The following is a 144,179-nucleotide window of genomic DNA, read 5'->3' as shown; positions in this document are numbered from 1 at the left end:
ACACCAAAACCACTTTCTTTTATAAGTGGACAAACAATGATACTGTGTAGTTCTGCAGAAGAAACAGCTTTGTTATTTAGAAGACATGTATTCTATATAGTTCATAGGCCATATTTCAATATTTTCTTTGTGTGAAATAGACCCTCAAAGTTATCACAGCACTAATAAATCGAGATGACAAATTTCTCAGTTGTTTGCACTCGTGCTTTCCTGTGACCTTATTAGCTCTTACAAGCCTCTGCAAGACACTTATGGAAAGATCACATATCTGATCTTTCCCTTGGGACATTTCTGCCACTTAGTTTTGAGACAATTGTCATATTTAATTGAATTCACCAAAAGACATTTAGATTTGTACAACTTAACCCATATAAATAAAAAATATAAATAGGAAAACATTGCAGCATTCTGTGTGTCCTCCAGCCTCTTACCCCTCTCGGCTGCCTTTGTGCAACTCAGTATTCTCTGCTAGTCTTAAATGTTCCCACGTGGACTGCAGTTTTCACCCTAAATATTCCAGTATCATCTAATGTCCTAGACTTTCAATGGTTCATCAGATGGAGGTTGAATTAAATTTCATTTTAGTACAGTTTATGTTTCTTAAAACCATTTGCTCCATGGAAACATTTTTTATCCTATCATTCTCAACACAGAAACAAAAGCCAGTTCAAGGAAAAACTTGCAAAGTACAAATAGCAAAATCTGTTTGGAAAGACAAAACTGTTTTTTGTACACAGCCTGACAATAAAAATCTAAAATCTAAATATGAAGCATAAATAGCATCTATTTCGGTAGTACTGCACCCTCAACAAGAAACTTTGTATAATGCAGCACATTTCACAGCCTGCCCTTGCCATGCTTCCTACATCATTATGTCACACTACTTAGACTTTCTGAGTTTTATTACAGAAGAAAATGGTCCAAAAAACAGATGCATATGCATCATGAATTTCTCTCACATGGGCTATGGTTCTCATTATTGTTATTCATGATTCCCAGACAGGAACTATTACAGCAGTCGGATATCAAGATGCATATAAAAATCCGTGCCCATATTTGCCAATCACAGCAAAATAAACAGAAATTATACTGAATTGGTTTTGATGAATCAACAAATTGGTAACATTTCATGCAGCAGAAAATTCTGGTTCACTGGTTATTGGCACAAGCTCCCTGAACTGGGAATCTGCAAAGACAACTAAAGGTAATCTGGAAACTCCAGAAAAAACAAGACAAATATTTTCAATTATGTGTTTGACTTCTAGTTTGCTTACTGTCTCCAGAACTGGAAGCTAATGCCAGTGGCATAGATGAAGTAAGAGGTGCCTTTTATTAGCTGCTAATCTAACTTCATTGAAGCCAATTAGTTAAACTAACCTGAATTTGCTGCAAGGCTTTATCACTTCAGCCTTGTCTTTTATAATAAATCAAACCATATTAAAAAGAGAATGCAATAAAGTTACAGTGGGGTTATTTGGGATATATTAAAAAGATATTAATGTAATAGCAACAGATAATGGCTCATAAGTTTGTTCTTTCACTTAAAAAATGCATAACATCCTCCAACCAATGAAACACAGAAAAAGAAAATTCAAGGAAGATCATTTGAATTCATGGATTTGCTAAGTTTATAAAATAGACTTTATGCACATAGTATTAGACAGACTGAAAATTCTTGGATTACTTCAATTAATTCACACAGCAGAAAAATTATAAGGTTATGATTCTGAGAAACAAAGTATAATTGAAAATATATTAGCAAAATTAATTTTTTTATTTAGTTGCTTAAAGACTGATCATGAAATATAAACTAATCTAGTCTTCTCCCATAAATTAAAAAGGGAAAAAAATCCACATTAAAAAAATCACCATGAAAAAGACACAAACATTCAAACAGGTAGAATCTGCTTTCTTATAGTTATCAGAGACTGCTGAGTGCTGGGCAGAGAGGCCCCCTTGCGATTTTTGGGGATGGGGGAGTGTTCAAAGATTATTTTGCAGATTCTATGTATCAGTAAAAAAAACTCATTATATGCCATATCACCAATGATACAAACTGGTGTATCAGTTTGACAGTGTGGTTTATTGACTCTTCAGACGTCACGCCCACAAAATGGATGACTAAAGAACAAATGTTTGTCTCTTCTCTGCTTGTTTTTCATGTCTCTGCCAGTAATGTGATCACAATCAGTGTGGACACAAATGGAAATTCTCACTAATGGTCATGAAAAGATTAAATGCCTTCCACTGTTATTTCTAAGTTCTAGTGAGAGTTTCCAGTTCAGCTTTTATTACTGTTCTTAAACTCCAAGAGATCAATTGAAAAGGGAAAACTCAAACACAAGGTCTGTGACCTGAATTGCTTGCAGGTAATTAGGATATCAGAAGTCCACAATGATGGGTACAGTACTATTCCTTTCAAAGAGTACCAGACAATGAATGTTTGATGGTACTTGCAGTGAGGACTCTAATTCTTCTTTTAAGACTGCCACAGTTAGTACTATCATGGGGGTGGGACTGGGAGGGGAGAGCTTAAATGAGCTTTTTGTTGCAATGAATAGCAATGAGTTTGGTACCTCCTACAGACAGACAAGCTCATTAGTCAGAAGACCTCAGCAAAGCGATGCCATTTTAAAGTTCAGTGACTCTAAGCAATGGTCAAAACAGTGTGGAATCACCACAATCACAAAGAAAGATGACCTGATTCAAGCATGCCTAGACAACCTCTCAAAGTTCAGAACCTCTTCTGCTTCATCCACCTGGACAAGGTAATTGCTCTGCCAAGTGCCCAGAGCCAGGCAAGGGCAGCAGCCATTTCTGCAGAGGGGTTGTATTAGATCTCTGCAGGTCGGAGCACCTTAGCCCAAGCTTTGCTGGTATTAGTAAATAAACTTTCTTTTCTCCTGAGAACAACTGGAAGTTGGATTGTTCATTCATGTATAACTTCTGGTATTGCCTCCAATGAAGAACTTTCATTTATAATCATTGTAGGTTTCATGCACTTAACCCAGAGCATAGAAATGAGATTTCTTCAGAGTCATTTTCACCTCCATATTTTCATTTATAACCTCTATTGGGACCATACGGTTTCTAGTAGTTCCGTTCCACAAACAGGGTATGAATCTACAACACTTTTCTCCTACATATACAAAACATTTTCTTGCAAGAGCCAAAACTAATATTATTACAAATATAATAATGGCTTTATCTGAATACTTTCTATGTTTCCTACGGCTATTTGCTCCACATACAGAAATGGGTTTCCCACCCCAACAGTTCCACAAAGATCCAGATAATGCCATTCAGCAATGACTGCCTCCCTGACCTTTCTTACCTGCATTAACTTCTCCTGGTGTAGTCTGCATTTTCATATGCTGAAACACCTAGGAGGTATGCGGTAGTGGCTATAAATAGCTGTTTCCCATTATTCTTTCTCTGACCTTTCTGTCTCTCATTCTTGCCAATGTTCCCTCTCAGGGCAGCCAAATGACAATTTTGTCAGTAGTTTTTTGGATGTACTGTCTTCCCTTATTTATACTCCTTTTTTTTCTATGCAAAATATCTCAGTAAACCTTTCCAATTAAATCACACATCTTACTTTTTTTAATCCAGAACTAGTGCTCCACATGCAGCTTCCAAATTATAGTTTACATGTATACACCTACTGTACACAGATTCATACAGTTCCTCAATCTTTGCTTTTTTCCACCCTGCTACACTCTTCATATGCTATCTTTCTGACCCTTTTTTATATGGCTAGAAATAAACTCGAGACTCTCCTCCAATATTTTAAATTTTCTATTCCTGAATGACTATTAGTGTATGCTGATTTGTTTAAAATGTCCCCTACTTTGTTTTCTACAGAAAAAAATATTTTAAACATACAGGCACATAGAACCTGAAATGCATTGAGAAATTAGTGAAAATCACTACCTCTCCAGCTCTGGCAAGAGGATCTTGAATGACAAAAAGACCTGGAAGCCATAGCTTGCAGTTAGAAGTGTATTACTTTAAAAATTCAATACGTACAAAAGCTTGAAATAAACCAGTGTTTTGCACTGCAAGCACTCTTCAGCATAATAAAAAGTAACAATGCAATATTCTTGAATAAGAGCTTAAAAACAGAGGAGTAAAGTTATTTGCAAATGTTTGCACAAAAAGCTATAAAGTGTAACTCTTGCAAACTTAACCATCAAAACACATCTCTGTTATAAAACTATATAACACAAAGGCATCTTTTTAAGTGGAGAGCTTATTCAGCATTTGAAGCACTAAGGAGACATCAATTTCATACCATTTAACAAGTTTGGAGCAGTCTATGGAAGCAGGAGTCAGAAATATGCACTGTAGATGATACTGGGTGGAGAGAACTGATGTGAGGATGAGGAAGCTTACAGGTTTAGCTTGAAAAAGTTGAGTGAGGATTTACTTAACGATTCCCTCATTCTTTTATGAATCCATTAATGCTGCATGCAGTCACACAAACAGCTGTCAAACATTCATACCCATCCAACCAAGGATAGCATCCATCCAACAGTGGTTTGTGTAAACCTGAGGTTTTAATCTTGTGATCTGTGGACCCCTAGCAGGGGCTCTGTAATGTTTATAAAAGGCTGGCAATATGTAACTAAGAGCAGAAAGCCCATTATTATCAGTAGGTTTACACTTGCAATACAAGAAACCAAACTGGCATTTTAAAAATTTAAGTGGTCCACAAGTGGAAAAAGGTTGGAAGTCACTGATACATCAGACAAGACTCACAATGGGGGTCACAATTCATCAAATATAGCATTACACTTTTTCCATTAATATTATGATAGTAGTCTGTGAAGAGATGATAGATCAGAATTTGCCTATAAAATTGTTCTGATTCTTTGTCGATATGTATTGAGCAGTTCAAACGACACTGACCACATCCTAACCTCTATTACTTTTATTTGAATTTATATGTGCACTGCAGGGTGAATACACGATATAGTTACCATACTTGCCATGCTTCTTAGGAAAAACAAGGTTACATAAAGTAAAGAAGATCTATACTACTTTCATTTAAAGCTCTGGACAAAACTGTAGCCGACAGCTTAATCCTGACAACAGCTACAGCAAATGTTTGAGATGTTCTGTAGTTTAATTTTACATCTCCAAATCTCTGACCCAAGTAAAAATCCATACACTCCAAAATTTTTTAAAGATTGCTTCTAGCACTCTTCAGAGAACAAGCTTTTCCCCCTAAGACCATACAGGTTGATGGATGACAACCATTTTTACAGTAAGACTGCATATCAAGTCTATTGTAGAAGATACAACAGGAAGTGTAGATGTGGCTTCCCTTCTCAGCTGATCAACAAATATAGCAGGATGAGGGTTTACAGACCCATGTTCACTCGAGAGAACACCACAAGTATTTAATCTTTCTGCAGAACTCTTTTAAGGCTGCTTTATAATGAAGGCAACACCTACACTTCAATTTTGCAAGACTTTTAATTTCACATGTATTTATTGCACTATTTTTTGAAATCTCTGATTTTAAATCCTATAGTATTGAAATAATCAGAATGGAAGACCTTCCACAAAACCAGAGGTGTTACATGGGTTTATGCTAGTGATTCATAGAAAAGGTTCCTTCTATTAGGAGAGCAAACAATCCAACAAGACCTCAGGGAATACATACAAGAGATGACATTCTATCCAAGGAGTAAAGGCTGAGGCCTTGACATTTTTCTTATCATTAAGATTTCATCGAGCCATTTGTAAAAGTCAGGGACACCAGTACTTGCATGCTGGCCCAGCTCCAATTTTTGTAATTACTCCCTGACAACTTAAATGCCCCTTTGACTTTGAAGTATCTTCCTGTTCTTTGTACAAAATCCCTACCAGTTTTTCTTTAGTAGTACCTCTGCTTTTTGTAGAGGTTCAAACTTGTTTACCTTGATTTGACTTCAAGATCAAAACCAAATTTTACTGCTTGTACCTCTCTCACTACTGGAAAGGCTATAACATCTGTTGATGCATAACCTCCTCTGTTTTCTCACTAAAGGATGGCCCATGGAGTGCCAGTGAAACCAAAAGGTGCTCTCAGTCATACTCAAACGATTTCCATTAAAGCAATGGGTTAAATTTACTTCCAATAGTTCAGTCCAGGGAAGCAGGACTCTTAAATTGCTGATGAAAGAAGCCATAAGGAAACCTTCAAAGCTTAATTCCCAGAGCAGGAAGGCATAGGAAGGACTTGAGGAGCTGGGCTCCAAAGCAGAGGGGGAAAGGACTGAGCTTCAGTTCAGTCCCTGTCCATGATGCTTCCAATGAGCTTGCAGGAAAAAAAAATATCTTTTAATAAATGTTAACAGGTGAACTCAAATTATTAATTACTACCTAAGTAAACTGGTTATAGGCTGTGAACTGCAAATACAGTTGTTACACAGGAATTTTTTTCTTGTTTTTTCTTCAAGCCTTATGTCTTCCTATCGCTGTTTTGAGATTTTATTTCCTCCGTCCATCCTTACAGCCACCTTCATACAGTTGCTTTAAAAACCCATGTACAGGGACTGGCCTTGCTGCTGGTAAAGAGAGCTTTGGAATCCAAACTCTTCCAGACATAACTACAACAAAAATACATGCAATTTTGGACATAATTATATTTATTGCACTTGTGGTTTTGTTTGGGTTTTAATCTAAATTTAATTAAAAATATTACTTGCTATGCAAAATCCTGCAAGTAGAAAGAGAACTCCAGGAACTGCCATGAAGTTCTGCTTTGCACTTTGGCCCCATCACAGACAAAGCCTGGATAATCCCCATGTGCTGCTGGTTTTGACTGTAAGATTTTAATTTGCAGGTAGCGAATCTGGAGTTGCTTAGATTTGATGCAAAACTCTACTCTTGAAACACTTCTGCTGAGATCTGGAAATCACATCGTCCACACAGCAATAACTCACTTTGCTATAACAGCCCTTACACTTACGAATATGAGATGTTCAGTTTATCTGTATCACCTCTGTGAAGGAAATAAAGGTTTTACAGACAAAAATATGGTCAAGATCACACTCTACTGCTTTGTACAGTATCTCACAGTATGTAAAGCCTCCTCTGCAGTTATCAGAACTACTCCCAGCACAGGAAAGTCTGAGCTCAAGGTGGTCCTACATGGCTGGACAAGGTCATACAGCACATCTGTGACCAAAATGGGCAAACAGCCCAAACCTCTTCCAGCTGCTGCCTCCTATGCCTTAAACTATGCCTCCTCTCAGTATGACATTCAGAGTCTTCAAAGCTTTTTAAAATATTGATACAGTACATTAATTTCTAAAATATTTGAGATAATGTATATTCTACAATGGCATGCATACAAAATAGGAGTCATCATAAGAAGACAGAAAGGCCATTTGTAGGGGGCACCGGAGTTAGAAGCAATAACACTGCTTAACAAGTAGTTCTGTGTCACAGTTACCTTAGTACCTGTGCTCTGACAAGGCCATAGAATACAGCAGGGGTCTGTGCAGCCCTCCCAGAGGCCTGAGAAGCACACACATTCACAGAGATAGTGTTTGCCATGCACAACACAGGAGTCTCTGTACAGATGCACATTACTTTTAAAGTGTCCCCATTGACTTTCATCTCAGATGTACACAGTTACAAAGAGCTATAAAGTAAAATTCTTAAATAATAATTTTTTCATGCTGCTTCTTGAATACACACTTTGGGGCTGTCTAATGCTAGAGACATACTAACTTGTTCCCCTTGAAATGCCTGTCTGTATCTATTGCAGTCTAATGCTTTGGCTGGTAACCAGGGTGTTTCTGCCAGCTGCATCCACTGTTTGCATCTTAACTTTTCACCTTTTAACGTCACTTCCTCCCCTGCACCAATAACCTAAAACAACGTTTTTCTATGACATTCAGTGCTGAAATAATCTTGGGATTTCTTGCAACTTCCTACCTGGGATATATGTCCCCAACCTTCAGTGCTCTTAGACAGCAACATCAAGTGAAGAACACTGCAGGCAGAGTTGTAACAGCTCAGGTACCTGCTTCTGCTAACTGCAGGCAAGAGAAAAAGAGCTCACAAACAATATGGGACTGCTAAGCCAGACTTATTGTGCAAAGTATTTTGCTCCCATTTTTGAAAGATGGATTCTGGACATTCTCTGTCAGAGAATGTCAACAGCTAAAAAGCAACACCAAGAAACCTGTCAAAATAGCTGAGTTAAACCATTCTGCAGAGCAAGTTCCCCTCTTGACAGCTCCCTGTGTTGGTAGTGAGTGCAAAGAAGCCTTCAAATTTTTGACAACTAAAGTTGCTGCACAGTAAAACACAAGGAACGTTACTCAATATTTCCCTATGGGCTGCCATATTGAAAAGGTTACAGCTGTTATCTTTCATTGGTTTTCTGCTATCTGCCTTCTTTAATAAGAGATTTGGAGAGGGGAGGTCACCAAAAAAGGGAGTACCTGAGAGAATTAATTACCTGCCAGTAACGTCAGCTCTTCTGGGTGTGCTGCTCATGTGATTCCACATCCTGTTCTCTCTGTTGACTCCACAAGCTGAAGACAGTACCATCCACCCCATTCCCACACATCTGCACATAACACTTTTTGCACATTTTAAGACAGTCTCACTCAAGGACTTTGTCACTGGAAGATGTCTTCTTCTGCAGCCTTGCACAGGAGACAAGTTTCTTTCTGAAACACTATTAAAAGGTAGTCTGCCTCAGTCATCGGTTTGTTTCTGTCTCTGACATTGCATTCTGCTGTGTAAACCAGAATAAACGACAATATTTCCATGCCACTGACCAGCAGTACTGACAGACTGATGGGCAACTGAAAGAGCGTTGGTGTAATCTTGTTCATTTGACCTAGAAACATAATTGCAACTAATCAATTACATAGTGAATGGATTAGACTCCTCCACAACCAGGCTCAGTGAAGTCCACTTAATTGTCTTTGGCATCTGCAGCAAACAGCTCCTGCACTAGGTGTTCCTCATTCCCATCATTTTGGCTTTCACAGAGCAAAAGTATCATGTCAGCATCTCTGTGAGCCTCTGAACAACACAGTGAGCTAGCTTGCGGCACCAGGAGTTAAGAGCAAATCATCCCTGAGACAGTGTAAGCAGAGCTCGCATCTAGTATGCAGCCAGCTCACCAGGGGGTCTTCCCTTGATTACAGCTGGTTTATTTCAGAAAATTGTCAATGGAGATAACTCTAGCTCACTCCTCAAAAGATAGAGTATCTTAAAAAAAAAAAAAAATTAATCTTACCTATGTATGAGACTAAAATAAACGTACCTGTTTCAGCATTATTCAGAACGCAAAAAAGAATCAAAGGTTCATTAAATTACAACTGAATCTGATTTCATTCTTTCATATGGAATAGAATGGTTGTTGGCTACATTAAACATCATGATTCAATACATTAATTATTAATTTAATGATTTCATAGCCTCAGAGCTGATAAAGGTCAGCAATTTAACAACTAAATTTGAGTAAAAATTAAGCAAAGCAATAAAATGCCATAGTTCAGATTAAAAATGTGACTCTTGCACTGAAGCAAACTGCACTCCCAGGGTTGTGCCACACACTCTGCATTCTGAAAATGTCATTATGCAATGATGCAGCTCGCTCACCTGCCAGGCAAAAATCCTCCAGCAGGAACCTTTGGGGAAAATTCAGTCACAATGAATATACGCAATTGCTAATTAACTTATTTTTTCTGTTGCATTCTTCCAGGCCTTCAGAACATGGCCACTGTTTTTGAATAGTCTACAGTATGCCACAGCATAGAGAAGTATTATAAGTTGAAGTAATTGTCCCCGGAAAATAGGGCTGTTTATATTACTTTCATTTTCTTTTTTAATATTTATAACTATGCCATTAGTGCACTGTAGTGTGGATGAATGATCTTTATTTCATATTGATCTTGGGCAACTCGGCAAAGGCTTTCTTTAATCTATAATTAAAAATTAAAACCTTCAGGGGAGCTATTCATCTGACAGTCAGTTTTCTTCCTGCTGCCCTCTGCCAGTAATTAAGTTCTGCTAGCACTTTCAATTTTTATAAGGACTTGGTTTATTATAATTTTCTTCAAATTTGTTGCTACAAAACACCAGAGGCTCATGTGACAGCAACTTCCATTTTAAAAAACCCTGCACAGTAATAATGAAAAGGTATCTAAAGGGTTTGTTACTACCAAGCTGTACCCTATGAAAATCTGTATTGCATATCCATCTGTCTTTACAGTATATGTATTACAGGTAAAACCTACAGTTTGCAGAAAGAAGAATGTAGATTTCACCATTCTCAACTCCATTTTGTTAGTTTAAAACTGCCTAGTTTTACCTAGCAAACTCAATCCACCTGACTGACAACAAAAAAGGATTGATTCCACAAAACAACATCTTTTTACCATCAGAGACATGTGCTGATCAAGTCTCAATATGTTTTGTGCAAGAGTATTCTTTCTGTGCTACCCCAACGGGACTACTGCTGATCTTTGTATTAACCATACTTTCCATCCAAAGAGCTCAGAGCACTTTGCTAGGGCTGAGCATAATTATCCCCACTTCCCAGGTGGGCCAGGCACTCCCATGACTAGCCAAAGACCCAGTTATAAAGAAACAAATGTTTGCCTAGATCTTCACCAAACCTTTTCACATTAGACTAGTTAATATGCAGAAACATCACCAGCAAAATGCCTCAGTAATGTCAAACAAGCAGGATATCCAACTCCCTTGCTGCCTAAAAAATATTTGACTTTCATCTCTGCTTGTCAAATCAGAAATCGTTAGTTTATAATAGAGTATCTGGCGCTTAGCACTTTCCTTATTAGAATGGGAGCTTGGGAGAAAAACATGATAAGAACAGCTCTGCAGCAGCGTGCTCCTGTGATGAGGATAGTGGCATGTGGTGCTTGACACTGCAGGTCTTGCTGGAAGGCAAAACTGCAAAGCACCTACCAGCCTTCCCCAAACCCGTCATTAATTGTAACCATAGGACTTAAAAAATTAATAATAAAGATAGGATCTGAATAACCTCCTGCTGTGTTACACAGTTTCTCAAAAGGTTCTCAATCACTAGCTTGCAAAATGCTGTAGGAGAGACAAAAATTATGTTAAACAGCCAGGGAAACACAAAGGATCATAGCTAAAGCAAGCAAATCACTGTGCTGCTGCATTTCAGTGAGCATTTAGAATTTCAGCCCACACTGATTTTTTTTTATCTTTTTTCTTGTCAGTACAGGTAAAGAAACATTAGAGGAGTTTAGATTTTAGCCAGATTTAGAGTGTCAAACCCTGGAGCCAAGATGTTCACAGACATCAACATTCTTCCCATTTTTATAACATTTATTCGAAGGCAAAGTAAAGCTAAAGTCTCTAACAGGCACTCAAGCAAAATAAAGTAGGTATTTAGAAAAAGTAATCGGCATGCGTTTTCATGCCATACTAAAAGGTTAAATATATGTCCATAAGTAACATGATTGGTCAAAACAACTCTGATATAAAGGAGATAAATTTATCTTTGGTCTTAACCAGAAGAACATGGACATTAATGCGTGTTATAAGTTTAAAATGTGGGTAAATTTGGAGTATCTGGTGAAGTATCTGATGCCAGCATTACTCACAACTTATTTGCTTATCACTTCTGATTTAAAAACACATGACTGTAAAGATACCTATTTTGAAAGACATTTGAATTTCTTATGAAATGGAATGAGAACATGAAAACCAAACAGCCAAGCAATCTCAGCACAAACCCAAATCCTGTGACATTGACAACGCCCTGAGGATCATAACCACAGCTTGAAAAAAATCACATATTTTCTGCAAAGACAGTGCTTCTCTGTTTCGATTCATACCTTGCATATTTATGAAGCCCAAGAAGGCAGTGAGGAATCTACTTTGTAGGAGGGGAACGTGTAAACCGCATGCTGGGCCTGCTTATTGTACCCGGGCTAGGAGGACTACAGGAAAATATTTTTGACAGTCTGTGTTCACTGACTATCCCAGTTATAGTGTTTAGATATATTTAACTTTCAAAATAGAAAATAACATATGCCAAAGCTCTGATTCTATGATTTTTCCCCTCTGAGATCTCTTGCATAGTGCTGCTTCTTATTTTTCTGAACTGAAGCAATAAGACTGACTTAGATCCTCCCACCAGTGTATGACAGAACAAAATCAGAAAGGTGTTAGATATTTTGGCTGTTTGGGGCTTTTTACCAGAAGGTGCTTGTTTTCTTTATTACTCCTTTTTCAAGAGTGAATTTCTAAATTACTAGATATATTATGATATATATTATTCTCCTCTGATTGTGATACATTACAAGACCTGAACTGGCCAGTACCTCAGCGTGGAACTGCTTCACCACTTCAAAGCCAAAAGGCAACAAAGGCTTCCAATCTGCAAAGCCAGGTTTCATTAAAATGAAACATACGGAAAACTAGACCAAGGTAACCTTTTAAAGCAAGAAAACATAGACCTGCTGGGATGGACAGATTAAAATTAAATTACCTGAGAACAAACCTTTTTCCCTTCCCTCCATGTCCTTGCACAGTGCTTCTTTCCACCGATCTTCACTTTCTACTACAGCAATTTTCAGTTCTTCCTGATTTACAAAAAATGCCTCAGACCCATAAAGAGCCCCTGTGGGATGTGCCCTCTCTCAGCCATAGGACTGGCTTTGGGCTGCTCTCCTGCCGCAGGTTTCCAGTGGGTTATGCCTCCCATGAGAGCTGTTTGCCTGATTGCCTTGCATGAATGCAGTCTCCTCTCCCCTCCACAGCCCTGCTCAACCTTCAGCACAGGGCCACAACGGGGCTGACAGGTTGCCTGCCCACCACCGCCTGGATGAAGTCACCTGATCAGAACAAAATACCACACTGTAAATGAAGTTCTGAAATCCCTCATACCTACAGAAAGATTATTTCTGGCTCTATAGCCCTTTGTGAACTAGCATATTCCCAAGTCACCCAGAGAAGGAGCCTTTTCTCCCTGCTAAGAAGCCAGTAGAAATACCAAACTTACTCTCTGCACCTCTCATAGCTGTAACCCAGGGAAGAGACCAGACCTGCATGGCCACATGAAAACATGCCACAGCAAAAAAGAAAGAATGCAACACCCATTTCTGTACAGGCCACACGTTCACAGAGGAATTAAGACAAGCTGTGTAAAAGGCATTATTGCATGGAAAGCAATACAGCCTCCAGTCTCAATTACAAGCTTCATTCTACTATGCCAATTTACATTACATTTACTCATGATAAACGTGTGTTTCCATAAGCAAAACTATTTTCATAGCACTGCAGCTAATGCTGCTTTGTTTCACTGTACCTGACCAAGCAGCTCTCATGGAGAAATTGCACAGAAGCAGCAGAAGAGAGTGTGCATGTTGACCTTGTGAATGGGAGGAAAGTAAATCTCTGTGGCTTTATTTTTCTTCTAGAGAACTTCTACATTCTGCTGCTTCAATGTCTCTTTGCATGACTCAACAATCCTTGATCCCAAAGGGACATAAAGTTTGGCAACTTAATTTTCTGTTGCTTCCTTGTTTTCTATTAGCTGTTAGTGTGGAAATATTGGATTTTTTCTTTGATCCATCAGAGGGAAATTGATCTTTCTGAAGAAAAACAAGCACAGAATTGTCTACTAACAATCACTGTTCATTTGACTTTTTCCTAGTATTTGGAAGGCTGCAAATACTTCATTCTAATGTAACACTACCTGCATTAACACCAAGTATTCTCCAAGGCTTTCTATTTTACTACTTCAGCTAGAAGATTTCCTTTCCTGTTAGCTCAGGCTCTGCAGCAGCTGCACCACATGTGAAAGCAAATATTGCAGATTTTCTGTCCAGTGATTAAGACATGACTAAGTTACAAATCAAACCTCAAATGGACTAGAGCAGAAAATCTTTATTAAAGAAAAGGCTTAAAAAACTATAAACTTCAGAGTTGCACCTCATGTCCAAACTCAGTTGTTTGCAAATCCCCCAGAATGGAATCTGACCCAGGAACCTGCTATGAATATATGGCACAGGTGATCAGTGCATGGGCAGTAGATCCAATGTTTCTGATGCACACTGTGTTTGCTAGCTGGGCCCATATGGACGAGCAGCCCACTTTGGCTTGGCAGTGGGTTGTACAGCCTGTTGTGGTGTGTGGAGCACAAATAGTTGAGAAATGAGCAGAAGAGACTCTCCCAACATCCTAGCCTTCTCCTGCTTTGTTCAAGCAAAGTTTTCAAATCTTATTTTTCTACTTGTTAGTTTGCTACTGTTAGTTAGAAAGCATTGCCAAATAAGTTAGAAAACAAAGAAAAATATTTTCATCTGGTTAATAACCCAAATTTCATTTAGAAAAACTTGGAAATCTTGGAGGTAAAGTAAATCATGACACAAAAAATAATCTGCCCTTGAAAAATTGCAGAAAACAATATACTGCTAGTAAGTTTTGTCGCATGAATATGCAAACTTTTATTAAATTAAGGAGGGGAAGACAAATTCAACAACAAAGTATATGAAATTAGTTATATTCAATCATCATGGTATATATTGTTCTTTTTTCCCCTGAGGTCAAGCAGTAAAGTTGTTTTTAAAATTCTGTTCATCTGCCTATATTAAATGTGATCATCAAAAAAGCTTTATCTCCCTCAAATACAGTTTGGTGGTCTCTCTGAAGAGCAGAAGGGAAGGCATTATAACTGACTTGTCAACAATAACATAACAATAACAAAAACAACAAAACTCAGCAATACTGCCTTTTCATACTTCAGAGGCGACAAGGATGTAATCAAAATTCCATGCTTAAAAGGCAAGGCAAAGGAAGCAAGACAGCTGCTATAACTAGATCTGCTAAAAATAAATAAATAGATAGATAAATAGAAGCAACTTTTCTGAGAAACAGGATACAAGTCTCACAGGGCAAGAGTTGGCTTCATTAATGGTGGCAACAGTGTCACAGAGAGTAATAGCAGATATCATTCCTCCTGGGTACTTGCAAAAAAAACCCCAAGCTGGGCATTTTTAGGGACCTTTCAATGTACACATGGCCTAAATCCCACAGGGTACTCTTAGACTGCACTAAAAAAAAATTTAATTCCTTAAAAACTGCTCACTTAATTCAGGCATTTTCACAGTGAGATCAGAAAATAGGAGCTCAACAAAATTGTCCAATAGCCTAGTTTGTCTCTAGTCTAGTCTAGCTAAGAACTGAGTGAGAGTAGTTCTACATTTTATACTCAGGAAATGCTGTGAGTACCCCAGATTTCTGGAGTGGACTCCCAAGGCCTCAGTGGAGGGTACCAGGTACCCTTTGCTGAGGCACCCATGTGAGATACCACTGTGCTGCCCCACTGAAGCAACCTGCCCTGGCCCTGCAACCCCACCCCAAGGAGCACAGAAAGTGAGGTGACAGGTCCAGCCTGGCAGGGAAGATGATCTTTGTTCAAAACCACTACTGTTCTTCAATAGAGACAGACAAAAATTTTCCATCAGAAAAAAGTCAATCCAGCAAATTCTGCAAGGACAAGTCAGTTTAGTCAACTCCAATGACTGAGACTTTCTGGCTTCCTGCCCACTTGCCTGCCACCTTGCCATCCCATCTGTTCCAGCTCTTCACAGCCTTTCCCAGTTTCCTGCAATAAAAATGGCAGCCCAGAAGTGCCACCCTGAGCTGAGATTCCCATGGTGTCATCCCTGCAAGGCTGCAAGGAGGGCAGCCATCGGGGTCCCCATCTATCATCATTATTATTATTGTTATGATTTTAATAGAAACATACAGTCAAAAGAGCCAATGAAGATCATGCTGAGTATTCAGGTGTATTCAGTAATGCTTCTATTTCCCATCACATTAAAGACCAGATCTCCAATATAAATAGTCGAGGGAAGGGGTCCTCTCAAGAGCACCATTCATTTCCTGAGTAGACACATCTTTACAATTAGAAAACATGTTTATAGCCTAATTAGCTATCGTCAGGACTTCATTAACCACTGCCAAAAGCAACCAGAGAAAATGAGAAGTGCTGATGTTTTGTACAGTGATTTCTAAATATTTTCTTTCATGGAAAAGCCACTTCAGTAAGATGAGAGGGAGAAACACAACTGAGAGAAGAGGAAGGGAAAGGAGAGAATTTAATTCAGAGAAAGAAATTAGAGCTTTTTCCCCCATGAATAAACATGTTTTATTATTGTCACAAGACAGGGTATGGTTTAATGCACATAAAATGTGTGTTAACTTCAGTCTCCTTTAAGTAAGATTTTACCTAGGTATAGGGAATTAAGAATCTCACTGTGCCTCCTATAAGCACAGGGAGTCAGGATGCAATCCAACCAGAAAAGAATATTCAGGATGGCTGCAGCAGTTTATAGAACTCCGAAATCATTTCCAGAGGTGACTGGCTGAATAAGAGTATTTTAATTGTGTAACAGAAAAGATTTCCAAATGAAATTACTACTAGATAAGGTACTGGCTTGACAGTGAGCCCCTGTTTCACTGGTTTTCATTGCTACTTGGTTCATCACAGGCACAGATACTTGGTTTCACCCAGCTCTTCAGGTTCAATATACACCTTTCTGCACTGATGAGGAACACTGACAGCTGATATTCTGGCTTCCTGTACATCTTGCAAAAAATCAAAACTGAAGTATATTTTAATACCTCCCTGCAAAATGTAAGCCCTAATAATATTCAGCTCCTGTTAGATTCCAGCAGGAAAAACTTTTGGGAATCTATGATTTTTTGGATGTATTTTGGAAGGAGGATCTATAGGCCTACTTCACTTTCTTGCTTAAAGTAGGGCTAACATTAACGCTTTTTTTTTTTTCCCTGAGATACTAACATGTTAAATCACATTGGCACATATGAAAGAATAAAGTCCCCCAAAATGTCAGAAACTGGGCAGGAAGTCCAAAACATATGTAAAGATCGGCTATTCCAGCGCAAACATCCATACTTTCATGCAAATGAAATTATCCCAGTTTATCTAACTTGCCCTTTGAATATTGTTTGTTCCCCACCCACACAGCTATGAGTAGTTGCTTTTCCAAGAAGGATTTTTCCAGGAAAGAAGGGTCTTGTATTGGTATTGTTCCTGAAGAAAACTCACACCATTTTTTAACTGTTCTTCCTCCAGTAGTAGGTAATTAGGGAGATTAAAGCATGCTTTTCTACCCAACCTAATTAGATCACGACATTAACTGAGCTACTTACTATCTCATTTATTTCTGAAGCTGCTAATGTTTATACCATTTCAGTGGTTGCACAAAATGTATGAGGACCTAAGGATATTCTAGTGCAACTATTTATTTGCTTGCTACAGACTTTTCATGACTTTGGGATATTGATTTATGTTGAAAGGGCTATTTTCATTCTAAGAACTGCAAACCCTTTGAGAGTAGCCAGGTTGTTTGTTCTGTGAATGAGATGCTGACAGCCTCACCAACATCAGCACCAAGATTTCTCTAGGAGTAAGAGCAGAGCCCAGATGATTTAATCAAGAACAGTGCTATTATAATAATGCAAGACAAACATTAATTTTAGTGATTTATAGGGCACCCATGCTGTCATCTTACTTCTCATGAAAGACTCATCAATTACCTGATGGCAATTTCAAGAAAATAACTCCTAGCTTAATTGCAAATACATGTTAAATATTCTTTGAATTCAGCCACTTGAAGCTTTACAGCATAATTTTTCACTTAGCTAGCTTTTCATCTGATGATGAGAAATCAGTTTACAAAGCTTAGTATTTTCCCAATGCTTCTATAAGTTGAGTGTCATTACCATCTCAAAAACACATGCTACGAATTCATCAAAAACATCAGAAGCAGCAATAAAAAGGATGGCGGTCTAAGAGATCACTTGATAAATAAACACCAGTTTATTTGCAAGCACTACTGCTTCAGCATAAAAGAAGGCTTTTCTCCTATTTTATTATTAGGCTTCTCTCACTTGTAGTAATTAAATAAAATTTAAATTCTGCTTTTTAATAGCTATTAAATTATAAAAAAAGGAAAATATAGTGTACTGCATTTCTCTGAATCTCAGTTTCTTGATCTTCATGTTACCCAAACTGCAGAATTTCAGTTTTCATCTTCTCTCAGATAAGAAATAACTGAGGATTTATAGCAAAAAGAAATGGCTAAATAGAAAATATTTTGTGCAGATATTCAATTTCAATTTAATCCTTAGCAGAAGTGCAAGAAAACTCCATAAACGTTTCAATACTTCTTAAACTTTGTTCAGTCATACTTCTTTGCAGTTATATAATTTCAGAAGTACAACATAGACACTTCAGTGGAAGACAAAAAGCTAGAGTATGCTGCACAGACAGGAACAACTAAAATTAGTACAACATAGAACTTAGTTCAGCAGATATGTATATACATAAGTAAAAGTAAAAAAAAAAAAAAAAAGACTCAAAATAGTAAGCTCTGCAAGAGGTAGAGCCATGCTGCAGTCCTCTCTTGATTTTACCATTTGGATTTTATTCATATCCTCTTAAACAGTGGAAGATTTTTTTCCCCCCATCTGGAATTGCACAAGACCATTCCACAACAGGCTCTTTAGACAAATGTGTCTCCCCTTGCCACAATGAAGTTTTTTTTAAAAAAAAAAAAAAACAAAACCAAAAACGAGGCAGATTATTTGTTGTATTCATGTGGTCTCAGTGAGATGCATGGTCCCCTGGGAAGGAGCAGGGCCCAGTGGAACACTGGAGGAAATAGCAGACAGGACCCAGGGAGAAGCAGAAAGATGTGTGGGGCAGGGGAAGGGGTCAGAGGCCCAAGCAGAAACACAGAAATAAACAGGGAAGAGAGAGCTGCTCAGGGTATAACTTCCCAGGGACTAATGGGAACTGAGCAGTTTGCAGGTGCCAAAATTTCTCGAGTTAGAAAACACAAAGCTTTACATAGACTCACCTGCAAGGACAGTAGAGAACAAGTGCTGGAGCTCTGCTTTCTCTGGGATTTTTGGATTTTTTGTTTTAAACATTAAATCTTTGAGTTTAATTCTAATAAAACGTTTTAGATGGGCATAGGTTTAAAGTCTTTTGGGCATTCTGGGTGGACACTTCACTTCGCAGACCATCTAGGCAGGTCCACTTCAAAGGTCTGTCTGCCTTGGAGCCCCATTACCCCAAAAATTAAATCAAGAAACTACCTTTTTTATCATTTGAATGTATATCTTTTAGTAGATGTAAGCAAGGAACATCAATTTTGTCAATATGTCAAATTTAACTGTTATTTGCTCCTCACGAAGTCCTTTCTTGTTGACTCTCACTCTCCCAAAATACAGCCCTTTTAGTGTGGCAGGTGCAAACTGGTAAGAATAGTTTGCAGCCAGAAAAAAGAGATAGATGAAAGATGACAGTCACACCAACAGGGTACACGTAAAGGAATTGGTCTTGCTGCTGTAGTGTGGTATTGATGGAAGTCAGAAAGCAAGGAAAATTACTGAAGGAGAACTCAGTGCTGCAGTAGGTCACAGAAAAGTATTGGAATTGTTTAAGTTAGCCTGGCCCAGAGCCACTCTGCTAATTGTTACTTGCTGCGAGCACCCACTCTTTCTCCTATTACTGCTGCTTGGGAGTGGAAGACCAGGACTGTGTGAATTGCTATCACAGCAGCTGCTCTGAGCACTCAGAAAACGACACTAAAATATTGACCAGGGATCTGTCACAGACACTGACTTTTTCCTGAATGAGTTTTTATATCAGCTTACAATTGTCAGCACTAAATCTTTATGTTTAAACAAAAATAATGTCAGATATTTAATGTTTTTTAAATTATGGTTTCCTGGAACCTTTCATTCAAAAACACCCCCCTGCCAAAGCAGAGTTTTGTCTTCTTTAAAGTACACAGCATTAATACAGCCTGCATTATTTATAACTGTCACTAGCTACATTTAGCCCTTTAGAGACAGTCATAAGCTTGAAAAATACTGTTGAGCATTGCTTCAGAATTTAAATTTGAAGTGTGTGGGTGGTGGGGAAAAAAGCTCTCTGTTATCTGTCATTCAATTAATCCAAAACCAAAACATGTATCATCTTCTTTGATTCCATTTACTTTTATCTTCTGCTTCACCAGAAAAATAACTTTAAATTCATAACTGATTTTATTTGTTTGGGTTTTGGAGTCCCACAAGATTGCTTAAAGTCAGATTATTTGTAACTAAAGTAATTTGGCAAAATTGCAAACTAATAGGTGCAATTTGTATTGTGACTGAGCATTAAGAACTCCCTGGAGTGCAAACTCAGTAAAGAGTATTTGTGATACAATACCTTTTCTGGAGTAGAAAATTTATTTTCATTGGAGCTCAGAACAGCTACAGAATAAAGGACACCACCAAAAAATCTCTAATTATGAGGGAAAATATAAAACTTGTAGCAAAAAGTTTCCTTTCTTTTACAAAGGGGGGAAGGATGAAAAGGGGGATCTAGAAAAGAGTTCAAGGTTTCAGATCTAGCATTTAACAAAATATGAAAAAACATGTAACAACAGATTGAAACTATGGAAACACCAAAGGAAGAATTTTATAAACTTTGAGTGTCACTGTCTCCCTCTTTTAGTTAGACTGATGGACTGCCCTAGCCATTTAGATGGGAGCAGACTATAGTACACTGTTACTAACATAAAGTAAGTGCAAAATACTTCATCATTGAAGATGTTTATCCAACCAGACCGATCCCACTTTCATGCATGCAATGCCCAGCTGGAGAAAAAGAACCTAAGAAAAATGAAGTAGCAGTCAGTATTTAGTTCCAATGCTCCATCAGAAAAGACTGATTCACCGATTGCCTGCCTTCCAGGCAGTATAAAAAATGTCTGTCCACAGCTATTCAAAAGCTTGAAAGGATGTTATAATTACTGCTCCACTGGCCAAATCCCCATTTTTCACAGGCCAAATGAATTCCAGCACCAGTTTGGGCTCTCTTCTGCCATGACTCATTACTTCAATCCATTACAGTAAAAGTGGAATGAAGACATTATTTGAGGTAATCAAAGGTTGTAAGTAGGAATAAGTATGGCACAAAACCCAGAGAAAGCTTCAGCTGAGCTGAACATTGTCCCTAAAAATAGTTAGGCAGAGAATAATTGTAGTTTACTAGGAAGTGAACAAAAAAGACTTATTTAGGTGTTTGGCATGCCAACTTTCTATGCTTCTATTATGTTTTATGTGGAATTTTTCTAAAATGCACTTTGAGCAAGGTGAAAAAGAGCTTCCCAAGCACTGGACTACACTGTAGAGAACTTGCTGATGTCTACTAAGAAATTATAGATTATATGGTATTAGCTTACCTATTCTGATTATAAACTGAACTAAAAAGCTGATTGGACTTACAATTCAATATCCTTCAGAATAAAAGACATTGAATACTACAGAACACTGAAGGAAACTTCAGTATCATAGCATTAAGATTGGTACGAGAAAAAATTTGGAACTTGTATTAAGACGAGAAAAAATTTGGAACTTGTATTAAGAAGAGATACAGAATTATACACAAAAGTATCTACTGCTTTTCACTTTCTAGGGGTTTAAAATGTATAATTCAAACAAACCACCAAAGCTACAAGACTCCAGGACAGAGGGTTTTCTTTTCTGCATTTATGGACATAAAATCTCAAGGATGTCATACACTAGAAAATAGAACGTAGACAATTCTTCTCCACAATATTGCCACTGCTTTGTAAATGCAGCAGTAACAATCTGCACTGGGCATTTGGAAATAGAAGTCTGAGAAGAGATCAAGCTGGCCAGACCTTTCTGCTGGATCTGGTTAGACCTTCAAAAAAAGCAAAAAATGAAAAATAAAACCCCAGAAGACTCTTATACTAACAGATAGAACTCAACTCAGAAGATAAGACAGAGACAAGATTTGTAGGCTAGACTGCTCCTGTACCCTGTCCCAGCAAGTGGTCTTTGTTTCCAGGCTTGCTGCTTCAGCAGTTTCTGAGCTGCAGTAAACTCTGCCCAGTGACCTCCAGAAGTTCTGTCTCTCCTAGTCGTAGACCTGGAAGGTTACTCCCTGCTTCTCCTTGCAGGTCCTTTGCACAAGGTGCAGACACACAGCTCCCCGCTGTGCCTCCTTCACCTGCTCTTCATTATCTAAAGCCACCTCTTTATTCTTTCAAAAGAAATAAACAGAGGTGAGCAACAAAAACATATAAAAGACACAGGCTGTTAGAACAGAACTGTTTAAATAGTCATTTTCTGATATGCTTTGCTGACACATGCAAATGACTAAGCCATTTAATACTAGAATATTCTCTTCCTTTAATCCCCATTTACAACACATTGGTAATGTTTAAGTACCATTCCTTGAGGGTTTCATTTATATATATAGTCCAAGGTATTTATGCATCATTGATCAGACTGTGTTTCAGTTTAGTCCCTAGAAACAATGCAGCCACAATGCAAACGGCTTAAAATAGTTTTATTATTTGAGATGATTTGCAATCTTCAAACTGAGGCACTGTCCTCAAAAAATGAAAAGGAGTAATTAAACTGTTATTGCAGTTTTGAGAAAATTTATTGAAGTGGCTTGATTTTAAGACTAGAACAAAAATCCTTAAAATGCTTGTTTTAAAACAGTGACTAAAACTCCTGGAAAATGAGGATGTTCTTGGTCCTATTTTTCCAGTTCAAAATGAAGTTCCAGTGCCTCCTAGTTTTGTCTCAATGGTCATAACAGCACCATCCACACCAGCATCAGCCTACACACAGTGTTTTATAAAGCACATTCCAAGCCATAGAATCCATGGAAGGACAAAAAGGGAAGCTGTCATCAAATCAGCTTGAAACTGTTTGGTAGAATAAATTGTGAATATTGTTGTTGAATCAGTCTTAACTGAACTATATGAAAGTACTGGATAATTATAGTTTCTCTCTAGACTCTCCAGATACGATTATCAGTCAAAGTCAAAAATTTGGAGTGACAGAACAAGGAAACACATGAGGGAGTCAGAAGTGTGCATTTAAAGATAAAGATTTCTAATTTGTAATTCTGGCCTCAGACAAAACCATTTAAAGCAACATTGTAACAAGCTCAATTTTTCATATTCCTAGAAGAAAATATGATCCTTGGTTACACACTCAGCTGGTTTAAGGGTAACCTGAGAAAGATGCAAACAGAACACAGAAAACTAGCCTTGGAGAATTTTGTTGCTCTGCATTTCTTTATATGTCAGTTAGCAGAAAAGTAGCTGACAGACTACTGCATACACTTCTAATTTGATGCTATGCTATCACTATTCCCAGCAGGTTTCTACACAGTTTACTATTTCAAGGAGTCACATTATATTGTCACTATGTGAAATTTACTGTATTAAAAGCCTTTTCAGTAAAATAATAATCAGTTTGCTGAGACAGTCTCCCACATGAATCAGCACAGAAGAGACAAACATGTTCGCCTTCCTCTAATCTGCTTTAAATTGCCATGTAGTCAGCTACAGAAATCAATACACCCAAACAGACAATACCTGGTTTTGACTTTAACATATACATAATGATGGATGCACAGTAGCCCTGTTCCTAATTATTAGGAGCACTATTTGTGGTACTACTGTTACCAATATGTCAGCCAGTTCAGTAGAGAAACTTATTCACAGAAGTTTGTAACTACATGACAGAAATTGTCTTCAGGCCACAACATAGCATTAAAAAGTTCCAGATGTGGTTTTTAGGGGTTCAAAATAATTAAAAAAAAAAACACCCTACATTTTTTAAGAAATTAAAAAAAAAAAAAGGAAGGGGAAATAATCTTACTTCACAATTCCCATATCAGATGCCAAACACAGGCTTTGGCATCTCAGGCAAGATCAGTAATCCAAAGCATTCGTGATCATTACAGATTCTGTGGCATATTTCATTATGGTTAAGAGTATTCATGATGGTGACATGCCCTAGTTCTGATCAAAGAGATTACATCCTGCTCATACAATCTTTCTGGACGGTTTCATTTGGACAGAGAACTCATCCTTGCTGTAATCCAATCTATAGTATTGTGGACTTTATTAATAAGCCACTGTGGTGCACTCCAGAGACAGCTGCTCATTAGCAAGTTGAATTATTTTTATATGTGATTATTTTTAGAAAGACCTATGGCAAATGGCTCTGTCCTTTCTGTATTCAGGTAAGAACACTGCACACAGAAGCTGTCCATACCACATGGCACCTAACTGACATTCGCTTGGAGCTAAGGTTTACAGGAGTCCTCAAGTGCTGCTAGATCTGGGGCACTGGCATAGGCTACCTATACCCCTATTTATTTGCTGTAGGAAAGTTTAATTAGAAAGCTTGCAAAAGAAGTTTTAGAAGAAAAGCAAATACTTTCTTTTCAAGTGAGTCTGACGCTCTTAAAACTTGCCCGTGTATCTCCACTTTATCCACAGGAGCATGCCTGAACCTGGACTTGAGAGGGCCAAGAGCAGTACAGAGTGTCCAGTTAATTTAATCTTTAATCTGTGCAGTCTTTGTCAGCCAGGATAGCAAACCACAGCTGATAGATCTTTTTTGATAATTTTTTTTCCAACTCCCCACACACTCTGGCATCAGGGTGACATGCTCCCCAGGCTTTGCACAAGGCAAAACCAAATACGTATTGTTGCCGTTCTGCTCGTAGAGAATAATTATTTTCAGGCAATAGTCAGTAGGAGCTTTCAAGAAAAGACTATTGAAAGCTCTGGGTAGTCTTCTGAGTGATCTGAACAAATCTACCTTCTCCAGGTGCTTTTCTGCAGGATGTGAATTAAATGTGCTCTTTTGCAGGGGAAATATAAAGCTGTGCAGAGTTCTCAGTCACGATTCTGCAGAGCTGCTATTACCTTTGCTCTCACAATACCTAGCAGAAACCTGGAGGCGTAAGGCAGGCATCAAGGTTCCACAGGCAGGAACAAACAAATACAGGATTTTTTCAACCACCATTATATCTGCTGGAAAGATAACACAGCCAGGCACACACAGTCCAGGAGGTCCCTGCAAAGCACTGATGATAACTTTTTGGTGCAGGTGGTGGAGAAGCCAGTGAAGTGAGGCATGCTCTTAGACCTTGTACTCACAAAGAAGGACCGGTTCGGGATGTGAAGGTTGGGGGCTGCCCCGGCTGCAGTGACCGTAAGATGGTGGAGTTCACGATCCTGTGTGGAGGAAGCAGGACAACAAATAGGATTGCAGCTCTGGCTAACACGGCCTCTTCATGGACCTACTTGGAGGAGTCCCATGGGTTAGGGCTCAGGAAGGTAGGGGGATCCAAGACAGCTGGCTGATATTCAAGCATCATTTCCTCCAAGATCAAGATCACTACATCCCCATGAGTAAGAAATCAAGCCAAGGGGCAGGAGACCTGCATGGATGAGCAAGGAGCTTCTGGCAAACCTCAACAGAAGAAGGAAGTTTACAGAATGTGGAAAAAGTGGCAGGCCACTTGGGAGCAATAAAGGAACATTGTCAAGAGTACACAGGGATGCAACAAGGAAGGCTAAGGTCTGTTTGGAATTAAACCTGATAAGGGAGATCAAGGATGACAAGAAGGGATTCTGCAAGTACATCAGCAGGAAAAGGAAGACTAGGGAAAATGTGAGTCCGCTGCTGAATGTGGTGGGTGCCCTGGTGATGAAGGACACGGAGAAGGCAGAGTTACTACATGCCGCCTTTGCTTCAATCTTCACTGCCAAGGCCAGCCTTCAGGTTTCCCAGACCCTGGAGGCCAGAGAGGAAGTGTGGAGAAAGGAAGACTTTCCCTTGGTCAAGGAGGACCAGGTTAGAGATCATTTAGGCGAACCTGAGACCCACAAAACCATGGGCCCAAATGGAGTGCGCCCCTGAGTGCTGAGGGAGTTGGCAGATGTTATTGCTAAGCCACTCTCCATCATCTTTTGAAAGGTCATGGAGAACGGCAGAGGTGCCCAAGGACTGGGGGAAAGCCACTGTCACTCCAGTCTTCAAGAAGGGCAAGAAGGAGGACCTGGGAAACTACAGGCCAGTCAGCCTCACCTCCATCCCTGGAATGGTGGTGGAACAGCTCATCCTGGAGGTCATCTCAAAGCATGTGGAGGAAAAGGAGGTTATCAGGAGTAGTCAACACGGATTCACCAAGAGGAAATCATGCCTGACCAGCCTGATAGCCTTCTGTGATGGAATGGCTGGCTGGGTTGATGAGGAGAGAGCGGTGGCTGTTGTCTACGTTGACCTCAGCAAGGCTTTTGGCACTGTCTCCCACAACACGCTCACAGGTAAGCTCGGCAGCGCGGGTTAGAGGAGCGGGCAGTGAGGTGGGCTGAGAACTGGCTGAACGGCAGAGCTCGGGAGGCTGTGACCAGCGGCGCAGGGTCGCGCTGGAGGCCTGTGGCCAGCGGTGTCCCCAGGGGTCAGTGCTGGGCCCGGCCTTGTTCAACTCCTTCACCAGTGACCTGGGTGGAGGGGCAGAGCGCGCCCTCAGCACCTTTGCTGGTGACACCAAATGGGGAGGAGCAGCTGCCCCCCCAGAGGCTGCGCTGCCCTTCAGCGAGACCTGGGCAGGCTGGAGAGCTGGTGGAGAGGGACACGGGGAAGTGCCACCAAGGCCAGCGTAGGGTCCTGCCCAGGGAGGGACGGCCCCACGCAGCAGCACAGGCTGGGGCTGCCCTGCTGGGGGGCAGCTCTGCGGGAAAGGGACTGGGCTGCTGGGGGACAGCAGGGTGCCCACGAGCCAGCAGTGTGCCCCGGTGGCCAAGGGGCCAGCGGTGCCCTGGGGTGCACGAGGAGGAGCGTGGCCGGCAGGTGGGGGGAGGTGACCCTCCCCTCTGCTCTGCCCTGGTGAGGCCCCAACTGGAGCCGTGCCCAGTGCTGGGCTCCCCAGTTTCAGACAAGGAACTATGGGAGAGGGTCCAGTGAGGGGCTACAGAGATGATGAGGGGACTGAAGCGTCTCCCTGATGACAAAAGGCTGGGAGAGCTGGGGCTGCCCAGCCTGGAGAGGAGAAGGCTGAGAGGGATCTTATCAACGCATACAAACAACTTAAGGGCGGGTATCAGGAGGATGGGGCCAGGCTCTTCCCTGTGGAGCCCAGCAACAGGACAAGGGGCAACAGGCACAAACAGGACACAGGCAGTTCCATCTGAATATGAGAAAGAACTTCTCTGAGGGTGACAAAGCACTGGAACAGGCTGCCAGAGAGACTGTGGAGTCTACTTCTCTGGGGACAGTCAAAATCCACCTGGATGCAATCCTTTGCAATCTGATCTAGGTGAACCTGCTGTGGCAGAGGGTTTGGACTAAATGGTCTCCAGAGGACCCTCCCAAACCCATCCATTCTGTGTTTGCGAGTTTTCTGCATTTTCTTTGCTGTCATACCTGGTACTTCTATGACGCCAAGAGGACATTTGGGTACTGCTAGGACTTTTAGCCTTTTCCATGACTTTACAGCTCACCCTGCTCTAACTTAATTCTACAGATCAAGATGAACAGATAGATATCATCATTTTGCATCACAGGCAAAAATTGGTTTTTCAGTTTTTCAGATTTTATTTTCAGAGATTATTAGCCCCTGTTCTGAGAGAGCTATGTGGTACTAAGGAAACCACTAAAGTCCTAGTACAGGTCCCAGTGGGCATGGAAGCAGAGAACCAAACTACAGACTTCGTATTGAGTTTCCTTTTTATTCAGTAATAGCATTCCAATACACATGGCTCCCATATCTGCCATACAATGATTAAAATGTTTTCTAATACAATTTAGAGGTGCCAATTTGCAGGTCCAGTCAAAAAAGCAAACCCCTTCACCAGAAAGTGCCAGCCCAATGAACCTTAGAAGACTTGAAGAGGAGCTATCCTCTGCCAAATAAATTTCCTTGACAGTTGAATAATTCTACTTTATAAAGGAACAGGAATCTGTTCACCTGTCTTGAGTCCCCTTGATGGAAATGCATAAGGACAGTAGTGTTTTTTAAATGCTGAGTTGCAGCAAGGTCTGATCACATGGCAAATATCAGCTTTTCTCCTGCACACTAGGAGTGGTTTTCAGATCCATGCTAAGAAGCGAAGGATGAGAGATTGGCCACAAGTCTGAAAGGTGAAGATAATTCATAACCCCTTCTAAAGCAAGATCTGAATCAAGATTACTTATCTCTTCTCAGTCTGCCGTCTGCCCCCTCCCCCCACAGGGCACTACATTTGCCTGATTTTACAGGTAGAAAAAACTGCTAAACTGCAGTGGAAATACTAGGTTGGCCAGGTAGGTATTCCACTAGGCTCTGTCTCTCACATTATCACACAATATCCCCCAATTACAGAATAAGAAGATAGATTGTTCAAAATATGAAAAACTAGAAGACCCAAGGTAAAAATCAAGGCAGATTCTCATCTGTATTTTTTTTAGCTGGGCACTTCACAAGCTTTGGAAGTCTTTGTCATTTGTTCCCCATTCTCTATAAAGCACCACTTTGTAATGAGGGCCAATCTTGAGGTCTGTTTTGTAGTTCAGCTCTCAAAACAAAAAAGAAATAATTTTAAAGCAATAAGCCCTTATTTAAGTGCTGCATGTGAAGGGACTAAAACTAGTTTAAGCATGCAATAATACCTGAAGACATGGCTGTATTTCAGACAGAAATCTAAACAGTAGTGAAAATGAAACTAGAAAACAAAGGCTATTAAAATTATCTGCAGAAGAAAAACAAGGCAGACTGTTGCAGTGCTGGGGCACCAGCTGACTCACAGAAAAACCCTTAATCTAAACAAAGATGTCAAGAAGACTTGGGAAAAAGATGCAATAACCTGTGGCCTGCATTTAAAAAAAAAAAAATATCTAAAACTCAAGTTAAATCCACTTTGCAAGCACACAGTGGGACACAACATTTTGAGCATTTTTCTATAACCAAAAATGTTCTGTCTGTATAAATGAATTTGAGCAATTTTTAACCTCTGGAATATCATATCAACAGAAAATTCCTTTTATCAATCTCGTTCTACAGAAGAGCTGTACTGTATCACCCTCCCAATGGGGAGGGAGAGCTCATAGCTGAAATCTGAGCCCTATTTTAGGTAGGTGCAAGTGAATTTTGCTCACTTTGTATTAGTATTTTTCAGATCTTCTGTTCTGACACGTGGCAGTTTCAGGATTTATCCTATTCAGACAATCATTGGTGAAGAAAGGAAAGTGAGGGCAAGAATTATGTTAAAAACATAGCATAAGATTTCTAGCTTATACCATTTCACCTCAAAGATATAAAAAATAAAGACTGTCATCCTTACGTCCAATCTGTAACCCCACTTTTCACTACACCTGTGAAAAAAATATTTTCTGACTGTAATCTTACCAAAATGCAGAAACCTAGAAAATCCTACACCTCATTGCGACTGAAGCCTTCCAAAATCATCGAAGACAATACAGTGCCCTCTGCAGGTTTTCCTCTTATATTACAACTCCAGGAAGTACATGTCTTGGAGTATCTTCACAATAGAAAAATAAACTGAATTTTTATTGTAAAATTCTGTCTGTTAATCTTTGAAATAACCCTGTAAGTACTGTAAGCTTAAAGGAAGACAAACTAAATGGAAATAATCTCTTTTAAAGTAACAATAATGCTGTTCATTTATCTGAAAAACTCTGAATTATAATAGATGATAATATGCAGTTTTAAATGATTCATTACTTAGGTGATGGAATTGAATGAAAGCATAGAAAATATCTAACTGCTACCTAAGCATGTATTTGCAAGCTAATAGCTTTTACAGGAATTCCACTTGGTTTAATTGTTATTACTTTTAACAGGAGCAAGTACCATTACAAACTCAATTAACACTTAGCAAGTCAGAAAGGAGATTAAATCCCATCATACCAATTTGTACAAAGCTTTTCCTTCCCTAGTACCTGGACGTATACAAGCTAAGCATTTAAAGCCATAACCACTTTGGCCATACCACTTAAACAGCCTTAAACTCAGACATGGTAGTGCATAAAGCAGTTCAGATACAGCATGACAAACTTATTCCTTGGTCTACATTTTCACACAACAGAAAAGCCACGGATATTAATTATTTTTCATTAGCTGCATTACAAAAAGAATTAAATATTCATGAGAAGTTGATTCAGCACCTTTTTAAGGGACTTACAAAAGTACATCAAGTGCAACTCAGTGCAAAGGTAAATCTTCCTGAACTTCAGCACTTACATTCAATTGAGCTGTGGTGCGGTAATATATCACAGCAAATTTTGCCAGCAAACAGATTGATAACAGTGGCAGGACTGACTTTCTGAATGTGTAAAACCCAGACAGAAAAACAGAGGTTTTTATGTGAGGAAGCAAGGAAAAAGATTAATAATGTTGTCATTTTCCTTCCTTTGTATCCAGTATGATTCAGTGGCATGAAAACCCCTTTTAAATATATCGCTGAGCAAGGGGAAATGTCATGCAATAAAAGTTAGTTTCAAGACTGCAAAAAGTATTTTTTGTTGAGATAGCTATGCCTTGCATCAGAAGCATGGCAAATAGACATGGATTTTATACATGTATGTACACATGTGTAATAAACGTATCATTGTCAGCATGCTTTATGTCACAATTCTTTTTAAGCTACTGAAAAGGAAAGTTCTAGATATATACCCAAACCATTTCACTAGAATTTCGTGACTCGGGAAGAGCACAGCAAATATCTAGCTCATCAGATGTAACCACAAGCAAAGCAAAGACACCCTGACAAGCCACAGAACAAAGTGAATAACCCAAGTGGCAGTGCTCCAAATGTAAACCTGGTGAATTTGTTTATAAGCTCCCAAGGATACCAGCAGACTCTGGCTTTGCAGACAAGATTAAAGGAACTACTGTCCTTATTAATATGCAGCCTTTCAACAGTTTCAACACTAATAGGAGCAACATTCCATTAATATTTCAGCCATCTAGATTTTTTCCCTATTATGCAACAGCATTTTCTCCTAAGAGAAAACTTTGATTTTTCTACCTCTCCACAAAATGCTTACTACCCCCAGCAATCCTGGGTCTCTAGCAGTCCATGGTTTCTCTCCCTTGCCTTTGCTAATGTGATGGGGAAAACAAGCTAGAAATCTTAAGGGCAAGAGACTGGATACGTGTTGTTATCCCAGCAGATCATCTGCTGGGTGCTGCAAACTGCTCCGAATGTAAAAGCCTAAAAGATGCCAATGCCCCCAGACTCCAAGGTAACACCAGAAAGTTATCACCGATCACTAGTAGGGAAGCTGCAATCAGACTATTCTTTGTCTTTTGAGAGGACAGGCAACCATGCAGTTATGAGAACTGTAACTCTTCTCTGACTGCTGTCCTCACACAGCCAGCGTCAGCATGAGAAGGGTAAGTCATGTCCATGACTGCCATCTCCCCCAAGACTAAATCAGAGGGGCAATAGCACTCTGCTGCACAGAGCCAGAAACAGGATTTGTTGAGAAAAAGCAGAATCAGCTTCATCATCCCTCAGGAAGCAAGGAATGAGAGGAAAATCGATAGCTCTATGAGAGGATACACTGGTCATGTGACATGTCCCCTTGAGAAGGGGCTGCAGCACAGACTGGCTCCTTGACTGCAGCTCTAAGAGGATTCAGCTCCAACAGCAAAATAAACACAGGTTACACAGAGTGACATCTGCAGTGCTGCTGCTGAGGAGCAGGCTTATATGCTGCACAGTACAAAAGTGAGTGATGTTTCACCCAAAACCTATTGGTATAAAATGGCATGTTTTGATTTCAGATACTCATTAAGTAGGAGGTTATCCATTACATAAATGGAACACTGACACTGTTCAGCCTTCCCTTTGTGCTGCCATTGCTGCTTCCTGGCAATGGGAGCCTTCACCAGGTTATTTCAGGGTAGTTGCTGTCTTCTGTGATTACAGCTTACTGCAGGGGTGACAGCCTCCAGGGACTCTTGCCCTGTGACAAGGAGTAAGATTCAAGAATTAAACAACTGCTCTGATGCTCACATTGATGTTCATAGGGAAGGCAGATTTTCCTGCTTTACTTCAAAGCAGGCTTTCATTATTTTGTTAGCACAGCATGTATTGATCCATGTGGCCTCAGGTCCCCGGCTTTCACTTCATAATTTAATGTTAAAGAAAACCCAATATCTTACCCTCTAGCTTTCAAAATCTGGACACAGCAATCCAGATATACCTCAGGGAATTGTGTGATTATGTTCCCACAACTGTGTGTCTATAATTAGGAGCACAGTGTTTAATTTACCAAGTGAACCACTCAAAGTAGATTTCTTCACTGCAGCCAACTAATATTACCCTGGTCACAGGAGGAATTCCAAAATGGGTGATCAGGCAGCAGCTGAAAAATTACAATCAGTTGGATTCCAAGTAGAAAAGTTCATCAGGAATTAGCCATGTGTTACAAAACAGACCCAAATCCATTTCGAAATGAAATGCATACTTTCATTCCTGATAATCAGTGAAATATCCAGTATTCTGGTAGAACCGCAAATTTAGGTATTTTTTTTTATCCATATCTCTGATAATCTCTGCATTGCTACTTGAGCACAGAGATGCACAACCTCAGTGCAGCTGCCCCAGATATGACAGAGATGTTACTGTCTCCTGTGGCCCACACTGTACACAGACCCTGGCTGCAGCCATGTGAGATGCAGAGCACCTGTCTTTGTCACAGCACTGACTTGGAGGGCCTTTCCCAGTATTGCCCTTCTTTTTCCTCCTCACCATAGACAAGAGCTGAACACTTTCTCAAAACAAGCAAGACTTGACAAAGGAACACAACAGCCAGCATTTCACACCCATGTCATGCATTTAACAAACTTCTATCACAGTAAGACCAGTTTTCACTGAGGCACCCTGACACACAAAAACTCCCACTTTTGTCTCCCTGAGAGCAAGATGAATATTACCATTCCCATGTAACCAATAGGGAAAGAGAAGATGACATTCCACCAGCATCAAGCACCCAGAGCAGGGCAGCATACCAGAAAGAGATCCCAAGACTGCTCTACAGTTGCTGGAAACCTCATGAGCATGGTGACAAATGGTCCTGCCAATAATTCAGTCTGGACATTACACACACCACCACAATTCTGTTCAAAGCCTCCTTAGAGCTCCATTTGTTTCTTTTGTTTGTTTTGGTTTTAAGTTTTCTCCATTCTACTTGCCTTCCTTCCCCCTTCCCGTGACTCTTAGCCAAATTCACACCAAATTTAAGCGCATAGATTACATGGTTTTCCTCCAGAATTTAGGATAAAAGAGTTCTCATTAGAAAAGCCATATGACCTGTTGATATGACTTCTGCAGTGCCCGTCAGCATTAAGTCATGCTGAGAAATATGATCATAAATTTAAGACCAGCTTTCGAAGAGAATATAATGAGCCTAGCCATTGTTGTGTGTAGATACACCTCATTAAATATTTTAAAATAATCAAATTAAAGGAGACAGATTTTAAAAAGTCTTCAGTTACAGCTGCTTATATTCTCCTTACTGGCTTTATAACTTAACCCAATTACATGGCAGCAATTGCTAGAGGTGTTTTGTTTAGGGCATCTTTTTTTGGCTTTACAGGGGCACAGACAGAATACAGCTGTGCATCATGCAAAACTTACTGTTACCATGTACTAGATACAGAGTTCAGTTAACTGTGACTTGAGAAGCCAACCATTTAGGCTTGATGCTAATGAGACCCACTAATCTAACTTACATGCCCAATTTTTTTTACTTTAGCGCTGCTGTAACTCAAAAAGCATCTGAAAGATTGAAAGGAAAAAATATTTCTCCTAGTTTTCACCTTGAAGTTCTGTGCAATCACAAGTATTTTCTATAAAGCCTATTTTCTCTTTTACACGACATAGTTATTGTCAGAGATCCTTCCCCCATCACAACAAACAACTTTTTAAGTAAAAAAAGAATACTGTGAATATGAAACAGTCACAAAAACAGAAAATATGCAAAGTACCTGGAAATAAAAGGCAATACTACACAGAACATTGTGACTGATTTAAAACTATTTCCTGACCCCATTAGCTGTCCTCTGAATACACATGAGGTTCCACTGAATCATCAGGACTCCACTAGAGTTCAGATGTTTGCCCAAATGACCCCCACAAGAATGAAGCCACCAGGGAGGGAGAAGGAGAAGCTTCTTGCAATGTGCTTCAGCACAGTGAGCTTTGGTGAGCCGCTTCTTCAAGGATTACAGTAGGGATGCGCAAACTACACCACAGTTACTAAACTCCAGCAAACTAATGAACACAAAACAATACAGAGCAGAGGATGTCAGTTGCATCTTATTCACTAGTAAATATGGACATTATGGAATATTAGTTAAGCTCAATATTTACAGCAATAATTACTTGAAATCTACACTCCTCTAAGGCAGAGCTGGATCTCACTTTTTACAATCTCGCAAAGCAAAGGAAAATCCAGGTTGAAGTCTGGAACTTTTGAATTTTTTTTGTGTACATGGCGATTTGCTGCCTCACATGTGTGCTGAATCTGGATGTGGATAGGGAAAACCATAAAGAGCTGAACTCTGAAATTACACTTTTGGTAAGCTGAATCACAGTTTCTTCTCCATGTCAGAATGCAACAAGCAGTCAGACAGCAGCTGAGATGCAAGTACAAAAAGCAAATCACAGTAACTCAGAAAAGCTAGACGTAATAAAAGACAGCTTGCTTGTGTCTACAGCTCTAAGGAGACAGAAAATAAATAACTCATTCCCAGAATCCTCTCCTGCCATTCTGGGCGCTCATATGCCACAATTATTCATAACACTTCTGTGCCTCAAGGAGCCATGAGCTGAGTGTCTCCAGGCACTCGGTACTTGAAATAGAGGAAGCCCACAAATGACAGCATAAAGTAACTGCTGTTTTTTCCAACCAAAACCAGTGGACTCTTCTTTAGAGTCTATGTTTATGCTTTCCTTTGGGTACACTAAACACCAGATTTTCAAGCCTGACTTCGCAGTTGGATGCTGACAGCATCCACTGACAAGAAAGCAAACCCAAATGCCCTCTTGAGAAGCACCGTTTTTGTAGTTATGGATGAAAATCTGTTTTGCCCTGGCACAAAGTAATATTCTGCATGTACCATGCAGCAGTAACCATCTCTGAGCCTAAATATGACTGATTATTGAGGTTAATGGCTTGTCCACAAAATGAGTCACACTATTCTAAAGCAAGTGTAATTATTTTTAAACCAAGTTAGTTATTTCAGCATAAAATGCTAAAAAGAGCTGAGTTTAATTCAGATGCATTTAATTTGATTTTAGAAGCCAGTAAGGAATATGCTGAGAGTAAACTCAAAATAAGAGTATCAAACAAAGGAGTTTCAAACAAATGAAACAAATTAAAGCAAGTTTATATATAGGTAGGCCCATAAAGGCCATACTTAGGGTAATAACTTACTCCAATTATTTTAGCAAACATAGCAATTTCACACTAACTATAATTTTAGAGATGCTTTAAAGGATCATGAATGGTTTATATTCAAGTGTTATTTATCCTACCTGAGGTCTGAAGGTCAACAGAGTGACTCATAAGAAGCTTATTTAAACATTTTTTTTCAAAAACACACATTATTTTCTTACATACAAAACTTCTTAATCTAAGAATATCAGATTTCCTTCTGTAGCTTTAATTATAAATTAAACCCAAGTTGTAAGACAAGGCAAATCTATTTTTAAAGCTAAGCTCACTAGCACAGAGAAGAGGCATTAGCCTGTCTTCCCCAGGCAGCTGAACACCATTCATACTCCGCTTTTGAGAAGTTGTTTCATAAACACTCAATTTTCAGTGTAATGTGTATCAATTAACATAGCCTTCTGACTCAATGAGAGCAGCATTTAGAATTTAAGTAAGTCACTCTTTAGGGTGTTATCATGGACAGAAATCTGCTGCAACACCAAAGAGAAAGAAAGCAACAAAACCAGAGCTCAGCCAATATGCAGGCTCCTAGCTCTTTGAGTGAGAAGACAACCAAAGTTGAACACTTCTCAGATGAAAATACCTAAGTCTAGATCAAGACTTTAGATCTAACTAAAAACAATTCTATTTTTTCATGCAATTTTAAATACTACAGCTGATATTCAAGGATTTTCAAAAGATTTAAAAGTATCTCACCAGTCAGTGAAAAAGGGCTAATGAAAATTGCACATTCCCCTCCCAAAATAAAAAAGAAGATATTTTAATCAGGCAAATAATTCCCTCTTTGGGTTTCCAGTGTACTAAGTAGCAAGAAGGGACAGACGTATAATAATTGCTAATGGCTTCCATACAACAATAACAATTACAAAACTTACATTTCACAAAATAGAAAAGCTTAAATCTTGAAAAGCCTAAGTCTTGCATTGTAACGTTGTCTCTTGTGGTGACAACAGTAAGAATCTGAGGGGACTCTTGCATGTTTTATTCAGCTTTCAGTAGAAAACAGCTTTAGTTCCTGTGCTATTCCTGTCACTGTAGCAGTTCCGTATGTAGTCATTTTCACAAGATATTAAAGCTATCAGAAATTAAAGGAAGCTTGAATTTCTGATACCAGATTAAAGGTAGGTATCTTGGTATCCACTGATCATTTAATAAACATCCACAAGGAATTTGTGAGAGGAAAATAAACTCTTGATTTGACAAGAAAACAAGCAAGAAAATTTAAATTTGCAAGATAGAGACTTCATCTAATGACTAAAATCAGGAGTGTCAGGAGTGAGAACTTAGGTATTAGTACCATGGCAGAGCTCTGCAGTAGCCTCACATACTTGATTCTATTGTTAATGTCATGAGAAGATGGAAGACTTACCCATCGACAACTTAGAGTATCTATTTTTCAACCACTGATTCCAAGAACGTCACCAGCAGGCTGCTATAAAAGCAATCACAGCAAAATGTCTTCTTTCCTTGCCTGAGAAATCGTAGCTGCTGTGGCAACAGCATTTTCATGTTGCCTTTTTATTAAGAATGATCATAACAGTGACACATCCCCAGGGATCGTAGGAGTACTGGCACCCCTTGGCTGGAAAAGGCTTTAGCCAGTCGTGGTTTGCAACATAAACAAACACCATCCAAAGATGAACTTTTTCTCAGCTGTGCTATGTTATTGCTCAGCTGTTCAGCCAGATCACCTGTGTTTTCCAATATATTCTACACAATCATCAGATAACTCATATGGTTTGAATAACTGACATTCACACAGTCTCACAAATTCAGAACAGAAAATTGGAAATGTTTCTATATTTTTTAATGATATTCTAATTTTGAAGCTCATCTTTAAGGTGTTTAATATTCTCCCTGAATTTTTTCTGTATGCACTACGTCATAAAGAAAAATCATTACACTAACAGTACAAATAGTTGTTGCATAGTTACATGTTGCTTCCTTCTCTCTCTAGTGTTTATCTGGTCTGATGTCACAAAAACAACCCCAGATAGTTTGCAAACAAACTGCACAGGACTAAGCTGCTTCCTGATACCAACTCCAACAGCTTGCTACCATGCCCACTTCAGATAATCATTTCTTAAACTAAGAGTTGCTCTTGAGCTCCCATTTTGCTTCTGCTATAGATATATTGTTCCAATAGTTTTATTCTTCTCACAGTTAGGAACTTTACTTCCCATCCAAACTTCAAATGGGCCAGTTTAAGCCCATTACCTGTGCCAGCATTTACCTTGCAAAACTCTTTCCCTGGAGCTTGTTCTTTAGGCATATTAACATAGTAACACATCCATTTTCAGGCTTTGCTTTCCTGAGCCAGCCAAAGCTTCCACTCAATACATATTCTCCATTCCCTGATGAGCCTTGCAACTCCTTCTGCACCTGCTCCAGCCTGCATCAAAAGGGCTGTACATACTTGCACTGTTAAGGGCTTACCAGGGCCTCGAGCAATGGCCCTCAGAGTCACTTGCCCTCGCCCAGGGTGAGAGGAGAAGCAGCAGCATAACACCAGCCTGCAGGATGCCTGGGCAGCACAAGAGAAGCAGACAAGTGTCCCACACCTGGGGCCCAATTAGCTCTGTAGACCTACTGCAGCACAGACATCAGCAAGGCCCTGCTGGCACTCCATGCTGTTAAAACATCCCACCCATACTAAGGTGTCTGTCCACCACCAGCTGGGCACTGAGCCAGCCTGCATCCAGCAAGGCTGACACTAGGCATAAAACTAAAACAGTTGCATTTGACTAGTTCACTTAGCTCAAACCTGCCACAGGAGCTGTACAGCCAAACTCCAGCAATGCAGAGCCATAGCTGACAGATGCTGCCAGAGCCAAGCTGGATCCATGCAGTGCTAAACCAGGTATCTCTGACAGTGTGACCTCATCCACCTGCAGCTGAAGCTATTCACCCGTGAATAACAGAGGGTCAGCTGTATGCCCCTCTGGAAACATCTCTGTATGCATTTATGACTCCATCACACCGATGTTGCATACTCACCCTGGGCTGCTACAGTGCAGAAATCAAAACCAGTCATATTCTGTATTTCCTGTGGGACTTGGCCATTGGTTCATGTCTTTGTTGATTTATTGACAGGAAAAAAAATTGGTGTAGGTTATGATAATAAATTACTTTCTAATCAACTATTAATTTTTCAAGATGGTTGTTTCTGGACATTAGCCAGCCCCACAGCACAGTAGCCAGAAAGGTTTGAGGTGGGTGTCAGCAGGCACATCTTCCATGTCCCCCCAACACTGGTAATGCACTAGCAATACCACCAGCTGGAAGGAGACCACCTCCTCGTAATCTGATTCTGCTAGACCCCAAAAGTCTAACACAGTTATTTCAGTTATCTTCTCATGCTGTATCCATCATTGCCTGACATTTGCACCTTCACAAATACAGATGATACATTATAAAAGCTGCAGATTTGCATGCCAGATTTTGAAACCCTTTAGCAGCTGTTTCAGTTGACAATAATGCCATAATGCATCAGAGGGTTGAAACAGTGGTGTGTACCTATATGTCCCTCTAGCAATACCCATCTGGTGTGACATTTGCCTGCTGCATGCTTCAGTCTAGGAGAAAAACCATCCTCTCTGTCACACTGCGTTCAGTGAAAAGCTATGCTGCAGAAACTAAACCATCAGAGGCGAAAGGAAGAAGCTAAGCTGAGACTAGCTACATGCAGCACATAGTTCCTGGCCTTAACAAAAGTCATTAATAGAGTCTGCTACTCCACAGGGACAGATCAGTAGATGGTATCCTGGATAAAGAAAAGAGATAGCACTCCAGTGATGGAGGAGAGACAATAAAAAATAGGGGAAGAATGCAGAAAGGAAACAGAAGAACCAGGACTCATACAAATAACAATGGGGAAAAGATGAAGGGGAGGAAAATAATAGAAGAGTAGCAAAAAAAAAGAACATAGAAGACAAAGATAGGGACTTGAAAAGAAAGGAAAGTGACTTTATAAACAAAGAGGATGAGTCAGAAAAGATTCCTGATTTCATTTGCAGAATAATTGCTTACAAAGCTGAACTGGTTTTGGCATCTGTAGCTTGAGATTGCAGGCCTCACAGGTGGCAAGGCAAAGGGAACAGGAAACTTTGCATGCTGTTGAAATAAGCTGAGTAGAGAATTACAAAAGGAGAGCTGAGACTCTTTCATTCCACAGAGTTACATACACACTAATTTTCCTCATTCCTGTGTGTAATGAGGAAGAGATCCTTTGCACTGGCTGGAGAGCAAGACAAATTTTTTTGCAGGAAGAAAGCTGTATTTTAAGAGGTCTCAAAATTCAGAAAACAGAAGTTTGTTTTGCAAAGACTTTAAGAGATTGCTTGTTGGTTTAGAATGAACAAAAGGGAAGGCTCTCTTACTGCATAGGTGCTGAGCATGATTACATTCCTTTCAGCAGCAGTTCTAACATATTCACCATCTCCATTCTGGCTGCTCCTCGTCCCTATCCCAGGCTCCCTCTCCTGGTCTTTTGGGACAGCAATTAGTGGGAGCCCTGTTGGGAAGCAGGCCGTGAACAAACCTGCCCTCATAATCATTACTGCTGTTAAGAGAAACGGACACATACCTCTGAATTCAGGTCAAACCACAAAAGCATTCAAGAAAAATTAAAAAAAAAAAAAAAAAACCTGTTACTATGAAAATTAAGAATTTATTTCTTGATGCGGTGAGCAAGATAGCCTCACAACTAAAACACAACTCAGTTCCTAGTTCTGCCAATGAATCTGTTGTAACTTTGTCACTCTCCTCTGTGCCTCAGTTCATCAACTGCACACTACAAGCTTTGCAAGGACCCATTCAAAAATGTTTGAGATATTTACACTGCAGTCATGACAGTGAGAGACGAGCACACCAAGCTTTCAAACAGAAGGAAAAATTCTAGGCATGAAAAAAACCCAACTGCCCAGCACACAGACCAGAGAGGCTTTCCATTTTCTTGGAGCAGGAAACCAAGAAAGTGATGAGGAAAGGGAGGAAAGCGAAGAAAGATGACTGAGCACATCAGAAGTGCTGAGTGTTCAGCCACAGCAGGGACCACCCTACAGAGGAGTAAGAGCTGCATGCCCTGCAAAAGAAGCGCACATGTTTGCAAGCAAGTTTTTATAGATCAGGACCCCTGGTTCTCTTATTGCATTGCTAGCTGAGAAGAATTTGCTAGTGTCAGCTGAGATAACAGATGTGCAGGTGAAACAGCAAGTTGGATTAAGATATATTAACAAGCTGCAATAGCAGAATGGTTGCCAGTGTAGTGGATAACACAGGAAAGACTAGAAGTCACTTTTGAAACAGAGGCTGCTATTTTCACTCACAAGAAAAACAAGCAATTTTTTCTCCAGATCATCAGCTGCTAATAGCATATCATATGAGCCAGTTAACAGAAATAAAGCATTCTGTAAAATACAGTTTACATCAGCTGAGGAACTACAACAAAATCATCATAGTTGACAGGTAATGGGACATATCCCTTCTGGTGTCCATTAGTACTGTTCCCTTTGTTTCAAATCCAGTTTACACCAGTTAACTGAGTGACACCACAAAACGTTGTGCTAACAATAACACCAGGTATGTGATCCATCAAAGGGTTGATGACAGGCACACTAATCAATGAGAGCTACTTGTTCTGGTAACTGCTGAGAACCTGAAAAATGGAAACCTGGGGAACATTCATCTTATAGAAGTCTACATGAGAAATGTAGAATTGTACAAGTCTATAGGCATAGTCTGGAGATGATGGAATTAAGTCTAGTGCATTTTTTCACTTCCGTTGTGGTGTCTGTGAAGGGCTAGAGTGCAGATCCTCAGGGAGATATCCAGGAATTGATTTGTGAAGTGAGATGTAGGTGCCTCACTGGAGATTTCACCTGCCTGACTTTTTCTGTCACAAACAAGTTGAGTGCAGACAAAAGGCTGCCTCTTGGCATCAAGGCCAGTCTTTCCATTTTTCCTACTGCTGGCATTTATCCTTTTGGTCTAATGAGATTTGAAAACTCATTCAAGGAATTCTACTATGAAGTGTCTTAACTTTAACCCAGGGAAAAGCAAAACAAAAGCATGTGATGAAGAATGTATTTTCTTCAACAGAGCTGCACCACTGCATAAAAGATGCAAACATCTTCCTAAATATATCACAATGGTAAGTTCAGCTCTGCAATCAAACTTGCTTTAAAATTGTATTTCAGTTATGCATGAGAGTAAGATAGTTTGTACATGAAATTGCCCAGAGAATGCAGTTTTCATCACTTTCAAACCCCCCTCCATGAAAATGTTCATACTTCTTCCTTTATATTCTTCTGTTTGTGTTTTTAATTCTACTCTTCCTTCAACAAGATTATTGGCTCTTTTTCTAGCACAGGATAAATGAGAAGGATTGCTCTGTCCTAGAGAAGGTCCACCAGCAATCACACTTTTTAATCAAAATCACCAGCCAACCAATGTATGTTTCTAATGAAATTGCACTTTTCTTTGATAAACCTCTTTCTATTATTTTTATCAAGGTTTTCCCTGCAGCTGATTTTGGCTGATAGGCTTGTAATTGACAACTCGATACAAGTCAGTACCTTTTCTGAATGATAATCATACAATCTACTCCCTAGTCCTTAGAAATGTAATGCTAAGATCTAAAAATACTATTTTTCCCCTCTCAAAACTCAGACACATGGTGTCAAGATTTTTAGGTCTGATTCACAGCTGCAGCAATATTAGAACTAAATGAGCTTTGCTAAGCCACACCTTTAGGCAGGCATATCACCCACCAGTATAGTCATGAGGGGGTAGCACTGGACAGTTTTGGCCAGCAGGATCAAGCTCCCAAAGATTACTCAAATTTTCTGTATTTACCATCATAGCATCACTATTTTCTCTCCAAACACAGGAGAAATTGCTTTTTACTCTAGCTACTTGCCTCTTTGGCAGGTGAGATCACTCCTTATGGGCAGAAATCCCAGGGTCAATGGAAGATTGGGCATCGCTAAAGACAAAATATCAATAAGAGTGGTGTTATTGCATATTCCCAGATCCCACTTATCCGAGGACTGGTTATCTTGTCTCATACCCTAGCTGCAATATACTTTCAGCAGTGTATCATAAGCAACCAGCCAGGGCTTTTTTTAGCTGTGTAATTAGAAGCCATTGCTTCTCTGTTTAATTTCTCCTTCTGTAAGTATAGCTCCCAGTCACTACCAGATGGCTATTGTTACTCTTATTACTGACCCTGCTGTCTAGATACCTACTTGCACTTATTATCCACTCTTATTTTTCCAAATAAGGACCTTAATGAGGACAAGCATAGCCATTATCTCTACATTTGTGTATTAAATATTTCAACTTTAAAATTCAGATTGTAAGCAGTGAGAGAGCATATGTTAGGAGTTTTTTTTAAAAATAGTTCCTTTATCATACTGTCAAATGATTCAATACAAATTATATTTTTGCAGTCACTAGAACACTGATGTTTTATAACCTCTACCATATTTATTGTACAAGGTTTATTTCCTTGGATTTGCTCCAGAATAGCTTTTGGCTGTTCAACAAATTAAAAAGATGTTGGGGGGGGGGGGGGCCTAGAAAAAACAACCAACAAACAAATCCTGGCTTAGCTCTAGAAATGTGTTCACATCTTAAGCTTTTTTTCTTAAAGGTTGTTATTCCCCTTGACTAATTGTAATTAAAATCCTATGGAAACTGTATTTTCCTTCTTCTACAAGCTCCCCTTAATTATAAAGATTTCCTGATCTTCTTTCTGTCACTGTCACAGGGATGTAGAAGATGCCAAACAGAAAAAATCACCTCATTACTTTCAGTGTCCATGACTTCCCTCCAAGTTGTCCCTGCCGTGTCAGCCAAAAGAAATGCATCATTTCTCCCCATCCACCAGCACCATCCATCAATGCCCTTTCTGCCACACTTGCTTTGTTTGCCTACCCCTTTGGTAAACTTTGCATTTTAACATCTGAAGGCAGCACTGAAGAGTTTGGTACTGAGCAAATCTACCAGGCACCATGGCAGGAAGACAAGTAAAAGCAGCCCCCCAGGGCACCCTGCCGGAGCTGGCCCCTGCACTGGAATGGCCCTGGGAAGCCAGCCCAGTAGTTATACACATACATACCTGATGAACAGAGGTATCTGATCATCCAGGGAAAAAACACTTTAAATGGATGATCTGCATTTGTAGCAACTTGCTACCAGTTGTGATTTAACAATGAGCTAACACGAGCTGAAAGCTGTAATTCTGTGTTGTATTCTTGAAGCTTGGGATACAAAGCTCAAGATTACATTAGCAAGAATTAGTGAGGTTCCTAGGAAGCATGCTCACAAACATAGGCAAACTGTAGTGATATATAAAGGCATATCACCAATATGTTGATAGCTTGGATGAGTATGCTGTGCCAGTAATATTAATAACAGATATATCTAGGGAGGGGACTGAATATTTTTCTTCGATTTTTTATTTCAGATATTCCTGTCAAAAAAACATTCACTATATGCTGGCCTTTCATATACAAGGGAACATAATCATAATACATTAAAATAACCAAGTTACATTCATTGTAGGTTTTAATCAGCAAATGCTAACAAGCACCATTTTCTGCTTTGCACACAGCTTTCCTTCAGTATTGGCCTGGGGAACTTAAGAGATAATTGAATTTATTGTCCACTAGAGCCCACACTGTGAAGGTTCTAATTAGTTATGAAAACGCAAATGTCTAAGCTCCAGTATCATCTTGTACAGGCCACTGTACAAGAGAGTGAAATCTCTTGAAGACAGATCATTTGAAATTTACTCACATTACCAATGCATATGAAAGTACAGACAAGACTGTTAATGATACCTGGCATATTATCCCATGAAATTTATACTTCTCCACTTCTACAAGTGCATCACTTATTTTGTCTACAAGCCACAATTCATCAGAACTACAGATCATTTCAAGACACCCTTAAATTCTCCTCCCCCATGCTCATTTAATCGAAGTTGTTTATACTACGCATAACCAGCAGCTACACAAATTCTCCTCTTTTTTTCTTCAACAACAAAAGTATTTGCTAGTGTCACACCAGGACATGACATGAATACTTATGAAAAGATTTATTAGCATAAACAGGTACATTTATAGATTCATTTGTTTTTGTCAAAAAAATTTGTAACTTTCGTTCTCATTCCTAACCTGGATGGCTCTTTGCTGACTCAGAAGCTTGCATTTGCAATCCTTTCCAACTTGTACCATGATTAAAAGTATCTGTCCTGCATCAAAACCCAAAAAAATCCCTAAAACAAATACACCCCCTGCAATTTTATTGAAATTTCTCCAGCACGCTACCCTTGGATCAGCCAAGAACAGTGCCTTTCACTGAGAATTATCACATAAATTCCTGTCTCAGTAACATTGCAAACACATGCTCAGCTACACACTGAAAAATCCAGTAACTATCTGGCAATTTGAAGCACATGAAGCCCGGCTCTGACCACAGGGCTGTAATCAAGAAAGATTAGAGATCTTATGACTCAGCAAATTAAATTTCCATAAGGTTTTCATTTCATTCACTATATTTACATCAACAGAAGAGAAAGTCTCAGAAGTCATAACACAGATTAGCATAGCCTAATGAAGCACACAGCAGAGGGGGAATCAAGTCAATAGTGTACCTTTTATTTCCCATACTTTAAGCAGTCATTTGATTAATCAGCAAACCAACAGATTCTTGGTAAAAAAAAAAAAAAAAAAAGGGGATTAAGTATTTTGCATTGGGTGCACACACAGGGACTGCCACTGAGCAGGAAGCCCCACCATGCAGAAGCCAACATGTGGGCAGCATACAAGCCCTTTACAGGTTGCACTGGGGCCTATCCCCACACCTCCTGCAGCTGTGTCAGTGTGCGAGAAACCAGGCTTCTCCCTTCATTTTGGGGGTGGCCCAGGGCACGCAGCACCCAGAAGGCACACAGAGAGCACCTGCAGCCATCCCACAGCCCAGGCAGTAAGGAAATTAATTGACAGCTTCATTCAGGACCGGAGGTGGCAGAGAGGCAGAACTGAGATAAAAGGCAAACACAAACTCAGGTTTGCTCTCCATTTTTTAAATTTCTTCCATTACGTCCACATAAAAGCACAAGTTCTATAGCAGGAGAAACCCCTGATTAAAAACGGTTAGGGGAGACAGGGCTGAAATGAAGCACACTAGTCAGGACAGTTTAGGACTTGTGAAAGGCTCCAAGCCCATAAATCTAATCTCTTGCTGTAATGTCAGCCCCAACTGAGTAATAGTCATGGTGCAAAAGACAAAAGCAGGACAATCCCTCTTCTGCAACCCCAGTGTACAGTGGTGGGGACGTATCATCTTCCTGCAATTTAAGGTCCCTGGTCCTGTCTCAGTCCTAGGGTCCTGAGAACGGGACACAGCACTCTCAGAGGACCCAGACCCAGCATGACTGCTTGCAGGCAGCCTTGTTGCCTAGAGATGGTATCCCCTCCTTCTTATATCCTAAATAAATTCATTCCATGCCCAGTTTGCTCACAGAAATTCTAAGGGAACAGTAAGTCCCAGATAGTGCACCTCCGGACTAGCTTTTAATTATGCAGCTGCAACCCCTGCCAAACAGGCTCTGCTCTTTCATCTTCAGTTTAGTGCTGCCATAGGTGTTCTTAATCCCTTTTTCTTTCCAAGTACACTCATAAAGGCACAGAAAGGAGAATAAAGCAGAACAAGTTCCTGTTAAAGCTTAGGGGATTTTTGTCCCAAACAAATAGCAAACCTGCTTTGAGCTGCTGGGGCCTCTTCCCTCCTGCCTCCTTTGATGAAAAGGAGACCCACATGTGGAGACTGGCTGAGCAAGCACACAGCAACCTGTTGGTGCAAAATGGTCTGATGATTGTATGCATACAACAGGCAGAGGTTACGTACACCTAATCTCTTCATTTTCTGTTCCAAAGTGGCCTATCCTGAATACTAATCAATGGAAAATAGAGAAAGCAATTATTTATATGGGCCTTCTCATTTATCAAAGCAAGAAGCTATAGGTTCAGCATGCATTAGGTCAGAAGGCACTACAGGCAGCTTTCAGCTCCTTGCAGCTACCAAACTTGTGATTAAATTAATTCTGTGCCCACTTTTCTCACACAGCTGGGCACCCATCAATCACAGCTCCCCCCTGGAAGTCCACTTCCCTCAGCTCATCTCCCAAGAGCAGTTATGCATGTACAACATTAGCCACTACTGGTAGACTGCATGCTGTTAGCAGGTTGTTGGAGAGACACAATCACTGTCCGAGCAATAATCACTCACTGTACAGTCCCCCACCACTCCCATCCTGTCCGTATAATTAAAAATCTGTTACCTTCTCTGACTTGGCTAGCAATTGGCAGCTCTCTCACAATAGCGCTCCGCAGATATAGGGCTTTAACAGATGGCAGGACAATGATGCAGTTCAAAATCTAGATGCGATGCCACAAAATCAGAGTGGTGCAGACTCAGTAACAAAACGAAAAGCATGACAACCGTGGGATCAATAAGACATAAATGAAAAAATAAATTAAATTCCTCTCTCATACAGTAGAGAGTGGGTGTAATTTGTTGAGGGATAGAAATAACAAGCTTGCTTCTCTGGTACGTTGCAGTACCCGTAGAACCACTTTGTATGTTTCCAATTTCCCTACTAATGATGCTGCAAAGTAATATTAACCAATAAAATAGCTCTTCATACTAAATGCCCAGGCACTGAGAATTAAAAGATGTAGAACATAGATTTCATTCAAGTATGCCGTACATACCATTAGCCATTTCTTATAGAGGTAATGCACCACAACAGAAAATGAGGACTGAAACTGTCTTAAACATACTCCGATTTTGCACCTTGCTGCTTTGCTAAAAGTGAAAGCATGTGTAAAAAGATTAAGTAATTGGATCTTGTATTTTCATCTATCACTATCAATATTCAGAGAAGACAGGCCGAAACAAAGATACTAGGAAACTTCTAAGACCAAGTCAGGATAACTCAAAAGGAATGCTCAAAAATGGAGGCGAAAAACAATGTCAAGAATTTCTTCTCTTATTTATGTTTGTTATTTTTTAGTCAAAAGTATTTAAAATACCAGCATCTCACTAACTCTGTGTCTCTGTCATATAAACCTACATGAAAATATGCCTTTGGTTCTTGAACTTTTTGACAAACAACCAGTATGCCACATGATGAATGAGTACCTAAACATGATGTGAAAGATTCCTATAAAAACAGTAAAAATGCATTACATATTTCAGCACTTAAACCATGTATCAAGTCTCCCCTCTGTCTGGAATTAGAGGCAAAGAGCACCACAGCAATTATTTCACATCTAGCTCTTGAGGCCTAGTGTTTGCTACTGCTGTCTGTCACCATTGAGGGTGGCATTAAATCAACCAGATCATGCAACAGTAAGAAAGTTACCAGGTAGGTCTTCTGGGCTGCCAGTATGTAAGGTGGCAAATGTAGAGATACAGACAAGTAGAGCACTGTGTCCTTGCCCCAGGGGAAAGCCACATCACGCCATTTTAGGTCATTTTAGTTCATTCAGAAAGTTAATATGTTTCCTTGGAACAAAAAAATCAGGTCAAGAATCATGGACTTGGGTTTCACTTGAACACTTTTTATATGGAGCTTTCAAAACACAGCTGAAGCATCGATCATGTCTTACTATTTCCCAGGATATGTTTACCATAACAGCTCCTATGGACTAAGAAAGGATCAGACACCACCATGCAAGTAGACAGACGACAGGTATGGAGAGAGCTGCGGGGAAGCTGTGAAGGATGGTGGTGATGGCTGGTGAAAAGAGCTGCAGGGCAGCAAGAAAGTACAAGAGAAACTTCTTATTTATTGAAAGCTGTTGCTCTAGCTGTTACACAGCCTGCACAAAAGCTGCTGTAGAGTCAGTTTCCCTTACATAAGGGACATCCTCAGATCCAGTTTGCTTCTTTCTAACGCAAGGCACAACACATCCAAGACAGATCGGATGTTATCCTTGCAAAATATTTAGCTTTAATTTTGCAGGTAGAAAGACAGCAGCAGCAAGGAATCCCCATTGCATAGAAACCCTGAAGCTCTAGTGCTCAAGGTATCAAACAGTGCTTCCTCCCCTCCCCATGGCTCAGCCTCTACACAAGCCCAGTGTATTATTAATTCCACCCAAAGTTACTACTGATCTTCAGGATCCCGATATTAGTTTCTGAAATCAGATGGTGCCCCTGAGGTACTGGAATTAACCAGGCCACTTTGGCTCTCACCCGAGGGCCATGCACTCTAACACATTTGAGTAAATTACATTATACCTTCCCCGATCTCCCTGCCCACACATGCTCTGTTCTCCCAGGGCACTTGGACACCCAGATTCCTTCCATTCCCTCCCCAGGAAAGCCAGCCTTCCCCAAAGGAGCCTTCTAGAGTACTGCAAGTTAAACTGCAGGAGAACAAGTAATTGAAGCAGGTCCCACACAGCATTCAAAAATCAATCCTTAATAACAAACTGGCAACCTCAAAAAGGTCAAAAACTGAAGTAGGTGAAAGCCTCACAGAAAAGCCATAAAAATGGATTTTAAAAGATTACAGGGTTAAAAAAAAAAAAAAAGTTTAGGTCTGTTTTGACAGAACTTCTTTCACTCCTCCATCACATAAAATCTAAGACAGTTGATGCTATAACTGTCTCAAGTTCATCAGGTATTAACTCTTACTTTTCAGAGCTCTTCATCCCTACATCCACCCACACTATCTCCAGAATTAAAATTTATTCTGAAAACTCTATATCCATAGAACAAAAGCTTTTTCAGGTCATTATTCCTAATGTATCATAAAGGTGTTTCACATCCCCTCCCCAGCAGAAGTTTTAGAATATTACAGAGGAAAAGCTACAGGAAAAAATAAATGTGCATCTGATGATAAAAAGGAGTAGAGTTCGACAAAGCACCTAAATATATGCCTAACTTCAGGGAGGAAGAGGGACCTTCAGTAGTTATTTCAAGTCTCTGCTGAACTGTGGTCCTTTATACACACAGATTTCCTCCTTTTCCATTTCAGAAATGTAAGTGGTTTGTCTGAAGTTACATGAGCATCTTTAAATAAGTATTCAGTAGAAAAGATTCAGATCACAAGACAAGCTGAAATATCAAAAGCTTGAACTTTAAAGCTAATGTTTACCTCTATTTCATTTTCAAAGTACATAGAATGCCAAATCCTGCTTGCTTTTCATATGCAATTAATCCCACCAAAATCCTTTGGGACTACTTTTGAAAATAAAACGAGCAGGATTTAGTTTATAATCCAACACCAACAGGAAGGGAAAATATGATACAGTGTTTTATCCCTAGCAAAGTACCTTGGCACTAAATCCTCATGAGTGAGCAGAGCATCAGTGAATATTCTGCAGCTAATCTGGCAACGAGGCAATTTCCTGTCTGTAATTTATATTTTTGCCCAAATGACTATATAGAGACAGATGGCCACACCAAAGGAGGACAGTTCTGGAAAGAAATCTTCTTCCCTCAGGAATACTTCACAAGATCAGTCTGGGGACTGCCAAAGCAAGATCTTTCGCCAGGCAGATGAATCATAAAACACCAAACACCTTCTTTAGGTTCTGGCTTCTGTATCAAATTCTTACCATCTAATAAATATAATGCTGAGGAAAGAAGAGCAAAAAGACACTTTTGTGACTGGATAGGGCTTTGAATGCTAATGACTGGATGTTGAGACTCATTTCAAGTTTTTATCATCCAAGTAAGGAAAGCTTTTCTGACTGCATTTTCTCCATCCTTAAGAGCATGCCCTAGGTTACTGATTATCTAGGATCCCATCATCAGGTTTTCAAGAAAGATACTTGTTTCCTTCAGGCTGCAATGGCTCAAGCAGATCCAGTTTCTAAAACACACGCCATAGAAATCTGATTTCAGCCAAGGGCTTTATTCTCCTTCATAATTTTCCACTGTTTTCTGACACCAATTAACAGTGCCATCTTAGTTTTGTTTTAAAGAGAAAATGAGGAACTTTAAAAACTATCTACGAAAATGCATGATATAGTTAGTATAGCAACCCATGTATTCTTTATTTGAATGCTGAATTTGCCTGCCTTTGAATTTTCAACATGTCAGGAAGATTTATATCATCAACTTCAGCTTAAAAAGCTTCAGAGTTGTCAGGTAGCGAAAGTGATTTTTAGAAAGCAAGATGAAATCAAATGCCACTGTGATCAACAACCTGAAGAGCTGCCAGTTTTGATTTATGATTAATCAGAATTAAAACTGAATTTAGAATAGTGAAAATCTGTCTCACCTTTTATCTATCTGTTTTGTTTGGCTGCAAATAATAATATTATTAGAATCCTGATATAGAATATACTGTATATATTATATATATATACACTATACTGTATACATACAGTATAGAATATACTGATTATATAGAAATATATAAAGAATAGTAAGATGGAATAAGACATCACTTCTTTAAGGCATTCATACTTGGCTGAGATACATTCTTCATAAGCTCAAGGGCTAAGGAAAAAAGTTTTGAATTACATTTTAAAATACTGGATTACATTTCAAGCTATAAATCATAAAATCTGCAACCTTGGAATCATAAAATACGTATTACTATATCCTCAGTGAATAGCTTAGGAATATTTCAGCTCTTTTGTCCTGTCTCCCTAGTGATAATAAAAATAGATATTTCAATGCTAAATTTGGTTGCTTACTAGACTTATGCTGGTCTATTAGGATTTGCAAATTACATAACCAAAGACAGTTTCTGAAATGTGGCTTAAAGGAAAAATCATATAGAATACAATGTGTTAGTAGATGTAAGAACTACTAGAATTTCCAATTTTAACTTCAGCAGAAGAAGCAAAAATAAGATGTCCCATGGCCTAGACATTCACCTAGCAAAACAACAGTCAACTTCTTGTTTGCATGGAAGCTTCTTCATTCCCAGTCAGGTGTTTGGGGTCAGACCAAGAGAGTTATTACTGAATGGCACCCTGTCTGATTTGTATTATACTGATTTCTATCAGACACACACATTGGGAGCCCATCTGACTTCCACAGCAACCAGCAAAGCTGTCTTATCACTGAATATGGCCCTAGAGGCCCCAGTCAGCTACACAAACCTGGGGGGAGGATGGAATAGAATGAATGAAAGGAACTCTGTTTCACAGCTGGGAAGGCAAGGTTGGAAGGACATTTAAAAGGTTCTCTAGGCTTCCAAGATGAAATTAATTGTTGGGTAAGTCCCACTTCAGTCCTTTACTAAGCATGGAAAAGAGGGAATGTACCTCTCAGGATCAAGCAGACCATTTTAGGCAGGACTAAGAAAAGATGAGCAACTTGAGTGAAATAACTGAGGAAAGCAGAGCCAGGAATAAAAATCAGGTCTGCCGACTTGTAGCTGTCTACTCACTGCTCAGCTATTGCATGTAATGTGTGGGAATGAAAACAGCATACGGTATTTAGGATGTCAGAATTTACTTCCAAAAAGGAAAATGATTCATAGAACTCCATACCAGCGAACACTTCCCTGCACCTATGATCAACTATACTTAAGCACTTAAGACAACAGCACCACTCACTTCCAAGTCACAGTTCTCATGAACAAAGAGCATTCAAGGTGATATTCTTGGCTTGTTAAGAGCAGCAGAAGCCCATCTGTTGAGATCTGCTTTGACAGAATTTAATGCCTTCGCAGTTCTTTTTTGTGTGTCTGTTTATTTTTTTACAATGTTGTCTATCTCAATTCTCTTAAAAGCAAAATCCTAACCACGATGTCTGGTACATTCAGGTAGCCATGTATTTGTCTGTTCACCAAAGATTTATAAAGACAAAACACAGTGAATGACCCAGCAAATTATAAATCAAAAGAAACATCAACAGTCGCAGTTATTTTTCTTTCTGCAAAACATGCAGGAAAAAGCTAGGGGTATCGTTTGAAAAGACAGTTACAACGGAATCAAAGAACAAAGGGGAAACAGTATAAATATCCAGGACGCATCCATATCATGAATATTGCAAGAATTTCTCATCATTCCACCCCACAAACCAGACAAGAGAAGTAAGTATAAGAAGGAGCAACAAAGATGCTCAGAAGGGTATGCCTTCCTACAGAACAGGACAACAGATTAGGACCCTTTGGTTTAGAAAATTGGCAACAGGAGGCCCTGCAAATACTGCAGAGAGGGTGATGAGAATTATTCAACTTCTTACAATACCAGAACTACAGAAAACCCAGTGGTATCTAAGCCAAATCACAAATAAGGTCTTCCTCACAATAAGCAATTAAACAGAAGTATTCATCACCACAGGACATTTCAGAAATGAAAGTATAGAGGGGTTCAAAATTAGGTTAGATACAGTCATAGAAGACTGATTCACCAGCAATTTCCAAAGAAATCCCTAAATTACCAACTGGGAAGATAAACCATGGAAAGGATCACTCAAATCCATGCTTTGTTATACTTCTCTGAAAGGATCTGGCACACTGGCTGCCATAGGTATTACTAGCTTAAACGGACATTAGATTTGAACCAGCACAGAAGTTCCTCTATTTTTCAGTCTAAAGGCTTTAAGGGTTTCCAAAACTGGACTTGACATGATTGTCATGAAAAGTGAAAAAACTATTAACAAATTTTGGACAAACAGATGAAACCCATGTAATTAAGGCAGATATTTAAATGACTGGGAGAATCAGTTCAGCAATTGTTGGCATATCCTTAGAAAACAGAGCACAGTTCAGGTGTTCCTTATATGACCAGGTTCATGTAGATCATTACATATGATACAGTAAGAAAATAAATTTAACTGAGTGAAGTGAATACCATGAAGATCACTGGAAAAGCTTGTAATATTACTGCCTGCAGACACTATTTTCCTGTCAACAGAGGAAGTGGATAAATTTGTTATTAGAAGCCTACAGGAGTTTGCCCTGCTCATGCATTGCTTTTAGTTTGACCTAAGAATGCCTCCAGTGTTTACAACTGTATGTTTTTAAGCAGAACCTGAATTCTGCATGTCTGCTGTAGAAATCTTCAACAGGAGTAAAAGCAATTTCCAGAGAGCCATCTCCTTCCCTTTCAAAACAAATGAATCTACATTAGCATGATAAGTGAAGAATTCTTCCTGTCACCTTCGTATCACAGCTTTCTGACAGCACCAGTGAGAATATCTGGCACACAATCTTACCCCAAGTCAACACCAGACATGGAGGCAGATATTTATAGAGAAAAAGCACAAGTTCTTTAAAAGCAGCATCACAGTACTCCCCAGATATCCTGGGGATCCTCTGTAAGAGGCATCCCAAGCAGTAGCAAGGCCATGCCCTAAAGAAATCTGGATTAGACTGTGCTTTGCACATAGATCATTGTAAATTTATTCCTAGCTCAAGGGTAAATTCTATTTCTTCCTAAATATCACACATACATTAAGATCACATTATGATATCTGTATCTTCTATTTCAAAAGAAGATCATTCAAAAGCTGGGTAGAGCTAATCAAATTAACCTTGAAATTTTCCATCCATACCCAGGCATAACTAACCAAACAGAGAAGGCAGGAGCAGCCCAGGGGGGCAGCCTGCCTGGTTCCTCCTGAATCCCAAACCCACCATCAGTTTGTTTGGCTTGTTAGAAGAAAAAGCTATCTTCAGAGCTGACACTGAAGACTGCTAGGTTCAGGTCCGCCACCTTTATGAATCAAGCTAAACCTGTATAGCCTGTAGTACTCTGTCCCCGAGTTTTGTGTCAGGGAGTACGTAAAGACTGACTACATGGGGATTTGAAGTGCAATCTGAACTTGCTCAATGCTGGGAATGGCAGGCAACGGTCACATGAGAGAAAACCATCTGGTGTTTCCACCATTCACCTCATCCAGTACTGCAGTCAATTCCTGCAGTGAAGCTAAAAGAATGAAAACGTTACCTTTGGCAACATCTCGCATAAACAGAGATACTTCAAGCAGTGCTAGCTTCAACACAATAGATAATTTCTGACAGCTTTTTATTTTGTCAAGTACTAAGAAATCTCTCAAATTCTCCATTCAGGAATTACTTCAGCCAAAGTGGATTACCAAAGCAATTGTCTTTATCAGCAAGTTTAGCGCACAGTGGAGCCTTACAGAGAACAGCTTATATAACTGTAAACAAGAATGTCTTTCCAGTTATGTAGAGACCCCTGCCTTGATTCATTATGGTAAGTTGTGGATGCACAATATTATTGCCTTATAAACAACACCTTTAGTTCCATTCAGGAGTCGGTTCCCTGTACTGAAACAATGTCACTAATAAATGACACTGCTTGTAGAGCTAGATCTGATATTCCTCTTTACTCAGTACATACCTTTACTGCCATTTGTATATATGTGTAAGGTAAAATGTTCCCCAAGTACTTTTTAAAGTGAAGCAACAGTTTAAGAAACAGGAGTGACTTTCCCAAACTAAATATATATATGGAAAAAAAAAGGGGGGTGGGGGGGGTGGGGGTGTGTGGAAGACCAGACCCACAAACCCAAACAACCAAAACCAGCAAAGAATGTCTTCCAACTCAGCCACCTCCACAAATCCTTATTTCTCCCTCTGTTCCTACCCAGTCTCCACTGATGCAGCTTGTTCAAAACACTATGGCTATTATCAGTTCAATAACATCACAATTAGGGAAAAAAACCTTCCTTGTATTTAGCAAACACCACCAAAGAATGACTATTAGTTATACCAATCAAAAAAAAAAATCTTGGCCATTTCTCTGCATAAGGCTTTTTTAAATTGAGATCTAAAAACAGATAGACAGACAACAAGAAGACTTCAACAGTTTTATCAGTGGTTGATTTATTTCGGCTTTCTGCTCTCCCTGGTCGCAGTTCAGTGCAATCCATAAATAAGTTAGGTTGGTGAAGGAGATTGAATTTTTGAGGCCAGAACAGTAATTGAGGAATTGAACAGCCTGGAGGCTGAAATATTGTCTCCTGGGACATAAGCCTTCAGACCTATTAGCAGCTGTCTATATTGCTTTTCCAGCCATTGACATACATGACTGTGTCAACATATTGAACTGATGTACATTTCTTTGTGTCACAGGATAGACCTCAGATGTGTTCTATGCTCCACCATGCTATTACTCTAATAGTACTGTTTCAAGAATACCTCTAACTAAAAGGTCTGATCTTTCAAAACTGCGGGAAGGCCCAGTTTCCTGTGAAGAAAATCTGCACCAGTTAGCACAATTGGACTACACAGAAAGCAGTAATTTTCACTTTTTCTACACTGTATTAGTCAGCACTTGCAAAGGAAAGACTGAAAGTGAAGCCTGAGGTTTTTGCTTTTGTTCTTAAAAACAAAAACAAATAAAAAACAAAACCAAAAAACACCACAGTTACCCACGACTTTGTTTTTCCAGTCATACTCTCAGGACAACATCTGACAAGAAAACAAGCGACCCCACAGAAAACCCCAGCAACAAGCGACGGATTACAAAACCAACCCATGACAAAAGGCAGAAAGTATATCCAGGCCTTACCGTGTTTGAAAACATTGAAATCTCCTCAGCAGAAGCACAGGCCGCGGAGGATGCCCAAGCGCTCCCTGGGGCACAGCTGCAGATGGCTTTACCTCAGGAGGGTGCCCCGACCACCGCACCCGGCATCTTCACCCAGGGCCACAGACAAAGCTCAATACCCAGAAATAAATAGTGCTTTCCCCCCCTCACCAACCGGGCATTCCACAAAACCTACAGTAAATATTTCTAAGATGGCGTCACTCTGCACTGGCCACAGGCTTTCCTGTGCGTTACAGAAATGGTTCCTCACACACCACCTCAGGCAGTCAGGTTTTGGATAGTTAGGATGACAATCATATACTGAAAAAAAAGTAAAACTTGACAAAAAATAAATCTAAAAGGCATCTCTGGGGACTCCTGGCAGTGCTGTAATGTTACAGGGCCGCAGGCCTGCTCAGGGCCTGGCAGCACAAGCAGAGAAAATGCATTAGCACAAGGTTAACCTCCTGAAAACAAGGCCAGCGTTTAATTTGAAATCATTAAAGCCATGGATTAAAAAGAAGAAGGGGAAATATGAGGAAAAAGTTACTTCATAAATCACTATTAAAATGCACATTTCCACCTTTTGCAGTCAGTCTGTAAAAAGAGAAAAATATACATCTGGTTTTACTTTTTAAGAAAAGGTGCCTGCAACTGGAACCAAGAAGCTTTTCTTAAAAATAAGAGTATCGCATTTGTTTAGACCGAGCCCCTCATACTTGTTTTGAAGAAATGTTCCCAACGGCATCAAGTCCTAATGCAAAACAGCAGAAGTCTGTTGGATCTGGTAAATGCGGAGCAAGACGGACCGTGGACTGGAATTCAGCACTACCAGTTATTAATTATTTTTCTAATCAAACATTGAATCAAATGGACACATCATCATCATCATCATTTGTCTTTTAACAGACTGCTCACAGCACCTTGTGCTCTGCTCCTAGATCTCGGCACAGACAGGATCAGCGGTTTGGATGTATGACACTGAAAGAGAGATCTACAACATGCTGCTCATAAAACACCATCCCTGCGCTTGCTGCTGGGGGAAGGGACGGCAGGTCCTGCCTCCCCAGAGGCCTGGGTGCTGCTTGGCCCCCCAGGCAGGAGGCAGGCAAGGGCTCCCCATCTCTATCTCACTGCGCTCCGCCAGCGGCACCTCAACTGGAGCTATTCTAGTGGGAAGAGGGATGCGTTTACTCCCTGGTGTTTGGCAGTTATTTCTCCACAACCACCAGAACACTGCTCAGCTGGACATTTTCTCTCCAGGTCTTGTAAAAAAAATCCAAAATCTAAAGGAATTTTGAGTCAGCTTTGGCTTAATTGAAAATTTTCACCCTAAGGAAGCAAGGAAAGTAGCAGTTCTTTACCAAAATGCCCTTGAATAAGAACAATTCCAATTAGAAACGAGGTTTGACAGCCAGCCCCCTAAAAGAAAGAAAAAGAAAAACTACCACTCATCCACAGCTCAGCAGCTCCTCAGAAGTCTCTAGGTTATGCAGAGCTGTGCAGGAGGGATCAGCAGCCCTGTGTTGTTCTTCAGCTGCAGCTGTTCTCCCCCTCGCCCCCCCCGCCACTGTCTTAGCAGCATCCCGTTCCAGCTGACAGACAACAGGACACCACAGCAATTACATTTAAAAAAAAAAATAAATCACAAGGGCACCTTCAGAACAGGTGCTGTAAGCATGTTACTCATGACAAATTTTTAAAATAAGCCACCTCCCACGCACTCACAAGGTATACCCAGCAGGCTGCAAGTCTCTGCTTCTCAGGGAAATAGGACACCCGTACAATGATGGACAACTTCAGTATTAATTTTCAAAGCCCTTGCTTGAATTACACAGGCTGTAATGAGGTACACAGGTTAAGCAACTCATAAACCTGGCAGGATGTTCAGGATTTATGGTTGTAGTGTACTCCCCAAACGGCCCTTCACAGCTGCTGCACAATGATGACTTTACAGACCTTCACAGGAAAGGGTTAACAATCCCATAGAGACACTATTACAGAGCACAAAAGTTAAATACTGCAGTTCATTTCAAGATGTGTGGACAGAGAAACTACAGATATTACATAATATAAATTATTCAATGCTAAAAAAAACTCACACGAAGTAAAAGATTGCATATAAATACTATATCACATCCAACGGGATTCATTGCCTTTGCTTTGCACAGGTTTACTATTTCTGGAGAACATTACAAATTGGCAGTCACTGAACTGTCATGACTGGCAGTCCTATCTTTCAGTAAAAAAATAATCTGTAATAAAGATAAGGAATGCCACTTCAAGGATTACAGACATCAAATACTATGGCAAAACAAGCCACACAAAAAACACATTTCCCAAGCTGAAATACTGAGTTAACTCATACAGTCACACATAAACATACTAATTAACCTTCTGAGGTCTCCCTTCACTATGTCCAAGCATCTTAGTGCAGCTATAGCATGTATATACTGCATTTATGCTGCAGCATCTTAGTGATTTCACCCCATCGACATGTTCTCTAGCCAACTTATTGGGATCTTATTTATATTAGTTTACAGGGTAAATACTAATACTGTACGTGTGAAATACCAGCTATCACGGTATCAGAAAATCTTACATTACAGCAAAATTTTAATTTCGTGAAAATATGAATTAATTAATATATTTTTATTACTAGATTTCTACTATTACCTCACTAAAAATAAATCCATGTTTTCTAAATATCTGAAATATACAGAATTCATAAATCAAGAGATGAAAAATCAGGTACAATGCCTGTTTATTTCTCACACTGCCCACCACTCTTTTTCGTATGTTCAAATATGAATCTTTTCTGAACTACACAGTACACATGTAGGCAGGTGGCAGGTATGAGGAAGTCTTCCAGTGCTTCATACAACACAATCAAATTTGGAATAGAACTACAAATTAGCATTTCTCAGGATAAACAGCACTGACAAGAAAGCAAGTACTATTTTAAATGCCTTTGAAAGGCTTCTCTGATCACACTGTCGTAGATAAACTGACATTCACAAAAGCAAGAGTATTTATCTCAGTACTGATGACACACTGAATAAAGATACATACCACCACAATATGCCAAATACCTACACTTTAACATGACCTTCTTTTCTATCAAAATAATCCTGAGTGTTAGGTAAAAACAGTCAAAAGTGTGATTAATTGAGCATCTCAATCAGCCTGATTACATGTTAGATTTGAACTTCAGTAGGTCAGAAGGATGGCAGGTCCAACTTCAGACTGGATGCTATCACCACTACTGTTTTCCAAAAACAGCAGTAAGTCCTACATCAATGCTAGCTTTGCCAGGCTTCAGTGTCAACTGCAATATAATTCTGGGGAAGCTGACTTAAAAAGGAGATGAAACAAACAATACAAACATTGATAACAAACTGAAAAACTTGCCCAATCACAAGTACTGCACTGGACTGAAAGAAAATAATACAACCTGCCACGTCCTGTAACCATTAAGCTACATTTTTATCTGCTTTTACCACTATGAAAGAACAACAGACAAAATAAGGAAAGCTCAGGGCCAACATCTTTTATTCCTTGAATTTTCAGGGAAAATTTACCCAGAAAGAGTTAACTTTCCAAGGAGCACACAGTATCTCAAACAATATGCCTTATTCTCCATCCAGCTGACAAGGTTTTCTCAAATTTTAAGTACTGTCCAAACCAGTATCCATCTTGTAATATTATATAAACCCAAAAATCATTCAAACTGTAAATGACCACTATTTATTAAAATGTATTTTTCTTCAACTGTAAGCACAGTTCTGAATGATGTCAGGTGATGCAGTAAGGAACTGTTAACTACTGAAGAAATATAAATAGAAAATAAAAGCATTTTAAGAGTCTTCTTCCATAGCCATGTCCTCTTGTAGTTTCTGCACCATTTTGTCCTCCAGCTGTTTTGGTGTGCCTTCAAAGCAAAGAAAAATTAATTTCATGGTGTCTCTCTGAACCCAAGTAACTATTCTTTGAACAATACATGTGTTTATTCTAGGCAAAACACTCTAAATATATTGCTTAAAGAGTTGTTTAGGAGTAAACCCATCAAGCTTACAAGTATTCACTGCTAACCTCCATCATCACCTAAAACTACTGAAGAAACATTTTGACAGAAAAGCTGCTGCTGTTTTTACACAAAATCTAAAATGCAGTCAAACACATTTTTAATATAGTACAATGAACTTTGATATAGCTGGTAATACCTAGCAGAACTTTGCAAAGGATTATAATAACACATTACTTCTAACAGATCAGTGGCCTTCACCACATTAGTTTTTACACTAAAGATTTAAGCCCTCCTGAATGCTGTGCTGGATGGCAAAAGTGTTAACTCTCAATAATACTACCAAAAAAATAATCCAGGATTGCTACTTGATTCTGCTGTCTTTAAGGCCCAGCAGGAACTGCACAGCACTGAAAATGTAGCTGATGTTTGACAAACAGATGGACTACATGCTACTGTGCGTCATTTATTTAACATATGCAAAGCCAAACAAAAGAAATATACACTCAGGTTTATTCCTTTAAATTCACATCTTTTTTCTTTTTCTTCACCCAAAAAACAAGGGACAGTTTAAATCAAAGTTTAAATATATCCTGTCAAGACCTTGTTTCAAATATATACCATCTCAGACTATAGTTAATGCAAACAAGAAGAAAAAACACACAACAGATTTCTCATGTCTAATAATGTGCCACACCTACATCCAGGGAGACAAAAATCACTGGTAAATACAAAATAACTAACAGTAACGTATTTATCTCCATTACTCTATTCCATTAACTGTATTTTAAAAAATAATCACCTTTACACTTCATTTTTATTAACATCATCTAACAGAAGCTACTACTTTTAATATTTTAGAAACCAGGAAATTATTTAGGAGTAACAGGTTTCTCAAACTGAAAAACTCTGTTCACTAACAAAAAACATACATTATTATATGTGAACTAGGCACAGATTCGAGTGAAAATCTGTAAAGTTACCATGCTATTTTAAAAAACAAATGTTAGGCTTACACTGAAGAAAACAGTATTTTCATGTAAGTTTCATTATATGCAGTAAACTACAAAAAAACTATTGTCACAATTAGCTAACAAATTCAAAAAGCAGAATTTAACTACTGTATTTTATATCAATCATTAGTATAGCCTGTTGAGTTCAAATAATCAGTTCAAAGGGGAGACTTAAATAAACGTATTGGTTAACAAATACGCAGTTCATAGAGTACCAGGTATTGAGTGTAGTGCAAATCATTCAAATAAGGAAAAGACAGGGCAAACGCAGGACTAGATAAATCAAAAGGTAATTTGGATGAGCACTACGCTGCTTACAATTAATGATAAGAGCTGTTCTCCATATTCAATAGACAAATTAACTGCAAGAAAAAAGCACAGTTATTGATCTGTAGAATTAGTCATATAAAAAAAAATACCACCAATATCCATCAATAAAATTGTATACACAAGTTAACCTAAGCAAACCAGGTAAAGCAAGTTCTTACCTGCATGTGGAGCACGAAGAAGGTGGATATTCTGTTTGACTTCTTTGATGTCTTCTGCCTTCTGCAACTCTTTGCTCTTCTTTAATCTGGGGAGTGAGAAAATTAAATTTAACTACTTTCAAAGAGGAGATGTATGTTTTCATTTTAACGCACGACAAATCTGTAGCTAAAGGTATGTAAACTGTAAATAACTATGATTATAAAGAAATCAAGGTAATAGAAGTATCTGAAAACCAATTCAAGCATATATTGGACACAAAACCAGAAAAAAAAAAACCAGCACTGTATCAACTCTTACCAGAAATCTGTTCAAATCTAAGAGTCCTTGTTACAAAGAAGGAAAACAAGGAAACGTAACTATTATCAAGTGTCCAGAAGTTACATTTCACTGGACAGCCAATAAAGTGTAGTGGTTTGGTAGCACAGTAGAGCCCATTCAAACTATTTTATCGCATTGCTTGGATGACTGTGTATGTACAAGGCAAACAGCCATTCACAACTTCTGATCCTTTCTCCAGAAAGGCTGACTGTCTTAATACAATTTGCAAGCGCTCCCATAATACAAACATTTCTCCTCACCTGTTCATGATATATCTAGCTTGGCGTTTTTGCTTTATTTCCTCCACTCTCTTCATTGCATCAACTGAAATAAAGCAGAAGTTGTTTTAAATGTGCTTACATACCTACAGCTGAAAATACATGTTATTTTGCAGAGCAACACTACCAGGATTCCATAATACCTCTATATCAGAGGTAACACATAACACTATGTAAAGGAAGTTATTCCTTCTTCGGTGAGCAGGGTAGGGGAATATTCTGTGTACAACGATAATGAACTGTGTTTTAAAACTTATTCATGCTTCCACTTTTGTGCCTACACCTATTTTCTACAGTTAACCATCGCTACAAAAGACACTCTACTTGAAATCAGATGCAAGTTACCACCTTCTCATTTATGGTATTCATTCATGATGTAAGTAACTCTTCCATATATATATATATATATATATATATATATGATCCATTAAAACTGAAGCAGAATGAGCAGGAACAAAGAACCAACTGCATCAGTATAAAAGGTTCACACTCAGAGCCTCTTAAAAAGCTGGAGAACCACTAAGGTTTTTTGAAGATAGTAATTCAAAATAGAGGAATGCAGCACCTCATTTTCTAAAGTTTGGGGGGGGGGCGGAAAAAAAAGGGAAACTCCACACCTGTTCACAATTCAAACCTCCTCAACATAAAAATTTAGTCATGATTCCTGTAATTTCAAACACAATCACTAAAAAGTATTAATACTCTAAGAAGTCTTCTGAAAACATATTCATGTAGAGTACAAGTTCACTCCCCACAGTTCATTTTTTGTTTTTTTTAAATGACTCACCAGTCTTGTTCCACAACTCTCTTTGGTATTTCACTGGTTCATTTCGACGTTTTTCAAACTCAAATGAATTATCCTATATTAAGGAGAAGTAAATATAGATTATATACAGAACCATATTTAGATCAATACATTCTTACTATAGCACTCACTATTATAACAATACTTTATGTGATATTTTTTCCCCCCCTTTCAGAATCTCAGTTCCTGTACTTTAACAGCCTTGAGAGATTACTAAACTAGAAGGAAACAGAGTGGAGTGTTTGACCTCAAAGTGCCAAAGTCAAGGTGATATGGCTGAAGAGGACTATTTACCAAAACATCTCCCTCAGCTATTCTCTTTATAGCGAAACAAAAAGAACAGAGAAGACCAATGTGGAATAGAAAATACAGAGTAGACTAGACAGGTAGAAAGCAAAATTGAAAATGCACAGTGTCAAAAGCATTTAATGCAGGTCCAGTAAGTTCTACTCAACAGCCTGTAATTTTGAACAGTTTAAAAAAAAAAAAAAAACAAACCCAAACCACTACTTCATTTTAAGAATATTGAAACAACACAAAATAATTTGAAATTGTGAAATATTTCAACTGATGACATTGTGGTGTTTGAGGCAGGTGGGAGTATTTCTTTTTGGGGTTATTTTGGGTTTTTTCCTCAAGATTTTAGGATGGAAAAACAGCTTCCTGGTTTGGGTTTTTTTTTTTTTGCTCAGCATGCTTAGCTTTATACCAGCTTTATCTGAGGACATTTCCCTGCCAAAAGGTTCTTTTTTTGTAGAGGTAAAGCAGAGCTATGAGACCAGCAGCTAATCTTCACTTGAGCTAAAGACAGCTCCAGTAACAGAAACTACACAGAACAGCAAGAAATGGCATGTACACCCTCACAAGCCATGCTCCATTGGCAGACGTCTCAAGTTTTCACAATGGGATAGCACGAAGCAAAATATCCAAAATACAAGCTGTAAAGCACACCGCATGCTAACATCTACATGCCATTCTTATACTTAAAAAACAAAAAGAAAATTCATTTCTAGCCAAGCATGACCCAGCACTGCACCAATTCACTGCAGTTTATCCTGAACTGTGTCAGCTTTTACATATTTGTAACACACACAGCATTGTTTTGTATCATGAGAACACACCACGAACAGTGAAAAGTAGTCTCCTAAGAGATGTTCAGAGTGCTATGGTCTTCTAACCTACATGCACAGAGATCAACTACAGCTGCCCCACACCAGCCAATGGATGTTTTCAATCTCAAACATGAGGGCACAGAACAACCAACTCCTCAGTCATTCTGAGCGAGCGAGTAAGAGAAAGTCCCTCAGAAATACCTTGTGAACAACCATCTGGCAAAATTATGTTCTTCATCTTTTTTGTTGTTTAATAAAAACCACTTGAAATCCAGGAAAACAAGTAAATATATTTAAGGCCTATCCAATGTACTTGTTTAAAGCAGCAAGAACTGCCACCTTCTTACAAACTACAGTAGTTCCCACTGTCACAAGCCTATTTAGACAATCTCCCCAAAGCTGGCTTTTGAAAAAATTAATACCAACCAATCTACAAGAAAGCACTATATTGATGTATTGTTTTCGTTCTTAGCATACATAGATATATCTCAATATTGGAGAATATTGTCACCTATTTAGACATGTATAAAAGGAATTTTAAAAGTTCTTTTCAAAAAGGTAATTCAACTTGGCAAGAAACAACTTGAAAGCAAGAAATACAATTACAGAAGATGCTAGTTAAAGATAGCTTCTCAGAGTCACATTACTAAATGAAATAAAATCACATTCTTCCCCTCAGAAGATCCACAGAAGGCACCAAATCACCGTGTCAAAATACTTACCAAATTCTTTGTATTCTGTCACAATACAGGAAATTAGCTCACAATAATTCTTGAATTATTTAAGGACTGTGACATCAAATATGAGTTCACTATTTCTACGACTGAAGTAACTTTGTCTTGAAACTGCTTTTAAAATCTCATATGCTGTCTCTGAAACACTCCAATCTATGCAAGGACTTTTCCTATACACTGTATGCTTTAAAGAGGCTTCAAAAGGTAACCATCTTATGTGTCTACATAAAGAGACTTCCTGGGGTACCCAGTAACCCAAATGATCTGACTGTAAAGAAACAACTACCAAATGTGTAGGTACAGAGAGCAGGGGACTTGTAGATGGAAAAAAAAATGCCTTGGATGTGGGAACCACCATGTATTACCAGCACAGACACCTGATACGCTGGCTTCCACACAAAAGCTGAAATGGGAAGTTCCAAGTTATAGTCAAGCTGAATGAATTTTATTTCAATTATTGATTTTTTCTTATCTCCATCCATGAGTTTTACCCTTTTTCTAATTATCTTCCCCATCCCACTGAGGGGGGAAGGCGGGGGGGGGGGGGGGGAGGGTAGAGGTGAGCAGCTGCGTGAGACTTAGTTGCCAGCTGAGGTTAAACCACAACACTAAACTAACCTTTTTGTAACTGGAAGAGGCTAGATTTCTGCCATTTTAGTGATCTAATATAAAGTGTGAACCGGTTCAGCTTCTTACCACTGTCAATTCTTTGCCAGATGCTTTCCGGAATGCTTTGGTCCATCTCATCTTTCTGGGATTTCGCTTCTTTTTAAAGTTTCTGTGGCATTTTGATTTGCAGAATCTAAATATCTTAAAAGAAGAAGGGGAGAGGGGGTAACCAAAAAAAAGCTTATGGTCAAATCACATTATTCTTGCCCCATTGCAAACATAATATCAAACACTATAGTTTCTCTAACATTGCTCATAGAGAAAACATCCATCTTTCAAATCTCAGTATTTTCAGTTCAAATAAAGCTATTAACAAGAAGAATTTCAAGCACTATTCTTGTTTTTTCATTATAAAGTCATTTCCACAGCTGTCAGGGACATGCACAAACACTTATAAATAAGCTGATCAGAAGTAAAATATGCCGGAGTTGTGATAATTATCATGTGCAAAAATAACTAGAAAACCAAACCTGTACTATGAGCAAACAATTCTCCATACCTGTCAGCACTTTTTAGATACAGTGCCATCCTGACAACAAAAAATTCTCACACCTCTCATATAACACTTTTGAATGTGATACACATAGACAAAAAAAGGTCTATCTTCTAGAATGTAGCTTTAAGCCTTAAAGATTACCCTGCAACAGGAGTCCTAAGCACATTACTTAAGTCCTGGACTGAATTTACTGAAAACAGTTAAAGCATATGCCAAAACATTCTAACTGACCTTTAATCATTTTAGGTACCTGCCACTGCTAGCCATGGCAGCGCCTTATGTTCGTCCAGGTGATGTTTTCAGGCCCATTAAAGATGCATAAAAGAAACTTCACTATCTACACCTGAAGTTTCCCTTTTGTTAGTATTGAAATTATGTAATTAACAGCCATACTGAAGTTCAACCCTCTATCCCCTATCCCAAACTGTCCCAAATTCAATAAACATTTCCCAGTCAAAGGGTATGCAGCAAGATGGCAGTAAGTTAAAGAGGGGGGCAACGACATAATCATATCCCTACATACAGTTCTTAATCTTCCCTAAATTTGTGCATCAACTTGCAAAACCCTGGGCTGTCTAGTAACCGGTGCAGAGCTGAAACATTACTTAAGAAAATTCAAAATCACATTTGTTATTCACCAGTTTTTGCAAACCCTGTTTTTCCCCAACCATACTCTCCTTCCCACCTAACAGTCACTTCTAAAGAAAAGGAATAGAAAATATGAAACCTCTAACAAAGGTAATAAACTTCAAATAATTTTTTTCTACATTCTTCTACCACATCTTTTTACCTTACCTCCGACAAATCTGCTATTACATTTTGCTCTTTCACAGACTACCTGTTCACAACTAATCTGTCATTGTGCTTTTTTTGCCTTTTTTTTTTTTTTTAAATTAAAGAACATGCACCCCTTATGGCCATTTTCTAGTAAATGGAACTGTGTCAATCTACATCTACCTCTAAATTCCCAAAAGCTGTGACTCACATGAGTAACAGCGTTGAGCCTGCACTTGTTTTCACATCCGAGCATGGGAAGGAAGCTATTTCTGTAAGCCTCATTTCACACCAGGGTCTCCAATGCCCTATAGAAGTGATGAGTAGTACAGCAGAGGCTGGGAAGCTGTACGCAAGATTTCACGTACCAAACTGTCACCGGGATGTAAAGCCCAAAGCGCTATATGCATCCTGTTCCGACAGGATCAACTGGGTGAGCCACATCAGCTATCTGAGCGGCTTACAACCTTTAGCAAGTACCACGAGAGAGACAACCCGCAGCTTTTCTGGACTGATCAAAGTTTCAGAATCACCTGCTGTTAATCTGAAGGCCCTACTTCTCCAAAATCAGAAAATTAAAGGATGACGATTTTGTATTGCTCTGCCAAGAACCTCGTTTCTTAGCAAAAACCGACCCCCAGCCTTCAACCCACGCTTCTGACAGCCCCGACAGACACCAAATGACAGCATGGCTCCACGGAACGGCTCCCACACCGCGGACGGGCCGGGGCGGTGGCGGCGCCACGCAGCAGCACCGCAACGGGGGGCTGGAGCCCCGGGGGACTCTGCCGCCCGCAGGCCCAGCCAGGCCTGGCAGGCCGGGACAGGGGCACCGACCGGGCCGGGGGTCCCCCGCGGGCCCTGGCAGCGGCTGGCACCGAACCGCGTGAAAAGCGGACACCGCGGGGCGAGCGAGAGCCTCCCGCCCCCGCGGGGGGCGCCCCCGGCACAGGGCCCGTGGCGGCGGCGGGGAGGCCGAGCCACCCAGCCGCGCAGGCCGCGAAGGGGCGGCGGGCCGGGCGCGGGCGCTGCCGGGGCCAGCCTCGCTGCCGCCGCGGCGGGCGGTACCTTGCAGTCGTTGCGCACGAACATGACGCCGTGGCCGGGGTAGATGGGCCCCGAGCAGAAGTAGCACTTCTCGATGCGCATGGCCGCGCCGCTCGGCTCCGCAGGCCGCGCCGCTCCGCAGGCCCCGCCGGAAGGGCGCGCTCAGCTGACCGGAGGCGGCGGGGCGCCGCAGCTGGGGTGGCCACAGCGCCCCCTGTCGGCCGCGCGGCCCGCCAGAGCCCGCGCAGCCGCCGGCCGGGGCCCTGACAGGCCGCGGGGAGCGGCGGCGGCGCTGGGCTGATGGCGCGTTACCGCCGCCGCTACCCGCAGCCCCGGCGCCCAGGGGCTCCAGCGGCCCGACGGAGGCAGCGGGCTGGGAACAAGACAGCCGTGGGCCGCTTCCTCGGCGGCACGGCCCGCAGCACGCGTCCTGAGCGAGCCCGCCGTGTGTGGGCGTTACAAAACACTTGGTGGTGTGGCACGAAAGCGACCCGGCGGCCGGCCCGGCCCCAGCGCCTCGGCCGGGCCCGCGTTGCACCCGGAGGTACAATGTGCCAGTGCCGTAGCTGTCCCAGGGTGCTCGCTGGAAAATGGCGCTTCCAATTGTGTCGGGGCCGTGGCAGCCTCCCCTCACACCCACAACGCACAGCCTTGCGACACGAGAGCTCTGTCACACGCTACAGGCATCTAGCAACCTACTGTGCAGCGGCCAGCAACCCACAATTAAGCAACACCCTCCCAAGAGTCCTGTAAATTGGACCACATAAAGCCTACCTAAAAAACCAAGAGCTCCTTTTGTACAAGCCAGCTGAAGAAATCAGATACAGCTGCTTTCTGATGCAGTCTCCGCCGGACTACATGGGAAATAGGGAAGGCAGCTCCAGTGGAACATAAAGCCCTTCACAGCACAATGTTGGACTGACCCTTCACCTCACCAAAACAAACACATTCCAGACCACATTCCCTGCCAAGTATTCCGAAAGAACGTTATTTTTTAATTCCAGACCACATTCCCTCCCAGGGATTCTGGAAGAACGTTATTTTTTAATTCAGGGATTTTGGTTTGGTTTTGACTCTTTGAGGAGTAGAGTTGCACAAGCTTTTCTAATTGGTCTTCATTTCTTTGGCAGGCTTTAACTGTCATGGAACACAAGGAGGGCCAAAACACTTTTTACATGTCTTAGCAAGACCTCTTTATAAAAATAAAACAGATCAGTCATATATAAAATGTCAAAAAGATTACTGCTCCAAAAAAGAGAAACTGGGGCACAAGGCTGCCACATGCACAATGCTGAGACTATAGTTTGTGTGGAAGTTCCCACTGCTGTGCTTTCTTTGAAGCCGTAAGCAAGCTCCATTTGCCACCTGATTGGAGCCACAATTTCTAAATCATTACACAAACAGTTTACTCAGGGGAAAAGGGTGAGAAGAGTATCTACAAAAGCAGCAATATGCCAAAACCCACAAACGCTACATTCGCTCACCAGACACATACAATGGCCACATGCATGCTAACTGCAATCCATTATACCAGGAGTGTGGTCTGTCCTTTGATTTCACCAGAAAGAATCCTTTTGGAAGCTGAGAAATATTCGTGCTCATAAAAGTATTTAAAAAAGCAAAAAAGCACCCCATACATAGAAACAAAGTTGGGGTGAACTATCGGACAATGCTGCATCTTCAAAAAGAAGCTGACTTCTCTCTTTCCCAACTGATGCTCCCCTTCCCTGAAACATACATTCATATCTTAGCATGGAAATTAAATACAGATTAAAAAATTCTATGATCAGCCTGTGTCTGATCCCTGCTGGTTTCTCATTATAAATGCAAAATTTTGTTCCAAGTGTGAAAAAGGAATGAAGCTGAAATGGCTCAGTATTAACAATACAGTTAGAGACAGTAACCCAAGAAAAGGAAAAGGAGTCAGACAAATTTTTAAATCTATAGTTGATTTACTCTAGAATTCAGGCAAATTACTTTCTGCTCCATTTCAGTATTTGTAAGATTCAAGTCTTCTACAGGAGAATTAATTTTTAAAGCAAAATTTGAAGCACTGTCTAAAGCCAACAGTTATGCACATATTACTCTAAGAAACCTGTAACTCCTCTTCCCCCTCATACAGAGTAACCAGTTTATTGTGAAAAGACCTAAATGACAGGCCCCGTACCTTCCTAAAATGTTTGGAACAGGAGGTCTTCTCCCTGTTCTTCAGTCTTAGGATGCCGTCCCACCTCAAAGTCTGAAATCCTCCTCAACACCTAAGGCTTTACCACCACAATTCCTGCCTCTCCATTTAAAAGAAATTAACTATCTGTGCATTTGGTGAAAAATCCATGTGCTGAATTGCATGTGCCATTAGGGCAGATTTTGCTTTCTGGTGTTCAGAACGACAAAAAAGGCAGTCAGCTTGGGGCTATATTAAGAAAGATAGAAGGAAGAAAAAAAAAAAAAAAAGAGCTACACAGTACAGTCACTAACTTTATCAGCACAGAACTTGTCTCCAATCTTTTTGAAAACCAGACCTCAGCCACATCCTATTGTAGGAGAGAGAGGCTAGAGTGTATGACTGGTGACTAGTACTCACCCCCAGCCCTAAGGAGCAACAGCTCCAAAGTGACTCGGAGGCAGAGAGCAAGATAGGACGGTGCAGGATGTTAGTCTCACACTGCACGCCGGAGGGAAGGCTCTGTGGCTGCACAGAAGATGGCAATGCAGCTGATAAGAGGAAACAGCAGAGACACATACACAAAGCAGTTTTCTGAGGAAAGTTATGAAGACACCAAGTTTACAGCTAGAGGCAAAACCAAATAGGAAACAAGTCTGCTGAGGTCTAGGGCTGCTGTGCTTTGGCATATGCAGTTGCAATCCTTCTTTTTCAGTTTGATTACTTGTGAGTTTCCTGCCCATGTGACTTCCCCACGGGCTGTATTTATTTCACTCAAGACAGCTTTTTCCTGGCAGAGTACTGTATTGTGAAGTCTTTGGTGGCTTCTACAATTTAAACACTGCGGATTACAGACTGTCACCAACGCCTCCAGCAGACAGATGGGATGTAAGAGCACAGCCATACTACAAGCGTTTACAATTGGAACCTCCCCCACCCCCTGCTCTTTTTTCATATCAAGGCACTAATCTCCTCTTCAAGTACAAGCCATTACGTTGTGGATTTGAAGTGCTTATTCCTGATCTAAAATGCAATGTAGATTGAAGGTTGCTGGCGACAGAATCCAGATTAATTATAAGAAAAAAAAAAAGAGTATGTACTTCTACTGCATTAACAATTATTCACAGACAGAATTAAGCATCCAGCTGAAAAACAGCCTCACTGGAAGAGGTTTTGAGTACAGAGCCACTCATTTGTTTGATTTTTGACAGATTACCACAGCGAGAATTGTTTCACCAAATAACTCAACTCAATACCTTAATCTCATAGCAAAACTGTGGTAGGCAAATATTTACGTACTTGTCCAAGTTTCCCAACAGAAGTAAAAGAACTGTCATACAGTCATACAAAACAACTGTCATGCGCACTTGTAGCACCAGCTTCGTAGAGTATACAATCATGCTGGCTGGTAGACATGTCTGGAGGTCATCTAGACCAAAGTCCTGCTCCAAGCAGGACAAATCAACACCAGGTGGCTCCAGGCCACATCCAATTGAATTGGGGATGAGACAGCACTGGAACAGGCTGCCCAGAGAGGCTGTGGAGTCTCCTTCTCTGGAGACATTAAAAACCCACCTGGATGAGATCCTGTGCAAACGGCTCTAGGAGAAGCTGCTTCAGCAGAAGGTTGGACTAGATGATCCCCAGAGGTCTCTTCCAACCCCAACCATTCTGCAATTTAAACTAGAAAACCCATAATGCACAGGGACAGCACAGAAGGACACAGACTGATACCGAACTGAGACAACAGGAAATGTTACAATTGAGTTCAACTAATGCTAACTGTGTTGGGTCTGGCTGAGCACCACAGCAGCCCCTAGCGCTGTGCTTTGTGTTGGTAGCCAGAAAGGTGGTGGGAACACACCAGTGTGTTGCTGCTGCTGAGCAGCGCCGGCCCAGCACCAAGGCTGCCTCTCCAGCATTCCCACCACCGGTACGCTGCGGGTGGGCAGGATCTTGGGAGGGGACAGAGCCAGGACAGCTGACCCACGCTGACCAAGGGGATATTCCATTCCACATGATGTCTGCTCAGACATAAAAGCTAAGAGAGAGGAGGAGGAAGGGGGGCATTCGGTATTTACAACATTTGTCTCCCTCTTCTGCAGCAACCTCTACACATACTGAAGCCCTGCTTCCCGGGAAGTGGCTGAACATCACCTGCTGATGGGAAGCACAGAATAACATCTTTTGTTTTCCTTTGCTTCTGCACACATGACTTGCTATTGCTTCGTTATACTGCCTTTAGCTTGACCCATAAGCGTTTTTTTTCATCTTATTTTCTGTCCCTCACACCCCCATCCCCATCCCCATTCTGCTGAGGAGGGGAATGATAGATCAGCTTGCTGGGCACCTGGCATCCAGCCACGGGCACCCCACCAAACTAACAAGGTTCAGATAAGAGATGTTTAACTGTTTTATATTAATACGAAATCCTAGGACAAAGTGTCATAATGGAAATCCTTCTCAAAGCTTTGTTCCATTACAGATCAACACTTTTGTCTGACACTGGATGGAAAAAACTTTTCTTGAAGTAAGTGTTTCTCATCACGGAGAATTCTTCTTTGTTTCCTTGTTTGTTTTGAAACCAATGCTAGACTTGTAACAATACTGTAATTTGCTGTCAAGAAACATTTACCATGATTTCTCGTGAGAGTTAAAAAGGGAACAAAAGTTTTGTCACAGAATAATTCAAACTGATAAATCTTACAGCCCATTTCAAACGCTGACATCAAAGCAATTTTATGTAGACTTCTTTATACAGTAAATAGTGACATATAATATGCATAACAAAAATATGACAGTTTCAGCATTTACTATTTAATATCAAATCTAAACTAGGTATTCAAAAGGAAATATTTTTACACCAATTTCAGTAGTCACTTAGCTCAGTAGTTGGTTGCAATAATCCTTGGATGTTTTCAGGAACTGGATAGAGCTATAAGCACAAAAACTCCCATTAAAGTTAACACATGATAAAGTTCCACTGCAACCCTCTGAAAAGCAAAGAGTTACATGAAAAGAAATTCAGACACTGCAGTACATTGAAATGTATTGTGTCCTACAGTAGCTTGATACTCTACTGGTCAGAAACATGATGGTAACTTCAAAAGGCACTCTGAGTTAAACTACAGTAATGCTGGTCTACAAGCATTTTAGAAACTTGGTATTGTACAGTAGGAAAAAAAAAAAAACCCAACCACAAAACTGTATTTATTCAATATAAATTGCTTTAATCTCTGTCCTAGCCCCAAAGCAGTCAAATTATATTGCACTTTCAAAATATTCTGTGTAGGCTGTGATAAAAATCTAATATTTACATGTTGTGTTAAAGAACAATGCGTTACTTTGTAAAATATTTTAAGAACCAAGTTTTAACACTTATTCTTGTATTATTAATATAACCAGAGGCTACTTCAAATATGTATTTTTTTTTAATTAGCTCCTATTCTAGAAACATTTTTGGTCCTTCAAAAAATTTGTTATGCTGCAATTCATGTTCGAAACTGGTATCAATACTTGCCCGAAAATGCAGCGGTTAGAATATTTAAATAAATAAATACATAATTTCTAAAGAAGTAATAGCTTTTTAGTTTTGTAAACAAACTGTTGTGGAAAGTCTAACAAGACTCAATTTGGCATGTTATGACTATAAGTGGCAATACTTTACAGTTATACAACCTCTGCTAGGGTAGAAAACAGTTTAGCAGGCACATCTTATAAATCAGTCTGGAAAAAAGACCCCAAAAATACTGATTGCTCCTTAGGTTGTATGAATAAATAAAAATGATCAAAGAGTAACATGATCCACTGAAACCAAAATCGACATTTATGTGATCCATAGGGGGAAAAAAAAGAAAAGCAACTCTATTCTTTTTTAAATACTACCTAAAGGAAATGAACAAGCCATAAAGGAATATATGATAGCCAAGATATACATGACACAAAGGTTGGCAGAATAAAACGAGCACTATAAATTTATAGAAATGCTGATCTAGACAGAACTGGTATCTTAGCTGCATCTCACCAGAAGACAATCATCATTCACTTATCAATCCAATTTGAAGAAACATTCCAAATCTGTGTTTAGTAAAACAAACCCAGTGCAAAGCAGTAGCTCTGATGAAATTTTGCTGACATCTAGGTTGCCCCTACATTCCTGTTGAAACATGATCGGTCAGTAACATAAAAGAAACACAACAACAGATGTACAGTTATGCCATTTACATATAAATATATGTATATGCATGTTCTAGAAATTCAAATTATTTCAGGAGGTCTTATAGGCTGTGTTGGATATATTTGATATAGTACAGTTGTAGTTGACAAGTTCAATTTCATGACATACCCAAAATGCTCTACGTACGTGCCCCTGTGCTTCTTTGCAGCTCTTTATTCTATATAGAATACCTTTCTTTTGGTTTTGATCACTAAAAATCGATGGTTTGAGAGCGCAAGGAAAAGCTACTCGCAGGCTTTTGTGGAGAACACAGGATTTGCTCTTCAAGATTGTTAATGATTGATGAAATGATTAAATGTTTCTGTTCAAAACCAAGGACCATGTTGTAAGCTTCCTGTTAACAGAGACCATGAGCTGTCACAGTATGTAAATGCCTAGTCTGTGCATTTAATGCAGCCTTCAAAGGGCCATTGAAAATCCCTCAGTTCAGAAGGCTACCCCTTCTCATTGCCCATGCATGTTTCTAAATTTGATAATGAAAATTCCTCTCCTTCCCTTCCCTCCCAGTTAGAGAATTAGAGGAATATCCAATGTTGCACCAAATTAAACCTCTGTCCCATCACTAATAAACTACATAACTTTTTTGTTGTTGTTTGAGAGAACAAAACCAAAAATTAATATCAAGAATTAATATAGCTCATACACAATGGGATTTGTCCATAAGTTAAACAGTGAAACTGCAACTGTACTATACTTTATGATATACATTAAACTTCACTGTAACTGAGTTAACAGCCACATTTGCCTTTTTCTTGCTCCTCGTTCAACTGTTCTGTAGAGCTGTGCCCGTTGGAACGCACTACCCCTTCTGGGATCCAGGATTTATCCACACACCGTTCCATGCGCTTCATAATGAGGTCAAGCAGAGTTTCAATGGCTTTGCTTACATTATTCCCATTAGCTGCACTGGTTTCAAAATACGGTATTCTGCAGAAGACAAAACCCACAAACTGACACAGTTTATTATATGCATAGGAGAAAAAACAGTACAAGATTACTGCCACATACTTAGAAGTCACACAAAGGCAACTGCTACTCCATAGCAGAAAGACACTAAGTGGCTAGTGGTCTGACATGCAAAAGAAATTAATGAAATGGCTGACTCTGTAGGTAGGGCAGAAGGATAACCTTTAATTTACATCATGGAGTCCACAGTTTACAGAGGCACTGGTCAGTATAAGTTCCTGAAGCTGTGCTCCTGAGGTCTGGTTTTTTCAGCCCTGTTCCCCACAAGAGATGCAATTACTTTATATGGCCTTGTGTGCACAAGTGTCCTCCTCACTGATTTCTATCTACATCAGCTAGGGATTCTTGCCAGTATGGACGTTCCCCTGCAGGCAAGGCAGTACAGATTCCTAATGTGGTGCCCTTACCACTACAAAATGTGACTGTTCTGTTGGCACTTCAACTATAAACTCTCTTACGTAACAAAAAAAATATAATAATCTCCCTGCTCAGACTACCTATGTCTTTGTTAACAAGTGTTTCTGGGCACCTGGGTACTGAAAATACATTGCTAGCTTTCATTCCTGCTGTGGATCAGGATGTTTCAATGGCGAGTCTGTAGGCTTCAAGCTTCCATACTCGGTGCTTCCCACAGGGTGGTGCTAGGGCAGCTCCATCAGCGTTACTCCCCAAGTGACAGGTATTACCACTTCGTAATTTTAAGTCTTTCTTACTTAACCTGCAAGATTCAATGAGTCGTCGAAGTATTACCTTACCGCCTCAGTGTGTAGGTCTCCTGCAACCATTTTCAAAGTACATCACCTAACAGCACAACGCCTTTCCACAGAAAGGGGATATTCACTATCTCACACTTGTGCTGAAGCAGGATTTATTTTGCTCCCCTCAGGAGTGACTCCCATCAGCTATCCTGTCTCATCTCTAGAGGGCAGAGAACTTTGTAACTGCCAACATATTGGACGTGATCTATAACTTCGACTTGTAGCTCCCTATTCCTAAATGAAGTTGGCATTTTCACCCACAAAGATAAATATTTAATAAATTATTTCCAAAAGTCACACAGAGAGATCCCTTTCAAATCTGTAAGAAATAGCCACAAGCCATCAACCGCTGTTTAAAAGTTTTTGCTCCTTCACAAGTAGCTGCTTAAAGTACCGTCTGCACTTGCTGTTGTCTGTGTGACATGGACTTCAAACAAGCATTTTCGCAGCAGAAGGAAAAAATAATAAGGTAATACTGCTCTAATAGGTTGCTTGTGATTTGCCTCAAATGATTCTTCAAAGTCAAGGAAAGCTAATTTGTGACTATACGATAGGAAACAGCATGGCACAGGAGGGCTGGACCTCCAGAACAAGGCAGTCAGCACTGCTGACCTAGCGTTCACGCTATGCACGTTCTGTAGGCTTTACTTTGGACCAGCTCTCATCTACCCATCCAGATTGAGCGCAGATTACTGGCTGGAGCACATAGTCTTGTTTATTCTTCAACCAAGAAGGAATCCAGTTCTCATGCTAGAAAGCCGCTCCACTATGTGAATCAAACCACAACAAAATATTTGGTTCAGAAGTGCACTTCTGATCCACGCTGAAATGCAATGTAATCCAGAGATGAGACCCATGGAAGAGTTAAGGGGGTATGAGTGCTATGGGATTAATTAGTGTTCGACAGAAACAAAGATTTCACATAGTTCCTCTAGGAACACATGACCTGTGCCTGTGGGGAAGGGCAAAGCTACCCTGTCTTCCTGCTGGTCTGACTTGGTTTTCAGACTCTCCCTGGGAGTCTGTGAGCACGCAGATGCCTGCAGTAAGACACAGCAATAAGACACAGCTTACGCCTATGGAGCTAAGCCACAAAAAATTCACCTAAGGTACAGTCCTACCAAAACTGCTTGAACAGTTGAGGGAAGACTGAGGAGGAGGCAGAGAACTAGGGAACTGGGGAACCGTGGTCTGGACCAGAACTGCTCTTCTGTGGGAACCCAGCACTCTGTAAGCAGACTGTGCAAATGCTGGGGAATGGGTCCCAAGGCTCTCAAAGAAACTGAGGCCACATGTTTCCATGGCCATGCTAGAGACAATGGTTACCTTACAGCAAACTTGTGTAAAACAGCTTAGCTTGTAAATTAGGATATCATTGCTTGGAATTATTTTTGCTTTCCCTAAAATCTGACATGACACTCATCACCTCACCAAATGCTCTTTTGGATTTCATTTTATAAGAGACCTGGGGTCCCTGTGCCCCTGGAAAGCCTCAGCACAGGCAAGAACAAAGAATTAGACTCCCATCATTCACCCACCTCTCCAGCTAAATTCTGTCTGTTTTCCAGAATGTTTGTGAAAACTTACTTTGTTTACTGCAAGGAAAGAAGAAGAATAACCAATCTCCAGTGCAGGAGTATTGCAATACTGATGAATTTTTAAGCAATGCAGAAACCAGTAATCTCTGACAGAAAAAAAGGTATCAATACTGGCCAGTTAAGCATTCTAAAATACTTACTCTCACAATAACCTTTCAGTATACAGAAAAGGCATTACACAAAACATTTCATTCTGCTTTAAACACAGCAATAACTGGAAGGAAGTTATTTACCCATATTTTTCTGCAAGTTCCTTAGCCTCTTCTTCTTTCACCATTCTTTGGTCTTCCAGATCACTCTTGTTTCCACATAATACAATGTCAGGGTTTTCACAATATGCATGCATTTGTAGCTGACCTAACAGCAACAACACGAATTGGGGTCACAACCTACTGTCACACATAAAGCTCATTAAGAGCACTACTGCATTTCAGGGGACACAAAGTCCTTCAGGAAAATTACTCTTGGAAAGATGGAAAACAAGTATGTTCTCTGTTATCTCACAGGACTTCTGCTATTGCACGAGGAGCCAGCGAACAGGTGGACATCTGCTATCATGTACCCAATGAAAAAGCCAGGGAGCGAGCCAGGGGAGCAGAAGCCTGGCAAAGTCAGCACAGAAGCTCTGTATTTGTAGCTTAAGGAGTTAGGCTCACCAAGCATCTTCAGTGAGCTGCCAGGAAAGGATATGCTTCCCTCTCCTGGTGGATGATGCAGTTTAGGAACTCCTTCGCCTAGATACATCAGCTTAGTAACACTTGCCTTCCATCAAGTTTTGCTGACAAAGCTTCAGGTGAGTCAAAACAGAGTTTTGCACAGGCTTTCCACACACTTACATTACTGAATATCACCAGAGCTGGGGATATGATGTTCTCTCATCCTGCTTTTATATAGGTTAAGATTCAAAGTCCAGTAGACAAAGCTGTATTTCAAGTCAGCACTAGAAGCCACCACTTGAAGCTATCACAATTATGAATGCAACATTTACTTTCTTCTGCTGAGAAAGCTATAAAAACCAGTATTTTCAATTCTGTTTCTCAGTGAGACTCCATATTTATAAAAATAGCCCTCTCCACACCCATGCAAAGAAATAAAGAAAAAATAAAGAAATGCCATACTTATCCAGTTCCTGACATTCAGAAAGCTTTGCTCATTTGTCAGATCAAAGAGTAGAAGAAACCCCATGGCATCTCTGAAGAAAGCTGTTGTCAAGCTACGAAACCTAGGCCAGCAAAGTCAAATTAGTTGGCTCGTCTCACAAGTTACTTAGAAAATATAATTGCATATAGTCATAAACCAGAGGTAACTTAAGACTGAATTAACTAGAACAAAATATTTATCGTAATCATTTTGCTGGAGGAGGGACTGCATAACAAGAATTGCTGACATTACTATGGTCTAATCAAGGCCTAAGGAAATCAAGGAGACATTTCACTTGAGTGTGACAGCTTTAGACAAAGACTTATGCTATAAAGCATGACTTGATCAAGATTCAGAAATTAAAATAAGAATGAAATTCAAACTTTGAACAGAAATTTTTCCCCTGTACGTATCAGTTCTTAATTTTAAGATCATCAACCACTGCTGCTAGTCTTTTGATAGAGAAATAGAAAAGAATCTTTTGAGGTGATTTCACCTGTCTGACCTTCCCAAGACCTCAACATATTTACAGAAATTTAAGGAAAACTAAAAAAAGAAAAGCTTTAAAAGCATCTATATGCATTGGCCATGAAAAAATAAACTGACAGTTTCCAAAAGATGAAAAGCAACGATTACAGTTTAAATGTTCTAGAGTTGTAAATTACACTTGTAATTTAATGGGTATCCATAGGAAACTTTCCATCACTGTTAAAATAAGCGCACATTCCCATCTTCCATCGTACAATTAAAATGGAAAAATTGACAAATAGAATTCATGTACTTGGTTCTGTTTGCACCTAGCTTGATGACAACAGCCTTACTTGCTAGGTGGGTGGTGGAACATACCTTTCCTGCCCTGCAGTATCCCAGAGCTGAAGATGTATCCTCTGTCCTCTGCCACCAACACCATCTGGCCCGTTGGGTCTATACACCTGTAAAAGGTAAATTCGCAAGACTGAGTGTTAGCAGTCCAGCCTCTGTAGAACACAAAATAACTGACATTTAAAGTCATTAAATGCAGCACTTGTCGACACAAAGATCCCAGCTACAATTCAGTCCCCCTGCTTTATAAGACAGAAGTAATATGGGTTACATTATGCTTCTTTTTGAATATTCAATTAGATGCAAAATTATAAAAAAGTGAAACTGGAAGAACATTATCCAATAGACAGTGGACTCAAAACAGATTTACAGCGACCATTGTCTCATTAGACAAGCTTAATTTTAATATTTTCATTTTCTAACTTTTTCCTATTATCCTGTATCATGTTCAAATTAAAATATAATTACAAGAAAGCAACGATCGGATCATGCAATCTGGCAATACATTCATACCACTATCAGAACCTCATTAGCAAACTCATGAAGATAATGATACCTCTTCTTAGGTGCCAAAAGATTGCTGGAAAAGAGCTGAGAGTAGATCTTATCATATCACAGCTTAAAAAGCAGAAACTGGATGATAATAATAAAAGCTGAAGAGAGTACTGGCATGAAAATATAAATAAGGGCATCTGTTAGCTTTGGAAGGATCAGATGAAAATAGATTCATGTCTTGTTTAGAACACTTCATGTTAGGTCATCTTCTTTACCTTCAACTGTCATTGTACCTAAGATTAAAGATATGTTTGTAACTCTGGTAAAGACACATAAACTTGCTGAATTTGTGGATTACGTGATTCAGGTCGTGAAACCTAAACCTTATCCTGCATTACCAAATACGCCGATCAAGCATATCTGCCACGTCTACTATCCCAAAGAAGGAACAGTAACTTCTTCAAGAGACCAGTTTCGCATTTCACTAAGATATTTACTCATTGCGCTACAGTGGTGCATTGTCATCCATCAAAAGCCAGTCTGCACAATGCCCATGACACCATCCGGATTTCTGGACACTTGGGAAATCATCAGACTACACTGAAAGGCATTTAATACTTCTACATAAGAATTAAAAAAATTTGTGCCAGCTCTATTTCTCAGTGCAGTAAGGACGAGCATCCAATTAGTTATCATAACGCACTGCTCAGCTTCATGTCAAACGTATGTTTGCCTAGTTTAGTAACAATTCAGGGCTTAAAAAATGCACCCCAAACTACCTTATTTTTCACAGTTCTTCTCTGGTAGCGGTAACTGCTTAGGAAGCCAAATCAGCTCCACGTATCATGTGATCCCATTTCATTCATGTGTTTTAAAATCAGCATTGCACTCTTTGTACAGTAGCCATTTTGGTTCAAAAAAAACCAACAACATTTTTATTACAGCCCAATCCTTCCTCTTGAAGAGAGTTCAACAATAAAAGTGCTAATCCAGGTATTGTGTGCACAACTCTTGGAGTAAATACACTCATCAACACTTGCTGAGCAGTAAGAAATGGTTGCCTATATCAGCTCTTCTTACTTTAACTTTGGGAGAAACAGAAAGGGATAACACACAACAATGACAAAAATAACCAGGTCAAATGAGATCATTTCCTTGTCAAGAGATGAAGTACACAGTAAGTATTGACTGCACGCCTACACATAAGGATCAGATTTTTTAAAAATAGATTCTAGCCATCACCAAGATAGGTACCATTTTACAGTTTTACCACTTTCACTGGTTGTGAAGACTCACCACTCTCTTTTCCCGAAAGTCAATGCCCACCGTTGTGATAAATTTGGAATTAAATTTGCCATCTGTGTATTGGTAAAGAAGGCTGGTCTTTCCTACTCCAGAATCACCGAGTGCTAGAAATTTTATGAGATAATCGTAGTCCCCATCAGACATAGTGAGAATTCAGAAGACACCTTAAAAAGCAAAGCAAAAAAGGGTTAGTTAGTCAACAACTCTGCCAAGGCATATTTTGACAAATGTTTAAAATATAAATCATGATTTGTACCACAGAGCATCCAGCAGTGGGACCAGTTCTGTACTTGTACGCTGGTTTTACCTTAAACTCTCAATTATGCCAGTTACCAATATCAAATGCAGCTGTGACTGAAAAAGGACATAGTTAATTTTATAACATTCTTCCTACTAGAAAGAGATTTTAACTTCAGGAGAAGACTGGAAAACAAGATCTAAGTATCCAAGACATCTGGAACACGAACTGCAGAACCATTTATAATCTGCATGGAAGCTGGCAAAAGCTACTTAAACCTACAAGCAATGTAATTCTGACTTTACGTTCACTGGGACGTTTATTAACATATGAAAAAAAAAATTGCCTGACGGCCCACTGTATTTAAATAAAAATGACAATCGTTTTCTATTAATAGCTATTTTTCAGTCTCAAATAAGTTATTTCATACAAAAAGGAAAAATAACCAAGCAACATTTTGTTGTTTATGTTGGGGTTTGCTCTATTTAGAGGACGAATTTTCAAAGGTTTTAAAGTTTTCATCATGATGCTAGTTAATAATTTAAACTAAATCTTGATCCTGAATTGCCATTAAACAACATACATTTTTGTGTGGCCTGTACACATTTTATGAAGTTTCTTTCTATCCTTTTAAGCCTTTGAAAAAATAACCATATTAGATATTGTGTGAACAAAGAGCAGTAAGAGCTAGAACATATTACAAAAATCACTGGTAAATTTCATGTATACTAGATACTAGAAAGACTGATGTAAGTGCACTAGTACTTCCCTGTTGAGTAGCTACTGAGCCTCTCTTCCCTGCAAACAAACAGTAGAGAGCTGCCTTATGTTGTGTTCAAACATATGAACATGAAAAGATAAGCCTAAAATAACCATTCTAAAAACAACATAAAACTGGCATTATATTGCCTCTTATGAAGGAGGGAAACAGATACCAAAATACAAAAAAATAAGATAGATGATGAAATAATATACAAAAAAAGAAAAAAAAAATGTGCTGTTTCAACTGTAAGTATTTTTGGAACTACCTGTAGCTTGAACTACATAAAGATATTCATTTCAAGTCAAACACCGCAATAGTTTGCATCAATGACAAAATATCAAATCACTTCTTGAATATCAACTGACAGTTTGAGGTTTAGAACAAACTCCGTATCTCAATCACCACTGTTAAGCTAAAACCGTAACTCTCAAACCGTAACTATCTTTAAAGCTTCAACTCTCTAAGTACCACTCTTGGTTACAAGACAGAACCGTGATCAGTCAACTTAGCCATGACGGGACTTACCACACTCACACACCGACGATGGTCAGATTTACACTCAGATACTCTCCAACTGAAAAGTCAGTGGAAAGCATCTAACACCTTGTTGCCATTTCCAGTTTTCAAGTTTCCCTTTCCCCAGCCAAGGCGTATTTTGCATTATGCCACCGAGGACAGTAAAATCTTGCAGGAAAGGGGGTTTAGGTGACAGAGTTCACACTCACTACCACACCACAGCCAGCCAATTCACTTTCCACTGTGGCGTTTTAATACAAAGGTTTGTGCAATAGAGTAAAAAATTGAACTAAAAACCCCTGCAGTAATAGTATGAGCTTTTTACATAAATACACCACAATCTGGTCTGAAGGAGCGGCATATTCAAGTAAGCAAGCTGAACAGGCAGCCACACACTGACATAAGAACAGTTTTTGAAGAAATTAAAAGCCCTGACTCATTAGCCACACTCAATGTACCAGCAAAGGGCTTTTGGGGGGTTTTTTTGTTTTTTAAATCCTCCCCACTGTTGGGAAAGGAAAAAGAAAAAAAAAAAAAAAAAAAAAAAGAGTAAAATCAGATTGCCTACCTTGTAGCTCTACAAAGTCTTTTAATTGAAATGCACTAGAAGGAAGGGAAAAATATTTTAAAAGGCAAACAAGGAGTTTTTTACTAAAGACTGGGTTTGATTTAGACTTTCATCTCATACATGGTTTTTCATTTGCCCTTACATGATCTCCAAGGGCAAAGGGCTGTGTAAGCTGCCCCTCTACTCAAGTAAACGTTCTTTCAGCTTCAATACACCTAAACTAATTGTTGCTTAAAAGGCTTAAATGCAAATCTTGGGGCCAGTATATTCTACAAAGCCAAGTTACCTTCACATCTTTTACAATGCTATCCGACCTGTATAGAAGTATTTGCCTTGTCTTGTTGATATTTTGTTAGCTAGCTATAACTAGGTACCTTTTCATAACAGGTACAAATGATAGTGCCACCAAATCACTGCTAATTAATGTTGTAAGAAAGCTAATCTATCATGCACCCTGTGCAAGATCTTATAGAGGAAGAAAGGGCGCTACAGCTCTTCCTCGGAGCTGTAAAACTGTTACGGTTCAGCTGCACCCTGCCACTGGACAGAGCTGGGTGAAAACTCTGGGTAAGAGAGGTCACAGTTAGACCTTGGGGCAGCAAAACCTAAAGGTGTTCCTAGCATTCTATCCAATTTTTAGAGTATCTGTTTGGGCAAACATGCCACATCATTCGGACCACTTGAACCTCAATTCTCCATAGAGCTGGTAACAAATACAATTTGCAAATGACTGACAGAGGACTAGGAACCCTTCACAGGAAGGGCATAAAAATGCATCTGAAGGATTTGCTTGAGAAGGAATTTTTCTCCTTAGCCTTTTGAAATGCACACACCTTTCACTGCACCTCATAATGTCAATCTATTATTCAAATACCTCCAGGGAGTGGTTCTTGTGAAATCCTGCACAGTTAACCTATCCTTGGAGACATGCAAAGAGCTATTTTCATAGCAGTTTCAAGCCTTGTCCTCCTCCCTGTACAAATATTTAAAAAGTGATCTCCACCCTCTACTTCCCAGACCTGCAGTCCTAATGCCCAGACACATCCAGCTCCACATAACAGAAATAAAAATATATTCACACCAAAGTATATTCATAGCAAAAACTGCTGTGGGGTTTTTAAAAGTCATGGCCCTGTTACTAAAAACCCATGCCATTTTTTCCTTTCAGTTTTGCTTTTTTTAAAATAAGACTTTACAGCTTCACACCTTCCAGTGTTTCCTTCCAGATTTTTGTACCTTGTGTATCAGGAGTGGGAAGCAGAAAAGGAAGAACCAGAGGAAATTGATGATACACTTAGAATTCATCAGGTCACCAAAAGAAAAAAAAAAAAAAAATCTGAGTTCATTTTAAATGATCATTCCCAAATCTTGCTTCCAAAAGTAAGAACTCCTTGGCTGAAAAAAATCACTGATGGGCACAGTTCTAGGCTCCACATCAAGCCCTCCAGGGTCTTGCCTTTTGTAAACTCCTCCTTAAATTCCATTCAGCTCTAGCTTTGCACTTCACCTAGCATGCAGATAGACAGAGGTTATGACCAAGTGCTGGGAAAACTCCACCGGCCTTTTCTGTTGCTGACAGGACCCCCACAGCCATCACGTAAGCTGTGCCCATACAGCTGCTGCTCTGGAGCCTCCACATACACATATCCAGATTGTGGCTTGCCAAGAGGGGATGCTCTGCTAAACAAGTTCTCTTCTTGTTCAGTGGATTTCCTAATCCAAGGTACTTTCACATTAATAGGCTTCAGTATTAACAGGCTCGCATTTTTGCCTCCAGAACACAAATATCAGAACCCTATGGTGTGATAAAACATTCAAGACTATGGCAGTGCTGCTACTGCATAAATTAAGGAAATTGGCTTGGCATGCAGGCTTTCCCCTGTGCAGTCTGGGGACAGGGAATATGCATTTTGAACTGGCCTTGCACAAAACATGCAAATCCCATGCTGCTACAGGGCTGATGGGGGGAGAGAAGGAAAAGGAAGAAGGCACAAAAGAGATGAATAAACGAAAACATGAGGAAAAAAAAAAAAAAAAAGGCACTGAGCTGCAAATAAAAATTTGTACCCACGTGCACAGTGTACAATTCAGGAAATCTGAACATGCTCTTAATCGGACAGTCCTCAAGCACAGCAATTTAAAATAAAGTATACCACTTACCCCAAACTCTGCTAAAGGAATAGTTAGGGCACACTGGCAATAGTGCTTCCAATAGGAGTATTTTTCTAGCACCACCTCTTTTAACACACAACCAAGAGGCCTATGTGTCACCTGTTTGCATTCATGTTGATAGGTGCTCAGAGATAAGGAGGTGTGCCTCATGCCTCCCCATGCAAGGAGGGTGCTGCCTGACAGCATGGCTTGGAAGCAATTACACAGTTCACACGTCCTATTTATTCCTAGAGGCAAACAGCATTTCAGAAGAGATTTGTGCATGACCTACCTAGGAGCAGATCTGAAGTATGTGCGAAATCACACACACATCTTACTACAGTTACATTGTACCTAACAAGTGTTTTCATACTAAAACGTGTTAACGATGGAGTATATGGATCACAGCTGTTCAGTTCTGCTCGCTGCTTTACATCCTCTCTCAGGTGCAAGGAGGATACAGCAGTCTCTAACACAAACTGCTGTTTTCTTTCTTTCCGTCTTGTGCAGACTTGAGGACACTGCATTGCCCCATAGCTACGATGATGAAAGCCATCTTTACCATACATTTCTAAAGAGAAAAATTATTCTGTGGCAAAGACTGGAACATAAGGCTTGACATGACTTCAGACCACACCTGCACCACAGCCCCATGTTGCAGAGAAGCAATACATATTTAACGGAGGAAGCTTGGAGGGGGGGAGCGTCCTCCCCACACTACACCACCTAGCCAGCCCTCCCAAAAGCAAAAAAAACACTATTCTGTATGAAACTAGTCAAATTTGCTTGATTCAACCCATTCTTTCCCCTCATACCAAGTGAAATGACTCTCTGTACAACTCGGACATCATCCTGAGCATCCCAGACCTGCACTGTAGCAGCCATAAAGCCAGCAAATAACATGGGAGGCTATACCACACAATTATAGAGACATACTAATTCAAATCTGCCAAAACACAGATATTAGACCTATAATTAATCCATATGTTAAGATACCACAGAATTTCATCATTATCCTTTTGGGGATGGACAGCAGACACTCAGGGTTACAACTAACAGTGTCACTCAGCTTTCAGGTAGATCTTACAGACAGATAAATTGTGTCTTGGCCTTGCCTTCTCTGCTCAGGAAAGGCAGACCCCACTGGAACAGCGGGGCATTCACCAGGCTGCATCATAGAGACAGGAGTGAAGTCTGCATATTCCCCCTGCAATGGAGAGCCAGCCCTCCATGGATGGAGGGAGCGCAGTGATGGGGTTACAGCCCTCGGCATCTATCACAGCAAGGGTAGCATATGATAGGTGAAAGAGTTGGGAATCTGCTTAAGAATGTTCCACTGTATTAATATATAATTGAGCCATATTTGTAAATATACCACGAAAAAGTCAATGCTGTTTAGAGTTCACAAATGCTTTGCAAATGAAGGTTTTCCCCAAATATGGCTTTATTCTTAAAAAGCAGTTGAGGCTGCATGCCTGTGATTGAAGAGCTGACAGGGACATTGAGGGAAGAGAGTCCAAATCCCACAGAGACAGAAAAGGAAGAGCCTGCAGGTCTCTCAATGAACAATATGTACATACAAGTACGTGGTAATAATGCACTTGTACAGGTTTGATCATTCTGCAAGTGCGAGTCAATTCATACTACAAAAGCTTCCCACCCAGGCGCTCCACAGGCTTGAACAACTTCAATAGCTGTTTTACATGTCCCCTGATCTGTTATGGCAGAAGCACAAAGCAAGCGATCTGGACCTCAAAGGAGTAAGTTTGCTAATCCTGTCATACCAGCACTCCGATCACACTACAGCAAAGCAATAACCACATTCTTGCCTAGCGTGGGTGAAGCGTAGCCAACAGCCTCACCCTGCTCTAAGGCTTCAGTGGCACCTTAATGCTTGCAAAACTGGTCACCATCAGACACTTCCAGTTCTGTCAAAACAAGAGACAGAGAGTTAAACAATGTTCCTGCTAAGTCAACACATTATTAGAAGTGCCTTTGGCTAAAAGCTGCCAAATATGTAAAACGTAATATAAACAAATTATGACAATTTTTTATAAACTCAAGTAACTGCTATGCTGGGGGAAGACTGTTAGTAAATAAGCACTTTACTGAAATACTCTGAGCTGCACTGGTTTTTTCTCAGTAAAACATATGACCTGGCTTGCTTTAGTTTTGGCCAAAATAGCACTTTCTGTGACTTCTGGAACTTTTCTAGAACAGAAATAACAGGAAGGAAAATACCCCTTCCTCTCAAAAATGAGAGAAAGAGATTCAGTTGCTCTGAGCATTTTTTTTGATTACTCTCAATTGCTTTACTTGACATTTTATTCCTATGACTTTTTTAGGTTCAGCTATAGAGGAATTCAAAGGAATCGTAGGATCAATGTCTAAGGATTGTCTTTTTCCTGGAAGGATCTATGTTATTTTGAGGGTGCTCAGGATACATACAGGAGTCTGCAAAAACACATGCAAAAACTAGGCTGCAAGGTTTTAGCTTCCAAATGCTGTTGTCACTTTTATCTCAGCTGAAGGTGCTCTAGGTCACTTTGTCAGCTGTCAGCATTGCTAGAACTGCAGAATTTTGCAGAGCAAGAACTGACAGGCACACAAAGCACTCTGACAATGAGTTATAATGGGACATGTCAGGCATAAAATTGTGATCCTATGCAGAAAGGGGGCACAAAAAGAGGTAAGTGAAGCAACAGGCCTGCAGATGTGGTGAGAACTTTGCACAACAGGCCAGGCAAGGAAACAGCAGATTTTGGATTTCGTTTCCAGAAACTCAGGGCAAACTGGGAATGGAGAAGCCAGGAAAGGAAACAACAGTTAGGTTTGCAACTACATCTGCATTTCAACATAACCAAGCCAACGAAAAGGAGGCTGAATTTCAAAGACTGGCTGTTACATAAAGGAATGAAAGGCAGCAAGGGACTGGAAAACAATGGCAAGTAAAACCAGGAATGTTGCAGGGAATACTCCATCACTCCCTCACCACCCATATGGAAGGATCTCTGTGCAGTTTCAACTTCTCTGCAAAAAACACACCATCATCTCTATTCCCTCATCGGTTTCTAACATTTTCATGCTTCATGGTAATAAAATACTGTAAATAAAGATTTGCAATGCTACCTGATGAAAACAGTTGAACTCTCTAATAAGACCTGTCCCCTTCCTGAGAACAAGAGCTTTTGCCTCTCAAGTTACGTCTTTGAATTCTCATCAGAAGTTGCTTTCCAATTGTAGCAGTGAAGCTAACACCTGTACCATGTGAATAAATTCCAGAGCAGACCGGGAAAAATAAAGCGAACATTTTTTAAAAAAAAAAAACAAAACAAAACAGCTCCATACTACTTACTCCTTCCTGAGCTATTTAACTGTTCCTTTAATAAATACGTTAAACCACAACATCCTACAAGTTAATGTGCCATGCTTTTTCGCTGACTTTATAAACAGGAAATTCAGAGCAATGTCCAGCATCCTTCCTTGACATGAGAATTCTGACCACTTTGGGATCCAGCTCATAGCTTACCCACAGCCTAACCTTAACATCTGTAACACATCACTACACTGCACCTGCCCTTGACAGTATCAAGGAATGATGAATGACAGTCTTGCATAGATTTACAGTTTCCAATCCTTTCAGTCAACACAGCAGCCACCAGGATTTCACCCATAAAGCTGGTCATATTCACAGAAGGATGGAAATATCCAGAAGCCTACCCACTCATTCAGCAACACTTCCAACTCCAAAAGTGTAAGGAAAAAAGAGTACACTTTATTTCTGCCCTCAGAAATAGCCACTGGAAGATAAAGGAGAAGATAGTAAGAATCACAGAGGATCATAAGAATTGATCATTTCTTTAAGGAATGGTTTGGTTTTTTCTGGAGATAGCAAAAATCTCCAGCAGAGAGCTAGAATAAGCAGACACAAGAAAAAGCAGAATAAAAGGAAAAAATAAAAAAATATAAAAACTGAAAAAGGATGCAATTTCATATGTGCAGTTATAATATGAATGAAGCAACATCTCAGGGAAAACGTGCATGTACTCATACTAAAGACAGTAGTATATTTCATGCTCTGCCTATGTGAGCAATTCAGTAGGGTACATGCAACACACCTTAGTCAGGCCAGGTTCTTTGTTTAAGCCCATTAAATCACACACTGCAAACAGCCAGAGGAAAATATTTGCATCTTCTTTAAAATGTTGGGGGTTTGGGTTTTTTTTTCTCATCCAGGGCAAGAAAATTCTCAGCTGCCTTCCACCTTGTTTTGTAGAACAGCTACCTGGAATACAGAAAATTATTCTCCAGAAGGTCACACTGCCAAGTTTGTGAAGGATACTTTTACTAGAGGGATGCTGCATTCCAGGGAAATAATCTGGCAAAAATAAATTATCATTATTAAGTCTATGAAAAGTTTATGGAAAAGGTCAGGCATCAGACAACCTCTAGGCACTGTTAGATAAATGTGAAACCCACACAAATATACAAATAGGACTATAAAACTGAATGATTCATCTAACATGATGTGGGCGAGTGTACAAAGGGGCGAGGCAGGAAAGAATTGCAGTGCAGAATTTAATCCACCTCTTCATCCTTTGGATTGGGAAATACCTGCTTCTCTTGTTTTTTCATAGGAGGTAAACTCTGTTTCTTGCTAACTCTGGTTTTTGATAGGAAGATGCAATAAAAGTTACTATTTTTGTTTGTTTTGTAGCTGCTACCATTCTTTAGCATTGTTGTTTTTCTATAATATTATGATCTGTCCTTATTTTTGGTGCAAGTTACTTGACTTAGTTCAAGAGTAAATAACAGGGGGACATAGTATATAGCATTTCCTACATTTGTTCTGGCTATTTATTCCTCAGGAAATTAAAATTTTTCTCATTGCTTAGATGACATTGAAATATCCAAAGATTTTTTAGTCCATCAGAAGTTTGTCTATGCATGCCAAATGAAAACAGCTAACCGCAAGGCATCACGGCCTTTTGGAGCAGGACTGAAGTGTCGGATCACATTTCCGGCACCAAAGAAAACATCTTGTTCCTCAGAAAACTTACTAGTTATCAAAGTTACTAACTGAACAAGTAATCAATATCCATTTCTAATGAGCTGGAAAATCTCTATTACCTATGAATATTGGGCATGGCGTTAGGAATAATGCTCATGTCATCACATCCAAGTGAGGAATAAGCCAACCAGAGCAGCAACAAGTGTTCCTCAGCTGCCTCCGGAGATAAGAGCCAGCAGTGTGCCCCGGTGGCCAAGGGGCCAGCGGTGCCCTGGGGTGCACGAGGAGGAGCGTGGCCGGCAGGTGGGGGGAGGTGACCCTCCCCTCTGCTCTGCCCTGGTGAGGCCCCAGCTGGAGCCGTGCCCAGTGCTGGGCTCCCCGGTTCCAGACAAGGAACTATGGGAGAGGGTCCAGTGAGGGGCTACAGAGATGATGAGGGGACTGAAGCATCTCCCTGATGACAAAAGGCTGGGAGAGCCGGGGCTGCCCGGCCTGGCGAGGAGAAGGCTGAGAGGGATCTTCTCCACGCACACAAACACCTGACCGGGGTGTCAGGGGGACGGGGCCAGGCTCTTGGCTGTGGTGCCCAGCAACAGGGCAGGGGGCAGCGGGCACAAACTGGGACACAGGCAGCTCCAGCTGGGTGTGAGGAAGAACTTCCTTCCCTGGAGGGTGGCAGAGCCCTGGCACAGGCTGCCAGAAGGGCTGTGGAGTCTCCTTCTCTGGAGACATTGAAAACCTGCCTGGATGTGACTCTGTGCAACCTGCTCAAGGTGAACCTGCTTTAGCAGGGGGGTGGACTAGATAACCTCCAGGTGACCCTTCCAACCCCAACCATTCTGTGATTCTCTGAATAATAGTAAGTCATCTGTAGAAGTATTTCATCACAAGTGTTTCTTAAATTGATCTAGAAATAGGGCAGAATAAATTTAGTTATCTGTGGGAAAGCAAGGAAAACTGTCAGCTGAGAAAAGCCCTGTCCAGTAACTAGAAAAGGTCATTCCTCCTAGTCCTTCATCTCGAATCCAATGTCATTGGACTTGAAATACAAGAGACAGTCTGAGATGCCAAGCAGGGGAGTGGTGCATATAGACAGAGATGGATGTATCTAGACTGATAAAACTGAGGTTTAGAGCTAGCATTCACTTCTCCCAAATCATAAAAATCATGAAATCTTGACAAAAGCATCCTTGCAGGTGCCGAGCTCATGGGGCCTGCTCCAGATCATGCTGGCAATCACTGCAGCGTGGAGACAGCCAGAGCACTGCAGGCTGTTAGCATGACACTTGAAAGAAATTGAGAGATGGGTTGGTCATGAATAATCTGCTCTTAAGAAGTCTCAGAAAAGAACTGAGCCTTCTGATTTCACAGTCTGTAATAGCTACATCTGAGAGATACTTTCAGCCAGTACTGGGCAGGAGGTTTTAGTAAATGTGTCTGGAGATAGTAAGCATATGTGATGCTTCCTTGTTTCATACATGCTATGAAAAGGTTAGAAATAACCCACTGAGAATACTCTGGGCATAATTTAACTTGTCCCTTACATAATAAAACACTTCAGCCTGAAACAGAACCAGGCAGTATTCAATAGGCCACAACCTATTCTCTTCAGGAAGTTACTAATGTGCAACAGCAAAGCAGAAATCTCGATCTGTGACAGCAAGACACAGTCATTCTGGAGTACGCTGTGGCTCAGAAGTACCACTTTTAAACTCTTCTAACAAAGCAAAGCTAAAACTACAGGTTATTTTTCTTGTTTCACAAGAATTGAAAAATAAGCCCATGCTTTCAACACGTGACTGAATCTTCCACTTGAACAGCTCCATTAGAACTCCATTAACGCTGCCCAAGCTTTCTACTGAGGCTCTGCAGTCGGCCAAAATATTCAGACAGTGCTTTGGCCAAATGTTTGCTTCAATTTGTATCCTAGTACAGCTTCTTTTCTAGAGCCTCGGGGAAGGGATAATTCAAAAGAAACACTGATTAAGCAGGCTGAACTGCACAACACAAAGATTCCATTCAAAAAGTCTGCTGTTTTTCAACCTGAGTTGCCAACACTATTTATCTCACTGCTCTGGTCAGAATGCCATATTGCAGCATGAATTATAGTTAAATCTTGATACACAACAAAGACCGCTCAAATAAACAGCACAGCAAGCTAGGATTTCTTACACTAATTCTTGACATGGAGGTATGCACGAGCCCTGCAAGGAAAGCAAGAAGAATCACAAGTGTCATGTCACAGTTTACCCATACTATTCATTTTAATTATTCCCAGACTGAGGGAGGCTCCCAAGATGGCTGTGGAGTAACACCTCTGACTGAAACCTGGCAGTTGTTGCCAGCTTTTTGTGCTGTAGATGCCTTCCTACAGAATTCTGCAACATTTCATGCCGACGTTGCTTCCTTAAGCTTCACTTTAACTGATGTACAATAGCAGGCAATTTCCTACCTCTCCCCTCAGAAGTCTTCCATTATAATTATTATTCATAATGTTTCTGCTATAGCTAATAAATGGCTCAGCAGCAGCAAGCTTACACAACAACCACCTCTATAACCCAAGTTCTGTAAAAAATATACAAAGTTATTCTAAGAAATCAAATTGCAGTCAGACTGCTCTAATTGATCCAAGCAGCAGAAGTTCCCTGTAGAAAACTGTGTCAAGGAAACACCTACAGAGTTTTAATACCACAGTGGATTCAGATTGTGCTTCCCTGACTTAACACTAAGTATAAAGCTTCGCATACTTATAAAGAATCTGAAAAGCTCATGCAAACTGACAAACTGACTTCATATAATACTTTGCAATTTTTACGTTCCACATTATGACTGAGAAAGGCATCAAACCTCGGAAATGAGAAACAGGATGTAAAGGGTAAGTAGATAAGAAAGAATCTATTCAGCTATGCACTGCGTGGAGAAGTCACAAGAAACTGGGAGTATGCAATGGCACTGTCTGACAAGAGTTTCTATTTGAAAAGACTCATTAAAGTAGGTGCTGCTGTTTCATCTTCTATTAAAAGACTGACTTTGGCTTGCAGTGTTTGATTTGATTTTAAACCAGTGCATACGATTTCCTATGGAAGGAAATAAAAATCCAGTAATGAGATTCCAGTAAAAACAAATTCAGTACGTGGAAAAACAAAGTCTCAGTTAGCACTAATCAGTACAGCTGCAGTGGCTATCATAGAGCTATGCTAACATACAACCACCCCCTCACTCCCAGAGAATTCCCACTTCACCAAGATCCCAGGTCTGCTTCTGTTTACACCAACAGCTGCACCATGATGCATCAAAACTGGATTTTTGTGAAGAAAATTTATCCCTGTGACACAGTGTTGAAACAAAATACAGAAGCAAGAGCTATATTATTTCCCAGTTATGAAATCAAACATTTTAAAGCAAAGAAAAGTTACTCTTAACTTTTTCTCCTTAAGTTATTTCTACTTCCCTTGGACTAGAGCTTATTTACCTCATTCTACTAGGATATGTTCCAGGTCTTTTTCCATTAACTGCTTTTAAGATTTTTTGAGTTCATTCTTTAAATTTTGCATAGTTGCAGAATTTTTGGTCTTTTTAAAAAATTTTTTTTAAAGTAAAAAAATTACAATTTCTCTTTGATGCCATTCTTAGTGACATGTTCAAAGAATTCCAGCTGAACTAGATACCTAGTTCGTCTTTTAACAGGCTCAATTACTCCGGGTGTTTTGTTTAAGATAGTGATACAAATGAAAGACATGCTGGAAATAAGCAAATATACTGAAACCCTCTGGGAGTATGGTGAGGGCAAGGTGGGCAACACCACATGCCAGAATATAGTTTTTGCTCTATACAACTGAATCCCAACATTATCAAAATGTAATCCCCTCAAATATCTTAGGCTATTAGAAATCAATACCCTAAAATGTGCTAGAAATTGTTTGTGTAGCACACATGCAAAATGCACATGTAATGCAATGATTGAAAACAGTAAAATTACAATGAAGCCACTATGACAACCAATCCAACACAGCACAGAAAAAAAAAAACCCACCATGCTAAGTCAAGCATCAATGTTTACAAAAAACCTTCCTTCCAGTTATTTTATGTAAGTTTTTCAGACATTGAGGATGTCTATAAGGAAACAGCAAGACAACATATTTATTTAACAACATTTATGAATCTGGCACTTCCTTCTCATAAACACAAGTCAAGGGATGATGAATCAGGGCTAGAAAAATAATCTTAAGACACTCTATCCTAGACAGCAGATAAACCCTGGGAAAACCTTGTGACCTACCCACAGAAGTGGAGAATACTGTTTTCTGTTCTCGGAACAACTCCTCCTTGGTTATATACAGTCTACAAATCTAGGACATTTGGTCCATGATTAGAAAAATGCTGGCAAATGGGCTAGAAAAGATGCCCGATTAAAAATTCCTGCTTGGGGTGGCAAGGAATGACCTAGTCAGATGGGCACATGCATTCTGAGTTTCTTCCAGAGGAGATACAAAACGCAGTAATAACATCCCACCCCCATATTGCTTTTACCAGAATTAATTTTAAGATTGAAACTGTTACTGTATGATTTAACAAAGAATGTGAACTAGATGAGCTCTCATGGTTCCTTGCAGTCCAATTTCTTTTGCTAATTAAAAATAACAGACTGTGCAACACCATTTTTATTCCTTTTATCAACAATACATTTAGTATACGTGAGAACAAACACATCAGTGTGCAACCCAGTTAAAAAACCCATCATTCTAAAGGACTGTTTTATTAATTATGATTTATCTTTATAAGTTAATGACAACACAGGAATACATAGAGGGAGGGGAAGTTTAAGCAGTACAACATTTAAAAATACCGAGTTACTTTGTTCTCTATTATGAAGTGTTATTTGCACAGCACACTTTACTATCAAAGGTCTAATTCCACGTTCTAACTGTAGAACAAGTTTGACTTTACACAGAAGGAAATGTAGGGTGATGACTTAGGACCTGACAGGGCACCTTATGGTTACTGAATCCAGACAATGGTCGCTGCAGTCATTTATTTTAACCTTACTGATAAACTTAACCAGGTTTGTCTTTAAATCTGACTGATTTCTTCATGAAAAGCAATGGCCAAAGACATACCGAAGAGCTGCAGTTTTGTCATTTCAACCCAAAGCCTATGATTTACATTAACCAGTATACCTCCCAGTTTTAAGTTTATTTTTCCCCCTAGAACATGAGGATGCAACAATGCTGAACTCTGTCTCTTAAAATCAAAATATTTCAGGCAGTTTGTTAAAAATAAAGCAACTTGTTTTGAAGCTCTTAACTGAGAAACAGTTGGCACACAACTGTCATCTCAAGGAAAACAATGTAATAAATCTTATGAAAATAAATAAAAAAGAGAAGGTGTTTACATACCAATGCTTAACAGCTGCAAAAGGATCTGTAGTTTTCCAAGGGTACTTCAGTGACAAATTTCCTGACACAGTTCAGATTTCTTGAATACCACAGTCATGCAAAAAGAGCCATTTCTCATCTGCAGGTAGGGTCAGCAGAGAAAGAAAATAAAACCAAAATAGTGTAGTTCAGAATAACAACTCTAAAATTCACACTGACGCGCAGAGCTGTGAGCCCCATACAACCACCCTACCCACCTAATTACATTCAGCTGCTTGTCATGTGGTCTTGCTAACAGATCAAGTGATCTCTTTTACTCCTTTTAAAACTAAGCAACAGTAGCTAACCAGATCTCCCTAAACCAGGTAACAAACATTGAGCCTTTGCGTACACTACTGACCCTCCTCCTTCTTGTCATAGGGAGAGGAAGTTGCACTGTTTCATTACAAAAAAGTAAAATAAAATACAGCAAACACCGTAGTCTAATGAAACACAGTGAGCACCAAAAGTTCCCAAAACCTAATGGAGAATTTTAAGTTTTGAACCTGGTTTTATTTTATGCCTTTGCAGATGACAAAATGGGCACAGACACCAAAGTGAGACCATGTGACAAGGAGCTGGAAGGATTTAAGAGGGCAGTGGCAACAGTACTGCCTGGCTTTGTGGGCATCCATGTCCAGCCTCTTCTGCTCAAGCACTTCTGATGGCAACAAGCTCCAACAAAAGACCAGAGTGAAGATGTTGCCAGAAAATTTCTGAGCCGTTGCAGCTAAATCTGCGAGCCCCAACCCCCTGCACAATCCTGAGACATGTGCAGCCATTTTAAACATGTAAATAGTTTCAAGGAAATAAAGTTACTGATTTAAAATGTAAACCAACTCAACAATGAGTCCACAAGCACCCAACAGGCAAGATTCACATGTCTGGCCACACTGCACCACTGGGTCTGCACCCAGGCACTTGCTGGACGGAGACCCCTGCGCTTGGTCCAAGGGGTGAGAGGGACCACCCAGGCGCCTGCAGGCACCATGAAGCATCGCCTCTCTCACAAACACCCCTGACACTACAGATGCTAGCACCAGAGGTCTGTCAAATTTGCTTTGTCCGTGCCTTTCATTCATGTGTAAGATGTCGCAGATGGGAGCTTTTACAGGTAACAAGTAGCCTTGCACAGCCTTTTTGGTCTCAACTTCTTTCCTCACAGTGTTTGAGAGCAGATATGTAAGAAAGAAAACTAAAAAGGCTTCTAAGACTCCCCTCCAGTCTCATCATTTAAGAAGTGCTGCAGACAGCCTGCTACAACATTTAACATATCCTTAATGCATTCACCTACCAGTAACAAAGACGACTCCACAAGCTCCTTAATCCACCACTCATTTCAGTGCTCAACTATTGCGCCTCCTTTCCTGTGAATCAAGGCAATTTTCATTGCCCTGACCCCAGTGAAAAACCTAAGTTCTGTTACACAGAGTTGGCAAACAACTATCCATGGTGGAACACTTTTTCATGCTGTGCCTTAGCATTTTTCCAGATTTAACTAAAATCCATTTCTTTGACATTGTTACAGGTTATAATTTTAAACACTCTACCCCTTCTTCGCTTATTTTGGTATCCTATAAATTTCACCACACTTTCAGAAGAATACAGAAGTCCCTTTTTTGCTTCCACATGCAGTAAAAAAGTTTGTGTTCAATTGTCAGCAACGTGAACATTTTTAACCTTTAACTGCTTCCCTGATCGATACTAGCACATTGCTTACTGTGAAGAAATATTCAGACCACAAGCACCCGAGAATTTCTCGTAACTGCTCCAGAGCACAGAAGGAGGAACAGGATAAGAAGTGTTGACAGACAAAGCAACAACTCTTCTGCCATGTTGCAAACAGCCCTGGGGGGTGGCTACACACACTGAACACCCTGTCTTGAAGCCTCAACCAGCAATGTAAATGGAGTTCAAACTTGTCTCAAACAGTAAGGTTTTTGCCATCTTTAAGGGAAAAACAATTCATAAATAATTCCTAGACTTCAGCTTTTTACTTCAGGATGAAACGAGGGTGCTTAACTTTCTTCTTACCAACCTGGTGTGAGGAATACCAATTGATTTTCCCTTCACCCTTCCAGGAAAGAGTGTTATCCAGAACAGTAAGACTGTGCTAGGAAGGTACAGATGAAATAAAGCTTGTTTTCTGAGGGTGACGTTATGTTGATTTCAAACTGCAGAGTTAGAATCCAGAGGGCCTCACTTTATAAACTGGGAAAACATCAATGTTTGGTTACTTAAAGTCTTTGTTTTCAGACACACAAATCTGCTGTGGTGTGATTTGTGTGAAGAGGGTTGGGAAGAGCCAACCCTGCTGTGGTGGCAGGCAGCACAGGCAAACGGTGCGGCAGCAGCTGGCACAGGAACCACTGCAGCCAGCCCAGGGTAAGCCTTGATCTCACTGCTACCCGGATCTTAGGGGGTTATAAGAGCTTGGGCATTTTCTAAGTTTATGTAGGGGGATCAAAATTACTCCAGTAAAGTCCTGAAACTGTGAATGTAGTTTTGAAGCTACAGTTCTACAAAGGAATGGCCACCTATTTAGTTATTAAATCTTCCCACCATTTTTACAGACAAGTTTTATGAACAGGTTGTATGAACAAGATGGTCAGAATGCATGGAATTTATATCTGCCTTGTAAACATTATCTATGATATACAGGTCTAGGAATTTAGGGGGAAATTTGGGGAGGGTCAAAAAGAGTGGACAGTGTGGAGCATTCTTCATCACAAGCACCAGAATATTTGCCTTCATACATTTAATGCTCTTGAGAAAAGTAGCAAATGTCTTAACTGTCCTGTGGCAGGTGTTTCCCCTAGAAGAAAATAGGGGATTGTCACTTGTCTGACCATGGTTCTTGCAGGAATTAAGACATCTGCCACTGGAGACAGAAAGAGAGGAAGAGGAGGATCTCGCAACAGTCCATTTCAGGTAGTGCTACAGAAAAACTCACCTGTTTTCAAAGCCAAAAGCTGTGCCTAACATCAGTGTCAACTGCCCCCCCTCTCCCCACTCCCCAACGACCCAATTCTGCTGGAGGTCTCCTCTTCAGCACTCTGACCTGATAATGGCTTTTTCCAACACACACTAAAAAACTCACCACGCTTTTACCAACAGCCATAGGTTTCACACATGCATTCAACAGATGACCTGCAAGTCTATGAAATTAAAACCAACCAGCAGGCAGCCAAGGGTAATGGTATTTGTTAGCATCCACAAATCTTATCTGTGCCACAAAACCCCTACTAGCCATCAAAGAAGAAACTTTTAAAAAAATGCAAGAGGGGGGAAAAGCAGCCACTGGGACACACTGCCTACAAAGGGACTCGCATATATGGTAGCAAACTTCAAGAAGAGCCAGAGCACATGCTATACAGAAATTAATTCACAGTGACAAAAATACCCTACAAAACACAAAAAGAAGAGATGAGAAAACAGTAAATAGGAAAAATATGAACATATTAATTGGTACAGGCAGATTCCTACAACTGTAAAACAGAATTATAGTTGTTTCTGTGGAAGGAAGTCAGCTTCTCATGAAAAGACACTCTGGAAAAAATTAAGAGGGACTGATGGGATGCGCTGCGAAAGTAAATTGACCAGCTGTCATGTGAATGAGCTTGCTACTTACTGCCGCAGCAGTCCATAAATGCAGTAATGCGCCAATACCTCAAGAAAGAACTAAAAAGACCTGAAAGAAGACAAAATCCTATATATTGATTTTTTTCCTGTTTTCCTCTCACCAATATCCTTCCAAGAAAAAAAGACAGACAACCCACACAAAAGAGCGGCTTTCACATCAGAAATGTAATAGCTGAACTTTGCCAGCATCAAATCATGAAATTCCTCTTTAGCGATTAAAATGAAAGTAGGTCAGGCAGGCCTTCCTGCTACCCAAAAGGCACATCTAAATATTTAGTAATATTATAGATTAAAGTAAAAGTTTTATGTTTTGTTCTTTTAACTATAAGCCAGTCTAGGCAGTTTAGATCTAGTAATGGTAACAACTTTCTTTTAACATTAAAGTGTTGGTATGTTTAAGGTCAGTAGTGTTTTACACAGAAAAGAATTTCTTATAAACAGTCCCCTTCAAGAGAGGCTCTAGATGACTAACTTTCAAGAGTTACTAGTGTCTCTTCAAGAACATAAAAAAGTTAACACTAAAAAAATCAATAAAATAAATGCATCAATTTTGTTTTCATGGAACATTATAAGGTCTAAAGACAGGAATCCTTCCCAGCAGCTGGGCACTCAACATCAGCACTTTGGAAAACATTAGGTCAAACCATCACCTTTTTCACAGGAAAAACATCAAAAGATTGCTTCCCAAAATAAAATTTGTTTATATTTGAACCCATTAGTATCTCAGAAAGAACTACTAAAATTATCCCAAACAAGCAGATCTAAACGATTTTTCAGTTCTGTTGAACTACGAATTTACTGCCTCCTCATCACTTTTTATTAATGTCAGTGCAGGCACAGTTTATCCTGAGGCAAAGCCAAGAGCGTAGGTGCTTGCTCCAGATCTGAATGAAAAGGGAAAGAAAAAAATTAATTCAGTTCTGAAATATTAGAAAGCAAACAATAGGAAAAGATACAGCGTTCATGTACAAGGTGTTAAGACACCGAGAAATAATGAATAGAAAGTTCTGTATTTAAAACAGCAATAAAATAAATGTATTAGTGTAAGAACAAACAGGATTATCCATTTTGACTGAAATGAACCAATTTGATCCTTTTGCTTGTAGGAAATTCTATTTTGGCAACATTCACACTATTCAAATTACATCATCTGCAATTAAAAGAGGAATATTTAACCTAATGATGGATGTATTACTCGACATGCTACAGCTCTTCTGTGAGATTTACGCTGGTTCCACATTTAGTAAAACCAGAGTGGGTGCCTGACAATGAAGAGAGCACCTAGAACAGTAATGCATGCAGATAGAAAAGTTCCTGTGTTTCAGTAAGAAGCTATAAAAGCACGCTATTCAGACTGAAGAGAGATGTTAAATGATGAGTTACTAATCGCATTTTAGATCAATGATCTTTATCTACATATAAAAAGGGCTGATGACTAAGTGTTTGGGTTTTTTTAAATTAACAAACATAGTAGCTTTACAGGAAGCTGTTGTACCAATGTAAGGAACATGTGCACTACAGCTTCCTTAGAAAGGATTTTCAACATTTTACAATCCTATAATGTTAATATAGTTTTGAGGTTTCTTTCGTATTTTTATTCATGCTTAAGCTTAATCAACATGCATTTGTTCTTCGCACTACCCAATCCAGTGTGTCTTTGCCAAGTAAAAGACACTGCTTTTTAAAACTGATCAGCAGAGTTCCAATTTGGACACAGCTGCATTTTCTTCCCAGCACAAGATGACCCTGTTCACAGCTTTTGTAAATCTACTTAAGAGATCAAGTGGTCCTTCATTCCCCACATAAGCTGACAATAGTGTCATTTACAGTTTAGTTGCTCTCAGGAGGAAAAATCAAAAGGCTAGTTATTTGTACTGTTTGACAGATACAGAAGTATGCCTCTTCTGAGCCACAGCAAAGTACTCCTTTCGTCCTATATTATTCTTTGATCTTCCATGCAATGAAGCATATGAAACCTAACTAAACACCTGTGATGCCTATTTTTCTCCTTTACCATTTCTTAAACTGTGAACATCATTAACAGTACAGCTTCTTCATTTTTACACTTACTCAGTGACTCCCTAAGTTAAATAACCTGACTGGTTGATCTTCTTTCCTTCAGGGTGGGCTTATAAAGGTGGTGATTCTGAAGTATATTACCGAAGTAGGTCTTTCGGTTCCATTGGCCACTCCCTGCGCAACTCCCCATTATGAAAAATGCTACTGCTCCCATTCCTCATGAACCCTCAGGATGCTAGGCTGAAGAAAAATTCCCTAAAGCTCAACAGACCACACTGGAGATTATGAATGCAAAAAGGACTTCTCAGAGCAAAGCTCCAAATTTGCAATGTAAAAAACAAAGCTGAAATGAGGACATTCCTTAGCCTAGTTTCCTAAAGAAACAAAGCTCATTAGAGAGAGGGGCAGAGACATTGTATTTCTGTCATTTCTGCCTTCTCCCCCAACATTTGAATCTGTCAATCAGTTTTAACACTCCTTCACAAAGGGGAAGAAGCCACAAAGATATGAGGTTGCTATATGCTTTGTGAAAAATTGGCAGCTGGATAAAGGAAAGAAGCAGACGCATGCCTCCACTGAAAGCTGGCAGTTCAGGTTTTCAGTTCTGTAAGGGGCACCCACTAGCTGGCCAAGTTTTACCTGCATTGCTCCAGGCTAGCTGCAGTACATACTGTGACATTCAACTTCATGTTTACTTTCAATTTGGATTTAAAGTCATTTTCTATTTTAAAGCACTTCTATTATTAAAAATAAAAATTAATAGAATAAAACCTAGTTGAGTTTCACTGTATTAGCAGTTCAAAATTTTTGGGTTTCTGTGTTTTGTTTTTAAACCTACTAGAAAGCATGATTCTACTTTGGCAGCACATACTTTTCATAGGTCTTCCAAAGCCTGCTCTTCAGCTTCTGCTGACACACAGCAGGATCTCAGGCCCTGTCCTGTGCACTGGGTGCTGTGTCCAAACTGACAATTCTAGAAAACTATCGAATAAAGATTGTCACCTCTTCTACTTCATAGCTGAAGAACATTAAAAAAAGTACTTCAACAATTCCAACTTTGGGCTACATTTATCCCAACTAAAATTATGAGAGTTTTACCATCAAAATCAGAAAAAATACAATCAAATTCAGACAGCGCTGTCTTCAAACTTGGATGACACCATCTCTGTACAGAGATGTCTATCCTGACACCATTCTAATGCAAGAAAGAGTATGGAAAAATTAAGTGTAGCCAGACAGTTTGTGCCTCAGCACAAAAGGCCTGTCAAGTTGAATCATTGTTAGAGGAGAAAGTCAGCGGAGCATGTGCTGTTACAGGCACCAGATCTTTTAAAGTGCTGGGTAAGAAACACTCTTGTTGCAAATGGATGATACCAGCACGGCTGGAATCTGACCCGATGCTTGTATTTTGGGTGGCATTCAGTCATGCACAAAATTACTAAGCTTGTATCTTTGCTGCTGCCTCCTGCCCCTTTCCTACCTTACTATCAGTCTTCCCATCGTCTTCCAGAAGTGCCTTTATCTAATATGGTTTAGTCTTACCCATTTTTCATCTGTAAAAGTATCAGACGTAGAAAAAGGGAACAGCTATTGGGAAATGGGTTTGCAAACTCAGGAGAATATCACTGCATTGGTTTACACTTTGATACTACCTTCAGAACCATAAAAACAAGGACATTTGCTTTTTTTTTTCCCCCTGAGGTAGTTTAAAATACTGAAGAACTTGTCAGGTCAGCTCAAAAGCACTGGCCAGTACATGAAAAGGATTCCAATGCCTGGTACTATGCAAAACTGCCATACATATATCCGAGTATTTTCAACCCCCTGACACCACAGTAACATCACAGGAAAAAGTTACTCTGGTTACGTGTCATATTTTGACCTATATGCCATAACTTAATCTTCAAAGCTCACTATATTGGAAAACAAATCACAGACATTGAGACTACTTATTACAATAATCAAAAGTAAATTCTGTTGTGTTATGTATGAAAACAACATAAGGATGTTCCAGGAAAGAAATTAGGGGTTAGGACTTCTCATTCACTGTGGTTTTACCTCCACTGGAGATAAAAGGGTATGATTTCAACTGATTGAACGTCATTCATGTTTGTCCTGTGTCCTGACAGGGATGCAGCTTTCAGACTAAAAAGACCAAAAAAAAGAAATGAGGAAAAGAAATCTCATAACCAGATGCTATTCCCAGAGGAAGACTGCTTAGGAATATATTTGTATAAATAGGGGAAAAAAAAAAAAGTGTAGCTATATAAAATGCTGGCTTTTAGATAAGTATTTTTTAAACCATGCTGTATTTAAAAAACTCTTCAGCCGTGTTTGAAGTCCATTCTGTAAACACAACTGTATCTCCAGCATGAATGGTATCCGCAAGACAAGAGGAGTGAAAGCAAGTCCTTGAACACTTAACATGGCCAGCCAAGTAAATAAATGCTTAGCTATAAATATATAAGTAACCCTGTGAAATTACTGAAGAACAAACTTAACTATCTGCAGGACCGGATCACATGTGCAGTGAAGTACTATAATGCAGCTTTAATACAGAAGAGTGTATTTGATGATTAACTATTTAAATCCTAAGTTCAATAGATTTTAAATGCAACTTGTTACAATTCTTTGCTAAGGCATTAACAGGGGAAAAAGAGTTGTAATTCCTTATATTCCACCTCTAGTGCCAATTTTGCCTGTTTCTAAACTAAATTCTTACTAACCCTCTGCTGACTACAACAGACTGCTCTTAGCAATGCCATTGATCTGCAAGTCTAGGGTTATGCTGAAAACTGACATAATCAATGGTCATTATGCCAGCAGAGCAGACACCTGGCAGTAAGAGAACAACCAAGAATCCAGAGATGACATACAAAGATTACTGATGATAATACTTTTTTCGGTAAATACCAAAAGCTACTTAAAAATTCTTCTATCTCACCAATCTTCTCTTCAAAAGAAAAGGAAACATGTAGTCAAGTGATAAAATGATGTTCTCCCATGTTTAATGATAGTGATGAAAACAAGCTTACAGTCTGGTTTTAGCTATCTGGTCACAGATGAGAAGTTTTAACTGTAAACCAGCGTAAATTGTAGCACATTCCCCCCACCCAGAAATCCTTTGTGCAAGAGATTAAGTAGATGTAAAATTAGAACCCTGAACTAGAAACACAGGAACATGCAGTTCTTTTTGTCATCTTTTTAACCGTGCTTTTGAGACATTCATTTAGCATCACAAATACTATTCCTACAATTAACAATTCAGCATTTGAAACACATATTGTAGTATACGCTCTTCCTTGTCTGGAAAACACTTGGAACAGTCACAAAGGTAGTATAAGTCTATGAAAAGAAACAAGGGCTAGAAGGCAAGTCTATGTAATGATAGATTTCAAAGAAAAGGCAGGCAGAACAGATTTTAGAAACTGGTCAGTGCCACTAATGCATTCTATGTCATGGGAATCAATAAACATTTTGTAGAGTTTCAATAAAAACCATAAGTATAGAGAAATATCACCTTGCCAGTAACACCTAGCAGAACTGCTAACTCCAAACATGCCTGTGTTATCCTAACAAAAAAACTCCTGAGCAGTAACCATCAGGGAAAGCATTTGGGGAGTCACATGATCAGAAAGCTCAAAATACACCTGATGCATCTCTAAGGAGAGCTAAAAACTAAAGTTTCGTGTCTTTGACAGTTCTAGACATGTCCTTTTTACTTTGCCAGCGCTGTAAAAGAACACCATATATATGAATATAACCTCGTTACTTACAGAGCCAGAAAAAGCAAGCTGTTTTTCTGATGGATTTAACTTTCCTTAGATCCAAGGGCATCAAGGCGTTAGCTTATCCCGAGCAAGGCCAAGACGGCTAAATTCTGGCTAAACAGGTAAATCACACCTTACAGTGCTCCCTCAACAATTTACCATTTTTAAAGGCTGTTTTTTGTTGGTTTTTTTTTTAATCAGACATGCGACAAACTTCACTTTTTGAACAAAAGAAACGCACGCCTTGAGCTGCGGGAAGCTCGGCTGCTCCACGCGAAGGAAGGCCTGAGAGGGACTATTTGCGGCCGCGGAAGCACCCGTGCAGGTGTGTGGAGAGCAGCCGACCGGCCTCGGCCTCGCAGCAGCTCCCCGGAGCTCAGGGCTGAGCCCCCTCAGTACCGAGCGGCCCGGCCGCGCTCCCCGCGCCGCCCTGAGGGGGGTCCCCGCGCCACCCGCCCGCTGCGAGCACAGGCGTCACCCTCCCACCGGTGATTCCACTCGCAGCCCAAACCACGCGTCCCGACGCTATTCATTAACTCCCCCTGCAGCGGAGCCGTGTCCCTGAGCCCCCCGCCCTGCAGCGCCCCCCTCGGAGGGCGACATGGCGGCCAGAGCCCCCCGCCCGGCTCGCTACCCGCCTACCTGCTCGCCTCCCCCGGTCACCGGGGCTCCCGCGGCCGCGTCCCTCCGGCCCTGCCCTTCCCGTCAAGGCAGCATCACTTCCCGTACGGCCCGAGGCGGGGGCGGGCAGCACCGCCCCTGCCCCCCGGCCTGGCTGAGCGGGCTGGCGAACGGCGCAGCCCCGCGGGTCCAGGCGCTGCCCCCGGCCACTCGCCCCGCTCAGACCCAGGAGGCCGGTTCAATTCAGCCGGCTGGCGGGCTCTCCAGCCGTAACCCTCCCCGCTCTTCGGAGTTTAATCGCAGTTCCAGTGGGGCGAGGGAGGCTGCGGCAGGTGGTGCCGGGTTACACACGCCCCGCCGTGGATGTGGCGGGTTTTCCCGCCGCCCGCTGGCTCCAGTCCCTCAGGAGGGAGCGGCCGCCCCTGCGCCCCCGCCGCCCAGCGCCTCAGGGAGCCAGCCGGCCGCACCACCACCCCTGCCTGCCTGCGGCAGTCCGGACACCCCCTCTTCTTCGGACCCGCCGTCTTTATGGACAAACCTCCAGCAATTCATCCTTACTAAGAAAGGGCCTACCAGACTGCCGTCACGCCTTGTTAAAATAGCTGGTTAATCAATCTGTCCTGGTCCTGTAAAGAAAGGAAGCCGCAGTAGTAGTTCTGTGTTTGCACTCGCCACAGACTTGTGGCATTCCCTCAGGTCCAAACTGGATTTATCACGTGCTCGACTGCACCTCCCAGTCCACTTCTGCTGCTGTCCTCCCACCTTGGCTCCTTTCTGCAAAGTCCACGCAGTGCCTCCTCCAGCTGTCATGCTGTTCCCAGCTGTGGGAAAATCACCTTGAGGGGGGAAATTAGAGAAAAATTGGGTCCTAATAGAAGCATATTACAAAAAGTTTCTTAGGGTAAAACACAGCTATCGCCTTCAGGATGGTTGGCATGCACAGAATCTACCATCACCACAGTTCCCTAAACAACACATCCCGCCAGCTCAGCAGATGCTGACAGGAGTGACAGAGGATGGAGCGGAGACCCTGTGGCCAGGCACTGGCCTGCTCCCTGCAGGAATGGTACTCAATGGCACCACACAGCTGGCAAGCTGCGTACCAGCTGTCACATGAAGAATCCATGAGATGTCCATGCCCGAGCCAACTGTTCTGCTGAAATGACTTCCCTCAGATGAAATAATCTCATCGTAATACTAATGCACACCTCCATCTCAAAGTTACCTGCCTCCACGGCACTACTACACCTCACTGGGCACACGATACCAGTTAGTAACAACAATATCTATGACTAGAGTCACTCAAGCTACACCTAAATGTGACGGAAGTGGACCAGTCCTGAACTGAAATAAGTCCAGGGCAGGGGGAATTGTCTAAACTCTTGGATTACCCAACTCTGATTCAGTGTTCACAAAGTTAGGTCAATCTAACTCACTCTAAAGTTGTTATGAAGGGACTTCTAATCAAGGTAGTCAGCCTTGGGGGAGCATGAGAAACACAGAACAGATAGTGAAAAGAACACCCTTATCTAAGTTACACAGAAAGAAGCCTTCAAGTGAGGAAAGTTCTGTTTATGAGAGGAAACAGGATGTTAAGGTGTTGCAATCCACTGACATCAACAGAAAATGAGTTGAAATTAGGACAAAGATAATAGTGGTAGTAGGAGATCATGACCTCCGACGCAAATAGCCCCCCTGAAAGAGGGCAAACCCTCGCTTGAGGAGCATGCATAGTCAGCAGAGAACTTCAGCAGTGCTGAGGATGTGTACTAATTTGCATTAGAAGCGAGAAACTTGTAACCAATCTTGTGTATGCTGAATGAATATGCAATATACTGTGAAGTATAAAAAGTGGAGAAGTGAGGGGAAGATTCCATCTCAACTTCTGGGATCAGTCAACTGGCTGAACCTGTCCTCTCCCCCATTGACTTATGCATGCTAAATAACTTATTCTAGCTGTCATTAGTAATTAAGGTTTTGGTTGTGTATAGTTCAGTTGTGCATCATTTCAAGCTTGGTTTTGCAGACAGCCCCTATCACCAGCAATCATGAATCTTAATTTGTCACAACTTTATAATAAAGAGTGTTATTCCAGTAACTGTTAGTGTGAGTCCTTTGTGGGCACTAGCAGTTGCCGGCAGCAGGTGCGGGCAGACCCGCCGAGGGGTCCCCTGGATGCTGTTGGCATGTTTCTCTGAACAAGGCAGTCAAATTGCCCTTAGATGCAGTGGGACTGTTCAGGGAAGGGTCCCTGTAACGTGACACTGACAGACTGGTCGGGCACAAGGGTCTCGGCTTTTCTGGTGTGCTGACAGACAGATCAAACACCTGGCGTTGAGAGGATTCCCCCCTCTCCCCCCTTTTCACGTGACACTGGCTTTAAATAGCACGCACCCAGGGAAAGGATTCTTTCCCTCACGCTGCCTGAACAAGATTTTGTGTTAAAACCAAAAGAAATTTCTCCCAAGATCTGCAGGTTTTAGGTGGTTTTTTTAGAATTACTAGTCTTGAAAGATCTACTCATCTCGTTTCCCTGAGACTCCTCTCAGATACTGTTCCCTTTATCAGACAGGTCCACAGCTATTGCAAGATGAGTGCTGTCCTACTGAGCTACACACTGAAGCGCTTCTCCAAGTACAACCCCACTTTCAGGCAACCGTGTCTCCTGAACAGCCACTCCAGCCTCATTTTGTCAGGAACAGGTGTACGTATGCATGTGCTGTATGCGTGTGTATGTCTGTATATACAGGGATGAATATAGGCTAAGGACACCAAAGCTGGGTAACACTCCCTTCTCAGTCCTCCGTACACCCACATTCCCAACAGAACTGAAGCATTAAGAACAGAGAGCTTGACAAGCAGATAAAAATGGTGTTTATTACTTGGAGGATCAGAGGCAATCCAAAAAATCCCACAAAGAGCGTGACTGTCCAACAGCGACTTTCTTTTTCCAGTTCTCTGGTGGTTATTTCAACTTAGACGTGAAGACATATGTTTAAACATTCAGAATTTTAGACATATTTCAACATTCACGTCCCTACAGGCTGGTAGCACACACACGGGTCTGCAGTTACATCTTCAGCGAGCGGGCTTCCCCGGAGGCGACGGCAGGAACGCTCCGTGTCCCCGAGGGGCCGGGCTGCTGTGTCCTCCCGGGGCAGACGCGCAGGCCCGGGCTGCGAGGCGGCCCCTGGGGACGGCGCCAGTGCCGCGGCGCGGCTCGCACGGCTCCTTCAAGGCCTCTTCTCCGGTGCGGCGGCCGCCGGCGGCCCCGCCGTGCCCTCGGGGGGCTGCGGCGGCCCGGGCGACTGGAAGACGGGCCGGTAGATGTAGAGCCCGCTGGCCACGCCGAGCGTCACGGCCAGCGCCAGGTGCGGCAGCGGCAGCCGCCCCAACATGGCCGGCAGGGGGCGCCGCCGCGCCCGCAGGCACCGGCGTGAGGCGGCCGGGCCTCTCCGCGCCCCTCGGCGGCGCCTTCGCCCCCCGGCGGGGAGCGGGGAGCTGGGAGCGGGGGCCGGGAGAGGGGGAGGCAGCAGGCCCTGCTCCCCCCGCCCCAGCAGCGCTTCGCCCCGCGGGCCCGGCGCCCCTCACCTGAAGGACGCGGGGACAGCACCGAGCGGCGGCACCTCCCCTTCGCTGGAGCGACCGGAAGGAAGTGCCGCGGGGGTCGCGCATGCGCCGGCGGAGGCGCGGCCCGGCCCGGCCCGGCCCGGCGGATGGAGGCGGCGGGCGGGCTGCTGGCGCCGGCCCGGGCGCGGCGGCCGGAGGCGGTGCGGCTCCGTAAGCGGCGGTCGGTGCTCTACAGCGGAGCCGCCGCGCAGCGAAGCGCCGGTAAGCGGGACGGGGGGGGCGGGTGGGGGGGCGGGCGGGGGCGGCGCCCTCGGCGCGACCGGTGACGGGGCCCTCCCTCCCCCCTCCCGCAGGCCCTGCCGGCCGCCCGGCGCCGCTGCTGACCCTGGCGGTGGCGCTGCGGGCGCTCAACTGCGCAGTCGTCCAGACCAGCTTCGTCCCGGACGAGTACTGGCAGTCGCTGGAGGTGGCGCACCGCATGGTCTTCAAATATCCTTCGCCGTGCCAGCCTCCCGCCCCTCCTCGCGGGCCCTCGCTATCGCGACACGGCCCCTCCCTATCGCGACGCGCCACCCCGCTTCCCGAGCTGCTGCGTCGCCCCTGCGCGACTGCAGGGTCACGGCCGCAGCAAGGCTTAGCCTGACCTGTAAGAAACCCCCTGCAACTGTCCGTGTCTTGATCCGGGCAAGTCATAAGGTGACACTGCTCAAATGAAACTTCTTGTTTCGGTTGTTCCCGATTTATCCTTAATATTGGCAATTATGGCTACCTGACCTGGGAGTGGGCAAGCGGCCTAAGGGGCTATTCATATCCACTGATCTTTGCAAGCATCTACAAAACCTTACAGCTGTTGGCCAAGGATGATGTTCAGTTGCTGGTGAGTATAATCAAACAACGCATCCGCTACTAAAATCCAATTTGAAAGCATTGCATTTCAATTCCTTGTATTTTTATCATCGTCCAGGTGAAATACAAAGCGTCGAACCTGGCGATTAGAGATGTATGAGCCCAGAGGCCTGACCAAAGTGTTTTGCCTGGGTGCAGAACTCATTCGTAGGTCTCCAGTCACAACTGATGCCTGTGGCTGCAGAGGATTTTTCTTGGCCTCCATCAGCCCCCTTGAGTTTCATACCGATAGTTTGCCACTACGTGATAATTGCTCGGTGGTTCAGCTTTCCCAAGTATTTCGTATTTGTACTAAAATCACTAACAACAGCCCCTTCTGACTTCTGTTGGAGATGAATGACAAAGAATCCTACCTTCAATTTCTGAACACTTTCAGTTGAACTTTACACTTACTTTGTTTTGGGAAAAATATTAGTTTTACCAAGGAACTTTGCTATTAAAAAAAAAAAAATAAAAAGCTCTAGAGAATATTCACTAATTGACTATTTTCATGTCTGAACAGTCACTCACCAATTCAGTAGTTCTCTCTTCAAACTTGGAATTTGACAGGTTTATTGCAAGTAAGATTTTCTATCTGCTTACGTAGATATGGGTCCCTAGACTTGCACAGGCAGTGCTGGCAGCTTTTGCTGATGTGAAGCTTTACTCATTAGTGCGACACCTTGAAAATGCAGAAACAGCAAAGTGCGTGGTGAGTCTCAGCCTTGAAAAAAATTTTATGTTAATAACCACTGTGTAAACTGTGCAGTTTTCAGTAAACAACTGTGTAAACTGTGCAGTAAACAACAGCTGAATTATAAGTCACACCTTGAAGAATTACCACCTTCTTTTAAAACTACAGCATTTGTTTTAACATTTCTCCCTCTGCATCCTGTTGTTCATAATTATTTTCAGTACTTCTGCCAGCTGTGTTCCTGGTTTACATGGTATTCCTGTACCAGAACTCTAACAAACACCATGGAAACTCTTCTTACCATGTTTGCTCTTTCCTACTATCCAATAAAGGGTTCCAAGATGGGGAGCAGGTGAGAAACTTTCTACTAACAGTACTGATAATTTTTTGCCTTGGGATAACACCAGTCTACTGATACCATTTATACTGCTAACACCAAACACACCTCATTCATGTAGCAAGAGCTCTAGGTCATGGAAGGAACAGTAATTGTGGTATTTCCTCTAAAAATTTTTTTTAAGCCATGATACAGCTGGTATGTAAAATTACTATTCTCCAGTTCCCTTAACGCAAAATATCACTTTAAGGGAAACTTCAATTTATACTTGAAAGGACTGGAATTTGCGGTAACTCGGGAAAAGTTAATAAAAGCTTGTCTGGGTTCAGGCATAGGTGAATGTGTGGTCACAACTTTCTTTACCAGCTATCTATTTTAAAGCAAGAATGTGCTTCTAGTTAGCAACTCCATTGCTAATAAAGCAACTACATAGTTGGCAGCCTTCCAAGCAAAACAGAGTATCTGCACTGAGAGAAAGTTTTCTGCAGTACAAAAAACTTTTGGTCAAAGACATGACAGTATTTAAATTGTTGAAATGTCACTGTCTGCAAAAGAATGGACCAAACCTTTTGATAAACTTCTGGTTTTCTTGTGTTCCCTCATTCTAGTTGCAAGTATTTAGCTTTGGTAGCACTTGCAATTGTTATTCGTCCCACTGCTGTTATCCCATGGATACCTCTGGTCTTCACCCATTTTATGCAAGAACAGAGGAAGGCAGACCTTATCCTACACAACTGCATTCCAGTTGGGTAAGTTCTTTCTGAATTTAAAGGACGACTGTGCACAGCCATATCCTAAAATTGATTTTACCACTGCAGAGGCAGACAACCCAAAAAAGCTGATTTAGTGTAAAAACCAAGGAAAATAACAGCATTCTTTTGCAAAAGTTTAAAGAAGGGACATGCTTCTTTTGAAGTAACGTATATGCGGCAAAAAAGTACTAAGAGAGATTTCACGAGGGTGAGACCTGAACAGTGTTCCAGTTTAATCTGGGATTATGCCAGCGTTGCTGGGCAATGGCAACTGGCCGCTGCAAAATGGCCATGAATATGGATAATCTCAAAAAAAGATCACGAATCAGGGAGTTTTGACAGCTATTTGGCGAGGAGTAGAATCTGATACAAAAGCAATTCAGGCAGTATCAGTGCAACCAACTTTCCATTTTTGCAGATTGGTCACAGTAGGAACCTCTTTAATAATTGACCGTGTGTTTTTTGGTAAGGTAAGTTGTTCTAAACTTGACTTTAAAAGGTTGGGGTTTAGCATTTTAACACTGATGTTAACACTGAAGTTTCAGACTTCTCTAATTTCTGTTATTTCTTTGACTGTGTCTGGCCTATGGTCTCTCAATATATCCTAAGCCATAAACCCTTGAACATTTACTTCTCAAGTTATTTTAAATTATGAACTGTTACTTAAAATGAGTATGCTCAGCTGTCAATAAATCATTATCAACAAACTCCAAAACTTAAACAGTTCTGTGTTTAATTGCTAAATATAGGAATTCTGTGACAAGTCTTAATAGAAAAAAACCCAGTAACGCTGTATCATTTAAGGCCAGCATTGACTGTGTAATTGAGTTTAGCTGTTGGCTTTCACTTTGGATTTATATTTAACTTTCTCCCCCCACCTCCCCTAAATCTCCCAGTGGGTACTGGTTCAGCTGAACTTCGTGAAATTCAACGTGCTGCAGAATTTGGGAACATTTTATGGATCTCATCCTTGGCACTGGTACTTCACTCAGGGACTCCCAGTCATCTTGGGTACCCATCTGCCTTTCTTTATTCACGGCTGTGTGCTTGCACCAAAAAGGTACCGCATCTTTCTACTGGCAGTGATTTGGACAGTACTGGTATACAGGTAATTTCTCTTAAGTGTAACTACTGTCTTTCCCAGTTGTGTTCTTTTCAAAGCTTATGTGCTCTCTAGAACAAAAAAAGCATAGCATTCAGCTTAAGTGATAGAAAACTTTAAACTATTCAGACACTCCAAGAAATGCAGTTAACTATACAAGAGTTTCTAGAATTTTGTATAATAGTACTTCTTGTATTGTTACCAAACATGTATTTTTAGAACTGAGACTCTTATTAAAGAATAAAATAATTTCGCATGAAATTCAATGGAAAATGAAAAACCAATCACCTAATAGGTGTTTAAGCAACAACAAAACCAGCTGGAAAACTGTTTACTAGATGCTTTTTACTGAAAATACCATTTCATTTGGTTTTTAATACATCCCCAGTAAGATGAGAGCTTCTTAGGCCAAAACTTACTCCATTCACAAGTCTACACACAGTTCAACATTTATCATAGGACTGTACGTCTCATTTTAAGTTGAGAAGTAGAAGAAAAAATAAACTGTTTCTAAAGCATGAGAATTAACTGTCGATTAAGTAAGACACACTTTCACACAAGAAAAGAAACAGCAAATTAGTAACTACTAAGTAAGAAACGGTATTAGACTAGAGTAGTAACTGAACACAGACAAACAGCAGTGAGGCCACAAATGCCACCTTCTACAGTCCAGCTCAAAACTGGATGTAGCTCTGTTGGTTTCAGGCCTTTCTTCTTGTAGGAACCTGCTTGGTTCCCATGACACAAGTCTTGCAGTAATCCCCAAAACAGCCCCAAAAGCTGGCATGGGAAACTGTGTAAAGCTGCATTAGCAGAGGCGAATGTTACTTTGTTAGATACAAATGTGTAACTTGAATCTTTGCTTCTCATCCACAGTTTTTATTGTGTTTTGTTACAGGAAGCAAACTGGTGATGTACTAGCTGAGTTGTATCTAGTAGTCATAGACCACTTAGTTGCTAGAGTAGTAGGCAGGTACTTTTATTAGTGCTTGGTTTAAACTTACGAAAAAGTCTTAATTTGAACGTGCTCATGTTCTTAACAAGTGACAATTTTTACTCTAAACTGCTTCAATGCCAAAAGTACATGCAAGTGCTTTTCTTCCAGTCCTCCATGCTGCAGAACACGTTTTGTCAAAAGAACTGATGCACTTAACTTTCTTGCTCTAGTATTATGTGTTTCATTACAGCATGCTGAGCCATAAAGAATTCAGGTTCATCTATCCAGTACTACCATTTTGCATGGTTTTTTGTGGTAAGCATTGGTTTCAAATTCTTGCAGCCTTCCCTGTATTGTAATTACTACCTAAAGAGAGACTAATGGTCAACATAGGTATTTTGACAAGGGATTCTTAGAACCAGCCTAACCAGGTAGGGGGAAAAAAAGAGGGGGTGGGGCAGGGGAAGAAGAGATGAGGAACAGCAAGTGACCGAAGCACAGATGGAGAATCCTGAGCATGGATAAAATCCTTTCTGCAAAATAGTATAAAGGTTGCCTCGGTGACTCCTAACTTTATAGCAATGCCACCCTGACGGTGAATTTTGCTCCTTGGCTCCTTTTGTAGTATTTCTTTCACCTCGTTCTTTCAAATATGCCTGACAGACGCCTTTAAGTATGGAACAACAACAACAAAAAAATTACTGACAAACCTAAAATTATCTTTGTCTAGATTCAGGCATATTAGTAGACTTAGTTTTCTGTCTTGACCAACCACCAGCTGGAGGCTACTTTCCACAGTTTTAGAGCAGTTAAAACAGGAATAAGGTCCCTAAACTAACGTAGTTAACTTAAAATTTAAAGAGAATCTGTCAAACTGGAAAGCATATTGCTTTTGCCAATAAAGATTTTTCTAATGCTTTAGCAGAAACTTTTAAAGTATTCATTTATTTTTTTTCCAGTTTGTTTTGTGTTTCTTTTAAACACAGAAAAAAGCCTAAGTATTTTAGATTTTACAAAACTAGGTATTAACTACAGTAGCGTATCTATAGGAGAAGGAAAATCATGATGTAAAGTCTAGTATGCTGCAAAGTTACGAAGGAAAGATTAAAACTTCTGGAAGGTGAAGCTGTACATCTTTAGTTTAAATACAAGTGCAAACCACATGAATCATTGAAAATAATTTTCTTTACCCTGTTCTCCTATCTAAACAAAGGTAAATCTTATTTCAGTGGTTTTGTGCTTTGCTGAGATCAGGATGTACTGTATCCTGGCTTAGCTCAATAGCAGATTTAAGGTGAACCAGTTCTACCTCACATGCAGGAAAATGCCAATCAGACCACTATTTTTTGTTAATTTTCCTCTGAACTTTCATGTCTATAAGGGAATGAGGTCATCTATGCAATTTATCAAGAGCAATTTATCATCTGTTTGGATACTTCAGTAAAGAAAAAAATTACAAAAATTATTTCTGATAATTCAGCGGTTACAGAGAGGTCTTTACATTGCTCAAAAGATTAAAAATAAAAGCAGAAAAAACCCCCCGCATGTGGGTTCGAAGTGATTTCCAAGCACACTTAAAGATAAGCTATGAGCATTTCACAAAAGCAGTAAAAAAATGCCTATAATAGAATGTTTCTACTAGCGTGTAAACCACAGGCTAATTAGTGGACTTTGTTTTCATCTGAGGTTAAAGATCTGCAATTTGTCAGAACAGACCAGCTGAAGACTAGTTTATTTTACTTGTTACTGCCTTCTGAAACAGGCCTACTCTAACTTGTTCCTTGTGATTCAGTAAGGTGCTCACAGAGCTAGGCTGCGTAAAATATTTTATCTCCTACTACTGACAAGTACATGACCTAAGGGTTTCATGGCTGGTCACAACGTGAAGCGGTCTGTGCCAGGTTCGTCTAAGTTGTGGCTGTGGGTAACAGGTTTATACAGCTATCTCCCATCAGAAGGAACGGCTCTTCATCCTGAGCTCCTTCAAGAAAAGTCAGGGGGAAGGGGCAGGGATAGGAAAAGATGGAAGAGGAAGCTTTTCCAAGGATAGTAGCTCAAAACCAAAATAAAAGTAAGAGAATGCTGTAGCTTTCAGCATGTTGGAGAAAAAGAATACCACAGCCACCATACCAGAGCACATGTAGTTATCATTTATTCTGGCTCTACTTGGACATGCATGAATCTGAACACAACAGTAAGTTGCCACGTATCATTCATCCAAACTACTGAATGGGCTATTTTTCCCCACAAGAAATTAAAATTAAGCTCTAAAGAGACAAAGCACTGGCTTCGAAATTGTAATTCTGTACTTCAAAAGACAGCTATGGGCTTAACAATTACACTGTTAAAGCCAAGAAGTTTATAAGGGCAAAGTCAACCTTTGAATTTCCATTTAAAGAGTAAATACCAAAAGAACACTGTCTTAAAATGCCTCAAAGTAAGGTATTATTATCAACCAAGTAATGGTTTTCCAGTAAGCTGTGGTACTTTCAAAAATACTGTGTGGAACTGTTAGTATTTGTTTATCTTTAAACTTAAATGTTTCTATAGGATATTCTTTGAAACATCTGAAATCATGGAAGAAATCTGCAGCAAGTTTCCTGCTTTTATCAAACTTACTCCCAGCCCTGTATACAGGCTTGATTCACCAGCGAGGCTCTCTTGATGTTATGAGTCACGTACAGCAACTCTGTAATAACTCTTATCAGTCACAAGCTTTTGTCTTCTTCATGATGCCGTGCCACTCTACTCCATTTTACAGGTATTAGATTAGTTAACAGTGTACTATATTAAAAACCATACACTTAAGCAGAAATTACTTTTTTCCTAAGCTTATACATTGAGATGGACAAATGTATACAGGAGGAGTTTTGATTTTTCAAGCAGTTAATACAGAATGAATAGGGGGAATAAGCCAAATGCTTATACTACAGAATAAAAGTCTGACTTTATTCAGTTTTTATAAAATAGCTTTGTATGAGGATATACAGTAAGTCTTATGACTTCTGAAAATAAGTCATACTGCTTCATTACGGTAACTTTTGTGGAAAAACTAAAGGCTAATTGTACAGTCAAACTGCATTAATTCTACCTTTACTTCTGCTGCTAGAGAGTAAAGAAATTTAATTCCAAGGTACAGTGACTGAAGTCAGGACTCCAAAGAGTTTGCAATAAATCCTGGCAAGCAGACAAAACATTAACGCAGATATAAACAGTGAAGCTAATATGGAAAACCACCTTTTGAAGAAACTGATGTTACACAGATGGTATTTTTGTTAAGATAACTCTGCTTTCTGGGAACTACTAACAACACAGTCACAGCAGTTTGGAGCCGAATCCGTTTATTACACTTTCCCTTTGATATGAAGGAGGGAAGAAAATATGGTGCTGGGGGAAAAAGTACCCAACTATTCACTTTTGGGTTTGACTGAAGTATCTTTAAGTGATGAGTCATTTCAAATCTTAGATATTGGTCAGTTTATCCTGAAGTGTTTGTTTTGTTTTTCTCCTAGTCATGTTCACTGTCCTCTAAAAATGAGATTCCTTCAGTGTCCCCCAGACCTAACTGGAAATGAGAGTTACATTGATGAAGCAGATTTATTTTACTCTAATCCACTTGGCTGGCTTAATAAGGAGTTTTACAAAGATACATTATTACCCAGTCACTTGATCTTCTTCAGTGTGCTAGAACAGGTATGGTAACTGCAAGATGCAACAAACTAGTTTTGAAGTAAAGTTACAAAATTAACAAAGTTAAAAAAAAGGGGGGGGGAGAGTTACAGTTCCAAGTTTTTTGAAAATCGTTGTCCACAACTTTTAAAACCACAAATTAAAATTGAACCCTCTAGTCCATAATATAGATACCATTCCAGGGATAGATGTTTAACATTCATGTATGCCCTCTTTGTGCAAATTCTACAGGCCATAAAATAATGTTTTATGGAATTCCCCTCTAGCTGTGTTAAAACAGACGTGCCATCTGTTCCCAGAAATATACACTTTTAAGTAAGCAACAGTGACAAGCAAAAATGCCTGCAGTCAGAGTACCTCTTCCCATCGATTCTTTTATAAAGTCCATGTACTCAAAACAACAGTGTCTGGTGAATGTCCACTCCAGACAGGATCAAACATGATAGGTACCTCTTTTTCTAGCAGTCTTTCCTAAAATAAAAGACAAAACTTCCAGGGGACAGTTGACTTGATGGTTTTCAGAAGACTTTGGGACACTGTTTTGATGCTACCAACTGCACTTTTTGACTGTGGAAATTAATGTATGTTCATTTGCAGGAAATATCATCATTTCTAGTTTTAAGGGGCTATGAGAAAACAGCCACTGTCTTTCACACTCATGTACCTCAAGGACGAGTTGGAAGCCACATCTACGTCTACAGGAAAAAAACTGAAATGAATCACACCTGAAGATCAGTTTCTAGACTCAGCACCTAATGAGATCCGTTTTTCACAGCAGTACTATGCTTAGACGATCTTGTACTGCAGAAAGGGAAGAGTATTGAGTCTGAAACTGGGTAAGTCAAGTGGGGAAGGTCTGATTAGGCAGCCAGGTTGTCTGGAAACATGTAAAACCTCTTCCTGAAGCAACCTGAGTAGCAGTATGGCAGGGTGGGGTTGCTGACCTACCTTACAACACTAGGAAACGTCAGGAAGACCAAAGTTACCATATGACTACTTAAGTAAGAAAGCAGACAAGACTGGACCGTTTTTATAGAACTGTACAGCTATGCTAGGTTTGTTTTATAAATAAAGACTTTTACCCACAATGTCTCTTTATTTTTCTTCTACAATATGCAGATATGCAAGACATTTCAAGTGTTTAAATCAGCAAGCTGATTAGAATGCAGCACAGCAAATTCTTCACAATTCAACAGGCTCTTGAACACTGCCCCCCCCAAAGACAAGAAGCAAGTGTAAGATTACAAAACACTAACAAATACATTACCATAATGTAGACCTATTTTTTGAAGGATGAGATGAAGTTAGTATATCAAACATTGGAGTTCATTATTGGTACATTATGCATGACTCAAGCTTGAACTACACTAATGGAATGCAATTAAGCATATTTTTCATACACAAGTCATTGCATGCCGAGTTTCTGCAACAATACTGCTGGCACCCAAACTACCACTTCCAAAGAACAGTTAAAGCAACAGTACAGAATATGCAAATTAGAAAGCTTGACTTCTGCCTTTTAACAAAAATGTGTAAAAATCAAGTTATTTAGAGAAAAAACTTGCATCTTGCTGCTTTGTTGAAAAACAATTAGTTTCCAGAGAGGATGTGAATGCTAATCTTATTTTTACCATAAATTACTCAATATTTCGGATCAAAGGGTAATTGCCCCAATTCTATTTCAAGATTTGCCATATGTCTTCCATTAGTGCGACCATGTTTATGCCATTTACCTTCTCTTTTATTACGGTGGTGGTACTTCTGAGCTTGTTTTTCATGTCTGGAATTTTCAGTTTGTGTAAAAGAAGGCCTTTTAGGTCGACTGCAAGGAGCAAACAAAAGCTTATTACTCTCTTATGAAAGCATCTCTAACAACATTTTGAAACAGTTACATTGTCAAGAGCAGCTTCTAAATTACTATTAATTAGTCCTTTCTCTTGTAAGCAAAATGGGGGGAGGGGGGCGTACTTGTTTAAATCATCAATAAGATGGTATATTTAAGAGAAATCCTTTCTAAAAATAAAAATGCTCTGCAGCTGCTTGCCCACAGTTCTCTTTAGACTAAAGCCAGGTAAACAGCTATTTGATTATCCTTACTGTGCTTCTTGACTGAGGTCTCAATCTATTTTTCAGCTATTCTACTACATTCTGCTCTGTAAAAACAATGAAAACTTTACAGACCCTTAGGAAAGCACGCTTTGTGTAAACATCGGCACTTCAAAGGTTTTTATGAACAGTAAGTACATTTATACAGAAAGAGGGGGCACTGACTGAACACCATTTCTCACTCATTGTTGCAGTTCTTGATGCAAACAGCCTCATACTACGTGTTGTTCTATGACATGGGTCTGTAGCCTGCTAAATTAAGGCTATTTCCATCCTCAGCATCATCTAAATTTCTGCACAGCATTATCAGTAAATGAATTTTATGATTCTGTTTTTCTGCAAACTGAATTAAAGCACTCAAAAATAAAGTATTTAATTACAAATTAAAGTTAATTTAATAATAAATTAATAAGTAGTACTTGGACTGTAAATCAAACCGTAAAACTTGAGTCATGTGTTTGCCAGAACTGCACGCTAAAAAGGCTACTTGGTAGTTGGCAAAAGGAGATTCACCCTCATGGTTCAACTCTTAATAACAGAAAGTACGACCTCAGATTATATATAATAACCCCAAAGTAGCTCAGTGCTGCAATAAAACGCATGACATAATAAAACACTACAAGTCCAAAAGAGAAACCTGACAGAAGAACTTGATCTAAATACTGAATATGCTTTGCACTGAGTACCAGCACAGAGAAGAGTTCTACTACGGCTACAAGGACACCTTCTTGTGTATTATAGATTAGTTTGTATACCACATTTTTTCTTACCTGGCCAGAATAAACATTAGTACAGCAAATTTTGTAATAGTGATGATGTTAAAAGCCACATAAAATATATACATAAAAGTGTTCCATAAAGAGCAAGCTCCACCACTACATTAAAGTCACTTGCTTTATGTTCTTTCACCAGAGTCTATGCAGCAGAACCAGTTGCCCATATCTAGCTCGACCACGTATAGCACAGCCAGCCAGGCAGCGTACCACAGCCGCTCTGCCCTGGGAATACCATCGGATACAGGAAAAGAACATGGGGAACAACTCATGCCAAGGACCTTTGCAAACAAGTCTGAAGAAAATTTAGTCAGGCTCAGGATGTGAACTCAAGCCTGCTATTTGAGCAGCTCTGGGCACAGACACTTGGTATTCTACTAAACTCCAACAAAACACTGAAATTCCTGAAAAGCCAGCAGGGAATATACCTGCCAGAACAGGACTTTGAGCCTGCTCAAATATACCCCAAACCCACCTCATTCAGGGAGAGATGACAAGGAAGTCCTAGTTAATGCTTCTTCTGAGACAGTTATTCATTCCATCAGATAGGCCATCATAGCTGTTTAGTCTAAAGTACACCTGCTTGCAGTTACACCATTTTCTAAAGAACTCAGTAGAAATGGCATGCTGTGTACTGTGGATCTGTAGTACCTCCCAAACTAACATCACACACACAAAATTTATATATAAGGTACTACAGAACCACTGCATGCAACGCAATCTAGTATTTCCATTGAGTCCTTCAAAAGCCTTCTAGCATATATGTAATTCTATATACATTAAGAGACACACACTAGAGGACCACCTACTGGAACAAGGACACTAGGTGACTTCACAAAGACTACTACATTGTGTTAACAAGTTCAGGAAACATGAAAACAAACCTGGGTCCATACTGGGGTGAATTATCATAATGAAAGTAGTATCTATAGACGTATTTGTCCAAATCTTCAAAAACCTTTTCATTATTATTTTGGTATTCCTTCATATCTTCCAGGTAATCCTTGACATCGTTAACAAAATCAGTGAACAGCATCTGGTCATGTATAAATAGCCCGTTATGAAAAAACTTATTGATGAAATTTTCTAGTTCTCTCCAGTGATGAAAGTTATGTACAACTTGTTGCAAATACGTTTTCATTAGCCGATTAAATTCATCCACCCTGATAGGATCTGATACCCTATTAAAGAGACTAACGAACTCTTGATGAGCACATTCAAAAATACCAGAGCAGCCCTTTAGGACAAACTGATGTTTTCTATTACACAAAGGGTTGTTGAGACACTTCTGTGAATCTGTATCTTTTTCAAATGTTGTGAACTGATGTTTTCTTCCATCTTTGAATTCTTTTGGCATGTGAGGTCCCCTGTAATGCATGTGCTTCAGATTCTCATAAGCGTTATGTTCTCGGTAAAAAGTCCGAGCTTTCTTGTTTGCCTCTTGTCTTTTATCATTCGACTTCCTCTCTTTTTCATCAAAGATGTTTTTTGTGGTATCTTTGAAGTGTCTGAATGTAGACTTTACAGAATCAGAGAATTTTTTCAGGTTTTCTTTCACTGCTTCTTTAGCCTGCTTAATCTTTTCTTTATGGTGTCTTACAAACTCTTTAGTGGAATTTTTCATAGCATCAAAAGTTTCCTTAACTGAACCAAAAAATGATTCCTTTGATTTCTTTTTAGTTTTACTTTGCCCTTTAGCACCTTTCTTTTGTCCTTTTTCATTCAGTTCTTGTTTTTCAGTTTGGTCTTTCGCTTCAACATACAGCTTCTCCCATAAGTCAGAGCGTTGCTGCTCAAAGTTTAGCTTTTTTTCAAGTTCTACTAGCCTTCCTCGCAGAGTTTCTATTTCTTGATTTTCTCTTAATGTATCATCATCATTGTCAGGTACTTGATGCGAACTTAACTGTTCCAGTTCTTTTTTCAGAGCTTCTGTAATATGACGTTCTTTGTCCAGTTCTCTCCTTAACATCTGTGCCTCTGCAAAGAGCGTTTCCTTTTGCCGAAGAAAGTTGTGGTTTCTTTGCTTTTCCTCTTCCAAATGTTCCCTTAGTTTCTGATTTTCCATTACAATAGAATCAGTGCTAGTACCTTTATCTTCCAAGTTTCTAATTTGTTGTCTTAGCTTCCTTAATTCTTCCTGGAGTGAGGCTAAAGCTTTTTCTTCCTTCTCTAGAGATTCTCTTAAGTGCTGATTTTCTGCCGCAAGACTTTTTTTTTGAGATTCAAAGGATTTCTTCTCGACCTCGGAAGTCAAACACATGGCAAGATCCCCCTTGAGCGACTAACACAAACAAAAAGAAAATGAGGAAAAATACTACCATTAGAATTGTTACAATTTCAGCTAGAAAGATGGCAAGTAAACTCTTGGCTACCTCTGCTTGTCATTTTGGATGCAGTGACACATGTTGCAGCAAGATGCAAAAATAGAGCTACTTTGTTTATCTCAGATACACACACAAACACTATCGTGGCAACAATGATCATGTGAGAGGCTCCCCCTTCCAACCAGGGGTCATCACCCCTCCCTTCTATTTGTTAACTAACTGAAGGACTGCAAATTGGGTACATGGATTGTAACATCTTAAAAGGAAATGAAAATCTGCATGTTTGCTGTTGATTTATGTTCAGCAAACTGGGTTTATGGATTACAAAACCAAGTACGGTAGCAGAAGCAAGGGCATTCAACAGTTGGGGCAGAAATTCAGGAACTGATTTTGAACTAAACTTGTTGCTGAAAATACGTGTTCATGTAACTACATCCAGACACAAAAGGATCTCCCCAGTATCTTGGCATTCTTGGCAAACTCTAGAACTAAACATATTAAGTTATGTATAAATGCTGCTACCAGCAACATAAAACTAAAAAAAAAAAACCCAAAAAACAAAAACAAAAGACACACACAAAGCACTCCCTAACCTTCTCTCTGAAGGATCTAACAGTAAAAAACTAAAAGTATTTTAAAAATTAATAAATGTCGACAGTTTAGAACACAAATTCACAAAACCCGTAGCTCCAGCCTGTAATAGGTTTTAACCAGCATGTTCTGCTTCAGTTGCCTCCATAAATGACAACCTGGCATTATGTCACAGGGAAAGAGACAGTCTCTGTGTCCAGGTAACTCCTAGACTACACATGTGAAAACCAGTATGTTTAAACACATTCCAAACACATTCCAACAGCAAATTTGATCAAAATACAATTTTTTTGTCATTTTCCTTTCTCCTGAATTCTTGACATTCTCAGAAAGAACTTACTAAGGAAAAAAAAGTGTAATGGATTTGTGTGATAAATTAATTTCACTTTGTGTAAGTTACACATGTAATGACAGAACAACCCAATGGTTCCATCTCAACTCACACCTACCCCCGCCTTAGGATGCACTTTATCCCCTTGCTCTTGTTGGCACTGGTAAAGGTCATCTTTCAGATCTTTTAATTCACGTGTCTTTGTCACCAGCTGCTGACGTTTCTGGATCTGTATTGTACCTACAAAGATAAAAAACCTTTCTTTTGATAGTCTTGACTTACACGAAGTAGTTAGAGGAACAGACGTACCTAAACATCACCTTCATTTTCTCTGCAAATTCAAAAGCATTCTTACCTTGCAATTTTTGCCCCGAGCTTATTAGTAACTGTTTAGCTTAAAGATTTTAAAACCAGATTGTTACATACGAATTCTGTTTCTTCCAACAATAAACAATTTCTCAGACCCAAAAATTCTCTTATTACATTGTCTTTTATTTGATGATAACAAATGAAAGGATTTTGGAACACTACGTAGAGATAAGTTAGATAAAAACCAACAGAAGTTACACAGGAAAGGGTGTGTGTGACTGTCATATTTTCAGTAACATGCAAGCCAACCAGTATCACAGGGAGACCATTAGTCCATGCATTATCCATTTCAGAACTACAACTTCTACTGTTAAGTTACATGAATAAGAGGGTACTAGCACAGTATTTAAGCTTTCATGCAGAAACACGATTATTACACACTGCTCACAAGGCAGCAACTACTTGCAGACCCTATCTCATCATTCTTACTCATGAGTGAAGGCTGAAGAGTAAGCAAATATCCTATCTTCCAATTATCAGGCAAAGGCTGAGACATACTATTTTTCTGAAAGGAGTATTTTCGTTGTACCATCCACCAATTTCTTCAGTCAAGTAAAACTTCTTTACTGGTACTTCCCTACCTATACACATTCTCTAAATCCAAACACTGATGTAGTTTTTATTTCTTCACTTTTAAGATTCTCTTGACTTGATTCTACAGTAGATGGCAACAGCAACTTTTAGGTATCTGCTTCCAAACCAATGCAGCATATGCAAAGTTCTATTTCTGTATTTAAACTGTATTAAAGGCTGCGGGGGGGGCAGGGGGCGCTTATTATTAAAGAGGAGAGAAGAAATTCTATATATACTATTACAACTGAGGATTTTTTTGTGCTCTCTTAATTTCTATTTAATTTATTGCCAAGTATGAACTTAAAAACAGTGCTCTACTAAACCATGCTGAACCTCAATAGTTGTTCAGCACTCACTGGAAGCATAGATCCTTGCGTAAGTGAATTTGTGTATACTGACAGTAAATTTGGTTTTCATATTTATGCTTTACAGATACACTTGAAGAAGTCCACTGATCCTAGGAACCTGAAGACTGTATCTGAAAAATCATTTAGTGTAAAGGGTTCACGTTAAGAGGAACATGAATTACAGAAAAACACTTAAAACTCTGTTTCTGTCCTTATCAAGAATCCTAATTTAGATACAGTAAGCTATAATGACATTTAACAACACAGAAAAGGTAGCAAAGACCCTGAAAATGTATGTAATGAGGTACTATTCCTCAGTAATTGGTTTGTATTTCCAGCTGGTACTCTTAACTCACAGTATCCTTCAGATTCTTTATGAATCCATCTAAACCCCTAGCACTACAGCAATATTCACTTTTGCAGGTTCTGGTTGAAGAAAAAAATTAAATACCTAAAATGTCCATAAGAAGCATTCTTCTGACAAGGGCTTACTGACTTTAGCTTGTCCAGTTACCTATTTCCTGGAAAGCTTCTCCTCTTTCACATCTCCTCCCTAGACTATCATAAAGCCAGCTAACTCTGTTTAATACTGATTAGGAAACAGTAATTGATTAAAACCTAATCCTAGTTGCTTTCTACATCTTTAGAAGTCTTAAAGGAGTCCTGGAGCTCTACCTAAAGGGAAAACACTATTGTGATACTGACACATATGATAACAAAAAACTGCACGCCCCCCCCACATAATTTCATAAAAAGTAACCCCTTCCAATCCTCTTACATGACAATTAGCCTAGCATTAAAAAAAATGCTGTGGAATACATTGATTCCAACCTGAAGCACAAAACCACAAAGTAGTCCTCCAGGGAGAAGGACTTTTCTCTTTTGAAGTTCATGTTTAAAAAAACCAAACAGAAAACAGGAAGATGGAAAGCAGGGTTTGATTTCCTTTCTAGTGGTAGAAACATTAGTTATCACATAACCACAAAGAACTTTCACTTGAAGAAGCAAAACCCAAAGCCACACAGAGCTGCCTTCTTTCTGCTGGGAATGTTGTCATCACTGTCACCAGCGATGACAATTCCTGTTTAGAAGTACCTCAATGAATGAACAAGTCAGAGTGAATCCCTTAATATAGATATGGCTCTTGAGTATATTTCCAAAAGGTAGTTCTCATCCATAGATCTCAAAGTTCTTTAAAAGGACAGTATTTACCACTAACCTCAATTTAAACACAGTAAAATGATTGACAGAACTGAAACCTCAAGTTAACACCCCAAAGCACTACCAAAGACTGGTCTAGTCACCGCGCTGCTCTCTGCTGCTTGCACGCCAATACACACCAGTTAGTTTTTACACCAGCTAGCAACTGTTAAATTTTAAAACTACTAGATTAGTCATTCCTATAATCCCACATACACTAGTAATTCTTAAGACCCAATTTATTTATTTTTTGAAATTTAAGTATGCATACATATATGGATGTGTGATAGCACAATTTCAGAAGTAAATATGAATGCAAGCACAGCATCCAGAATACACCACTCATAACTCTTACCTTCAGGTTTACCTAAGAACAAAAAAAAATACTAGGGTCAAATGAAAATTAGTATAAATCTCAAAATATATGTCAAAATTTAGACCTCTAACAATCAGATGAAAATCAAATCCAATTAGAATCATATTCCTAGTCTCAAACTCAATCGCCAAGTCTTCTTATGAAAGCACATTTTCATATAAAAATAAAATTACTCAGGAAAAGTTGCTACTAAAAATAAATGCCCTCTATCATTTTCATCATAATACATGTATCTTAGAAGATCAGGACTGCACTAAGTAGATTTTGATCTGCAGTGAGTTCTGCTGTTAAATGTAGTAACAATCTGTGTAATGCTTAACTTTAGGCAACGCATTAACACAGAAAAATTGCTGCTGTCCTTGATTTCTTAAGCCACTCTGGAACTGCAAGGACAACTACAGTGTATTTTTCTCCACCAGAAAGAGGAAAATATTGATACTATGAACTCCTGTAAAAAGTGTGCCTTGCTTTTCTATTTACCAAATAAGCACATATGGGATAAAAACCTGAAATAACTCTCTGAATGCTGTTGAGAATGGTAAGCACTACCACAAATGTATTTTAAAAAAAAAAAAAAAAAAGATGGGAAAATCGAAGGGTACACACTGCATTACGAGAACAACAAGAAATTTTTATCTGGAAGGACAATCAAAATTTAATTTCTTTTTATTTACTTTAAGATTAAAGTAGTGTATATTAAACAACTGCACTGCCGAAAGGCCTCTTTGTATTATCCATACATTAGCAGTTGCTTTTTCTCATTTTTAAGTTTAGATTGTTAGCAGAGAACAAGAAAAAAAAATCAGTCATGATAAAACGGTGGTTGTTACAGAAGACCTTGATTCAATGTCTTTTTCTACAAACTCACCATAGAAGTGTCCAAAGCCCATGCTGATGGCAATCACCAAAGCCAGTATGATGCACCTGTTAAGGCCACTGCTGAACTGGCGTTTGTGCTGCTCTTCTCTGGGAGGTTCAGGCTCGGGTTCAGCCGGTGATCCACCCTCAGCCTCGGAGCTAGAGACGAGCCTCTTCTTAGCCCGACGTTTCCGTACTGTGGGACTGGACTGATTGCTAGTTTCATCACTGCTTGATTCATCGTTGCTAGCCTGAGATGGAAAAACTGAAAACCAGCATAGAACAGGCTTTAAAATGTATTAATTTTTGCTTTAAAAAAAAAAAAGCAGAGTACCAAAATCCATCATATTTATGCAAAACGTATTTGGCACTTGTCTTAGAGAACATTAACAAAAATTCTCCATGTAATAGTTTATGCTGGCCATCATGCTCAATCTCCGAAGTTAAAAATTTGTTTCTTAAAAGGAATTGAATCAAGAAATCAGCAAAAAAAAGCGTATGGCACTTCCGCCATACCTCATCATTCCTTCATTAGAAAGTGTTTCTCTTTCAGACAATCCTGCCTCTTAAAACATCTACATGTACTGACTCCAAATTCTTGTGAAGCAGAAAGGTTAAGAATTCAGTTTTTCTTCTCTTACAGATATTGAGACTGAACTATTTAATAATACAAGAGCAACATAAATGCTTGCTAAAAGCAACCCTGCTACAAGACAGACATGGTTCTATTATATTCTCTCAAAAAACTTCATTCTGTGACTTCCATAAAGCTGCAGACAGAATTTTATTAAAGTTCCATCAATGTAGGTATTATAAATATCCAAATCTTTGCATTGCAAATTTATTTAAATACGTATAATTTTGTTTACTTTTAGCATCTACCATATACTACCTATTAACATCTTAACCCACTTTTCAAAAAAGCTTTTTTCAACAACTACTGCGCAGGAGAAGAACCAACTACTCAGGTGCTTCTGTGTTTGTCCTTCCCTAACACTCTGAATCCAAAATGCTTCTATTATCTGACTGATGCTTTGGAAGATTGAAATGGCCAAGATTTGAGGTAAGAACAAATTCTACCCATAAAAAATAGCATTTTTGTAAAATGGTATTTATGATACCACTTGTATGTTCATGTTTCTTTGGCCCAAAAGTCATATATTCTAACTGGGAAAGTAACATCAGGGCTGTAATTGCTTGTTGCTATTAGTGGTAAATGCTTGCTGCATACACTGGAAATAAATGTGTACAATCCAGCATGTAAGTAACGATTATTTAATCTCCTTCCTTTGAAAGCATCGTTTTCCAGTGTAAGGCAATATCAAGGGTGAGCAGCATCAGGGTGAAAAAGCAGCTTTCAAGTATGTTCACGTACCTAATTCACATGCCTGAAATAGATTTAATGTGATCAATGAAGCCTCTAGCACATGACAAAGTGTTCCTGCTCGGACACTAAATCTGATGCCTGCAATTACACAATGCTAATGCCCCTTCTAGAAATACGGTTGTTCATTCTCATACCAGAGATCATCACTCAAACGTGAAAGTATAAATACAGTTACTGGCCTTGAACGTTTCACAACCAAAAATAGTTTGAGCGAAGCCACGCACACATCGCTGAACAGACAAGAATGCCAAGCAGTGCTAGCCATTGTCTATAAAAAGCGTTACCAATTAAGATTCTTCATTTAAAGCAAATTCCAACTTAACAGAATTGATTGCATCAACCCCAGGAAAGATTACCAATTAGTATCTGGAATACATGTCTAATTTCTGACTCCACGGACAAGCATCACGTCAGACAATGAAAGGTAACTTCCCCTCTTACTAAAAAACAAATCCATTTGAGTCAATTAGTCAAACCAGACTGACCAAGCAGACATTGCAATAAAGACAAATCACTTCAACCACGACTTGACATGCAGATTAGTAAATGAATTCATATAGCTTGGCAAAAAAGGACACTATTTTAGAATCAGTCATTTAAGCAGATGCATACTTTCCCAAATACAAGCATTCAGAAATTAAGTCAGGACAGAGGTATTTTCACTAAATTGCAGAGGTCAGACATTATAAAGGATTATACCAGACATATGTAAGACAGGTGTTATTACGGTTTATTTGGGTTTTTTTTAGGGTTTTTTCAACAACCAAAAGAAGCTTACGCATGTGGAATACAGAAGTGATTAAGGAACAAGCTGCTTCTAGACAAATGGGGAACTCTTTGATATACACTGGACAGCAAAGAATAGGAAAGGGAAAAAAAACCAGACAATCAGAAAGCAAAGAGAAAAAAAGCTGTAAGACACTTAAGAGCCATTTATAAGCACTTACTGGCAAGTTGTCAACAGTATTACACTTTCAGGCAGCTTACAGCTGCCTTACAGCTGCTGTAAGAATTCAGTACAAAGCTGTACTCTGAACAATTATTCACAGGATAAAAAGGAGTACAAGTGAAACAAAGCATGACCACAATAGCAGTCCAAAATTCTAATTTCTGCTATGATTTGGAAGTGTCAGGTCTACACTAGAAAACTAGGGGAAGTAGCAATGTCGATTAAGAATACGGTTTTCTTTGATGTTTCTGCATAGGTACGACTCAAGCCTAGATGAGGTTTAGCTCAGTACATGAGCGCTTCTGCTAGTTCACTTCATTCATGAAGCAATATTAAAAACATTTCTGTTTACGCAGTGAAGACAGCCCAAAACAGGAATTGGTCTGCAAGTAGAAGTGGCAGAAAAATCCTTGTAGGATGTTTTAGTATCTACATTAGCAAAATCTGAAGCTCTTCATTTTCCAGCACAACAGAAAACTGAACAGGAAATGGATAGCAAAGATCTCCACTGCCAAAAAGTGGCATGAAAGTTTTGACAGCTAAAACTTTGGCATTTAAAATAAATGCAGAAGTACCCCAGACATCTTCTGTACTACTTGGTCAATCAAATGCACACCACTAAAGACCGGGCTGAAATCAGCTTAAGTTAGAAGGAAGACATTCTTTTTGCCAGTCACACATGAATCTGGAATCCAACAAGAACCATTCATTTAAATGGCCAAGCATACACATTAAAATGTATTACAAAGCTTACTGATGCCCATTCCAAATTTACATGTAAGCTTACCATATTTCAAAAAAGCAAATAAAACACTGACAGCTTAGCAAAATTCCTCAGCGAGGACTGGCTGTCAGCTTCTGTTTGGAATATTGCTACTATACAATCAAGACAGATTGTTACTGATAATTTTAAGAACACTCCATGCAATCCATAAGCAATCAGCTTTACAGAAGCTGATCAAATTTAATCACACCACCTTGGAAAGGAAGACTGTGAGACACATGCTCTTTCACCTCATTTCCCCATCCCCTTACACAACCAGGAATCTTCCTCAGCTTCTCCAGCCAACTGACTTTTGTGTACAAAAACATAGGGGGGGGGGGGGAAAAAGCACTTTTAGAACTCAGCCCTAAAACAAAACTGAAAATCAACTAAATTTTACATTAAAAATCAAGCCATCCAGAAGACTTAGAGAAGGCAACATCTTTGTTACAAATCATCACTAGTCATGATCAGATGCTAAGCTGTCATCTTCCGATTCCAATGGATACTACACAGATACATGAACATTTAATGCCGCTTTATTCTAACACTAAGATAAACCAGTATTTTAAGAAAAAACTCTTGCAATAAACTTAGTTTGAAAAGTAAAAATCACCAACACGGAAGTGTTATAGAGAATAAAGAGAAAAGATAACAAATAAGCAGCCAAAAAAAAATTAAAAGGAAGACCAGAGAACTAGAGAAGAATAACACAACAGGGAAAGTTTTTTGTTTCAGTTTGTTGGGGTTGGGTTTTTTTGTTTTGTTTTTAATTGGCCAAATATTCATATCCTTCCACCTGAATATCACTCATTCCGTATTTCTGCCAAGTACTGGGAGTATCTTAAAACACCCAAATATATATATTCTAACATAGCTATGAAAGTAAGCACAAGTTTTTGTACTCATGCTGCTATTAGTCCTCATGGTCCCAAAAAGTCAATTCTCTCCCAGTTGCTGGTTACTTACGCCAACTCTATAAAATCCCAAAACATTGTAGGTTTTGTCTTGGCAATTATTCTATGCACTGAAAGTAATTTTAATTCTCAAAAATATGCTAGAAATTTACTACTTCTTATTTAGAATAGTGAATACACAATGGGAGAGAACACTTTCAAATAAGAAGACTGAAGACATATATTTGGACAAATTTTCGAGTTAGGGCAACTGGAGTTGTCCTAGAGACAGCAAATACTTGGACATGTATTGAACAAGACCAATTTTTTCCCCTCTCCACACAAAGAAGGTTCCCTAAACAAAGATTTTCTGGTTTTGGCTTTTTTTCCCTAGTGACATTTTTGCAGAGTTGCTCAGTAATTTATTGCTCTTACCAGTTTCTATATGGGAAAATGCATACTGACTGCTCGAGGAGGAACCCATATTAAAATCCTCTGAACTTGGAGCTTCTTCACCATCAGCAGGAGCTTCCTCGTGACTTTGAGTTTCTTCTAGTTTTGGAGTTTCAAGTGTAACAATGTCAGAATCATCACTAATAGTTCCAATACAGGACCCGTCATCAGGGGTTTTTCTTTTCTTTCTCTAAGGAAATGGACAATGTAAAATTTACTCAGATACATACAAAATGAAGTCATTTTTAAAAATAGCAAGAACTCAATGCTTCAAAAAAAGGAAAAATCTGTATATTTCAACGCTTTCACAACATTGCTTAGCATTGTCAGATGGGGCTCATAGATGCTTCTGTATAATATAACATAATTTACCTCTGGAACTGTCTGAGTTTCCTCAGAAGCAGAGAGAGTATTATCTACTACTGGTGTCTCTTCATCATTGTTGCACTGAGCTGTGTAAATTAAAAGAGGACAGAACAAACATGGCATTAAAGCCAGTAAACACAAACTATGTCCATTCCCATATAATATTAAAATATGTAAAATTGTAACAGATTTCTGTTGTCTACTCATATCAGGGAAGGTTTTCTAAAAATATCCCTCTAACAAACATCAGAACCTAATTTGCCATTATGTAATGCAACGTTTTGAAGGATATTTAAATTCAAATGCTCATTCTGGCCATAATGCAAGTAACCTGTAAACGAAAAGCACAGTCAGATAAAAACCAACCAAACATGGCCAAGGTCAAATTTAGTCAACTGCACACTGAAGCTGTCACATCTGTATTCTCATACTGAGTAATAAATTTAGCAATTAAAGTAAGTGGAAGGATCTTCATTATGTTAATATGCACCAGGCTTACACTTCCAAATCAAGAAATGCTAACAGTGCCACAATGTAATTTTTTAGGTGTAAAAGCATTGATGGTCCCTTCCAAATTACTCTTACTTGACCTATGATGTTAAGGAATACTTCTTTTTTCAACAGCACCTCTATAAACTATCTCCAGCAGCACCAGTGCATACTATTCTGGAGCACATCTAAGGTATTGACAAAATAAAAGACATACTGCTGATTTCAACTATTTCAAGAAAAAATACTTTTATGAAGTCAATGACTGAATATTTTCTGTAACACTGATGAAGCAAGTACTTTGACAGAGGCCTACATAGTATACAAACTTTATTAAAAATATTCATTTTGTGCTAATGCTACAACAGATACTTACCTGTTTTATGGAACTGCTCCTCTGTCTTACCTTGCAAATCAATTGGTTGCTCCTCTTCTTGCAAAGAAACATATTCTTCCGAAACAAACTCGTGGTTATCATTTGTGCTTCCATTTTCTGAAATCACTGTCTCTATGTCAGAACCCTGGAGTTTAAGAGTTTTAAACAGACATCACAGTTATTGGGGTTTCCATCCGTAAAGCAGAAAGAAAGGGTTACAAAGAAAACAGAAATTAAGACAAAAACAGAAGAGAACAATAACCTTTAAAATGGATTAAGATTTTAAGCAAAGAAAAGCAAGATCAAACCCAAGTAATCAGGTAATTAACTAGAGGGTAACAACTGTTACTGTTTAGTACTTATGATCACGATTGAAAAAAGGCAGAGGACGGCAATTCGGGGCAGAGGGGAGGGTGCAATTTAGGCATCAGTTAACAACTATGCTAAGTATTTAAAATTACAATTTTCTATTAGCTTCAATAGACCTATTTATAAATATAATACAGAGAAACAGAGGAGGTTGTCAAATGAGTTTGAATATGGGATCTAGTTCTTGCACACATGTCCATGAATTGTTTGTAAATACACACACCCTCCCCAAAGAGGAGCTTCCAAGAGTACCACCATGAACCCTGGGAAGTACTACTACTACAAGCAAACTTGAATGGCTGATTTAATAGTAGTACATCTCTGACACCCGGAAAACAAGTATTTACACAGTCTCTAAATTGAATTTCTTTAATCCAGAGAGAAGCCTTAGCTATCAGTCAGCTGCCAGTCAGCAACAACCTCAGAGCAAATCAGACGCTGAAGATAAACACTTGGACACTGCGGGGCACTAAAGTCGAGCAATAGAGTTGACAGCTCTACGTTTTAAATCTTCATATTGTAATCTTTGTTTAAAAGAACTGATGGAATACAACATTATTAGAGAACCAGAAACATGCAAAATCTTAACTGAAAAATACTAAGTCACTCCGATCCATAAATAACTTGAGCTGTTTTTGTAAACAGAGATAGTTATTTTTGCAACAGCAGGTGTGAAATTACAGTAGTAGTAATACTTCCAGATCAGTTTCCCTAGATGCCTCATTTCAGGGCTCAAGCAAACATGCATGCTTTCATTTTTAAGAGGAGACTGTACTTCAGGAAGATTAGACGCCTCAGAAAGAGTTGCTTAAGCTATATTCTACAATCACATTACAAAGTTCTGTTCCTTTTTAAAAGGCTGCAAAAATTACCTGCTTTAGCAATTTGACAGTTGGCAGGGTTTTTTTTCTTTTGACTATAAAAAGTATCACAATTTTAGTCTCAAATGTATTGCAGAAATTCACTACTCCTAAGTAACATATTGAAATCTGAGTGAAATCTCAGGAATGAAAATATAAAACTCTTTGGGGGGGGTTGCATGGTTGGGTTTTATAGGCAGGTACATAGATTTATTCTGTGACAATTGTCCTCTGTTTTAATAGAACCATTACTTCTGTTTCTTAAGCTGTGAAGAAGAAAGAGAGCAAAGAGTAACAAAAATTCAGGTTGCCCAGGCTGCAAAACAAGACAAACATCAGGAATATAGCTGAAAACAGGTTGAAGTTTTAACTAAAATACCAAATGCAGCATGCACAGCTGTCAGCTCTCTGCAACCACAACCCAGCCCACTGCCATCTCCGGCCCCTCTTAACTCAGGGCCTTTGTAAATGACGAAACAAATCCAGAAACTGATTCTGTTGTGTCATCATCTATGCAGGTCGCCATAATACATGAGAAAGTACTACTGCAGTATTCCAAATCTGCCTAATCCTTAGCTCTATCCCTTTCCTGATTATCCAGATCATTTCCCTGAATTACACAGTAGTCTGCACGTCACCCCCTCCCTGGGTAACGAGTGTGTGAAGGGTATCTCGCTGTCCCATTCATTCCACCTTCTTCATACTCAGATTCAAAGCTGTCTTACCAGGAGAATGCCCACAATGGAAGCTCTTAAACAAAAGTTTTTTCCCCATCCTGAGCAGAATTATTTTATTTCTTTTAATTAGGGAAGAATAACTGGGAACACCAAATCTCTACACCACAGAAATCTCTTCTGCTTTGGCTAGACAAACCCCTGCCCTCCAATAACCTTGTGTTACGTTAACTTATTTAGACTGCATAATTTTTTTTCAGTTACAGTATAAAATAACCATCCCAAGTATGAAAACAGTCTGCAATTCACAGCTGAATAAGCCAACTGTTGCAGCCAGCTCCTAAATCCTTCCACTTTGAAGTCTGTAAAGTCCAGCAAACTGTGTGCTCCTGTATCCCACCTGGCCTTGAGGACTGGAGCGAGTTTACTGCTTCTCCCTTAGTGACAGGATTCCCAACCTGCCATCCAACCCAAAAGGAAAAGAAGTTTTAATCATCTCTTAAATGCCACCTTGCTGCCCACAGAAATGTAACCACGGCCCAGTATTTATAAGCTACAAACCACATCTCTTGCGCTTTTGAAACTGGACTGTGCCTTGAAGACTTCAGTACAATCAGAAGCTTGCCTTTCAAATTACCCAGATTTTCATTATAATCCACAAATAGGAGAGCATGCAGTGAAGGACAAACAGCTGATCACTACCCATGATCTCTTCCCATTTTTTCCTGTTTTCCTCCTATGAATGAAACATCTCAAATATCGTTCCTCAAAAACGTTCTGGGGCAGGCAACAAGAAAATATAGCCAGGCAATATGTAAGTGTCATTCCAGGAAAACAGTTAACCCATTTGCTCTGAGGATTCTGTCTCAATAACCTGCTCAGTTTACAAGACAACGCTAAATAACTAAAAAAACCCACAAACCCACAACAAAACAAAACAACCTCAAACCATACTACACCCACACATCAGCCAAGATCTGGAGAGATAAAAAAATCCTGAGGACTAAAGGAAAAAAGCATCCCGGAGGTCCACACCAATAGGCAGAGCCTCCGAGCAACTTAAGCCTGTGCTGTTCACTGCCAGGGGAAAGTAAGATCAAACATTAACCTTACCTAACTTCAAGCATCTACACCTGAGCAAATTGCTGAAGGCACCTTTACAATCAATACAGTCAGTGGAATCAAGACAGCAAATCATTTGATCAAATAAGTGTTGACCTTAGCATAAAAATTACCGCTCTCCAGACTTCCATTGATTGTATTGATTTAATCTATACAATGCAAACTTAGAAACTATGAGAGATTCAGAAGCCTACCCTGTAGACACCTAGGCAGCAACAAAGCCCATCCCAACAGACCTTTCATCGCTTGACTTTTTTTCTTTTGTCTCCAGCTTTTTTCTACTAGGAATTAAAATTTACTCATGTCTTAATGAAGTTACTGTCACTTTATACAACTAGTCAATCAGAAGACAGGAAACACAAACACACAAACCAGGGCTACACAAACGTAATAGTGACTTTACAACTACCTATACCCCAAGACTTGAACAAAGAATGAAGGAATTCCAGCATTTTATCCCAAATAAAAGTATTCCTAACAAACGAAACTATAGCAGAGATCAAAAGATGAACAGAAACACAACTGAAGTCATACATATTTAATAGAGCTCCACACAGCAACTGAAAAGGGCTTCAAAGGCAGCAAATATTTTGAATGAAGAACAGTTTTTTTTCCTTGCACACAGTCTCTTGGCTTTTTCCACCTGCTGCCACACAATCTACCATTACAACTTCCTTACAGAATAATTAGATTGCTTTTATGTATTTCCTTATGGAAAATACCTCTTCAATGACAGTTTGCCTAATAGAAAAAAAAAAATCTCTTAGTTGCTGCCACTAACTCAGTCCTGCACTGCCACAGGAATTCCTCTTCCACAAGGTGCCAACATCCAGGTTATTTCTACACATTTCATGCCCTGTGCTCTCCTGTCTGAAAAATAGGGCCAAGGAAACCCAGAATTCCAACATGAATTGCAAAGAACTCATACTAAAAGCTCCTGCGTGTCCCTGGAAAACACAAAAGAAAGTCACTTCAAAATTCTCACTCATGTCCAAGCCTCTCAGCCTTCAAGCACAAGTACAGCAAGCTCTCACGTATCACAGAAATGGCTACAATTCTCATTCCTGACCTTACAGTACAGATGTAAGGAGAGCTGCCCTGCTCTCCCATCACCTTCATTTCCCAATAAACCTAGTCAAATGTTGGCACTTCTTTGCTCACTATAGCTTCCCCAACTTGAGGCAAGAAAGCCTAGGAAAAATTCAGCATCTTAAGTATGGAATATATAACTACATACTCTCTGTAACGTAACCCTTCCCAAGGATTCCCAACCAGTCTTTGCAAAACTTGTTTTTGGAGATCCCAGACCCTCCAAACTCCCCCCGTATCTTTCCTTTTCAATGCAGAATTCCGCACAAATGAAAGTGCTTTAAGTCATACAAATAAGACCCAATAGATGCATGTGCATCTTTCTCCAAACAGCCTATGCATCCATACACCAGGCGAGGAATTACAGAAGATTAGAGGCAGCATCTCTCACAGACGTCTTTATGGCAGCCCTCAACCTCCTGAGCTCAGAAGCTCAATTCAAAGACAGAGCCTATTCCAGCCTGGAACAAAAGCAGTCAGTTATGTACAAACTGTAGCATTTGCATAAGCCTTGAAAATGCCTTCTTCTAGTATTCCAGTCATCGACTATAAACTTGCCTCTATCCTATTTTCTCGCAATAAAAAAGAAAGAATGTAAGGACAGTGGGCTGTTCCTAAGCAGTAACTGTTGAAGCTAGGATCAGACACATTAGTGGTAGAAAAGTCCTGGAGAAATCATGGAATCAATGGAATCATTCCCTTCTGCATGAGGTATTTTTCCTGCCCATTATTCCCAACAATTTATTTTTTTTTGGAGGGGGGGGGTGCGGGGCGGGGCACAGGAATTGAAAGGAAAAGAAGAAATATATTAGCAACAACAGACAAATTACATAGAATGTCAATGTCTTCAGGGAAGACAGAACAGAGGGGAGCATCTCACTAGCTTTCTGGCAGTTCTTCAAACTAAAACCTTTGTAGAAAAAAATTATTCTTTTAAATAACAAAACTTATATCAGTTATAGCAAAGGATACACACCTTTATAAAGAAAAAAACTGTAAAACTAAATCTCTCCTCTATATTCCCTGTTGATATGCAAGATCTATGCAACACAAGAACTACAAAGTTGAAATAATATTTTACTGTATATGGCTAGTCTTAAACCTGACAGAACTTTATTAATTTGAAATTGCATACCTCATGATTGATGACAGTCCAGCCACACGATGAGTCACTGTCACTGGAGTTTTCAGACATTTTCAAAGCACACTGCAAGCAAAAGTAGATTCTTTTAACATGCAAGATATGTAACTTCACCATTCTTGAAAAAAACAAACAAAGCAAGCAGACTAATCCAAACCATGACATTAAAGAACACTACACTAACTCACAAACTATTATTCTGGAATTAAAAAAAAAAAGAATAAAATATTAGAAAGAAAATATATTATTTTGTACATATTCCCTATTATCTTTTTTATACTTGGAGCAAATAAGGTTTTGCTAGGTACACACCTATTTCAACCAGCCAAAAAGCTCCTTACACTAGCTAAAAACACACACAAGGCTAGCCAATAAATCAATAATCAAACCTAAAATATTCTGTAGCACCATGTTTAAGACATTTTCAGTAGATAAAGTCTTCTCTGCCTCGTTACATGCACAGGAACTACAGTTCATTCAAGAACAACACCGTGGGTTTTTTGAGAAGACACAAGTTAGGATCTTTTGGAACTAATTCTCTCTTCAACTGCTAGGCAAAACACCGGTTCATATTTCTTCGACTCCTTTCAAGTGCTCTCAAATACACTGATTCTGAAGAACACTGAGAGAGTACCTGGAGAGTACAAAAACAGAACAAAAAACCCTGAAGTACAAATTTTACTTCTTACAATACCACTGGATTACTTTGGTTGCTATTTTCAGGAAACAGTCTGCTTGCTGCAGTTGCCCGTTTATTTTTTCTCCTGTACGAAGAATACAGAGTATTCATTATTGTTACACACTCAGATTATTTTTTTAAGTTCTTATGTAACAGAAAAACTAAGAAGAAATTTAATCCATTTCTTTTTTCCTTAAAATGAAACTATATCAAGTTGTTAAATAAGATTTACTATAGGATTTATCTTGGGGGTAAAAACAAAAAAATCCCCCAAATAGAACAATGTCCAATCAATTGTGTTGAGTTTTGCATCCAATGTAATAAAACAGCAAAAGAAACCATGGATCAATGAAGCTTCTATAAAACAACAATTACGCTGACAATGCAGAGAGTTCTGAGAACTTCAGACAGCTGCTTTATTTCCCACCCTTAGTTACCTCAGGTGCTTTCTCTGTGTTCTTACTGATTTGTTTAAATTTATTTACTCTCTATTATCCACCCTGTCTTTACTCCCAGTTTGTTAACACAGAAAATACACACACCCCTTGAATTAGAACATCTGAAGATACCAGTGTGGCTATTAATTTGCACAACAAAACACAAAACTTCCGATTCCATTTAAAGTTACTTACAAAATACAGTAAACATTTGTCTCATATCTCAGCATTATAGTAGTTATCCTATGTTTTGCTAATACAACACTTCCTCATTGACTTCAACTAACATATTTGGGGGTTCCTCTCTGAAAAATGCAATGATGACAATCACAACCACAGTTTATAAAGCAAAAATATTCACAATCAACCAACTTAGGTATCAAACTTTGAGAGAAACTGGATTTCCATTTATTATAAAGCCATATATATACATATATATAAAAATATGGTTGGCATTTTCCTTCAGATCTTTTTATTCATTCATTAGTGCTTTCCCTGGAATCTCAGCTAGGGAACATCAGGGTTGGGAGGCGTATATGTGTTGTTTTGGGTTGTTTGTGGGCTTTTTTAAAGTCATACTGTATGCAATCATCAACATTTTGTTTAAATCATTATTATCTTTTTGAAATCATACTACTTCAATCATCAAAACAACAAATGCCCAAATGGCAAAGACTGTGTTCCAGCGTTCTCATGAGACATAACATCTGCTTGCCGTCATTAAATTTTGAATTTGATCAGGCACTCAGCAACAGCATTCCTTTAGAGGAAGGTAACTCCCGGCACCAGAACTTGCCACCTATCGGAAACATCACTGGCTATGTTGCAAGAACTGTACTAGTGATCTGAAATTATCTTTTAAGAAGTCTTTTCAGCATAAAAACATTCCCCATTTAATTATTCTACAGTTCAGTGAATAAAGCGATCGTAAAAGTACAAAATTTATTGTCACTGAAAACCAAGCCTTTTGCGTAACCATAAAAAATAGTTTGGGGCAAATACAGTGCAGGCAGCTACTCAGTCCTTACTAGAGTCTGATCTCCGCTGTGGAAGAGATTCAGGCTGTGGTTTCAGAATTACAGCAATTCAAGTTTTAGTGCGTCTCAGTGCTAGATGAAAAACAACGAAATCACCTAATGCAAACCCTTTAATAGGATTCTGCGCCTCCCCCCCAAAAAAAAACAAAAACCAAAAAACACCAAACCAAAAACAACCAAAAAATAAAACACCCTAATGAAAATCTCTTGATACAAGTGCATTTACAAGTTTTGAAAGGGCAAGACTTAAGAGCAGATTCTGCACTGGACGTTGTAACATCTGTCTTCCTCTAGCTCACTCAGCACTTCATCGTTGGCCCTGTCTAACAACTTAAATGCTATCCTGTCCTCCCTCTCCATCCAAATCACAGACTGACAGGTGACTGAGCACTGCACAAAACCAATTCTACTGAACACATAACCGCGGCTTCAGGCTCCACAAATCATTAAACATCTGTCTTCCCAAACAAAAGCTTCAGGACCTAACTACCTGGGTATTGACATAAACTAAAAATATTAAAAAAAAACAAACAACAGAGGAACAGGCAGACAATAATCATTTTCTATTACTTGCTGGCTTTGATAAATGGTCTTGAGTTAAAAGTTATTTATCTTGTATTCAATCAGAATATTATACTAATACTGCATATATAACTGCATACAGGTGATCAATCTCCAAAACAGAAAAGTTTTTAATATCAAGAAAAAGAATGGAATAGTAAATAGCAATCACAAAATCATTGAGGTTTATGGATAGAACTGCTAAATTTATCAAAATTATGATAGATAACATGGCATCAGACTGAAGTGCATCTCTAGGGTCACTATATTCCTACAAGCACATTCAAACATATATACATGTGTAAAACAGTTATCAAAAGTAAAGCATTTTATTAATTATAATTAATTACATCTAAAAGAGCAAAACAGCCTAAAAAGCTTTAATAGAAAAATACCTATGTAAAGTGTTCCTAAACCATCAAGCTAAACACCATATTCCTGTAAAAGATCAATAACATACACACAGTCATAACTAAATCTGAGGTCAAATCCGGTCCCTTAACTGAAATACAGAAGATTAATGTGAGCCCAATGGCTAAACCCACCTACTCACAGTATCCTCACCAGCTGGTATTGTCCACCACCAAACGACAGAGACCCACTAAGAACCAGTGACTTTTCCTACCAGCCCAAAGGTGCTGGATAAGTTGGCACCATCTTCCTGAATGGAAGCTATTTTAAAAAAGTAGCTTTGAGCAGCAATTGAACAGACATGAAGCCTGCAAACTTCTTAATAAATCAAAACAATGCTAATGGATGCTAGTCCAGTAACATCTGGGATAACTGGAGGATACAGCACAGTATTCAGCATCTCCTGTATGTCAGGTGAAGCCAAAAGATTGAAAAATAGAAAAACGGGCCCATCCACACAACTTCACCGGTTTGGCTTCTCACTAGGTATCAGCATTGCCACTATTTTTCAGAAGAAAGTTACAGTTTAAGTTCTTCTGTGCTTCAGTTTCAATGCAAACTGACTGTAGGCCCACAAACGCCCTACACTCAGTGACAGCGCCTTTTAAATTTCTATTGAGATAAAATAAACACCGTTACATGAGGAATTCAACCCCTGTGTACTGTGGAGGGGCATCAGAGCTGTGAACTCCTTTCCGAACCTTCCTGAAACACCAGCCAGAAGCACAAGGTGCAAACGCTTATGGCCATATGCATTGCTGATAACATAATCCCGAGTTACCCAACGAGGTACTACATCCTATTTATCCACTGCAAAGCAGAATAAATACCAGTCTCAGAGTAACCACGGCAGTCGGAAGAAACCCCGAAGTTTTTCCATCTTGGAAGAGGATTCCCTGGACTAAACCCCCCGGTAAGCACTGGCAAGGATGAGCAACAAGGCACCGGCAGAGACGGGTGATCTCAGCGCCTGCTGCGCCGTCGTTCCAGCTAAAAACTCACAGTTCTGCAGCAGCTGCTTTGCTGCACGGCAGACACAGCGCCCGGTTACAGCCGTACGATACTGCAGGGGGTGCCGCGCGTTTGTTATCGCTGCCCAGCGGCACCAGCGCTCCCCAAAGTACCGTTCTTCGTGACCGTATGTCGCAGCCCACCAGGGCTGTGCCTCCCAGCCCGGCAGACGCGGGGTCCCGGGGCTCCCCCGCCGCCCCCTTGCATCAGCCGCGGCCCGGGCAGGTGATGCGCGAACAGGGAGTGGGCGAGCGCCAGCGCCCGGGGCCGGCACGGGGCCAGCGCCGCCCGCCCCGCAGCGCCCGGTCACCCGCCCCCGCGCCCCGCCGCGGGCAGCCCCCGCGCACCCCGGCCGCCCCCTCGCCCCCCCGCCGTCCACCTGAGCGCGGCCCCCGGCGGGGCCCGGCGCAGACGAGGGGCCGCCGGCTGCCGCCGCCAGTGACGCCGTCAAAAACAACCCCGGCCCGCCCGCGCCGGCGCCTGCGCAGGCGGCCGCGCCCCGCGGCACCCTGGCCAGCGTAGTCCAGCGCCGCCCGCCGCCTACAGCGCCCGGCGCGCCCCGCGCCCCGGCCCGCCCGCTGCTGCGGCAGCGCCGCGCCGCCGAGGTCGGGCCCGCCCGGCCGCCGCGGCACCCGGCAGGGCCTCGCCCGGGCCGTGAGGGCGCTGACGCGAGAAAACACAGTGAAAACCCTCAAACTGCCTGCACAGGTATCGGGAGCCATCGGCAGGCGGGCAGGGGCCGCGCTGCCTGGGGAGAAGGGCTGGGGCTCGGCCCGCTCAGCGCCTCGGGGGGCAGTCGGTGCAGATGGAGGTGAGCCCCACAGGAATGTCAGTCAGCCTTCCGACAAGGACCTGCTAACCGCTAACAGAAAAACTACGGAAGTGATAAGGCTCGAGGACACTAGGATAAACTTAAGTGCGGTAGTGGGAGATCACGACCTCCTACTCCAGTGGCCCCCTCGAAGAGAGTGCATCCCCCGCGCGGGCAGCATGCCCGGTGATTGTAAAGTGAGCTGTACCTTTAAATTGAAGCGAGAAAGCAACTAACCAATAATTAGTTGGTAGGTGTAGACTTTGGGCAGAGCCAGCCAACTTCACTGTATAAATACGTATTGTGAGTACTGCTAGGCGTGCAGTTTCGGAGGAGCGACCCCCCTTGCACGCGGCATCACAATAAACACACCTGCTTTGTAACTTACCCTGAGTTACGGAGTTTCATTCCGCAGGTCAGAGCCCTGGGCAGGCCCTTGGGGAGGGAGCTCAGAGGCACCTGCAGCACCAGCACGGGGGGTACCTGAAGATGCAGCCCCAGGACAACCAGCTGTGAAGGGACAACCAGCTGTTACACACAAATAACCTTCATACTAAGGGAAAGAAAAAACAAAGCAAGAAAAAACCCCACAAAACACAACAAAACCAACGTCCCA

At 40.1% G+C, this 144,179-nt stretch overlaps 5 protein-coding genes across 14 annotated transcripts; 1 reads left to right on the top strand and 4 right to left on the bottom strand.

The window, feature by feature from the left end:
- Window positions 1–59,445: 59,445 nt before the first annotated feature.
- RSL24D1 (ribosomal L24 domain containing 1) lies at window positions 59,446–67,849 on the bottom strand. Its single transcript, XM_055809024.1, has 6 exons — window positions 67,691–67,849; window positions 65,380–65,493; window positions 62,820–62,892; window positions 62,015–62,078; window positions 61,436–61,521; window positions 59,446–59,841 (listed from the first exon to the last, which is right to left on the bottom strand). The coding sequence occupies exons 1-6, from the start codon at window positions 67,769–67,771 to the stop codon at window positions 59,768–59,770; spliced, it is 492 nt and encodes a 163-aa protein (XP_055664999.1). The 5' UTR covers window positions 67,772–67,849; the 3' UTR covers window positions 59,446–59,767.
- A 4,718-nt stretch (window positions 67,850–72,567) lies between these two features.
- On the bottom strand, window positions 72,568–106,197 carry RAB27A (RAB27A, member RAS oncogene family). 5 transcript variants are annotated; one of them, XM_055809005.1, is made up of 8 exons: window positions 105,889–106,188; window positions 95,798–95,915; window positions 93,313–93,478; window positions 81,146–81,318; window positions 79,379–79,464; window positions 78,511–78,614; window positions 77,626–77,749; window positions 72,568–74,997 (listed from the first exon to the last, which is right to left on the bottom strand). In XM_055809005.1, the coding sequence occupies exons 4-8, from the start codon at window positions 81,296–81,298 to the stop codon at window positions 74,799–74,801; spliced, it is 666 nt and encodes a 221-aa protein (XP_055664980.1). In that variant the 5' UTR covers window positions 81,299–81,318; window positions 93,313–93,478; window positions 95,798–95,915; window positions 105,889–106,188; the 3' UTR covers window positions 72,568–74,798. The 5 variants fall into 5 exon arrangements, with proteins under 5 accessions (XP_055664980.1, XP_055664971.1, XP_055664986.1 ...); XM_055808996.1 differs by lacking the exon at window positions 93,313–93,478 and having other exon boundaries at window positions 105,889–106,183; XM_055809015.1 differs by lacking the exon at window positions 93,313–93,478 and having other exon boundaries at window positions 74,884–75,020; window positions 105,889–106,194.
- Window positions 106,198–108,718: 2,521 nt separating this feature from the next.
- Window positions 108,719–109,265, bottom strand: LOC129784798 (protein PIGBOS1-like). Its single transcript, XM_055808987.1, has one exon. The coding sequence runs from the start codon at window positions 109,263–109,265 to the stop codon at window positions 109,101–109,103; it is 165 nt and encodes a 54-aa protein (XP_055664962.1). The 3' UTR covers window positions 108,719–109,100.
- On the top strand, window positions 109,264–118,922 carry PIGB (phosphatidylinositol glycan anchor biosynthesis class B). Of its 2 annotated transcripts, none has more exons than XM_055808971.1 (12): window positions 109,264–109,698; window positions 109,865–109,926; window positions 110,197–110,314; window positions 110,930–111,034; window positions 111,238–111,368; window positions 111,962–112,102; window positions 112,524–112,575; window positions 113,002–113,213; window positions 114,395–114,459; window positions 116,695–116,905; window positions 117,657–117,837; window positions 118,432–118,922. In XM_055808971.1, exons 1-12 carry the CDS (start codon window positions 109,264–109,266, stop codon window positions 118,561–118,563), a joined length of 1,845 nt encoding a protein of 614 aa, XP_055664946.1. In that variant the 3' UTR covers window positions 118,564–118,922. The 2 variants fall into 2 exon arrangements, with proteins under 2 accessions (XP_055664946.1, XP_055664953.1); XM_055808978.1 differs by having other exon boundaries at window positions 109,456–109,698; window positions 109,791–109,926.
- CCPG1 (cell cycle progression 1) lies at window positions 113,097–143,250 on the bottom strand. 5 transcript variants are annotated; one of them, XM_055808957.1, is made up of 10 exons: window positions 143,132–143,250; window positions 138,611–138,682; window positions 133,392–133,506; window positions 132,503–132,582; window positions 132,113–132,320; window positions 127,693–127,947; window positions 124,078–124,199; window positions 121,598–122,994; window positions 119,568–119,656; window positions 113,097–113,278 (listed from the first exon to the last, which is right to left on the bottom strand). In XM_055808957.1, the coding sequence occupies exons 2-10, from the start codon at window positions 138,668–138,670 to the stop codon at window positions 113,268–113,270; spliced, it is 2,337 nt and encodes a 778-aa protein (XP_055664932.1). In that variant the 5' UTR covers window positions 138,671–138,682; window positions 143,132–143,250; the 3' UTR covers window positions 113,097–113,267. The 5 variants fall into 5 exon arrangements, with proteins under 5 accessions (XP_055664932.1, XP_055664900.1, XP_013157904.2 ...); XM_055808925.1 differs by lacking the exon at window positions 113,097–113,278 and having other exon boundaries at window positions 116,694–119,656; XM_013302450.3 differs by lacking the exons at window positions 113,097–113,278; window positions 143,132–143,250 and adding an exon at window positions 142,744–143,004 and having other exon boundaries at window positions 116,694–119,656.
- Between the last annotated feature and the right edge of the window lie 929 nt (window positions 143,251–144,179).

The sequence above is a fragment of the Falco peregrinus genome, chromosome 1, assembly GCF_023634155.1.
Source record: "Falco peregrinus isolate bFalPer1 chromosome 1, bFalPer1.pri, whole genome shotgun sequence".
Taxonomy (NCBI): Eukaryota; Metazoa; Chordata; class Aves; order Falconiformes; family Falconidae; genus Falco; species Falco peregrinus.
This window is presented reverse-complemented; position numbering and strand designations above follow the sequence as displayed.

Bases quoted from the DNA above. Each gene is read 5' to 3' on its own strand.
- RSL24D1 (XM_055809024.1), bottom strand. From the start codon at position 67,771: ATGCGCATCGAGAAGTGCTACTTCTGCTCGGGGCCCATCTACCCCGGC. The intron at 61,522-62,014 runs GTGAGGAGAAAT...CTCACTCCCCAG, and splicing joins GCTAGATATATCATGAACAG to ATTAAAGAAGAGCAAAGAGT. The intron at 59,842-61,435 runs GTAAGAACTTGC...TTTGCTTTGAAG, and splicing joins TCTTCGTGCTCCACATGCAG to GCACACCAAAACAGCTGGAG.
- RAB27A (XM_055809005.1), bottom strand. From the start codon at position 81,298: ATGTCTGATGGGGACTACGATTATCTCATAAAATTTCTAGCACTCGGT. The intron at 77,750-78,510 runs GTATGGCATTTC...TGTTGCTGTTAG, and splicing joins GAATGTCAGGAACTGGATAA to GTCAGCTACAAATGCATGCA. The intron at 74,998-77,625 runs GTAAATAACTTC...TGTCTTCTGCAG, and splicing joins GAACTTGCAGAAAAATATGG to AATACCGTATTTTGAAACCA.
- PIGB (XM_055808971.1), top strand. From the start codon at position 109,264: ATGGCCGGCAGGGGGCGCCGCCGCGCCCGCAGGCACCGGCGTGAGGCG. The intron at 110,315-110,929 runs GTGAGTATAATC...CTGCTTACGTAG, and splicing joins AGGATGATGTTCAGTTGCTG to ATATGGGTCCCTAGACTTGC. The intron at 112,103-112,523 runs GTAAGTTCTTTC...CCATTTTTGCAG, and splicing joins CACAACTGCATTCCAGTTGG to ATTGGTCACAGTAGGAACCT.
- LOC129784798 (XM_055808987.1), bottom strand. From the start codon at position 109,265: ATGTTGGGGCGGCTGCCGCTGCCGCACCTGGCGCTGGCCGTGACGCTC.
- CCPG1 (XM_055808925.1), bottom strand. From the start codon at position 138,670: ATGTCTGAAAACTCCAGTGACAGTGACTCATCGTGTGGCTGGACTGTC. The intron at 132,321-132,502 runs GTAAATTATGTT...CCATTTCCTTAG, and splicing joins AAACTCAGACAGTTCCAGAG to AGAAAGAAAAGAAAAACCCC. The intron at 127,948-132,112 runs GTAAGAGCAATA...GCTGGTTTTCAG, and splicing joins ATTTTCCCATATAGAAACTG to TTTTTCCATCTCAGGCTAGC.